The sequence below is a fragment of the Impatiens glandulifera genome, chromosome 4, assembly GCF_907164915.1.
Source record: "Impatiens glandulifera chromosome 4, dImpGla2.1, whole genome shotgun sequence".
Taxonomy (NCBI): Eukaryota; Viridiplantae; Streptophyta; class Magnoliopsida; order Ericales; family Balsaminaceae; genus Impatiens; species Impatiens glandulifera.
The window spans coordinates 12,245,949-12,368,570 of NC_061865.1; the positions used below are offsets into that span (position 1 = coordinate 12,245,949).

At 29.6% G+C, this 122,622-nt stretch overlaps 7 protein-coding genes and 2 non-coding genes across 10 annotated transcripts; 5 read left to right on the forward strand and 4 right to left on the reverse strand.

Annotated features, from left to right (window-relative positions):
• The first annotated feature begins 17,769 nt into the window (after positions 1–17,769).
• On the forward strand, positions 17,770–65,754 carry LOC124934743 (AAA-ATPase At3g50940-like). Its single transcript, XM_047475255.1, has 3 exons — positions 17,770–17,962; positions 64,203–65,236; positions 65,328–65,754. The coding sequence occupies exons 1-3, from the start codon at positions 17,770–17,772 to the stop codon at positions 65,751–65,753; spliced, it is 1,653 nt and encodes a 550-aa protein (XP_047331211.1). The 3' UTR covers position 65,754.
• Positions 65,755–65,971: 217 nt separating this feature from the next.
• LOC124936326 (thioredoxin H-type 2-like) lies at positions 65,972–67,413 on the reverse strand. Its single transcript, XM_047476812.1, has 3 exons — positions 67,302–67,413; positions 66,193–66,315; positions 65,972–66,115 (listed from the first exon to the last, which is right to left on the reverse strand). Exons 1-3 carry the CDS (start codon positions 67,386–67,388, stop codon positions 65,972–65,974), a joined length of 354 nt encoding a protein of 117 aa, XP_047332768.1. The 5' UTR covers positions 67,389–67,413.
• A 7,417-nt stretch (positions 67,414–74,830) lies between these two features.
• LOC124934744 lies at positions 74,831–75,919 on the forward strand. The gene is made up of 2 exons (XM_047475256.1): positions 74,831–75,110; positions 75,279–75,919. The coding sequence occupies exons 1-2, from the start codon at positions 74,831–74,833 to the stop codon at positions 75,917–75,919; spliced, it is 921 nt and encodes a 306-aa protein (XP_047331212.1).
• Positions 75,920–81,867: 5,948 nt separating this feature from the next.
• LOC124934745 (probable methyltransferase PMT27) lies at positions 81,868–87,968 on the forward strand. Its single transcript, XM_047475257.1, has 9 exons — positions 81,868–82,474; positions 83,672–84,294; positions 85,014–85,163; positions 85,265–85,535; positions 85,630–85,740; positions 86,361–86,535; positions 86,625–86,897; positions 86,967–87,161; positions 87,773–87,968. Exons 1-9 carry the CDS (start codon positions 81,868–81,870, stop codon positions 87,966–87,968), a joined length of 2,601 nt encoding a protein of 866 aa, XP_047331213.1.
• A 3,986-nt stretch (positions 87,969–91,954) lies between these two features.
• Positions 91,955–93,336, forward strand: LOC124934437 (probable LRR receptor-like serine/threonine-protein kinase At4g36180). Its single transcript, XM_047474971.1, has one exon. It carries the CDS (start codon positions 92,069–92,071, stop codon positions 93,329–93,331), a length of 1,263 nt encoding a protein of 420 aa, XP_047330927.1. The 5' UTR covers positions 91,955–92,068; the 3' UTR covers positions 93,332–93,336.
• A 3,490-nt stretch (positions 93,337–96,826) lies between these two features.
• On the reverse strand, positions 96,827–103,322 carry LOC124935839 (transmembrane and coiled-coil domain-containing protein 4-like). 2 transcript variants are annotated; one of them, XM_047476272.1, is made up of 13 exons: positions 102,960–103,322; positions 102,319–102,400; positions 101,687–102,178; positions 100,887–101,049; positions 100,608–100,760; positions 100,286–100,383; positions 100,075–100,166; positions 98,568–98,638; positions 98,204–98,339; positions 97,580–97,639; positions 97,432–97,514; positions 97,144–97,349; positions 96,827–97,077 (listed from the first exon to the last, which is right to left on the reverse strand). In XM_047476272.1, the coding sequence occupies exons 1-13, from the start codon at positions 103,175–103,177 to the stop codon at positions 96,940–96,942; spliced, it is 1,992 nt and encodes a 663-aa protein (XP_047332228.1). In that variant the 5' UTR covers positions 103,178–103,322; the 3' UTR covers positions 96,827–96,939. The 2 variants fall into 2 exon arrangements, with proteins under 2 accessions (XP_047332228.1, XP_047332229.1); XM_047476273.1 differs by lacking the exon at positions 96,827–97,077 and having other exon boundaries at positions 97,209–97,349; positions 97,432–97,497.
• Positions 103,323–103,507: 185 nt separating this feature from the next.
• On the reverse strand, positions 103,508–103,580 carry TRNAE-CUC. Its single transcript has one exon. It is a non-coding gene; the product is annotated as a tRNA-Glu (tRNA).
• An 8,169-nt stretch (positions 103,581–111,749) lies between these two features.
• On the reverse strand, positions 111,750–111,822 carry TRNAE-CUC. The gene has a single exon. It is a non-coding gene; the product is annotated as a tRNA-Glu (tRNA).
• A 4,484-nt stretch (positions 111,823–116,306) lies between these two features.
• Positions 116,307–119,544, forward strand: LOC124935739. Its single transcript, XM_047476159.1, has 6 exons — positions 116,307–116,511; positions 116,602–116,685; positions 116,780–116,861; positions 117,145–117,227; positions 118,704–118,815; positions 119,099–119,544. The coding sequence occupies exons 1-6, from the start codon at positions 116,476–116,478 to the stop codon at positions 119,317–119,319; spliced, it is 618 nt and encodes a 205-aa protein (XP_047332115.1). The 5' UTR covers positions 116,307–116,475; the 3' UTR covers positions 119,320–119,544.
• The last annotated feature ends 3,078 nt before the right edge of the window (positions 119,545–122,622 follow it).

Here is a 122,622-nt window from a genome sequence, read left to right on the forward strand (position 1 = left end):
CTTAATAAATTAAAACTTAGCTTTTCTACCAATAGCACATTATTTATGGAAAGTTCACCATGGACAATCTTACCCTTGCCCACGGTTTTACCTTTTGAGTTATCCCCGAATGTGATGAGTGCTCCGGTTTCGTACTTGATGTCGGTCAGTAGCTCCTTGTTTCCGGTCATGTGCCTTGAGCATCCACTGTCCAAGTACCATTCAGAATTCTTCAACCGGTTGCTCCTCCTAACCTGCAGCAAATAATTATTTACAACTTTTTGGTACCCACATTTAGTTGGGTCCATGGTTGATTAGTCCCTTTGGGATCCAGACTTGGATTAGTCGGATCACTTTCCCGGTTACAGTTTTGATAGTGTTTGGCTTAACTTCTTGGCCGTTGCTCAAGAATGCCTTATGTGGTGATGGATTTCTTCGATATCGATTTTTATTATTTTTATTCGGTTTCCGGTTGGCTTTCTTTCTCTCAGGATGAAGCCATTTTTCAGATTCGTTAGGACCTACGTACTTAAGCGTTTCTTCCGGTTTTAGTTCATTTTCTGTTTGTGAACTCTTGACAAATTTTATAAACGGAAGGTTATTTTTCGTTAGTTTCATCCCGTTAGTTTGTTTCGTTTCGTTTTGTTTACTTGGATCATAGCCGATACCATATCTACATTTCGGATGTCGTTTATAATTGCACATTTGTTTTACTGCTTGACGTGATCTCTCCCACGCAGCCGTAACATACATTGCTCGTTCATCAGTTTCTATTTCCGGTTGAACTGTCTTCTCATCATCCGAGAATAATTCATCCGGTTCATGTGTTTTGTTTTCATATGTTTCATCGTTTTCATCATTTATTTGTTCGTTTTTAGTTTCTACAGATGCTGGCATATACGCAGATATATTTCTGAACTCAGCAACCATTTGGTTGAGTGCAGAAACTAGATCTTCCTTAGTAAATTCATCAGAAGAGAAATCAAATACCTCTTCGTCGTTTGCCATGAAGCATGTTATTTTTTCTTCACCTTCTTCATTGTCAGAATATGCCCATTCACTTCCACCGTCTGATGCAATGAGAGCTTTTTGGATCTCCTTTCCTTCACCAGCACGTTGGTCATCATTTCTTCGGTAGTCGTTTCGTTGATTATTGTTGTTTCCCCGATAGTTGTTTCCTTGATAATTGTTTCCCTGATACCGGTTGCCTTGATAATTATTTCCTTGATAATTTCCTTGATAGTTTCCTTCCGGTTTTCTATCATCTCTTCTTGGTTTTCTGCATTCCGACCTGAAATGTCCAAAACCATCACAGTTATAGCATCTTTTGTTTGATTTATCTACATAGTTATAATTAAAGTCATTGTTAGATGGTGGCTGGCTCTTCTTCATGAATTTTCCGAATTTCTGGGCTAGCATCGCCATCACATCGTCGGTTATTTGATCGGTATTTTTGACTGGAGCCAGTGCGGTTGATACTGGAGCCGCCGGTTCCACCGATGTGACTAAAGCTCTTGTTGCGGTTGATGTAGATGTTTCATCTTCGATCCGAGAATTGATCTCGAATTCGTAGGCTTTCAAGTCCTCAAATACATCATGCAACTTCATCTGCCCAAGGGTGCTTGACTCCCTCATCACCATGGTCTTGATGTCCCACGTGCTCGGCAAGGATCTTAGAGCTTTAATGATCACTTCTCGGTTGTCATACTTCTTTCCGAGTGTCTGAAGCTCGCTTACTACGCTGGTGAACCGGTTGCTAAATTCTTTCATATTTTCTCCCGGTTTCATCCTTATGTTCTCATACTTCTGCGTAGCCACCAAGATTTTATTTTCCTTGGTTCTTTCGTTTCCCTCGTGGATCTGGATGATCGTTTCCCAGGCTTCCTTTGCATTTTCGCACTCTGATATTTTGTTCAAAGTGTTGTTGTCTATGGCTTTATAGATGTGCCTCATGCAATGGTTGTCCAGGTTGCTTCTTCTCCGATCTTCACTTGTCCACTGGCTTTCCTCCTTGTTAATCTTGATCGGTCCTTCTTTCAGGACTCGGCTCATCTCATCATCTAGTGTTATCAGATGTAGATACATCTGCTTCTTCCAACTGCTAAATGCTTCGCTGTTTAGCATTGGCGGCTTGTCGCTGTGAGTCATGCTTCCCACCATTTTGGTTACTTGAGTGCTAAGAACCTCGCTCTGATACCACTTGTTAGGATCGGGGACGCCCTTGGAGGACCGGGGGTGTTTTTCCGGTTTTAAGTAAGGGAGGCCGCTTACAACAACACACACAACTTGGTGATAGTCCGGTTAAAGACTAAAACCGTTCTCAGCACTGCACAACCTGTCACAGACTCTTGAACCGGTGTTCAAGGGCGGAAGTGTCTGTTTCAGGTTGAAGCAACGTTTGCGACTTTAGATGATGTTTTAAAAAGGAGGATATATAACGAGAGTGAGTGACCGGTTTTGAAAGTATGATTGGTTTGCGGTTTTATGGAAAGATAGCGGGAAATGAAAGCGAAATGAAAGAACACAAGACACGGAATTTGTTTATGGATGTTCGGAGCAAACCCTCCTACGTCACCCCTTCTTCTCAGGTTATGAGAAGGATCTCCACTAACTCTTTAGAGTTACAATTTACACTTCCGGTCGAGCCCAACTTCGCTACTCGCCGGTTACACCAAACTCACACTTTGATGTAATACAACACAACACAATAATCACACATAAGGATTTCCGGTTTTAGGCAAACCGACTTTAGAATGTAGAGCTTTATCTCTCTAGAATTGAATGATTTATGACTTTCACAATTTCAACTACTCAATTTCTCGTATTCACTGCTGCTCGCTTCCTTGAATGAAGACGTTTGATCTTCCTTTTATAGCTGAAAGTAGCTAACGGCTACTTTCTTCTCTCTCTTGCGGATTGGTTGATCATTAGCACGCCTATCTGCAGGAGGATTTCTTGCACGCTTCAACTTCCTCAACACCTGGCATTCATGCAGGTGACTCTGAGCAGATGATGACGTAACCGGTTTTCAGATTGATACACGTGTTGATCATCCGCTTCCGGTCGTCAGCATCGGATCTCCAAGGCATCATTGCTTTCCTCCCATGCTTCTGATCAGATCCGATCTTCTTTTATCTTTTCGAGACACGTTTCCTCCGTCACGGTACGTCACTCTTGAGATTTGAATCTTCCGACTTTTGATCTGTACTTTCCGGTTTCTGTGTCTTTGTGCATTATGATCCGGTTGAAGTGTATTCTTCTATTCTTTGCTAACCGGTTGCTTGAAAAAGTGAAGCCGGTTCCTGTGATCATTTGTATTGATCACTTGAAGCCGGTTTCTTTGATGTAATAGCAGCTGGTTATTGATGCACGATTTCCGGTTCCGGTTTGTTCAGTACCTGCACATGAAGTTTAATTTCTGTTTAGTTTGTCTGGCCGGTTCCAAAATTAATCTACTTAATTTTTCTATCAAAGAATATAGAGTTGACACACCGAACATCTCTTTACATATAAAGAGTGATTACAAATCCTCAAAGAGATACAACCAAGTATTGTGTATCCACAATTAGTCAAGCCCAAAGTAGGTTAAAAGAAAAAACGTCTTCAATCATTCAATTGGTAGTTTCGTCTCAACTGTAGACACATTATAATCGTAAAAAATGCATTGTAAGACCTAACATTTCTAATGATCCAAAAATAACATACAATAATATTATATTTTTCTTATGTCAAAATGTCATCATTGTCTATAAAAAAAAAATTCAAATACCAATTATTGTAATTCTTTATTTATTTATAGTTACAACATTTTTCACACCCATTACGAAAACGGAAAAGGCAAGTTTTGGATTAAATAGTCGATATATTATATTGAGATGAAGAAAGTGAAAACGACAATTTTAAAAGTCATATTGAATTTAATGATCGTTAATAAATGAAAATCAAATTAATTATTATTGATTATTAGCAATAAAATGTACATATACAAGAGAGTTAATATACACTATAGTAATTCACATAAAGAAAAGAAACAATAACAAAACACCCAATAAAATAACTCCATTCAAAATGCTTGTTGAGAAAGGCATACAAATGTAATCATTTCTTCTTCTTCTCTAACTCATTCCATTCTATCCTCAATCTCAACATCTATTGATGTATTTTCTTTATTCAATGTATCTATTGTATGTCTAATTGGTCTTAACGTCATTACTGTATATGCTTTTATTTATTTTTTTTTATTTTAGTTGATCTTTCTTTTTTTCTATTAACTTTATTTTGAACAATTCAAATACACACAGGACTTTTTATTATATTATTTTCCCCTTCAAACTCTAATACTCATTCATTTGAACTAAGTATATAGATCCACAAATATAAAATAATTTTATATATTATAAAGTTTTATATCTTAATATAAAGTTGTACAAATAATTATCTTTATCGATATATTCATATTAAAAAAGTGGTTTCAACACTATTAGCGTTTATATTTATTTTAAAAAATTTCTACTAACTAAAAAGAATTATAAAATAAAATTATGTGTTGATTGTCCATATTTAATTATTAATTTATATTTCATAACACAAAATTAATGTAAAAATAATATTTTAAATTATTTTATAGAAAAATGTATCTTATCATTTAAAATGATAATAATATTTATATAATAAATATAGTTCAAAATTTTATTTTATTTTTAATCTTATTGTATTATGCATAGGTCAACCCACAAATTAACACAACAACTATATAAGTATAACATTTTAATTAACTAAAATAATTAAATTTTAAAATCAATACAAATTAAGTTTGAAAAACTTTGTTTCATATATATTACGAAACTATTTAATTTAGACAAATTCAAACTAAAACCAGCATTCATGTTTTTATTATAATATCTCCTCACAACAAGTAAAAACAAAATACGAGAAAAAAAGATATTGGCTACTTTGGTACTTCCTAATAACATCATATACTTAGAATAATATCACCAAAAATAAAAAACAAGTTTTACAATTTTGTGTATCGCGTTTCAATGGTTCCTCGCTGTCTCTATCAATGGTTTTCTTCTTTGACTTTGTTGGTTCCTCACCGTCTCTATCAATGGTTTTATTCTTTGACTCTGTTGGTTCCTCGCGGTCTCTATCAATGGTTTTCTTCTTTGACTCTGTTCAAGACTTCTCGATGTAGTAGTTTCAGATTAACCTAATCAAGGGTTCTTTTGCTCTCTACCCAAGTGATCAGCTCTTCCCATCTTGAAGTTCTGTTTCTCAAACCATGGAGGAAAACTTATTTTAGTATATGGTTTTTAAATATTTTATTAAAAATCAAGCAAAAGAAATATAACTCACCCATTCATGTTGTGCTGAAAATGATTGTTGTTTCATGGACGTTTACTGATTTTTAGGTTTTAGTAAGAATAAAATTAAGAATTTACTAATTTATTTGGTAAAATATTATATAATATTGAATAAAATAATATTTGAAATATAAATTTATTTAAATTTATTTAAATTTAAATAATTTAAGTGATTTTTTTTATATTAATTTTTTTATAAATTTATTTTGATAAAATGAAAAATTGATTTATGACAGAAAGAAAAAAAAAATGTATTTATTAAGTGAATTGAGAATTTTATAAGTGAGAATTTTGTCATTTCATATCACTTTTCTTCTCAATATTTTTGACCTCTATATCATTTATCTACATGTAAATAGGTGAGGGACTAATTTAGCCAATTTTTAATATTATATAGTTATATCCGTGTATATGAAAATTTCATAATTCATTGGTTTAAATGGGTTAGTAAATACAAATATATGGAATTGCACAAGACCCAATTTTAAACCCATTTGTAAGGATCCCAACATAAAAAAAAAAAAATAGTATTATTAGTTATTTATTTAATTAATAAATATATATTATAAATAAGTTAATATACTTTTTTTTCTCAATTATATTAATATATTAAGTTAGACATAATTTTATATATTTAATTTATATATATATATATATATTAAGGGAAATAAAAGAAGCTTGAATTTGGAACAGAGAACAATGAAGAGAATGTGATCGGCATAATTTATTGGCTAAAAAATAATCATTTTTTTTTTTTTCCCACACTCTCATATTCTATTTTTGTAAAAAAATTATGATTAGAATCATATTTTTTTACTTTGTGGGCTAAAATTTGTTTTTTTTTTTTTTTTTTTATAGAAAAGTGAAATCAATAATAAATTATAAATTAACATCTATTGTCAATAAATCTTAATAAAAATAATAAGTCATACAAAAGTGATACAATTAAATAAAGGCCCAATTTATATTTAGGCGTGAACTTTAGTCATTTTTAATCGATACGACTTGAATATTGAATTGTGTCATATGAGGCTCGAACTATTAAACTTTTAGCTATTTGAAGCATTTTTAAATAAACAAAACGTGTATTATTTTATTTTAACGTATCATTTTTGTTTTTCTAATAAGTTTTCATATTTTTAAATGAAATAATATTTAAAGACGTTTTAGACATATATTTTAAAATTGAGTATTATTTTCATATTATTTTCGAGATTTATACATTTTAATTTGTTAAAGATGATTTAAGTGACTATAAAAATGTGTAATGTAAGGGAAAATTTAATAAATTTTGAATATAGTAGATTTTTATTTATTTTTCAAATAACTTAATAACTACATAAATTGTGTTATTTATGTTTAAATTGAATATTCTTTTTCGAGATATACATTTTCAAAACTATCGAATATGGTTTGAATGCCTTAAGAAAGGTGTAATGTGTGAAAATATATTGAAAAATAGAAAAAATAAAAAATTGGTATTTTGTTTGTATAAATCTAAATTAGTTAAAAAAAGAAACTAATATGTTAGAGTAAGAATTCATTTGTAAAAAAGTCTTAAATGACTAAAATTATTTTAGTTAGATTCACATATGACAAGATTCAAAGTTCGAGTTCTTATCTGTCATATTCAAAGTTCGAGTTCTATTTGATAAGAACGACCAAAGTTCGAACCTCAAATATCAATTTAACCGTGATTAAATGAAAAATAATTATTAGTATTATGGGTTTTAGAAATCTTAGACTTGAATAATGATAATTTAAATAAGACATCATTAGATTATATGTTGGGAAAAGTTAAAATAAAAAAAAAGTTAATTAAGTGAGTAGTAATTAACTTAGAAATAAATAAAATTAATAGTATTATTAGTTATTTAATTATTTAATAAATATATATTATAAATAAGTTAATATACTTTTTTTTCTCAATTATATTAATATTAATATATTTTTACATATTATGAATTTTTACAGAAGGTAGACATCATATTTAATATATATATATATATATATATATATATATATATATATATATATATATATATATATATATATATATATATATATATATATTATATTTTAAGAGAAATGAAAGAAGCTTGAATATGGAGGTGAGAATGACGGAGAAAATGTGATGTGCACAATTTATTGACAGAAAAATAAAAATATTTCTCTTTCTTTGCTCTCTTGTTACCATTTTTTTTAGTTATGATGTCACACTTCTTCCTTTTTTTTTTTTTTTTTCAATTTCCATTCTCTTATCATTTTCATATTCTAATTTTTTTAAAGAAAATTATGAGTAGAATCATTTTTTTTTTTAACTTTGTGGGCTACAATTTGTTTTTTTAGAGGAGAGTGAAATCAATAATAAATTAATTAACATCTCTTGTCAATAAATCTTAATAAAAATAATAAGGCTTACAAAAGTGATACACTTAATTAATAGGCTCGAATTTTCGTCATTTCTACCCAATAAGACTTTAATATTTAATATTGAATTGTGTAATATGAGACTCGAACTATCAAACTTTTGAGTCATTTGAGGCATTTTCAATTGAACAAAACGTGTGTTATTTTTATTTTAACGTATCAATTTTTTTTTCTAATAATTTTTTATATTCTTAAATGAAATGATATTTAAAGACGTTTTTGACGTATTTTTTATAATTGAATATTATTTTCATATTGTTTTAGAGATTTATACCTTTTAATTTGTTAGAGATGGTTTAAGTGACTATAAAAATATGTAATCTAAAACAAAATTTGAGGATTTAATAGAGATAGTTTTTTTGTATTTGTTTGTTAAAAACTTAATAACGACATAACATGGTGTACTGTGTACAAATTTAGACGTATTTATGTTTAAATTCAGTATTCTTTTTCGAGATATACACTTTCAAAACTATCGAATATGGTTTGAATGCCTTAAGAAATGTATAATGTGTGAAAATATATTGAAAAATAGAAAAAAAATAGAGAATTGCTATTTTATTTGTATAAATGTAAATTAATTAAAAAAAAGAAACCGTTAAGAATTCGTTTGTGAAAAAACCCTAAATGACTAAAATCATTATAGTTGGATTCACATTTGACAAAATTTAAAATTTGAGTCTTATTTAATAAGAACGATCAAAGTTCGGGCCTCAAATATCTATTGAACCCTGATTAAATGAAAAATAATTATTAGTAGTTTGGATTTTAGCGATCTTATACTTGAATAATAATAATTTAAATAAGACATTATTAGATTAGAGATTATATTTGAATATCCTCAAAAAAGACACATATTTTAAGAAAATCTCGATTTGCCCTAGTTTTAAAATTTGGAAATTTAATCTTCTATATCTATTCAAAAATAATAAGTGTATAATAAAAATCTTTTCCAAAGAGGTTGCTGGTTTACAATATCTTTTTGTACCTCTAGTTTTGAACATGATACATTGAAATTTATGATAAAAAAAAAAGCAAATAATCATGGATTTCAAAGAATTTGTCAAACTTTAACAACTCTTTAATTTAAACCAATTTTTTTTTATTATTATACAATGAAATATACACCATCATAAACAACTCTAAGTTAATAGAAGATTTTATGATCTTAGTAATTTATTAATTTATTATTTATTGTAATTAACACCATCATGATAAAACTAATTGTTAAGATTATTACCATTGTATTTATTTATTTTATTAGAGATTCAAATACCTATAGAAAGTATAAATTTATTTACTCTATTTTCTAAATATGCTTTGGTTACATATCTGTATTTTATAATATCAATACAAATTATGTTATTTTTTAAGAGAGTAAATGTCACAGGTTCGATTCTCATTTAAAACGCTTTAAATTGAAGTGAATTTCATTGTTGTGGGGTAATGCTAGCATCCTCCGCTTAAAATAAAAATAAATAAATAAAATACAAAGTGTGTTTTCAATAGATTAATCATGAAAATTAAATAATGAACTCGATTTAAATCAAGTGAAGCATATTGTCAAGAATATTGAACCTAGATAATCAATTGAAAACACATAAACAATCATTCATCACATATATCATTCAAAATACTTATCATGTTCTTATACATCTTCATCATTCAAGTAAGCCCAGAGGCAAACATGAATATCATTCAAAGCATCCAATTCACATTCAACAAATAGAAGCCAAACATTTTTCATGATATCATGTTTAACTATCAACCAAGATATGAAAGCACGCGATCATTCACAATAGTCGAGCATTGGCATCATTCAAAGTGAATTATCAATTCAATTAGTCATTTTCTCAATTTGAATCATCAAGCATTCTTGGATAAAATTCTTTAAAACTAAAATCAATTTAATAATTCTAAAAAGACTATAAATATTAATTCGGAAAGAGAAAGCGTGGTTGAATTGAATATTTACCTCTAGCCATTGTTTCTCTCCTGATTTTCTTCTTTGAACGTCATCTTAAAATAATATGCCCAAAACTTTATAAAAAAATTTATATCTTGTCTTTCTCAACTCTTTATACTGCAAGTTCTTAATAGAATAACTAGACTTATAAACCTCTAAAGATAACATGTTGATATTCGTATCCTTTTTGAAGTCCTGGGTTTGAGTCATCACGCGGTAAGTTTTGTTCGCTTAATTAACACTGGTAATAAAATAACATTTATCGACAGATATTACCGAGGGTTTTATAAAACTCTTCTTATTGATCCCGAGAGGAACAAATCTTTCGTTATTGAAAATAGATTCCGAGAGGGGTCTAAAACTTTCGGTTTTACTAATTAGTACCGAAAGTTCTACAAAGAACTTTCGGTTTTGACATTCCCAAAAATTCAAAAAAATTCTATGTGTTGGGAGTTTGGTTAATTGCGAAAGTTTTTCCAAAAACTTTCGGTTTTACCTTTTCTAAAATGTTTAAATACGAAGGTTTTTCATTAAATCGTCGGATTTGACTCATCCCAAAAAATTGAAAAAATATTCTAAGTTGGAGAATGATTAATTACGAAGGTTATTTAAAGAACTTTCGGTTTTATCTTTTCCTAAAATTGTTAATTGCGAAAGTTTATCCTATAAACCTTCGGTTTTGGCTCATCCAAAAAAAGATAAAAAAAATTAAATCCCGTGATTCTTATTACCGAAGGTTTTTCATTAAACCTTCGGTAAATACCTTTATAAATAGAAACCCTAGCCTTCTCTTTTTCATTCGTCTCTCTCTCCTTTCTCTCTCTCCCGCGCCGCAGCCGCCTCCGACGCTCCTCTTCTTCTTCTCCGTTCCAGGTTAGTTTTTAATTTGTTTTTTGTTTTTAGATTTAGATTTGTTATCATTTAGTTTATATTATTTATATTTATGCTATTTTAGATTATTTGTTTGGTAGTTTGATTTAGATTTGTTATTGTTTAGATTAGATTTAGGTTAGTTTGTTAAATATATATGATTCTGTTAGATTTTGTTAAATGAATGATATATTTTTATTATTGTGTTTGTTTGATATATATATATATATATATATATATATATATATATATATATATGAAATGTATTTAGGATGGGTGAGTCATGGATGAGTATTCGGCGTACACCGGAGAAACTGTCTCGGCATTACCAGAATTTGCTATCACAAACAGAAATTGCGGCACGTGAGGAAGAGGTGAAAAAAATGACGCTGAAAATGGAGGAAATCCGATTGAGGGATGCGGAAAGAGGCCAAATGTTTAATGAAATTAAAGCGGACAGGGCTGAAATGGCGCAAAAATTGGAGAATTTCGAACAGCAAATTGAATTGTTGAGGAGTCGACAGAATCAACCACCCCTCCCCCCCATCTAATAATTTCTAGATTATATCGTTTGATTAATTATGTGTTTTCTTTTCCGTACGAATGATGACATTTTGATGTCTTTTGCTTTCATAATTATGAATTATTATTATTATCTTTGGTTTGGTTTTTAATATGTTGTTTATGAATTCTTTTCCTTTGGTTTGCTTTTCAACTTTTTTTTAAAAAAAACATGGTCAAAACCGAAGGTTTATTTGAAAACCTTTGGTTTTGACATTTGTTTATTAAATCAGAAAAAATTCTAAGTGTTGGGAAGTGTAAAAACCGAAGGTTTTCAAATAAACCTTCGGTTTTGACCTTTGTTCAAAAAATTCATAAAAAATTCTAAGTGTTGGGAAGTGTAAAAACCGAAGGTTTATTTGAAAACCTTCGGTTTTGACCTTTGTTTAAAAAAATCAGAATAAATTCTAAGTTTTGGGAAGTTTAAAAACCGAAGGTTTTCAAATAAACCTTCGATTTTCACCTTTGTTGAAAAAAATCAGAAAAAATTCTAAGTGTTGGGAAGTGTAAAAACCAAAGATTTATTTGATAACCTTCGGTTTTGACCCTTGCTTAAAAAATCGGAAAAAATTCTAAGTGTTGGGATAGTGTCCAAAACCGAAGATTTTCAAATAAACCTTCGGTTTTGACACTTGTTTAAAAAATAAGAAAAAATTCTAAGTGTTGGGAAGTGTAAAAACCGAAGGTTTCCAAATAAACCTTCGGTTTTGACCCTTGTTTAAAAAATTCAGAAAAAATTCTAAGTATTGGGGTAGTGTCAGGACCGAGAGGTTTATTCAAAATTTTCGCAAATACACATCAAAACCGAAAGTTATACCATTAACTTTCGGGTTTACCACTTCATAATTTGTTAAATTATTTGGTTTTTAACCTACTAATCTAGACTCCTAACTAATATAATCAATTGTGTATTGTATTTTAAAAATTAATATTGTGTTTAATGTTAAAATGTTTATGATTGTGTTTGATTATATAGAGAAGTGTATATGAATGTTTATGTTTGATTATCTTATGAATGTGTGTAATGTTTGATCATATAGATTGTGTAATATTTTAAGGATATCAAATGTGTTAAATTAATGTTGTTCAAGGTCATTAGAATGTGATAAACCAATTAATTTAACAATTTGTGAATTGTTAATTCCGAAAATTATATAATTAACTTTCGGAAATAACTATCAAAACCGAAAGTTAATGATATAACTTTCGGTTTTACCCTTCCCATAAAAAACATACTAGTTAAGGTCAGGACCGAGAGTTTTATCTAAAACTTTCGGTTTTGATATCTATTTCTGAAAGTTAATGATATAACTTTCAGAATTACCACTTCTCAATTTTTTAAATTAAAGTGTTTTTTACCTTCCAATATAGACTCCTAACTAATATAATCAAGTGTGGGTTGTATTTTAAAAATTAATATTGTGTTTAATGTTAAAATGTTTATAATTATGTTTGATTATATAGAGAAGTGTATATGAATGTTTATGTTTGATTATCTTATGAATGTGTATAATGTTTGATCATATGGATTGTGCAATATTTTAAGGATATCAAATGTGTTAAATTAATGTGGTTCAAGGTCATTAGGAGGTGAGAAACCAATTAATTTAACAATTTGTGAAGTGATAATTCCGAAAGTTATATAATTAACTTTCAGAAATAACTATCAAAACCGAAAGTTTTATATAAAACCTTTGGAAATGACCTAATAAAATAAAAAATGCACCTCTTCTCTTCTTCTTTCCCGATTTCCTTTCCCTCTTCTCCTCTTCTCTCCGCCGCCTACTCCCCGACGATGAAGACGCCGCCCAACCCGACGACTACGGCCACTGGACGAATCATCCCGTTCCCGTTCGCCTCCTCCGCTCAAAATGAAAGCCGCCGCATCCGCTGAAGAAAGTCGCCGCCTCCGCCTAAAGAAACCCGCCGCCTCCGCCTGAAGAAAGATGCCGCCTATTGAAGACAGAAAAGCGCCCTGCTGCTAGTCGCCGCCGCCGCCGCCGACCTGAAGGTGATTTTTTTAAAAATTTTCAATATTATTGTTAGATTTTTTTGGATTATTGTTAGATTTTTTCAATTAAGTTAGATTATTGTTAGATTATGTATATATTATTGGATTAGATTTTGGAATTGATTTTAGATTTGGTTTTGGATTTGGATTTGGTTTTTGAAATTGGTTGTTGGATTTTGTTTTTGCTTAGATTATGTTGGATTAGTGTTAGATTATGTTTATATTATTGTTAGATTAGTTTAGATTATGTATTGGATTATGTTATTGGATTTGATTTTGGAATTGATTTTGTTTTTGGAATTGTTTATTGAATTTTGTTTTTGGATAGATTATGTTGGATTATTGTTAGATTAGGTTTATATTATTGTTAGATTAGTTTAGATTATGTATTGGATTATGTTATTGATTTTGGTTTTTGGAATTGATTTTGTTTTTGAAATTGGTTTTGGATTTTGTGTTTGGATTAATTATGTTGGATTATTGTTAGATTAGGTTTATATTATTGTTAGATTAGTTTAGATTATGTATTGGATTAATGTTAGTTTAGTTTGATTTTGTTAGATTGATTATATTATTGGATTGATTTGGTTTTTGATTAATACTTTATTGTTTGATTAATAGGGTTTATTATTGTTCGATTTACCTACAGCTGCTCTTCTTCGTCGCTTTTTTTGTGCAAGGTTAGTTATTGTTAGTTTATTATATGGTTACATTAGTTTAATGTTAGATTTATGTTAGATTTTCATGTTAGATTTAAGTTTGATTTTATTTATGTTAGATTATGTTTGATTTATGTTAGATTAGGTTTGAAATGTGTATGAATGAAATAATGTTGAATTAGATTTGGTTTGAATTAGATTTGATTTTAGGTTAGAATTGTTATATGGAATGAATTGTGTATGAATAAAATTATGTTGGATTAGAATTGATTGATTTGAAATGTGTATGAATGAAATAATGTTAGATTATATGTATGTTAGATTTAAGTTTGATTTATGTGGAATTTTGGTTGGATAATGTTAGATTAGGTGGAATTTTGGTTGGATAGGTAGAGATTATGTTAGAATTATGTAATCCTAATTAATTTAGACAAAGTTAAGTAAATAATAATGCGGGTTGTTTTCCATTTTATTAGAAAGATGGAAGTACCCGATAAAAGTTGGATGACCTTACGTTGAGATCATCCATATTACGAGAAAGGTGTTGACAAATTCTTCGAGTTTGCTGTTAGGAGTACATCCCGAAAAACAGTGAAATGCACTTGCGTGAAATGCTTGAACACGCCGTTTATGGAAATAGACGAAGTGAAGACTTACCTCATCAATTATGGAATAAATGTTCATTATGAGTACTGGTATTTTCATGGAGAAAAGAGACGTACTACTCAAGTGGTTAATGATGATGTCGATGAAGATGTCGATGACTTCGATGATGATGATGATGACGATGATCAGTCGGAGGATGCCGTGCCGGAATTCAACGATGCGAGACCGGAGATGAATAATATAGTTAATGAAGAGGTCAATGAAGAACGTTATATGCACAAATTTATAAACGATATGTTTTCCAACGTTAATGATGTCCCAAACAACCATGAACTAGTCGAAGATGCGCATAGATTTTATAAATTGCTTGATGATTGCAAACGGCCATTGTATGAAGATGCTCGAATAACAAAATCATTAGCACTACTGAAACTACTTCACATAAAAAATGTATGTCAATGGACAAATTTTTCTTTCGATATGTTGCTGCGTCTGCTTAAAGACTACATATTACCGATTCACGCTCAATTGCCAAACTCATACTACGAAAGTAAAAAATTCATTACTGATATCGGGCTAAAATATGACAAGATAGGCGCATGTAAGAACAACTGTATGCTATTTTGCAAAGATGACAAAAATGAAGATTTTTGCAGAGTTTGCGGTCTTTCAAGATGGAAAGTCGACCAAACAAGTGGGGCAGTTCGAGAGAAGCAAAATGGGAAATTAATTCCAAAAAAGGTGTTGAGATATTTCCCTTTAATACCAAGACTGCAAAGACTATACATGTCCTCAAAAACGGCTCCAATGATGAGATGACATAAAGAAGGAAGAGTTGATAGTGATACGTTGAGACATCCCGCTGATTCCTTAACTTGGAAAACGTTTGATGAAAATTATAAAGATTTTGCGTCGGAATCTCGAAACGTAAGACTGGGTTTATCAAGCGATGGGTTTCAACCATTTGCAAATAGGAAAAAATCATACAGTGTTTGGCCGGTTATTCTTGTTCATTATAATGTGTCATCCACCACTTGCATGGATTCTAGCAATTTTATTTTATCTATGTTAATTCCGGGTCCAAAGAGTCTGGGAGATGCAATTGACATATTTCTCCAGCCATTGATCGACGAGTTGACTGAACTGTGGCAAACTGGTGTGAAAAGGTTTATGCACACATCTCGCAATACTTTAACATGCAAGCGGCGTTGTTGTGGACCATTAACGACTTTCCCGCCTACGCGAATTTATCAGGCTGGAGTACGAAAGGTAAATTCGCTTGTCCTTGTTGTAACAACGACACTGTATCTCTTCGACTGGTTCATGGTTCCAAACAATGTTACATGGGTCATAGACGCTTCCTTCCACCAAAGCACAAATACATAAGGGATAAAAAGTCGTTTGATGGTCGAACTGATTATAGAGAGCCCCCTAGATTGTTAACGGGGCAAGAAAGTTACGAGCAAGAATGAGACCTAGAAGACATAATTCTTAGTACGGATCTGAGCAAAAAAACCAAGATATATCATGAAACTCGGGGAGACAATTGGAACAAACTTAGAATTTTCTTCCGTTTGCCTTATTGGAAATTACTATTATTGAGACATAATTTGGATGTGATGCATATTGAGAAAAATATTTATGATAGCGTGTTGGGAACAATAATGAATGTGAAAGAGAAGACTAAGGATGGTCCTAAAGCCCATAAAGATTTACAACTCTTAGGCATAAAATCATGGTTACATCCTATAAATGATGAAGGAGTTGTTCATTATCCAGAAGCGCCTTTCACTTTGACATCCGAAAATAAAAAACGTCTTTGTAAATTCTTGAAAGATCTCAAGTTGCCTGATGGTTTTTGCTCAAATATCGGCGATTGTGTAAATTTGGAAGAGAAAAAAATTTCGGGATTAAAGAGTCATGATTGTCACATTTTGTTGGAATATCTTATTCCTTTAGCAACCCATGGATTACTTCCAGATAATGTGTATGATGCGTTAGTAAATTTGTCTCGGTTCTTTCGGTTGTTGTGCTTCAAAGAGTTGATTCAAGAGGACCTCGAACAATTGTACATGGATATTACATTGACACTTTGCAAATTTGAAAAGATTTTTCCGCCGTCAATCTTCGACATCATGATGCATCTCCCGGTTCACTTGTCATTTGAGGCTTTTCTTGGGGGACCTGTTCAGTATCGATGGATGTATCCGTTTGAACATTACATTGGTACAATGAAAAGATATTTGCGGCATAATAACCACCCCGAAGCCTCTATAAGCTAGAGTTATCTTGTAAATGAGAGTATTAGTTTATGTGTCAGGTATATGGAGGAAGAAGAGCAAGAAAATGCACAAGCTGAAATCTCGGGCATTTCAATATTTGCATCGTTGGAAGACCTATCTAACGGAAAAATATACAACTTGGATTATATCGATCGAGTGACATCTCATTCTTACATTTTGAAAAATTGCCCCGAAGCATAACCTTTTTACATGTAAGATTATGTGTTGCTGTTATTAATTAGCATTAAAGAGTATGCTATTTAATATTCGATCTATTTGCAGAGAGTATATGCAGTATTGCAATAACGAGTCCCGTGGAAAAACGTTTGCCGCCTATTTCAAGCATCAAGTGAGTAAATTATAAACCACATATCCTAACTCTTTTTATTCATTTTAACAACTTCATTTCGGGTATATATATAGGTCGCCCAATTAGCAGAATTTAACGACATATTAAGAGACCTCAAGATCTTAGGAGAAGGTCCAAGTATGTACTCGTCTATGTATGTTTGGTGTAAAGTAAACAGATACAAATTCTGTACAGAAAAACACGACGAAGGTTTGACCACTCAAAATAGTGGGGTGGTTGTTGAGGGGTACAACGGGTCTGAAACTAAGTCATACTACGGAGTTTTAACGGATATAATCGAAGTACAATACTTTTCTCACAAACGAGTTGTTTTATTCAAGTGTAAGTGGTTTGATACACACTCGGGGGAACTAGGAGTGAAAGTGGATAAATATGGCTTCGTAAGTATAAATGTAAACCAAATTTTGAAAACCCAAAGTCAAGACCCGTATATATTGGCGAGTCAAGCAAAACAAGTATTTTATGCCCCTGATATGTCAGCCCGACCCGGTTGGAAGATTGTTACAAAAATAAAACTGCGGTTTACAAACATATAGTTCAGATTAATTAATTAGGTAGATTTATGTTTTTTACTTTATATTCGTTCTTATTACTACTTTATTTCAATTATTCCTCATTTATTAATGGTATGCATTAAGAATGTCTAAAGGCAGTAAAGAACCTTGGTGGAGTATGAGGAAAACACCCAGCAAATTAAAGAACTTAAGGCTCCGAGAATCGTCTTCTAGAGACGAACCACCTATTGCTGTGGTACCGATAGCTACTGCTCCCCCAGAAGACGAGGATGTTGAGGCTATTGAGGCCGAAGAGTTTATAGAGAGTACGTTTGCTGATATGGTGGATGACGATGAAGCTGAAGACGAGGGTCTCGATGAGCCTAACGAGGAGGATGACGAGGAGGAGCACGGTTCCACTCCCGACCCATCATCGACAGGTAACTTGTTTATAAATTAGTTATTGTTTGAATTGATTCACATATCTAATTATGAATTTGATAATTTTGAAGAATCTTCTGCCCGCAAGAGATGGGGAAAGAACAAGAATATTGCGCTGTCTAAGAGGGTAGCGGGGACAAGGATTCCTCTTACTTTTATAGAGGTAGATGGGAGGTCAGGCGGTGCTGACGTGGGAAGAACACGGTGGTCTAGACATGTGGGGTCGATTATCCAGGACCCCGCAGCCGTCTCACACTGTCTTCTAAAGTGGAAGGCATTAAGTGCGGACCAATTGGATTCACTTTGACTGCTATCAAGGTAATAATTATTACTTAATTATACATTATTCATTAAATAATTATTTTTTAACATTTGAATGTTTTTTTTTCAGACTCCGTTCGAAGCTACTAATGGTTGTATTGATTCATTTCGAAAGATCGGATTGGGACACGCCAAGAAGATATGGGATAAATGGCGGTCGGATTTGAACAAGACATATATCCGCGTCCACAAAGGAGACGAGGCGACGGTACTGGCTAATCCTCCACCAGACTACGATCGAGATGATTGGGAGTTTGTGTGTCGCAACCATTTCTTCACGGAAAAATTTAAGGTACGGTTTCATAATTCAAAGAAAAGTTGATATTAATTAATCTAACTTCATATTTTATTTCAAATACAGAAAAACAGTTGTACAAATATAATTAACAGGAAGAAGCTAAAATTCCCACATCATATGGGAAGTAGACCGTTTGCACAAATTGAAGAAGAGTTGGTAAGTACATTATTTGTAATAACTTAATCTAAAGATTGTTATTAATTATATAAATCATTTATTTCAACAGGCGATTGAAATGGGACGGGCACCGTCTGTCATTGAAGTATTCAAGAGGACCCGTACCCCAAAACTGACAAAAGAAAACCCAACACCCGTCCCGGACGAACACGTGCAAGAGAAAATTGTAAGTGAATTGAATATGCCTAGTTTTTTATTATAGAAATGATACTTTATTTCAATTTGCAGGTTGAGATAGAGGAGGTTCTTAGTAACGAACCTGGAATATCTGATTTTGAATTGACAGAGAGGGTGTTCGGACAACAAAAACACAGGGGAGTGTTCGGAATGAGATCAGGCGTCCGACCCACACACTTTCGTGAGGATCGTCGAAGTGGAAACAATTCACAACGAAACAATGAGCGATTGTATGAAGAGAATCAAAGATTGGTGCTCAAACTAGAGGAATTGGAGAAAAGGGACGAAGAAAGAATGCGCATAATCAATGAAATGCAAGCGGAAAAAGAAGAAACAAATGCAAGAATGGAGAGAGAGAAGTTAGAAATGAATGCAAAATGTAGAGAATTGAATTGTTTATGAGGCAACAACAGCCACCACCTCCTCCCCCACAAGCTAATTCTAGTACGTTTTGAATGGTTGTTTCGATTGAAAACATGTTTTGATTAGTAGTTGTTTCGATTTGAATTTCTAACAAATTGTTCGGATGATTAGTTTGGTTGTGAATTTTGTAATGATAATGATCATTTAATGTATGTGTCATTTCTTTTATTATTGATATATTGGTTTGGCTGAACAGGTTTTGATTGCGAGCAAAATAATCGGTATATTTTTAAAATTGTACAGGAAAAAACCGAAAGTAATATTTAATCTTTCGGTTTTTCTTCAAATGGAAAAACCGAGAGTTATAAGAAAACTTTCGTTTTTTCCATTTGAAGAAAACCAAGAGTTAATTAGAAAACTTTTGGTTTTTCCCTCAGGAGTATAACCGAAAGTTTTCTAATTAACTTTCGGTTTTTCCATTTGAGGAAAACCGAGAGTTAATTAGAAAACTTTCGGTTTTTCCCTCAAGAGTAAAACCGAAAGTTTTCTAATTAACTTTCGGTTTTACAATTGAAGAAAACCGAGAGTTAATTGATAAACTTTCGGTTTTACTCCTACAGGAAAAACCGAAAGTTTTCTATTTTAACTCTCGGTTTTCCATTTCAAAAAACCCGAGAGTTAATTGGAAAACTTTCGGTTTTTCCCTTAGGAGTAAAACCGAGAGTTATTTGTAAAACTTTCAGTTTTTCTCTCTGTGGAAAAACCGAAAGTTTTTCAATTAACTTTCGATTTTACTCTAGGGTATCTAAACCAGAAACTCTACGATATCTCTCAGTAAACGCCCAATTGTTTTTAACGAAAGAGTCAATACCGAGGGATGGCGAGAGTTACCAAAACTTTCGGTAATGTGTCTATACTGAAAGTTATAGGGTCAAAAACGAGAGTTTTTACTCTCGTTTTTTACCCCTTTTTCACCAGTGTAAATTGTTTAAGTGTATTTACGGGCTACGTGCTTATCTGCGAATATTAGTTATATTCTGAAGTAGATGTGAAATCCAACACCTCTCCCTCATAAGGCCCTACCCTAGTCATTCATTAATGTTTTGTCTATCCACGGATCAATCATGCATTTCAACATACATATGGGTGAATTCTTTTTACACACATGGCTTCCTTTTATACTACGATCAAGAATTATCAACTAAGGAAGATTGAAAAGAATTTGGACAATATTGAGCTAAGACTATCACGAAGTAAAGAGTTTGTCTCACGGATGGGGAGAGGCCGAACTTTGCTACTTCTAACATGACAGACATGCACTGTAACCAATCGCATATATGTATTTATTCTGATATCTACTCTCAGAATGTAAAGGAATACTATCTTGAAAGATAATTGACTACATTCTTTTCTTCTTTCAAGGTCTACCCATATATAGTGTCTATTCACTTCTCCTAAGGCTATGGAGAATGGATTTATTCTATTCATAATATTTGTATTCTCTTTATTTTTTTATGAAATGAATTTTGTACCAAAAATAATAATATAATAATAAATAAATAAATAAATTTTTAAGAACATATATATAAGAAGCTATCTCACTTACCAACCAAGCATTTTAATTTAAAATGCTTAATAATATCATCTACGTAAATTAAATATTTAAATATTAAGAATATTTAATTATTTGATTTAAGTGAACAAATTATTTATTAAAAAAAACTCTCTTTTATAATAATAAAACCTATATAAACAAATATTATAAACCTCTTTAACTTATATTCATTGAAAACATTAATTGTTTGCATATTTTAAAGGAATGAATTGGTTCTATTAATCTATATCTAATAATGCTTCATCTAAAATTTTGGAGATTTATTACATGTTCCATTAGCAATCATTTATTCTCTCTCCTAATATAATAACTATTCTCTTTTAAAATAATTATTATTTCTCTCTCTTAATTAATTTTCTTTTGTTTTTTATTTACTCTCTTCTACAATATAGAATAATAATAATATATTCCTTTCTATATTTTATCTCTCAATATATATATATATATATATATATATATATATATATATATATATATATATATATATAATATTTTCTTTATAAGTATAAATAAATTTTATGTTAATATAAAAATTAATTAATTAGTAATAAATATTAAATATAAAATATAACGAGCATTTAAAAGTGTGAGGTCACGAGATGGAGGTCGGGTGGTGGGTCGTTTGTCGAGTGTGAGGTCGGAATTAGTGGTTGGTATAACGAGCATTTAAAAATATGAGGTCACGAGATGGAGGTCGGGTGGTGGGTGGTTTGTCAAGTGTGAGGTCAGAATTAGTGGTTGGTTTGGCGAGCATTTGAAAGTGTGAGGTCACGAGATGAATGTCGGGTGGTGGGTGGTTAGTCGAGTGTGAGGTCATGAGATGAATGTTGAGTGGTATTTAATGGTTGATTTGACGTTGGATAAAAGTGTGAGGTCATGAGATGGAGGTCGGGTGGTGGGTGGTTTGTCAAGTGTGAGGTCAGAATTAGTGGTTAATTTGGAGAGCATTTAAAAGTGTGAGGTCACAAGATGGAGGTCGAGTGGTGGGTGATTTGTCTAGTGTGAAGTTTGAATTAATGGTTGGTATGACGAGCATTTGAAAGTGAGGTCACGAGATGAATGTCGGTGGTCAGTGGTTGTCTAGGCATTCTATTTACCATATATAAAATAAATTTTATTTATATAGTGATCATATTTTTAAATTAAACTTTATAGTGAAATATGTATATTTTAAAATTATTTATTTATAAAAGTTAATCATTAATTTTTATCTTATATATTTTATATTACTTAATACTCTCACATTAAATAATTAAAATATAAATAATTTATTATGGATTTATATTATTTACTATCAATTATTTTCTACCATATTAACCACATTTATGTAATATATATATATATATATATATATATATATATATATATATATATATTGAAAAGTATTTATTAATTTTTATATTTATTTAGGTTGAATCTATTTAATTAATTTTATCCTAAAACTTAATAGTAATATATATGAAAGATTATAAGAATAAATTTATAAAATTGAATTGAATTCCTAATCAGACAATTTAAATTTGAAGATTATGTCAATCCATCATATCACATTTATTTGGTGTATATCGTAACATTACTTAAATTAATAATAAATATTATATTTTATATATTTATAAAAAGTTATGTAATCCATGTCATAAAAATATCATTATTAAATACTTTCTAAAATTCCGAGATTCAATTTTAGTGTAAATATTGATGCACAAAGAGAACATGGAGAAGAGTGTCATGAAGATCATCTTGTTGATTAATATTATTTTTCTAGGTACTTCTCACACCTTATTTGATATTTATGTTTTACATATTAATACAAGTTAATAAATTTATTTTTTTCAATGTTTATACACTACTCATTTTTATATTTATTTCTAGTTATGATTATCCAATCATATGCATTGGAGGATTTGAAGGATTCTTTGGCTTCTAACAAATGCTCAAGTGACTTGCAGTGTCAAATAAATATTTGTAATTATAAATATGGGATATGTTTATTGGGAAGATGTATTTGTTTCAACAAACAAAATCCTTCAAGATTCCATGATATTGTTAAAGACTCAAAATTCAAGTTAAATTTCAATGTGTAACTTCATTGGTTGTGTTGTGTCTTAATAAAATATTTTATAGCATTTTGAATTTTTTGAAGTTGTATATTTAATTTATATGACATAAATATTTCTATGTGAAATTAAAAAAAGTTGTAATATGTTTAACTTATAAATAAATAACAAATTTAAATAAATTCTTAATTTTTAACTAAATAAAAATTAACTAAAATAATTTTTAAGAGAATAAATGTCACTTGTTTAATTTCAACTTGTCTTAACAAAAATAAAAAAAATAAAACCAATAAAATTAAAATACTAAAACGAAAAAACATTCTTATATTGTTTAAGAAAAAAATATTTATTTATTAAAAATACTTATGTTAATTTTATTGAAAAACATTTACTAAAAAATAAGACTAAAATTCTTATATTCTAATTTTTAAGTTAAAATTAAATATACATAACTAATTTTTTTAAATTAGGAAAAGACACTTTTTATTTTCTGAAGGATGAAAAATTCTTTATTTGTAATTGGTGCAAGTGAAATGAAAACAATTGTTTTGAGATAATAGGTATATTTAATTGAATGTTTTATATTTTTCAATACATTTATTGACAATTATTTTTTCTATATTTATTTTTATTTAAATTGTTCCTTATACATTATTTTTTAAAATTTAAACTATTTTAATAATTAATTTAAAACTATTAATAGTATAATTAAGGATCCAACAATGATATATTTTTCCGATCTGGATACTAATAAACTCATTTTTTTTCAAACAAATTACATTCATTCTCACCCACAATTTATTTTCACTAAAATGATAAGCGTCTATGGTGTAAGTAATGTATAATCGACGATTCAAGCATATTACAGGTTTTATATTACGATATCATATTATATATTTTGTAATCTTTATCGTATTGTTTTTATTTTAACTATATGATTATCAGACATCTTCTTCTCCTTAAATATAAATATTTTTTATTGCTTAGAGATGATTTTGAGAAATACAAACACAATATTTAAATATGAAGGTGACGAATAAGTAACAACCTCACTATCGCCTTAGTCTATAACATTGTTGTCTGCAATAGAACATAGAAAATGTATCTCCATTTGAAAATGAAGTTAAAAAAATCAACTCAAGATAATATGACAACATTGGACGTAACATGACTTAGAAAATAAAAATGGATATATAGTGTTATAACCCACAGGAATCTCGCAGCAGACATTGCGTGTGTGTTAAGGCACGCATGCATGCGGGCCCGAAGTGGCTCGAGGTTCGACAATTTCAACCTTGGTTTGCGTGCTATACATCATTTTAAAATAAAACATTATATTAAAAGATTTTGATAACACTTTACAACTTTTAAATTAATTATGTAAAATTAATTAATTTTGTTCAACTTTTAATAATTTGGAAATTTTTGGTAAATCAAATGACGATTTGATTTTTATGAAATCGGGTTTAAATTAATTAAACATAATTAATTTATGAAAGATTATTTATTTGAAAATAGAGTTGCCAATTTATTTTAAGAAAATCAATAAAAAGTGGTGTACGTATACAAACGTATTTTGCACCAAAGTTTTGTTTGGTTTGAAGTTTGGTGATACTCAAAAAAAGGATTTCACGCTATGTCTTTCGTACTTGTTACAGAATGGTATCTACTTTATAAACTTGCTTTTTAAGCATCGGTTGAATAACGTTTAAGTTTTTATGCGATTATTCTTCCGGTCCTAATCATGCTTCTAAGTTTTAGCATTATTTGAAATATTGAAACAACAATATTAAAATGATGGTACCTATTGCGGATGATCGCTAAGGAAGATTATACCTGAAGAATATCAGTCATTTTATGGGTCTTAGGGTTTAGAAATAAATGTCAAACGAACCTTGATTAAAATATTTGTTTAGGAAACATCCTGGAAATATTTTAAAGTCATTTTCCAATCTATTGGGATTTTTAGAAAATAGTTTGGGGTCCTAAACTTACAAAAATAATTTTGGATTTTGAAAAGTGGAACCAAACAGGCCTTAGGACCGGATTCCTATGGCTTGAGTCCGATTTTATAGGTCAAGTTCTGGAGACCCTTGGTCTGGGCTCGGGAGCTCTCAATTTGAGTACCGAAGTCTCTCGGTCCTAAGTGTTAATGACTCCGTCCTTGCCTATGATTAAACGGTCGAGGTGTATAAACCTCTCGATCCAGGGCTATCTCTAGGATAAGTCTCTCGGTCCTAGGTCTTAGGAGTCTCGGTTCTAGACTTAGATTTCTCGATTGTGAGCCTTGGGAGCCTCAATCCTGGGTTATTCCTCTTAGTCCTATATGTGAATTATTGATCAGATTTCTCGGTCCTAGGTCTTGGTCCTAGATCAAGAACATTGGTCCTAGGTCTCGGTCATAGGTCAGTTTTCTCGGTTCTCGGTCCTCGGTCCAAACTGAGGATCTTCGGTTGGACCTCTCGATCATAGGCTCACATTCCTAGGTCCTTAAGAAAAGAGGATCCATTTTATAAATTCGTTTATAGCTCTGATTCTCTTATCCAAGAGCTTAGGTAGCTTCACAAAACTCCCAAGAACATGTTAATCATCATCTTAAGGTATGAATCGACCTGGATGATGATCAATTTGTTCAAAACAATTTGTGATTAAAATTTGGGTTTTTGACTTTAAAGTTGTTTTAATGTGAAATGAGTTATCAAATAGCTTCCTTATATCACATATACTTGATCGGTACCAAAATAAGAACACTGGATGTTCGTTTTGACCAATTCAAGAACATCAAAATTTCATTTTACTTTGAAAATTTTGATTTTAATCAAACATGATCCAAATAGTTTCCCAACATGTTTACAATCATGTAGGGAACCTTTTTGAGCCGTGATTCAACAGAATTAATCCAAGAAAAACAAACGGGAAATTCGAAAATTCTGAAAATTGAAGCTTTAATGGCGAATTTTGATTTTCTTCAGTTTGAGGGTTGTGTGTTGGTTCCTTGGCTTCAAAATGACTTGAGGGAGCTATTTATAGCCTCCTTAAATCGGTTGGAGAAGCCTAGTGAACTAGATAAGTCAAAATTCATTAATGACATTTTGACTACTCTTGGCTCAAGTGGTCAGAATAGGGATGATTCATCCCTATTTTGTAGGGGAGAATGATCATCATCGTAGGGTGATCATTTTGGGCTTTGAATTAGACAAAATCGTCTATCAATGGATGAGTTTCAAAAAGGGGAAATCAAAACGATTTTTCATGCTTATCTAGACGGCGGTCGTGATGATGAAGAAGAACGGAGCCAAAAACGGCGTCGTTTTAATTATGGGACGCGTTTCGTTAGTGGTCCATCCAAAGTCGTTGGCGTTTGTGCATTTCGTTAGGGTTCCAGCTAACAGGCGTCTACTAATCCGCTGTGGCCCCAGGTGCGTGTTGCTCTGGCTACAACTGGCTACGTAGAGTGTTCTTGGGTGTTGGATGAAAATGCATCCCTAATCCGATGGCCACAAATCATACTGTAGGGAATCCTTCGGATTTCGACTACATTGGATTACTAGTATTTGTATTAATTTAAAACTTTAAGAGTTTATTTGAATTTAATTTTTCTTTCCCCTTTTAGCTTCAATTTTGATCTTTTTAAATACCCAAAATATTAAAATAAAGATGACAAGTATTTTATCAATTTATTTTATTATTTTTTTTTGTATATTTTTAAAATTCAAACAAATAATTATTTTTAGATGAAATAGATTAAAAATTCATCAAAATTATTTATTTTTATCCTTTAATTTTTCAAAAATTATTTTGAGATAATATGAGTACAAAATTTATCTTAAAAAAATTATTTATCATTTTGACATTAAATCTTAATTAATTTGATTAATTAGCACAATAATTAATCATAATTAATTGTTTTAAATAGGTTTTTACCATGGGTTAATTAATTTGATCTTATTTATTTAAAAATAATTTAAAATAATTATTTTAATATTATTCATAAGAGTGTTTTTTTAGTGCTTACAAATGTGTATAAAAGGAATATGAACATATTTTCAACACAATTAACAATTTATAACATTTTAAATGGTTTAGATATTTAGGGTATAAATTGAAACAAAAATTAATTTAAAAGGAGTGATTTCAAAGAAAAATAAATATATAAGAGTCATTTAAAACAAGATAATATAAGGTTATATTTCAAACTTAGTTAAATATATAAACAATATTATAAATATTATTCCATTTACTTTTATATTTTAATAACTCATCAAGTTTTCGTCATATATTAACATTTATTTAATTATTTAATAAAAAATATGTTTTGATTTGAATTTTGAATCGGAATTTTGATGATCATATTTAAAAAAAGAATTACTAAACAATTATTTTGAATTTAAATAGTTACTCGTATATATATTATGGATGGGTCGGTACTGTATATTGTAATTTGTATTCATATTGCATACCGTACCGAATATTTCGTTATAGAAAAAATATAGTGTTATTGTACCATTATTTCGACATAGCAAAATTTTGGTATGATACATGAAACTTACCGATCATAATGAATATTGATAGTATATCACGATTTTGGTACGGTATTGTAACCCTCGGAAATCCCGTAGTGTAGCACGTATGGTGAGCACATGACAATACGGGCTCAAAGTGGCTCGAAGTTTGACGATTTTAACCTTGATTTGTATGCCAGACATCGTTTTAAAAATAAAACATTATTTTAAAAGAATTTGATAATACCTTAAAGTTTTTAAAATCGATTATATGAAAATAATTAATTTTATTCAAATTTTAATAATCTAGGATTTTTGGTAAATTAAATGACGATTTGATTATTTTATAAAATCCGGTTTAAATTAATTAAACATTATTAATTGAATAAAATATTATTTATTTGAAAACATAGTCGCCAATTGATTTTAAGAAAATCAATAAAAATGTTGTACGTGTACAAGCGTATTTTACATTAAAGTTTCGTTTGGTTATACTTGGGAAAGAGCTTTCGTGATATGTCCTTCGTACCTATTAAAGAACAGTCTCTATTTTATAAACTCGACTTTCTTTTAAAATCGGTTGTATAATGTTTGAAATTTTAACGGATTATTCTTCCGGACCTAGTTATGATTCTAGGTTTTAATATAATTTGAAATATTGAAACAACAATATTAAAATGATGGTACATGTTACGGATGATCACTAGAGAGTATTATACCTGAAGAATATTAGTCATTTTTAAGGGTGTTAGGTTTAAAAATAAACGCCAAACGAAACATTGGTTAAGATATTTATTTGGGAAACATCTTGAAAATATTTTAAAGTCATTTTCCGATCTATCAGGATTATTGGAAATGGATTGGGGTTTCAAAATTACAAAAATAATTTTGAATTTTGAAAACTGGAACCAAATAGGCCTTAGGATTGGAGTCCTAATGTTTGGGTCATATTTTGTCGGTCGGGGTCCAGGGTCTCTCGGTCCTAAGGGCGAAGGACTCGATCATCGGCTAGAATATATCAGTCAAGGTGTTTAAACCTCTCGATCTAGGACTAGCTCAGGGCTAAGTCCCTCGGTCCTAGACTTAGGAGCTCTCGGTCCTAAGTCTAGGATTCTCGGTCTTGGACTTGGGAGTCTCAGTTCTGGACTTAAGTTCTCGGTTGTGAACCCTTTGAGTCTCGGTCCCTTGTTGGACCTCTCGGTCTAGGTGAGAATCCTAGGTCGGATCTCTTGAGCCTAGGTCGGATCTCTTGATCCTAGATCTTAATCCTTAATGAAGAACACCGATCCTATGTCTCAGTCCTATTTCAATTTTTTCGGTCATTGATTCTCGGTGAGGACGAGAATCCTCGGTCAGACCTCTCGGTCCTTAGTCCTTGGAGAGTCCGGTCCCAAGAAGTTCAAAACATAGTTTTGAAAATTCATTTATTTAGCTCTAATTCTTTGATATAAGAGCTTGAGTAGCTTCACAAAGCTCCCGAGACACATGTTGATCATCAACTCAATGTATCAGTCGACCTAGATGATGATCAATTTGTTCAAACAGTCTATGATAATAAAAAAAATCGGATTTTTGATTTAAAGGTTATTTTGAGGTATAAGGATCTATACAATAGCTTTCTTATACTATATATAATTTATTGTTACCAAAACAAAATATTGGCTGCTTGTTTAGACCAATTTATGAACATCAAAATTTCATTTTTATTTGTAATTTGATTTTTGAGCAAACATGATTGGGATGAATCAAACATAATCCAAATGGAGTGTCCAACATGTTTACAATCATTTTAAAAGCTTTCTGGGATGTAATTAACATTATTAACTCAAGAACAACAAAATTTTTTTTTATTTGTTTATAGATCAGTCCTCTCATATGTACATCTTTTTACCTAATAGCATTCTCATTGAGTCCATTCCATTTATTTATTTGTTACATTTTAAGATTTAATTTGAAAATAGTCCCAATTTTATTTGTTTTAAAATCTTGATTGATATGACAATGTTTCCAACTTATTTATTTATTTTAATTAATGCAATTAGTCTATATTGAGATTTTTTTTAAAAAAATAGAAGCACAAGTTTACCCTGAAAAGAGTTTAGGATTCAGACGAGTACAATTCAATAAAAGTTGTCGACTAGATAACAGTAGGAAGAATCAAACCACTTAAGGCGGCTAAGCTTACTTTGGCACCAACCATCGCATACCTATTTCATTTAGCTCCGGAACTGAATGAAGTGGAAGCGGAGCGGAGTGGACTGACTGACACACAGAAAATAAATGCGCAGGATGGCTGCAAGCCTATATTGAAAATAAGTTGGTAAAGAATTTATAGAATATAAATTAGGTGCAAAATTGGAGTAGTCGACACTTTCAAATTTTAAATTCCTTGATTAAATAACTATATAAATTTTCTTTTAATATTTTTATAAATTTAGTTTTTCAATATTTATTTATTTGAGTAAAACTCACTCTATATTCCGATCATCTACAAATATATATATATATATATATATATATATATATATATATATATATTATATATATATATATATATTATATAATTTATATATTTATATATTTATATATTTATATATTTATATATTTATATATTCTATATTTATATATTTATATATTTATATATTTATATATTTATATATTTATATATTTATATATTTATATATTTATATATTTATATATTTAATATTTATATATTTATATATTTATATATTATATATTATATATTTATATATTTATATATTTATATATTTATATATTTATATATTTATATATTTATATATTTATATATTTATATATTTATATATTTATATATTTATATATTTATATATTTATATATTTATATATTTATATATTTATATATTTATATATTTATATATTATATACTTTATATATTCTATTATTTATATATTTATCTATTTATATATTTATTATATTTATATATTTATATATTTATATATTATATATATTATATATATGATTGAATATATATATTTTTTATAACAAAATTGATTTCTTATTTCATTTTAAAAGGGGAATTGTTTTTGAGTAATCAACAAAATGACCAAATAAAAATCATATATCCTAACTAATCATAAACCAAAATATAGAGTGAATTCATCTAGAGTTGAGCTTCATGATGCATTTTAACCATGGTCTGTCCCTAGGGTAAGCAAAATAGACAATCGCCCTAGGGACTCGAGGACCCCCTCCCAAAAAAAAATACCTCTAAAGTTAAAAAATCATTAAAATTATTCTAACATACAACTAAATTAAACTATCTATTCTTAATATATGCAAACAATATTAACTTTTTTCAATATAATATAAATATAAAAGTTAAATAAAAATATGAACCATTTTATCCACTTAGACACAAAACTCCTACACTAATTGTAACTTTGTGTTACCTATATTCTTTTATTAAATATTTCCTAATGTAATAATTCGAAATAACTAATTTATTTAAAATCAACTATTTATCTATCTAAATAATAGAGGAGAAGCCAAACTATTTAGATTATTATGAAAATGATGTAAAAATATTTTGATAATGTATAAATTAATAAATGTCACATAATAATATACAATTAAGTTTTAGTAAATAAATATACTTTAAATAATATAACAAAAATAATTAGATTTGTTAATAAAAAAATTCTTAAACTAAAATAATTTAACCATTAAATTACTTACAAGTTGATCAATTTATTGAGAATGCAACGACTATACTTATAAGTAATTAATTATAATTTGAAAAGGTTAATATATATTTACAAAATATTAATCTATGTTTTTATATAATTGTTTTTTCCAGTATCACTTAACTTTATTACTTAATAGCTCATATTTAATATATATATATATATATATATATATTTGTTTTATTTAAATTATTTACTTAATTTCAGAAAATTTAATATGTATATTTTAAAATTATTTATTTAAAAAAAGTTAATCATTAAAATAATATTATACATTTCTTATATTACTTAATACTCTCACATTATTATATATATATATATATATATATATATATATATATATTATATATATTATAAAGTTTTTATTATTTACTATCATTATTTCTACCATATTAACTACATTTAATAATATATATATATATATTTAAAAAGTATTAATTAATTTCTATATTTATTTATTGTGAATCTATTTCAATTTGTCCTAAAACTTAATAATATATATATATATATATATATATATATATATATATATATATATATATATATATATATATATATATATATATATATATATATATATATATAATGAATCAGACAACTTAAATTAAAGAGTTATGCCAATCCATCATATCACATTTATTTGGTTTATATCATTATATACTAATAAAAACTATAAATTATTTTTATTATTACAAGTATAATAAAAATATCATTATTAATTACTTTCTAAAATTTTAAGATTCAATTCTAATATAAATATTGATGCACTGATAGAGCAAAATATTGAACAAATAATTGTATTAGGTAGAATCAAAAGCATAACATGGAGAAGAGTGTCATGAAGATCATCTTGTTGATTAATATGATTTGTCTAGGTAATTTTCTACCTTATTTTTTGATATTTATGTTTTCATTAGTATAAATTAATAATAGTGAATAAATTTATTTTTTAAAATGTTTATTAACTAATAATTTTTGTATTTATTTCTAGTTATGATTACCCAATCATATGCATCGAAAGATTTGAAGGATTATTCAAATTCTAACAAATGTTCAAGTGATTTGCAGTGTCAAATAAATATTTGTGATCGTAAATTTGGGATGTGTATTTTGGGAATATGTATTTGTTTCAGCCAACAAAATCTTTCCAAATTTCAAGATATTGTTAAAGAGTCTAAATTCAACTTAAATACTAATGTTTAATTACAATTGTGTTGTGCTTTAATTAAATATTTTATATCATTTTGAATTTTTGAAGTTGTATATTTATTTATATGACATAAATATTCTGTAAAATTAAAATTAAAATAATATGTTTAATTTATAAATAAATAATAAATTTAAATAAATTGTTAATTTTAATTTTTTTTAAAAAATACTCTATACAAAACTTTACTAAAGTTGCTCAAGTGATTAGAGTGATTTCTAAAATAACAATAGTTACAAATTTGATTCCAACATATAACATCTCACAAAAAAAACAAAAACCCAAATTTTAAAAAATAAAAAAAACAACTCAACCGGACTTAAAATATGTTAGAGAAATAAGAATTTAATTGAAAAAAAAAATAAATCAACAATTTTTAATTTCTAAATAAAAATAAAATAATTTAGAATTATAATTATACATTGATTTTTTGTTTTAAGAAAAAAGATAACATTTTTTTTATTAAAAATTTATTATGTTCAAGTTTAATGAAAATATTTTTTTTTAAAAAAAGACTAAAATTATTATATTCTATTTTTACTTACAAAAATGTTTTATGACAAAAACTTAATATCTATAATTAATGTTTTTAATTAGGAAAAGACACAAATTTTGTTTACTTAAGGAAGCAAATTATTTTTTATTGGGAATTGGTGTAGGTGAAGTGAAAAAAAGTGTTTTTAGGTGAAATGTAGATGTACATCTAATTAAGTTTTAAATATTTTTCTATACATAATTTTATTTAAAATTATTTTTTTACATTTATTTTTATAAAAATTATATCTTTACATTTATTTTTATTTAAAATTATTTTTTAAATTATTTTTAGTTAAAAGAATTAGGTTATTTCAATCCGTACAAAATAAGAACATAATTCTAAATATTAATAATTCTTATTTTTATTATCGAAATTTGAAATCTCTTAACCACGTATTTAAAACTTTTGATTGACTAATTAAGGATTCAACTAGCTTGTGTTTCTCAATTCTAGACTTAGTTTAACTAATAAATTCATTTCGTTCTCGATTCAAATTACATTCATTCTCATTAAGAGAATAACCGTCATTTTGTGTAATTTTTAATTGACCGATTCAAGAATATTACGGATTTTGTATTATAATATCATATTTATTTTTGTAATTATTGTCATTTTATTTTTATTTTAACTATATCACTATCGAATATTTTCCTCTCCTTAAAAATCAAATAAAATATTTTTTAAAAGATGACTTTGATACACACAAACCCACAATATCTAAATATTGAGACGAATAAGTAACACCTAGATCGTTATTACCTTAGTCTACAACATCGTTGTTTGAAAATAGAACATAGCATATCCATATCACAGTATGAGAATGAGGTTTTGGAAATGGTACATAGCATATCCATTGCGGTTTGAGAATGAGGTTGAAAAAGACATCTCAATACGAATATGAAAACATTGACCATAGGAGGACTTTGAAAAAAAAAATATATATCATAGGAGAGATTTGTGCATGTTTTTAACACAATTAACTATTTAGAACATTTTAAATAGTTTAGATATTTAGGGTATAAATTGAAATAAAAATTAATTTATATGGAGCAATTTAAAAATAAATAAATATAAAATGAACAATTTTCAAATAATAACAAATATATAAGGAGCTATTTAAAACAAGATAATGTATAAGAAGATATTTCAAACTTAGTTAAATGTATAAGAACTATATACATATTACTCTATTTATTTTGTCAATAAACTTATCAATTTTTTCATCATAAATTAAAATTTGTTTTAATTATTTAATAAAAAATATGTTTTAATTGTAATTTTGATGATCATATTTAAAAATACTTACTAAATAAATATTTTAAATTTAAATAGTTACTCATATTTATATTATGAGTGTGTATATTTTATATACCATAATTTTGTATCCATACAGTATACCGTATCGAAAGTTTTGTTATAGGAAAAATAATACTGTTATTGTACCATTATTTGTTATGTCAAAATTTCGGTATAATACAAGTAACATACCAATCATACCGAATATTAATAGTATATCGCAATTTCGGCATGAAATCGGTATTATTAGGAATGAGTTGGTACGGTATACCTTTATTTTTATCCATACCTTTTACCTTACCGAAAATTCCGGTATAGAAAAATTCATATATTTACTTTACCTTGACTTCACTATACTTTAATTTCGTTATACCTTATTTGATACTATCAGGATTATAGATTGATACTTAAAAATATATTAACTTAAACAAAAAAATAATAATTTGATATGACTACTATAAAAACTTTACACAAAACTAAAAAATAAAGGTATTTATTATAAAATATTTTTTTATTTTTAAATATAATATCTTTGAAACTAACCAATTTAAAGAATTAAATTTAGTTATAAAAATTGAAATTAACAAAATAAACATAAATATAATCTTCAAGTTAGACTAAAGTGAATGCGAAATAGTATTTTGTATTTGAGATAATTTGGTAACTCATTACGTTCTATTAAGTATATTCTTATAAAACAAATATTTATAGTGAAAAAAAAAATTAGTTTTATATATTGTAAAATAGAATGTATAGAGACGTATATATGTGTTATTTATAAAAAAAGAATATTTTAGTGAAATAAAATTTATTTTATATATGGTAATAAAATGCGATGAGTGATAGAGGAGGGAATTTGGTGAGGGAATGACGTGGCATCACCTTTATTGGTTGGAAAATGTAAAAGTGGGAGGAAAGAGAGAAAAGAGAGAAATTATTTGATTTTTTCAGCGAATAAGATTTTGCCAAGTAATTTCTTCATCAAATTCTCTCACCTAATCATTTCTCATAAAATGCATAGAGATTGCATATATTTAATAATATTACACTATAATTTTTAAAAAATATATTTTATAATTAAATTAATATCAAATACATTTATTTCCTTATAATTATTACATATATGTTTTTTAATTTATAATATTATTTATATATATACCGTTATACCTAAATTTTGAAAATTTTATACATTTATCTTACAAATAATTTCGGTATCGATACCATACCTTACATTTTCGGTATACCAAAAAATTGATATTTTCGATATACATATAATATCGGTAATTTTTCCCCTAAAATTATACCATTCCTACCGAATAATATTAAAATTTAATTATATTTTTATTTGTTAAAAAATTAGTTTTTTATAATTAAATTAACATCACGTTTGTTTGTTTAGAAAATTAAATATATTTATTGAGGTTAAAGAGAAAGAATATATAATCTTTTAATTTGGTTTGAAAATTAAATAAATGGATTAAAATGAGGTTAAAGAGAAAGTTATAATATTATTATTTATTTTTTTGGATATACTCTAAAAATTGATATTTTAGATAATTGCTATGAGATATTTTTATATATTATATGAATTATATTTAATATATCTATTACTCTTTTACCCAAACTCTTATTAATTATTTTTAATATATATTATATTAAAGAGTAATAAATATAATGCATCTTATATATTTAAATATGTTTTAAATATCTCAGTATAATTATTTTGTTTGAAATAGTTATCCTCTTTTTATTTCCCTGTAAAATGTTGACATAACTCCAAGATTGAATCTTCTTTATTATATAGTTGAAATTTTAACATTTTGATAACTAATTTAAAATCATTGATTTCTAAGGTTCCAACTAGATTGTGTCCTCTTAGATTTAAATTAAAGTTTATGGTCACTAATAAACTCATTTTGTTTCAATTAAATTACCTTCATTTTCAATCACAATTCATTCTTACTAAGAGGATAGTCACCATTTTGGTGAAAGTCATGTCTAACTAGTCCATTCAAACATTTTACGGGTTTTGTATTACAGTATCATAGTTATATTTCGTAATCTCAATCATATTATTTTTTATTATAAAACTATTAGATATTTTCGTCTCTTTCAATGTAAATATTTTTGATTTTAGGAGACCAGTACAAACACACAATATGTAAATATTGAGATAATAAATTAGTAACAATCTCATCGTTGCCTTATTGTGTGTAATATCATTATCTGAAAATGGAACATAACAGTTGCGTCGTCATTTAAGAATTAACTTGAAGAAGAAATCTTAAGACGAAGGTGGATGATTTTTCCGAGTAAGACTTAAAAAAATAAAAAAAATTGATATATCACGTATAAGAAGAGTTTGTGCTTATTTTAGACACAAAATAATAGTTTTTATAACATTTTAAATATTTTTAAATATTTAGGGTGTAAATTAAAAAAAAAATATTATGTATACGGAGCAATTTCAACCAAAATTAGGTATAGAGATTTCAAATTTAAATCAATTTATATTTAGTATTATACATATTACACTTATACTAATCTCAATTAACACATAAAAAGTTACTCATATTTGTTTTATGTGTGTTTAATAAATGTAATTAGGAAGATGTATTTTTTTTTAAATTAAATAAGCACGTTAATATTATAATCATTCTAAATAACACGATAATACGTGGTCAATGAAAAAAATTATTGTGATTAGTCACCAACAAATTGTTGAAAGTTTTAAAATAAAAATAAAGAAACCTCGCTAATTTATATATATATATATAGACGAATTTATGTAGGGGCTCGGGTTGGCTGAAGCACACCCTGAAAAAAAATTATATATTTTTTTACGGTTAAAATATGACATTATCCCCTAATTTTAAAAAAAAAATCAATAGAATTCACTATTTATTTATTTAATTATTAAAAAAATTGTAAAACTTACATTTATTACCCCGTTTTATCCAAAAAAAAAATTGTTTTTCTATTTTAGCCTACCCTAATTTTTTTTTAAGCCCGCCCTACCGCCGAATTCTGGGTCCGTCAATATATATATAAGCTAAAATTAATATTATGAATTTTTATAATGATATACATTAAATATTAAAATACTTGAATAATATCACGATTATAAGCTAACATTAGGAAAATGATATGGAAGCTCAAATGATTTTTAGAACAATTTAGTAGATTGTCATAATTGTTAGCCTACTATATTTAAAAAAAAAAAACCTATCAATATATTTTTTAATTATGTCTCTTAAGCACACCAATTTTATAAATTAAAAAGAAAAGACTTGTTATTTAATATATACCAACCAATTTATTTATATAAATTTTTAGTTTACTCCAACTATTTTTATTTATAATAAAATTATAAGATTTCAAATTCACTATGTACAATGTTTATTTTTATTTCTTTCATGCAAAATAAAAATATAATAATAATTATAGAAAGCATTCTTATTTAGTCCATTCTATTTATTTTTTTAGATTTATTAGAAAATATTTAAGATTTAATTATTTTGAAATTCGATTTATTCGAAACCGTTTTCGAATTATTTATTTATTTTAATCTCGTACAATTAGTCTATATAGGATTTTTAGGGATAAATGACAAATTTAGAATTATAGTATAAATATTTTGTCAAATTTAAAACTATCCTAAATTTTTATCATTTAAAGAACTCAAGTTATACTATATTCTTATATTTAAAACTCTATACTAACGGAGTTAAATCAAAGTGAATTAAATCCAAGTTAAAATCCAATATCTAATTTTATTTATTTAATATAATTTAACTACACATACTCAAATAATCATTCTTCTTCCTCCTCGTCATCATGTCCCTTTTGCCGTGTCCTTCTATCTACTCCTCTTCCTTGAACCAATTCCCAAACTAACATGGTTTCTCGTTCATCTTCCCAAACTACTTACTTTGTTCATTTATTCCTAAACTAACGTCTTTACTATTTAAATTCATTTTTTTAAATTTATTATATTTAAACTTATTATTAAATATATATATATATATATATAATATATATATATATATATATATATATATATATATATATATATCAATTATTATTTTATTAAAATATTTAAATTATTATTATAAATTGATTACTTGTATTTTGATATATATATTTAAATTATTATTTTATAAATTTAATTATTTATATTTTAATAAATATTTACTTTTATTATTATTTTATATAATATTTATTTTTATTTTAAAAAGTTTAATCCAATATTATATAAATGAGAATTGTTTAAATATAATGAAAAAACATTATAAAAAAATACGATTGTTCAAAGTATCACCAAATAAAAGTGAAAAATAACGAGATTGAGCATTTGAGAAACAATAATAAAAATATAAGTCAAAAATATTTATAAACGAACAAACTTAATCTAAAATATATTGTTAATCATTTCAGATATGCTAAAAAAAATTATTATTGAACGTTCTTAATAACACATGATTGAGATAAATATGATAATTTTATTCCAATAAAATTTTTAGAAAAAAAGAAAAACAAATGAATTATGAATAGCTAATTAAATACCATAATTTGTTGGAGGTGTGACCAAGAAAGATTATACAAAAAGTAGTCAAAGATGTATTGAATAAAATTGCCAATAATTTAGAAAAGAATGATTGTAATTATTTTTATAAATTATTAAATTATTATATATGGTTATGGTTAAAACATTTTAAATATTAATATTTATCAATTATTTATGAGGATTGTAAAGTGAATATTTATTATATTATATTCTATAAATAATAATTGAAATCTAAATATATATATTAAAATTATAATTATAAAATTTATAAAAATAATATTTTAAAATATATGTCAAAATATAAATATATACATCAAAATATAAATAATCTAATTTATAAAAATAATATTTTAATAAAAATATAATTTAAATATATATATTTAATAATAAGTTTAAATATAATAAAATAAAATAAATAAAATAAAATAAATATACGAAAACTAAGTTTGAATAATAAAAGAGGTTAGTTTGAAAATAAATGAGCAAAAAGGTTAGTTTGGGATGTTGAACTTAAAATAAGGTTAGTTTGAGAATTGGTTCCTCTTCCTTCCTTTACGGCTCACTCCTCTCACGCTTAATATATATCCTCGGGCTGGAGATTCTGTTTCCGCATAAGCCACAACTTCAGAATCACCCTCTCTGCTTTCACCTTCTTTGTTAGAATCCAAAGGCCGTATTGTCGACTGTGATGAAGCTTCAGTCGCCATGACTATTACTCCGAATTTCGTCTTTCTGTCTTTCATGAATCATGATACTCCCTCTAACTTTCAATTGACTTTAAACTAAAAAAATCTCGGTTAACCATGAAGAAAATATATACAAGTGTCATTGACTCAATTAGAAGAACCCTAATAGTCTCTCATTTTCTAACTCTCTCTCTATATACTCATATCTCTTCCCCAACCATGTCTTCTCGGAGGCTGATCTCAACATCACCTCCTGCGATCTTTTATTCTCCATTCACCTTCCAGATCTGTCTTAGTCGAAGCAGACTACTTTCACCGCCTCTAAGCAAGCTTGTTGCACCAACTGGGAAGATCACCGATGACTTCACTAGCGTCGGATTTATCGGAAATGTCTTTCAGGTCATCGTGTTGTCGTAGATGTGAGTTTTAATGAAGGTATTCCTTCTATTTTGACGGAGTTAGACATGCAGAATCACTCGATCCGGTTTGTGTTTGAAGTGGCCCAGCATTTGAGAGAGAATATGGTGAAGACGATTGTTATTGACGGAACCACCGAAGGTTTTGTGCGAGGAAAGAGAGTACTTAATATTGGTTTTCCAATTGTTAAAATTTGTTGATATCTGATCGATCCCAACCAACCTAGCTGGGATTCACCTCGTACCATCGTGCATGCATCGTAATTTAGTGGCAATTTAGCATTTGCTGCTCGAATAATAGCTAACTAAATATATTTTGGGAAGAGGAGATAGTTATATGATTAGTTAATGATATGACAATTTATTTAACAGATTTAATTTGTAATATTAAACACCAGAGAGTTTTAAGTATAACAATATAGTGTAACTTTGAGTTCTTTAAATGATAAATATTTAGGAGAGTTTTAAATTTGACAAAACATTTATACTAGAGTTCTAAATTTGTCATTTATCCCAATTTTTTAAAAATAAATATATTGGTTCGATATTTTTAAATAGGTTAATTGGGTGCAATAATCGATTATCTAAAGTATCAAATTTTAAATTCATTGTTTAAATAATTATATTAAATACTTTTTAATTTTTTTAAAAAAATAATTTTTCAATATATCTGTATTTGAGGTAAACACATTTTATACTCTAATCATTTATATATATATATATATATATATCTATATATATATATATATATATATATATATATATATATATATATATATATAGAGTTATGGAGCCTACACTTATATATGTTGTTAATTAGAGTTTATTGGGTTTATCTTTTTTGGTTTTGGGTTGGGCCTGACCAAGTTATTTAGGTTTATTATCTGAATGTTTACCTATAAATAGGTAATTAGGTAATTATTAAGGGTTTACATTGTGAAGACAGAATTCTAGAGAGATAAAGTGTGAGACAAAAAACTCTGTATTCCTTCTTCTTCTTCATAGTGAAATCTGGTGGTGGCTGAAGTGGATGTAGCTCAATTTGAGTGAACCACTATAAATCTGTGTGTTTTTGTGTTCTTCTTTCTTGTGTTTTTACAGATTGTTTTCAAGCAGGTCGGATTTGGGAGATACAAATCCTAACAACTGGTATCAGAGAAGCTAGGCTAGATCTGAGCATTGGAAACAATGGCAAGTGAGAACAGTATAGGACATGGGATTGGAAGATTTGATGGGACAGATTATGCCTTCTGGAGAATGCAGATGAAGATTGTCTCTATGGAAAGAAGCTTCATGTTCCTTCGAGTGAGAAACCAAGAAGATGGATGAAGCTGAATGGAAACTCCTTGATAGACAGTTTTGGGAGTTGTCCGATAGACGCTAGCCAAGACGGTTGCTCACAATGTAGCAAAGGAGAAGACCACCATGGGTCTGATGAAAGCTCTTTTTGATATGTATGAGAAACCATCTGCTAACAACAAGGTACACTTAATGAAAAGACTCTTTTACTTAAGAATGGTTGATGGTACTTCTGTCACTACTCATTTGAATGAATTCAATACAATTGTGAAATCAATTGCTATCTGTTGAGATTGATTTTGGGGATGAAGTTAGTGCCCTGATTTTGTTAGCATCTCTACCAAATAGTTGGGAACCTATTAGGGCAGCAATTAGTAATTCAGTTGGAAATGTTAAACTGAAATTTGTTGAAGTTAGAGATCGTATTCTTGCTGAAGAGGTTCGTAAAATTGATTCTGGTGAAACATTCAAAGATTCTGCTTTGAATGTGGAAAACAGGGGAAGAGGTATGAGAGAAATTTCAACCGAGGTAAGAGCAGATCTATGTCAAGGAGCAGAGGAGTCAGTCCAAATCTGGGCGACATTTGAGTGCTGGAATTGTGGTAAACAGGGGCATTTAAAGAGGAACGGCAAAGCACCGAAGAAAAATGATGATGATAAAAATGATGCAGCCAACGTTGTTTCAGAATCTGTCACTGATGCGTTACTTCTGTCTGTTGATAGCCCGATAGATTAATGGGTTTTAGACTCAGGAGCGTCTTTCCACACCACTGCTCACAAAGAATTAATGGAGAATTATGTGGCTGGAAACTGTGGGAAAGTATATCTTGCAGATGGGTGAGTCACTGAATATTGTTGGCATGGGGGAAATCAAATTGAAGATGGCAAATGCTTCTGTTTGGAAGATTAATAAGGTGAGACACATTCCAGGTTTATATGCGCAATTTGATCTCTGTTTACACAACTTGATGAAGAAGGTCACAATTTCAGTTGTGGAAATGGTGCATGGAAGGTGACTAAGGAGCAATTTTTGTTGCTCGAGGTCACAAAAACTGGAACGTTATACACGACTTCAACTTGCAGAGAAACAGTTGCTGCTGTAGTTGATGACTCGAAGAACAGTGAATTGTGGAATTGCAGGTTGGGCCATATGAGCGAAAAAGGGATGAAAATTCTTTTGAAGAATGAACATATTCCAGAACTGAAGTCTGTTGAACATCAGTTATGTGAAAATTGCATTCTTGGAAAACAGAAACGGGTAAGTTTCTTAAAGATTGGGAAGGAGCTCAAGAAAGAAAAACTAGAGTTTGGTAGACACTGATGTGTGGGGACCTGCACATGTTTCTTCTATTGGCGGAATCATACTACTATGTGACTTTTTATAGATTGATTCAACAAGAAAAGTATGAGTTTACTTTATGAAGCACAAGTCTGAAGTATTTGTTATTTTCAGAAGTGGAAGGTTTTTGGTTGAAAATGAAACAAATCAGAAAGTTAAGTGCTTGAGATCCGACAATGGAGGTGAATATATCAATTCAGATTTCAAAGAGTATTGGCTGTGAATGGGATCAGTATGGTGAAGATTGTTCCCCGAACGCCCAAGAGAATGGAGTAGCTGAACGAATGAATCGAACATTGAACGAGCGTGCTAGAAGCATGAGATTGCATGCAGGGCTGCCTAAAAACTTCTGGGCAGAAGCTATAAATACTGCTGCCTATTTGATAAACAGGGGACCCTCTGTTCCTCTTGAATTTAGAATTCCTGAAGAAGCCTGGAGCAATAAAAAGGTAAACCTTTCTTATTTGAAAATGTTTGGTTGTTTATCATATGTTCATATTAATGAATGTGATAGGAGCAAGCTTGATCCAAAGTCTAATAAATGTTTTTCATTGGTTATGGTTTATCGAGTTTGGGTTATCGTTTCTGCTCGGAAGATCATTCGTAGCAGAAAATGTTATCTTCAATGAACAGGTTCTCTACAAAGATTGTGTTGGGAAGACATCAGATGGTGATTCCAAGTTTAAGAGACTAGTATAGTCGATTTAAGAGCTTTTTCAGCTGAATATATACCGACTGTCGAAGAAGAACACTGTGTTGTTGAAGATGAAATCGTTGAGAACATGGCTCCAGAGGTAAATCAACAAACATCGGTTATACATTTGAGAAGATCGTCAAGAAATCGAAAAACCAGTTGCGAGGTGGTCTCCAATCTCTAAACTATATTTTGTTGACAGATAGAGGTGAACCTGAATGCTATGAGAAGCATACAATCTGATGAATCGGTTAAGTGGGAGTCTGTGATGAAAGATGAGATGGACTCTTTGATGTTGAATCAACTTGGGAGATCACTGAGCTACCAAAAGAGAAAGAAAGCACTTCACAACAAATGGATCTTCAGATTAAAGAAGAACATGATAAACCATGAGGGTCCAGGCAAGGTTGGTTGTGAAAGGATTTCACAGAAAGAAGGTATTGACTACAATGAATCTTCTCTCCAGTAGTTAAATTGATGACCAATCAGAACTATTTTGAGTCTGGTTGTGAAAGAAGACCTTCATCTTCACAATGGATGTCAAAAACTGCTTTTCTTCATGGTGATTTAGATGAAGAGATTTATATGCGACAACCAGAAGGTTTGAAATCAAAGAAAAGATGAGCTTTGTGTGTAAGCTTCAGAAGAGTCTGTAATGGTTTGAAACAGACTCCAATGCAATGGTATAAGAAGTTCGATAACTTCATGAAAAAGTAACAATTTTTTGAGGTGTGAAGCTGATCATTACTGCTATATCAAGAGGTTTGATAAATCGTACATTATTCTTCTTCTCTACGTTGATGCATGTTGATTGCTGGAGCAAGCTTGTATGAGATTAACAAGCTCAGAAAGAGTTGTCTGAAAAGTTTGCAATGAAGGATTTGGGTGCTGCTAAACAAATCCTTGGGATGAGAATTTTCAGGGATGAAGAATTCTCAAGCTTTCACAAGAAGAAATATGTGAAGAAGGTTCTTAGTAGGTTCAACTTGTATGATGCAAAACCAGTTACTACCCCCTTAGCTAGTCACTTCAGACTATCTAAAGATCAGCCGCCTTCAACAGAGGAGGAGAAAAATTACATGGCCACTGTTCCGTATGCCTCTGCCATTGGTTGTATTATGTATGCGATGGTTTGCACAAGACCAGACAATAGCACATGCAGTGGGAGTTGTTAGCAGATTCATGAGCAACCCGGGTAGACAACATTGGGAAGCATAAAGTGGATACTACGATACTTAAGAGAAAGTACGGTGTCTCGCTTTGTGTTTTCGAAAGTCTAATATGGGGTTAGAAAGGATAGTGGTGATGCTGACAATGGTGGTGATGTTGATAGTAGGAAGAGCACACATGGTACATTTATACTTGGGAGGTACTGCAATCATTGGGTTCAAAATTGCAGAAGATTGTTGCTCTTGTCTAGTTGTGAGTCAGAGTATGTTGCTTGTGACAGAAGCTGCTAAGGAGATGATGTGGTTACAACCTTTTTGCGAGAATTGGGTGCAAGACTACGAGGGAAGTGTGTTGAATGCGACAGTCAGTAGTGTCATTCATTTGGAAAAGAATCCTGTTTATCATGGCAGGACGAACATATACAGGTCGTTATCATTTTATCTGGTCAGCTTTAAAAGATGGAGTAGTAGCTCTTGAGAAGATTCCCGGGAGTGAGAATCCAGCTGATATGTTGACGAAAACTGTGACAAATGATAACTGAAGTTGTGTGCAACTTCAGTTTGGTCCGTCTTCGTTAAGAAACCGAATGGAAAGCCACTACCGATCGAGAGATGATGAAGTTAGTCTCCAAGTGGGAGATTGTTGAGTTATGGAGGCCTACACTTATAATAAACTCTACATTGTTAATTAGAGTTTATTGGGTTTATCTTTTTGGTTTTGGGTTTGGGCCTGACCAAAGTTATATAGGTTTATTACCATGAATGTTTACCATATAAATAGTAATTATTAAGGGTTTTACATTGTAAAGACAGAATTCTAGAGAGATAAAGTGTGGGGCAAAAACTCTGTATTTCTTCTTCTTCTCTCAAGTGAAATCTGGTGGTGGCTGAAGTGGATGTAGCTCAATTTGAGTGAACCACTATAAATCTGTGTGTTCTGGTGTTCTTCTTTCTTGTGTTTTTACGGATTGTTTTCAAGCAGGGTCGGATTTGGGAGATACAAATCATAACCATATATATCATTGAATACATTTTTCTATAACAAAGTTGATTTCTTATTTCATTCAAAAGTGATTGTTTGAGTGATCAACAAAATGATCAAATAAAAATGATAGTAACTAATAATCAAAGCAAAATAACAAGTGAAATACATAATTATAACTATGTCCTAGTAAGGCAAGCTTGGCAAAACTCCTCGTTCCCATCCATCTAAGGACCCCTATAAATGAATTAAAATTAAAATGTATTTTAGTAATGTTATTAAACAGTTAAGTTAAACTATTTAGGTTAATATAATGCAAAATTATTGAAAATAAAAACAATGTTTTTTTTCGTCAACGATCTCAAACTTCGGGTCGGCCATGGTTGTAACATCATGTTACCTTAAAATTCTTGTATTTAAATAACTCATATTTAATAATTGAAAACAACATATTTATTTAAAAATGACTATTCATCTATCTGAATAATATGAAGAAACCAAACTATTTAGATTATTATGAAAATGATGTAAAAACTATTTTGATAATTTATAAATTAATAAATGGCATACATAATATATACAATTAAGTTAAATAAAATTAATAATTTTAAATAATATAACAAAAATAACAAGATAGGTTTGTAATCCCCCATATCTCTATCCCGTCCCATAGCTTAGCACGCGCCGCGGAGGCAACGCTTGACAAAATGGGGGACTATCACGGGGTGGCTCGAGGTTTGATGTTTCAACATTGGTTTGCTTAATATACACTCTTTAAAATGAAACATTTAATTTTTAAAAGATTTTGAAAATACTTAGAGCGGTAAGAAACTAGTTATGTAAAAATAATTAATCTTTTATTCAAAATTTAATAATATGGGGGTTAAATAACAAGTTTAACCATAACCCGGTTTAAACTAATCAAACATAACTAATTTAAAAGATTATTTATTTGAAAATCAGAGTCGCCAAGTGATTTTATGAAAATCAATAAAATGATACGTGTATAAACGTATTTATATCAGTGTTTCTGAAAGGGGTTCGTGATATGTTTATGCTCAAAAAGGGTTTTCACGCTATATCCTTCGCGCCCGCATAAGAATGATTTTTCAAATAAACAAAGTTTGTCTATAATAAATTCATTTATAACATTTATTTCCATTAATTAGTAGTCTAGGGGTCCTAAATAAGGATATGTTTAGATCGTATAAATAATTATACAAAATTATTTAAAAGGGATGTATACCTGTTGCGCTAGTATTAGATTTAACAAAACCTGAAAATATCAGAGGAAAGTGTTGAAATTTAAAAATAAAATTCCAAACGGAGCCTTATCCAAAATATTGACTTAGAAAATATCCCGAAAATATAAAAGATATCATTATTTAACCTCTCGGGATTATTTGAAATGGATTCGGGTTCAAAAATTACAAAATAATTTTGGAATTTGAAAATGGAACCAAACAGGCCTTAGAACCGGAGTCCTAGGGTTTGGGTTCGGTTTGGCCGATCTAGGCTCAATCGGGCTCAATCAATACCGGGTGGTCCGAACCAGGGCTCGGTCAACACCGGGGTGGTCCGGACCAGGGCTCGGTTCATATGAGTCAAGGACCGGAGAGATTGATTTTGGGTTCGGGAGGCTCGATCCTAGACTTGGGAGGCTCGGTCCCAAGTAAAGTCTATCGGTTTAGGTTCTCGATCATAGGGTTAGGTAGTTCTTAGTCTTAGGTCTAGGATTAAGGTTAGTTTTATCAGTCCTAGGTCTAGTAGGCCCAGTCCTATTCATCGGTCCTAGGCTAGAGGTTCTCGGTCCTAATCATTGGTCCTAGGCTAGAGGCTCTCGGTTCTAGACCTCGGTCCTAGGCTAAAGGCTCTCGGTTCTAATCATTGGTCCTAGGCTAGTGGCTCTCGGTCCTAGACCACGGTCCTAGGCTAAAGGCTCTCAGTCCTGGGTTAAAATAAGGCTCGGTCCTAAGTTAGAAAAATTGGTCCTAGGCTAAGGGGAGAACTCGATCCTAAGTTAAAAAACTCGGTCGGGCTCCACGGTCCTAGGTTCGAAAAATCGGTCCTAGGGCTCGGTATTAAATAAAAAAAACACCGATCCTAAGTCAAAAAATCGCTCTTGGGATTCTCGGACCTATTTCAATTTTCTCGGTCAGAGATTTTGACCCTAAGTTCATTTTCTCGGTCGTGAGTGAAGAACAGGACCGAGAATCATCAGTCATAGGCTAAAACCTTATATCGGGTGTTCTTATTTTGGTTAAAAAATTTAGTAGTCCATAAATTTTGATTCAAATCATGGAATCATGATTTGTAAGCTACCGTTAGTTCATATGATCATGAAGAACAAAAGCCCCAACATAAATCACGATTTTAATATCTTTACAAGGATTAATTTCAAAACACCCGTTCTAGGTCAAATTTTGGGGTTTTTCAAATTAGGGTCATTTCAAGGTCTGATTTTTGCTAGAATTAGCATTGAAGTGCATCCTAAGAGTATCTACCAATGACAATGACAGTTGTTGACAGGGAAAGAAAAACACAATGTCATGGATATTCTTATGAATGGAAACCAATGAGGTGTGTTTTTGTAACACCTGCACAATAAATGTGATAAAAAAATAAGAAGAGCAGAAAACCAAGAAGAATAAAAGAAAAAGAAGGAAACAGAGGAGACTAAACTCAAAGATCAAATAGATGTAGAATGAAGTAAGAAGGATTCTGGGAAAAGGAAAGTAGTGAAGGAAAGAAAGTAAAGGGAATCAATGTGAAGAGGAAAATAAAATTTGTTATAATGGGAAGGATCAGGATGGAAATGGAAGATGAATCTCAAGTTGTTGTGTATGAAACTCAAGAGAAAAATACTCAGAATTTCAAAGATGAACAAAAAATTCTAAAGTCGATAAAGAAGATTCCAAAACCAATGTGGAGTCTGAAGCTGAAGCCGAAAATAAGGAAGACAAGAACACATAAGTTCAAGTTGAAGATAATAAAGATAAAAGCCTTGAAATTCTCAAAAATAATTCTTTCTATCAAATCAGAGCGAACTCGTACAAAGAGATAATTCAAAATGAGAAACAATAATACTCATCATCCTCCTTCAATACAACCTCCTTTCATCGCTAGAGGAAGGGGAGAAAGCCTCTCAATGAAAACGAATGGCATGGGAAAATGCTAGGCTATGATAGTTAGGTTTGAATGTAGTTTTTTTTTGTTTGTAATCTCTATTTTTTTAGAATGTATGAATGTTACTAATCAGTTTTTTAGGATCTTTTGATTGTCATCCTTATCATAGCTAGGATTTATCTAGCTTTAATTTCTAACCCTCCCACTTTGGACTTCAATGAAATGGTTTAACCATTTTCCCAAAAAAAAGGTCTGATTTTTGTTCCATTAATTTTGAAATGATAATTATAGTTGAACACAACTAAAACAATAAACATCATTCAAGCATTAAAATAGTTTTGAAGATTGAATCAAAATCCAAAATTTTCAAAAACACAATTTGATCAAAATGACGAAACAATTGTTTGGGATACATCCTAACACGTTAACAAAAATTGTATAGCAACTAATTGGATAAAACAAATTCAGATTAAACAAGAACACTAATTTTTTTAAAACCCAGTTTTAAGCTTAATTTTATTTAAAAACAGTTTGATCAAAGATAATCAAAACGTTGTTACAATTACTTTGAAATCATCCTAACATATATATAGCACTAACTAGATCAAAAAATTTAGACTAAAACCAAGACACACAAATTTTAAAAATCCAGTTTTCAAATTCAAATTTTCAAAAATTCTTGATTTAGGTTGATTTGATCGGATTTTTTTCAACAGAAAGTTCATACATGATATATAGAATTATTCTAAATAGAGAAGTTCCATAATCAAGCTTAAGAACAAATCAAACTTGATCAAACAAAAAATTTGAAAAATTCAAACTTTCAATTATAAATCGAAATACAAAGCTTTTAGATTCATACCAATACTTGGAGAACACTCTTGGGAGGTGTTGGAAGCTATCTAGAAGTCTGAATCGAAACGGGAGTCGTCGGAGAAGGTTTTGACAAAAAAACTAGTTTTGGTCGGATTCTTCAATGCTTGATTCAAGTGTTGTTGATGTGTAATTGTTTGATTATTTGCTTTACAAAGTATAAGGGAGTATTATACTGCTCATAGGTCGGTCGGGAGAGGGATAATTCAATTCCTCGGTGAACTTTTCCCTAAATATATCCTTAGTCATGGCAGCCTTATAGGTTTATGGATAAGGGTGTCTTGCTGGCGGGATGAAGCGAGCAAGTGGACGAAAAAAAACAAGGGATATGATCGTCTGAGGTGGATGTTGGAGATTTTGGAAGAATCGCGCTGGCGATGATCGCGAATCCGGCAAGCGGCCTGCTCCAGCGAAGAAGACGATTGAAACAACATTGTTTTGGCTAACGGTGTTTGCATTCCATCCGCGGTTAGTGGTATTGACTAACGGGGTTAGTCCATCCCGTTAATTTTTCCGATGTAGTAGGGCGCGTGTGGCTTCACTGCATCCGAATGTGTGGGAATGTCTGGACTGTTGGATGAAGCCTAGGCACTCATCTGATGGTCCAAGTTACTAATGTAAAAAATTAAAAATAACTTCCACTACACCAGATTATCAGATTTATTTTTATAAAAAAAGGTTATTTAAAATCGATTTTAATTCTCATTTTTACGTTTTTCTTCGCCAAACATTTCACACAAAATAATTATAAAATCATCATAAAAATTATGATCATATTTTATTTTTTTGGGTATATTTGAAGATTTTGGGTATTTTTTTAATTATTTTAAGTTATAAATTAAACATAATTCATTATTAAATCACAATTAAATAGTTTTAACCTCTTTTTTAGTCTAATTTAGATAAAATAAATACAATATTTTATCATCAAATTATTTTTAGAATTTAGAATAATTTTCCTAATTAGAATTTAATTATTATAATAATTAACCCTTAGATTTTAGTTCATTCTTTGAGTTATTTTGAATATAAAAATTATAATAGTTTTTAAAAATTAGGATAAATCAAATTTCCATTCAATGTTAATATAAAATTCTTAAACTAAAAATATGTAAACATTTTATTACTTAGAAGTTTATCAATATACTATTGAGAATGCACCAACTACACTAAATAATTAATTTAGAAAGGTTAATATATATTTACAAAATATTAATATGTTTTTATATAATTGTTTTTCTAGTATTACTTAACTTTATTACTTAATACCTTTTCCTACATTAAACAAAAATATTTAAATTATGTACATTAAAATAAAAAATACAAATTTTATTCATTTATAGTTTTAAAAAAGTCAATATGTATATTTTAAAATTATTTATTTAAAAAAGATAATCATTAAAAACTTTTATATAAATTTTATATTACTTAACACTCTCACATTAATTAATTAAAATATATATAATTTATTATGAACTTTTTATTATTTACTATCAATTATTTTCTACCATATTAATTCCATCTATAATATAATATATATATATATATATATATAAATAAAAGAGTAATCGGGGAATTTAAGGTAGAGAATAAGAGAAGAAATGACGTGTTATCATTTCATTAGTTGAAAAAAAAATTTTAATTTTTTCGATTAATCTAATTACGGCACATCCTTGATTTCCAAATCTCTTCCCTAATAAATAAATATATATATAAATATATATATATATTATTATGTTTAATCTATTTCAATTTTGTCCTAAAACTTAATAATAATAATAATAATAATAATAATAATAATATATAAAAGATTATAGAAATAAATTTAAAAAATTGAATTGAATTTCTCAACTAAAGTTTAAAGATTGTGTCAATCCATTTATCAATCCATTCTATCACATTTATTTGGTGTATATTATTATATTAAAGATTGTGTCAATCCATCCTATCACATTTATTTGGTGCATATTATTATATTACTTTAATTAGTAATAAATATTATATTTTATTTATTTATAAAAAAGTCATGTAATCCATATAATAAAAATATCATTAATAAATACTTTCTAAAATTTTGAGATTCAATTCTACTATAAATATTGATGCACAAATAAAATAAAATATTGAATATTGGGTAGCATCATAAGCTTAACATGGAGAAGAGTGTTATGAAGATCATCTTGTTGATTAATATTATTTGTCTAGGTACTTCTTATACCTTATTTATTATTTATGTTTTCTATACTACAAGTTAATAGTAGTGAATATATATAAATATATATATATATATATATATATATATTTTATGTTTATACACTAATAATTTTATATTTATTTCTAGTTATGATTGCCCAATCATATGCATCGAAGGATTTGAAGTATTCTTTAACGTCTAACAAATGTTCAAGTGATTTGCAGTGTCAAATAAATATTTGTGATTATAAATTTGGGAAATGTATTTTGGGAGTATGTATATGTTTTAGCAAACAAAATCTTTCCAATTTTCAAGATATTGTTAAAGAGTAGAAATTAAGTTAAATACTAATGTTTAACTTCTTAGGTGGTTGTGTTGTGCCTTAATAAAATATTTTATTTCATCTTGAGTTTTTTGAAGTTATATATTTAATTTATATGACATAAATATTCTATGTTTTTAATTTAAAAAAGAAAAGAAAGTATCATATGTTTAACTTATAAATAATAATGAGTTAAGATAAATTGTTAATTTGTAACTACGATAGAGACCCAAACAAAAACAAAAATTACAATCACACTTAAAATATGTTAGAGAAATAAGAATTTAATTTAACCCAAAACAAATCAACAATAAATTCTTAACCCAAAACAAATCAACAATAAATTCTTAACCCAAAAAAAATCAACACTCATGGTTTGTTATTGTAATAATATGTTTACTATTGTATTTCAATTTTAGACTAATAATAATAATAATAATAAATAATATTCTGAATATGAATAATAATATAATAATAATAATAATAATAATAATAATAATAATAATAAATAACCTCCCATTCTTCTTGTTAATCACTGCAAAGAATTTGATATTATAATTGTGCATTGATTTTTTTCTTTTAAGAAGAAATAATGATAACATGTTTTTATTAAAACATTATAGGTTAATTATAGTAAAAAAAATTACTCAAAAGATCAAAATTCTTTTATTCTATTCTTGTGAAAGAAAATATTTTAAGTTAAAAGAAATGATTTATAACTAATTTTTTAAATTATGTAAAGGAAAATCCTTTATTTTTTGAAGGGATGACAAATTCTTTCCTATCAATAATTCGTGGAGGTAAAGTGAAATTTTTGTTTTGGGATAAAGGTACATGTCTATATTATTAAGTTTTAAATATCTTTCAGTATATGTTTTTGTTTAAAATTATTTTTTCTATATTTATTTTTTGTTTTAAATTATTTTTTATATTTATTTTTGTTTATAATAATTATATTATTTTTTATAATGATTTTAAGTATTCCTCATTTATGTAATTTATATATTTTAATAAATTAAGAATTTATTGTTATATAAAATCCATTGCTTATTACCCGAATTATTGTGTGTCAATTGGACTCCGAAAATAATTAATTTTGAATTTTAAATAAATAATTATAATGAATAAGGTTTGAATAATATAATTCATTATTGATATATTTTACATTTCTTAAATAAATAATACTTTTTAGAGTTGTTATTGCGTCTATAGGACTCCGAAAAAAATTAACTTTGGTAAAATAAGTGAAAATATATTTAATTGGATGAGAATGTAAATAAATTTAGAGAGAATGTGATATTTTGTGAATGTTAATGTAAATATCAGTAGTTTTGAGAAGAAAATTGAAAATATGGATAAAAATATAATGAATTTGTGATGGATAAAAATGTAATGAATTTGTAGTTAATATTTATAGATATATGTTATTATATTATAATTTAATGTAAAGGTGGAGAAAGTAGGTAAAAAATATAAATTTATATTATTATATTATCAAAATTAAATTATTATCATGTATTTTTTATTTAATGTAATAATAATAATTTAATTATAAAATAAATTAAAATTTTAAAATAAATAAATAAAAAGTAATATCGGGGAGAATTATTAGGAGAGTCACATTTATGTTCATATTAGTTATACTTTAATTTATTATGTTCAATTTTAATTATATATATTATATTTATAAAATTTAATAATTTATTAATTGAATTAAAATGTAAATAGATTTAAAGAAAGTTAAAGTAAAGTTGAGTAACTTAGGTAATGTGATTAATTGTATTTATGTTGTTTCATGTGTATACTAGTACTTGTGTCGTGTTTATACTCGTGTTATTTTTATGCCGACTCATGACCGTGTGACGATCGTATAAACTCATAATCGTGTCATCTCGTGCTTGTGACGTGTCCAACCAACAGCTTGAATGAGATAATATTATATCATGTCGTTTAGTACTAATATCGTGTTAGATCATATGAGTTCGTGTGATCCAACCCATTATCCCACTCTAAATTCCAATTATTTAATTATCAAATACTAAATAATCATCGTTCTCATTTAAATTGTGAGTCATTTTCTTGGGTAATGTTTAATTCCTCTTATAATTATATTATATATTAATTTTGTTTACAATTATACTATTCATTTTTTTTATAATTAAATAAGAATAATAAATTTAATTTATTTATTAAAAATTATTTCAATTATGTAAATAATATTGAAAATTATTTAAAATAAATAATTAATAAAATAAATAAATTTTCATAATAATTACAATAATAATATAATTATTTTTATATAATTAATAAAAATAATTAAAATAAAAATTATATTTAAAAATTATTTGAAAAGTTAGATATAAAATATTTGATAAAAATTGTTATTAAAAATTTTATATAATGTTATAACTTATGTTATTAAGTAAAAATTTGTAATTAGTACGAGATTTTATATTTAATTAAATTATTACGGTTAACACTAAAATCTACACTTTAATTTATAATATTAAAATAATTATTTTGAATTATTTTTGAATAAAAAAAATCAAATAATTAATTACATTATCCAAACCTATTTAAAACATTTAATTAAAATTAATTAATACGTTAATTAATCAAAAATTAAAGGTTAAGACCAAATTAAAAATAGAATTATTTGGGATAAATGTTAAGCCCATATTATCTCAAAATAAATTTAAAAAATCAAATAACAAAAATAAATAATTTTGATGAATTGTTATATTTATTTCATCTAAAAAAATTATTTATTTTAATTTTAAAAGTATAAAAAATAAAAATTGGTAAAATATTTACCATATTTATTTTAATATTTTGTGTATTTAAAAATATCAAATTTAAATCTAAAATAGTGAAAAAAAAATCAATTTCAAATAAACTCTTAAATATATATATCAGTAAACGAATGTATAGCCAAAACATATCAAAAATCGGGAAAACAAACTACAACTGAAACTTGGACCATCAGATGAGCGTTGGGAACTCATCCAACAGCCCAAGCGCTTCCGCACAGCCAGTTGTAGTCGGGGAATCGCGCACACGCGAGGTAGCCGCCCACCAAATGGTCGTTAGCTGAAACGCTAACGAATCGCTCAAGCGTTGACAGAACGCCAACGAAACGCGAAAAATAGACGAAACGACGTCATTTTTTGCTCTGGTTGTCTTCTTCATTGCGACGCCGCAAAGATAAGAATGAAGATCCATTAATAGTTTTTTGCTAATTCAAGTCACTAGGAGCTTCAACCGACCTTGGGACAGTATAAGTACCTCCCCTAAGTTCATTGCAAAGATAACCAACCAACACATCTCCCTTAAATTGAAGAAATTCAAAATCCGCCATTATAATTTTAAAGTTTCAGATTTTTTGAAATTTAGAAAGCTTGATCTGTGCATCTAGAAAGCTTCCATAATGATAAAGGAGTGTTCTCCAATCCTTACCGTTCTAATTATTTTTTAATTCATATTTACAGTTTGTATTTGAAATTTTTATATTTCAAATTGCAGTAGCTTGTATGTTTGTTGTTTATGTGATTTGATGATTAAATATTAATCCTATAATCATTTAGAAGCTATATGAATATGATAAAATTGATCAATCAATCTAACAAACAAAAACACGAATTTAAATTTTCAAAACAAAATAGAAAAACGGGTTTGTTGTTCTTGGGTTAATTCAATTGAAACACATCCCAAAACGTTTCCTAACATGATTGTAATAATGTTGGACAACTATTTGGATAATGTTTGATCCATCCTATTCATGTTTGATCAAAATCAAAATTTTCAAATAAAATGAAATTTTGATGTTTTGAATTGGTCAAAACAAACAACAAGTGTTCTTGTTTTGGTATCAATCAAGTATATGTCATAAAGGGAAAATTTTGTAAAGCTTTTTCACTTCAAAACAGCCTTCAAATAAAAATGTCAATTTTTTATCATAAATACTTTTAGACAAATTGATCATCATCCAGGTCGATTGATACATTGAGGTGATGATCTATCTGTTTCTAAGAGCTTTGTAAATCTATTCAAGCTCTTGGATCAAAGAATTAGAGCAAAAAAATAATTTTAAATTGTATTCTTGGACCGAGTCATATAGGACCGAGGACCGAGAATCCTTGGTCCTGACCGAGACCAAGGACCAAGACCAAGAACTGATGTTCTTGAGTTAGAACCGAGCCCTAAGACCGGTGTTCTTGAGCTAGGATTGAGAGATATGACCAAAGATTCTCACCTAAGATCGAGAGGTTTGACCTTGAACCACAACTCCCAAGATCCTGGAAGGAAATCTAAATCTTGGACCGAGACTCCCCAACCCCAGGACCGAACAATCCGAGTTTAGGACTGAGCCTCCTAAACCTTGAGACCGAGAAACCTAGCTACACGCTAGTCCAAGACGATAAGTTTTTACACATAGACTGATAATTTCAGCCTAGGACCGAGAATCCTTGGCACCCTAACTTAGGGACTCCGGTCCTCCAACCGAGTATCCCAAGCCTCGACCGAGAGGTCCCTCTTCTTAGACGGAGCCTCTCCGGTCCCCGACCGACAAAATTGGACCATACCCTTAGAACTTTAGTCCTAAGGCCTGTTTGGTTCCACTTTTAAAAATCCAAAATTATTTTTGTAATTTTGGAACCTCAATCCATTTTCCAAATAATCCAGAGAGATTGGAAAATGATTTTAAAATATTTTCGGAATTTTCTCAAACAAATATTTTGACTAATGCTATGTTTGGTATTTATTTCTAAACTCTAACATACTTAAAAGCATGATTACGATCAGAAGAATAATCGATTAAACCTCAAAACGTTATATAACCGATTTTTAAAAGTCAAGTTTATAAAGTAGAGACCATCTTCAAACGGGTATGAAGGACATAGCGTGAAATCTCTTTCCCAAGTATCACCAAATTTCGAACTAAAACGAAACTCTAATGCAAAATATATTTGTACATGTGCACTTTTTTATTTATTTTTCTAAAATCAATTGGCAACTTTGTTTTCAAACAATAATCGTTTCTTAAACTAATCTTGTTAGATTAATTTAAAACCGGATTTCTTCAAATTATCATTTGATTAAAACAAATCCCCAAATTATTCAAATTTGACCAAAAATTAATCGTTTTTACACTATTATTTTTAAAAGTTGTGAGATAGTATTAAAATATTTTAAAATAATGTCATGATTACCTCTGGCACACAAACCAAAGGATGAATTCATTGAGTCACTCCAGTCCATATTATCACCTATTTAGGTAGGTGCTAAGCTATGGGATTTCCAGGAGTCATAGGCACATCAACTAAAGTTAAATTCGTTGAACCATCGAGCCACTCCCCGTATTGTTACATGTCGTGTCAAAGCAACACATGCTAAGCTAGTACTTAAATATTTTGTATATTTTAAAAATTATATATATATATATAATGTAAAACAATAATATTTTATATTTTTATTTAAATAAAATATATAAAAAAAATAAGAATGAGATATTAATACTAATTTTAATTCAAAAATAATGATAATAACCCTCTAAAAAAATCCAAACACTGTTAATTAGAATTAGATGGGTCTAACCAAACACGATACACGAATACGTCTATCAATATACTTATTCTCATTTCACACATTTATCAATCATATTTATATTCACATTTTCTTAATTGAAGAAAGTGCTCCCTTAATTATTTATTTAATCATACGATCTAAACTATATAATATTCATTATAATCTTATTTAAATTCATTTAAATTTTGACTTTATTTTATAAATAAATTTAATTATTATATATATATATATATAATATATAATATATAAGAAACATAAATATTTTAATTATAGATATTTTTAAAATTTAACCAACATTAAATTCAATTATTATGTTTAAAACTATTATACATATAAAAAAATTAATAAAACCTCTTATTATAAAATAATTAACTAATAGTTAAAGTTTGTACATAATTTAAAAATATCTATATATATATATATAATATGTTAAATGTTATAATTAAAAATATATAAAATGTGATTGTAATAAATTTAAATTTTATGTATAAATTAAACTAAATATAAATATGTATGTAAATTGTAAGAATAAAATAAAATGATAATAAAATATTCAAATTATTATCAACAAATACTAAGATAAGGATGTAATATATTTTAAATTAAAAAAATATATATTAAAATTGAGACAATAGAGTGTGCTAAAATTATTTGTATTTTAATGATAAATATATAATAGAAAAATAAATAGTAATATATATTTATATTTTACCTATTCATTTTAAACACATTTTATATCTCAAATTAAACAAACAAATGAATAAAACATATCTAAATCTCATTCAAAAACACTTTTTATACAAAAACAAACTTAACTAAAAACAACTTCAAAAATTATTTATCTATTTTTCAATAGACTTAGACTCAACTTCAACAACAACAAAAAATTATAAACAACTAACATATATTATAATCTATACAAAAAAAAGTTTAAATAATATAATAAATTAATAATATTTTAGATAAGATAACAAAAATATATTATGATGGTCATCTAAATGAAGTTAATATATACTCTTTAAAAATATTATAATATAATTAAAATATTAGAATTTATGAGAGAGAACAAGAGGTAAGAGTGGTAAAAGAGAATTAATTTTTTTTAATGAGATTTAAAAATAACGTCTTCCCCTCTTTCAAATTATTTTTTTAATAATAAATTTATTGGCTTTTCCTTACCATCACAATTCACAAATTTGTTATAACAATTTTAATGAGTGTGTAATAGTAAATAAATAACCAAACATACTTGAGTATAACACGGTTATATATTAAATTAAATAATCTACCAATATATAAACTAAATAAAAATCTAGAGATAATACGTATTAAACAAAGAGCAGTTAACAACTACTAAACAATAAATAATATTCAAACTAATCCTTACATATTTTGACTAAGTGATTGAAGTCATCACTATTGATATAACAAATTAAAAAAAAAAATTAACTATCTAACAAGATTATAACTAAGCATTAATGAATCATTTGGACATAACTTCTACCCTCCCCTCAAAATGAAAATCTTGTAGTTGTAGTTCGTGTCGAAAATTTAAAAATTGATTTGTTTCAAATGATTTAGTAAAGATATATGCAATCTGCATACTAGATTATACATGTGTTAGTGAAATAAAATCAGACTTGTATGTGTTTCTTACCACGTGACAATCAATATTGATATGTTTTGTTTGTTCATGAAAGACTATTTTTTTTGTAATATGTATAGCCGCCTTGTTGTTACAATAAAGTGTAAATGGCAAATCAACTTTAATGTGAACATCAATAAGCAAATATGTTAGTCCTTCCTTAAGTTCACAAATTGTCGTTGTCAAGCTGCGATATTCAGCTTTGGCTGAAGAATGAAAATAGTTTGTTGTTTCTTTGTTTTCCAAAAAATAAGGGAATTTTCAACAAATATACAATGCCTGTTAATGATTTTCTGGAATCTAAACAGGATCCTTAGTCACTATCTGAATATGCAGATAATTTAAAACTTGTATTTGATGAGTAATATAATCCCAAAGATATTTGTTGAAATATTTGACAACTTGTATGGCAACCTCAAAATATGATTTAAATGGTTTATTAATGAATTGAATTAATTGTTGAACAAAATAAGCAATGTCAGGTCTTGTGAAGTTTAAATATAACAACCGACCAACAAGTATTCTATATTGATTAACATCACATAAATTATCGTGAATATGATCATTAACAAGTTTTACTCCTTTTATCATAGGAGTTGCAGCTGGTTTGGAAGTAATCAAACCTATATCAGAAACAAATTCCATTATGTATTTTCTTTGATTCACATATATACCATCCACATTATGTATTATTTCTAATCCTAAAAAAAACTTAGCAATGCCAAGATCCTTAATACAATATTTAGAATCAACAATGTTTTTAACGTATTCAATATCTTGTAAGAAGTTATCTGCCAATAAAATATCATCAACATATAATAATAAACAAGTGATTTGTTCTCCTATTATTTTAATGAATAGAGAATGATCATTTTGTGATTGTAAAAAACCAATATCTAAAAGACTTTTAGAAATTTCAAAGTGTCATTGTCTTGAAGACTGTTTCATTCCATATAAACTCTTATTGAGTTTACATACTTGGTTTGGATATTTACAATTCAAACCTTCAGGTATAGACATGTACACATCCTCATTAAGACAACCATGCAAAAAAAGCATTATTTACGTCAATATGATGTAAATGCCATTTACTTGCAGCTGTCAAGGTTAATAATAATCTAACAGTTACATTCTTTGCTACTGGAGCAAAACTTTGGTGAAAATATACACCATCAATTTGACTGTATCATTTTTCCATTAAACGTGATTTACATTTATTTATACTACCATCAGAATTAAATTTTGTTTTATAAATCCATCTACAACTTTTTTTACCATTTGGTAGTTGTGTAAAAGTTCATGTGTTGTTTTTTGTTTAAGACATTAGTTCTGAATTCATTGTTTCAACGCAATCTGAATTCATTGCAGCTTGTTTGTATGAAACTGAATTATGTGATTGATCAATGTTTCTTAAAAATTCTGTATAGTTTAAATTATTATATACAGTTGCAAAAGGAAAAGTTGAAGGCATAAAAATATAATTTTTCCTTCTATGAGTTGTTTTTGCATGGTTTGTGAAATCTTTCATCCATGTTGGTGTATGTGAAATTCTAGAACTTCTCCTTAAAATATTTTCAGTGTCATTTTGTTGTGACATAAAAATTTTGAATATGAGATGCAAATTCAGGAAAACATTTTCAGTATAAAGATCATGAAATAGTTGAATAAATCATTTTGTTCAAACTCTTCCACACTTATATCTTATATTTCATCATCAAAGAAAGTTGAAACATCTTTTAATTTTATTTTAGATTAATCTAATGAAACTTCATCTTTCATAAAATGGAAATATTTTCTCATTGTTAAAATAATAGAAAGGATTATATTGTATTGAATTAAATAAATTATGTCTATTATATAGACATTACATTGAACTTATAAGGAAACTAATATAATATAATATACTAATGATATAATATAATATACTAATGATATTATCTTATATTCTAACACTCATTAAATATAACATCTCTAGAAACTGATATATTTTTAGTCTCTAGTTCATACACATTATACCCATTTTGATTCATGGAATATCCTATACAGACACATTTTTTTTTCTATATGTGTAAACTTTGATTTATATGACAATACATTAATTGTATAACATAAACATTTAAATACAATAAGTAAACTATGATAAAAAAAAATTCTTTTATTAATAAATTGGAGTTTTCAAATCAAATTTCTTCATTGGTCTTCGATTAATCGAAAATGTTGTATTGAGTAATGAATGTGCCCAAAATTTTGAAGCCAAGTGAGAATCAATCATGATAGACCTCGCTCTTTGAACAAGATGCATATGTTTTCTTTCTAAAACTCTATTTTGTTATGGAGTGTATGAACATGTTGTTTGATGAATTATACCAAGATATTTAAAAAGATTGAAACACCTATCATTAATAAATTATGTTCCATTATCAGTCGTAATTATTTTTACGTTTGTTTCATATTAATTTTTAAGTATGAAAAATTGTTACAGTTTTTCAAATACATATGTCTTATGAGGAATAAGATAAATCCAAGTACATCGTGAAAAATCATCAATACTGGTAATCATGTAAGAACAGTTTAAAATTGACTCTTCTTATAGGGCCCCTATAAATCAACATGAATCAATTCAAAGATTTTATCAGTCTTAATAACACTATCATTAAGGTAATCTAATTGACTTAGATAATGAGCATGAATAACAATGTTTATTTCTTTCAAATGTATTTAGGTAAATGGATTTAATAACTCGGTCTGAAGGATGACCAAATATTTTATGAATAACTTCATAATCAATTACTGAATTATTAAATGTTTGACTGAAACAAGTACTATCAGATATATTGTCTTTAGAACTAAGAAAAAAATATCATAAAATATCATAAACATTATTTGTAATTGTGTCACTAGAAACGAAATACAGGTTCCTATAATCTTTCCAATCTCAACATTTGATGCAAACTTATGGTCATGTAAGATGCACAATGTTTTTTAGAAAAGACAATTTGTCTTGTTATCATCAATAAGCTTAGTTGTTGATATCACTAAGTATTAACTCAATTGAAATTATAATTGTTCCTACTTCTGAAATTGATTTACATGACCCAGTAGCTAAATACATAAGTAGGAGTCTCTAATTTCCTAATGTCTTTCATTAGATTCTTGCTATTGCATACATAACATGATGCACCTGAGTCTATTAACTATTCGTTTTTATCTTTAACTAAGTTGTTGCTGCTTATATTAAACTCAAAAAAGGTATATGAATGAGATTTAAGTTCAGAACACTTACCTGCTGTTATACCACTTGAGGATGCTTCGGTTGCTCCTTTTCCTTTGACATCTCTCATGTTTTTTAGAAAATCTTTGTACATTATGTATTTTTCAAGAGTTGCATCTCCATACTTATCATACTCTGAAGCATTATTGATTGTACTTGTGCTTCCTCTTTCTTTCTTTTTTTTTTGTTATTTTCCTTAGATTGTTTCCACCAGTCCGGATAACCAACAATCATAAAACAATTTTTTTCAAATGGCCCTTACCTCCGTAATGAAAACACAGAAGATTCTTGGACTTAAACCTGTCCGAATTGCTTCTTCCTTCTCTTGCATACATGGAGTTGTCTTGATTGACATTTCTTAGATAGTTTTCTTTTTCACATTCTGCAATATTGTAAAAGCTCTGTAAACAACAGACCATACCATGGTTCTTGCATTAGTATTTGATCATTCACATATTCATATTGATCATTAAATCCCGTCAGAAATTGCAGTAACTTATAATCTTCGTCATCTTGAATCATTTCAAGTTCCAGAAAACATCCATCGCAATTTATCTTAGTTCCCTTACACCTACATCTTATAAGTGGTTCAATACATTTTCTAATTGGTTTCAAACTAAGCATTTCATCCCACATGAGTCTAACCTTAGAATAGTATTCTTCTATGTCATTTAATCCTTGCTAAAATATGACAATATTCTTTTGGAGATAACACCTTTGGACCGTTGTTTCCTTTGTATCTTGATTTAATTTCCAGTCAGTGGTCGCGACTTGTTTAGTTGATTGAAACCTTCTTTGAAGTCTCACGTCGATCGTATTCATCATCCAGGCACGAACCATAGAGTCGATGATTCCCCACTGCCTTCCATCTTCTAGATCTGTAGGCCCATATATGAATCTGATTATTATCTTAGCTAATAAGGCAAGTTGGACGTTAAGACACCATTCGTAATAGATCTCTCTAGTGAGAACAACAATAGTTAAAGTTGGTCCTGGATGACCTGTTGGATGAATGACCAAAGGATCATTGTTGTATTTCCTCTTTGTTGGATGAGTCAGTTGAGGCTAAGAAGTGTTGATTGCTGGATTAGCATTTTGAGCAGTGTTAGGGTTAGAGTTGCTTGACGCTTCGCCGATATTCACCATCTTGATTTTCATTAGCAATCATAGGAGATCAATTTGACTCTAATACCATGTAGAACTTAACAAAAATTAAGGTCAAGAAATGGTGTTGAAGAGATAATTAGAAATTGTTATGAAAAAAATTAAAGAGAAAGCAATGAACACAAGAATGAGAGAAAAACTCGATAGAAAATTTGTGATATTTTATTACGTATAAATAATATCATAAATCCATTACATGTAAAAAAAAGCTCTCACCTAAACTAAATAAGTCTCTCACAAAATATAGGTACAAATTATACCTTAACTTTAATATTAATATTAATTAATATAATAATGGTTATAACCCCTCTAACTCATGTAACTAATTAGGAATGATTATACCCAATTAAAAAAAAACATTATTTTAACTATCTAATGGTACATAACTTCTACCACTATCATACTTCCATGAAAAAACAGACCCAGTCTAGTCTCGTGTTTAAATAAAAACAACAAGATGAAAAATAAAATAAAAAATGCAATCTCCCATTCTTCTTTCATTATTTCTTTCTATAAATTATGAAACTCTATTGATTGATTCATTCAAATCATATTCGAATCTAGCCATGGGTTCTAATTCCGAATCCAAATTGCCTAGAACCAAAATCATGCTCTCCAAAGTTGCCTCTGCCGCAGCCACGGCAATGCTTATCCGAACAATAGCAAAAGACTTTCTTCCCGACGAATTCATCTACTACATTTCATGCAAGCTACGTAACTTCTTGAATCAATTCTCCTCCCACATAACAATGGTGGTCGAACAATACGATGGTCTTGTAGCCAACGAAATCTACGAGGCAGCCGTCGTTTACCTCGGTTCCAAAGCTTCCTCCGCCAATCGTCGATTCAAGATCAAGAAACCGCATAAGGAGAAGTCTATTTCCTTCGCTGTTGATCGGAATGAACAATTAGATGACGAATTCGAAGGTGTCAAAATCAAATGGGTTTCCGTCTGTAAAGAACGCGACAACAGTGACTTCCCAAACAGTGACTTCCCAAACAGACGGTCTGAGATAAGGTCGTTTGAGATCAATTTCCATAAGAAGGACAAACAGAAGGTTCTTGAATCTTACCTGCCTTATGTTTTGAAACAGGCTCAGATTGCTAAGAACTTGACTAAATCAATCAAGATATTCACCCTCGATCCGTATAAGTTGAGGTATGGAGATATGTCGAATGTGTGGATACCGGTTCATCTTGATCATCCATCGAACTTTGATACATTGGCTATGGATTCGGAGATGAAGAAGATGATCGTGAATGATCTGGATCAGTTCGTCAGCGGGCGAGAGTATTACAAGAAAGTTGGCAAGGCTTGGAAGAGAGGTTATCTTCTTTATGGACCACCTGGAACGGGGAAATCGAGTTTGATTGCTGCAATGGCGAACCATTTGAAATTTGACGTATACGATTTGGAATTGACAGCGTTGGATAACAACACCGATCTTCGGAAGCTGCTATTGTTCACGGCGAACCGTTCGATTTTGGTTGTGGAAGATATTGACTGCACAATTCAGTTCCATGACAGGGCCGGAGAGCAGCCGTCGGATTCACCTCCATCATCCGGAGAGTCAAAGGAAAATGAAAACAAATACAAGGTATGTCAGTTTTAGAGGAGCACTGTCTTTATATCAATGTTTAAATAGATTCTTAAACTTTTACTAATAAATGTTTGTCTTGCTATAATAGGTAACATTGTCCGGTTTCCTCAATTTTGTGGATGGGCTATGGTCGGGTTGTGGTGACGAGCGGATCATAATTTTCACCACGAATCACAAAGAGAAACTCGACCCTGCATTGCTACGCCCTGGTCGTATGGACATGAACATCCACATGTCTTATTGTACTCTGAGCGGGTTCAGATTGCTTGTTCATAACTATCTTGACGTCGATGATCACAACTCATTCGAGGAAATTGAAGAGCTGATCGGATCGGTCGAGGTGACTCCAGCTGAAGTGGCGGAGCAACTGTTGAAGTGTAAGGGAAACAATGTTGATGTAGCGCTTTCTAGTGTCTTATCTTTTCTTAGTGACAAGAAGAAGGAAACTATAATGTCCCAAGAGAAACAATTAGTTGTTGAAGAAAAAAGTGAGGAGAAAGTTCATGATTGCTAGAAACTAGTCACGAGGTTATAAGAACCAAATGTAAAAGGTCGAAAGGAAAACATACAAAATCTGATATTCTAAATACTCCAACTAGGTCGGGGCTCGAGTTATGGGTGACAATTTTTCCTATTTTCATTCTTTCTTAATAATGTTTTTTCTTCTAAGAACAATTGATAAAGAGGACAGTTTATTTGGAAATAAATGGTGACAAAGTAAGCTTGTCTTATCTAGACGACAGCACCATTGACATGCTTGGCAATAGTCTGCTGCAGCTCTTCCTTTTTAGCTCCGACAACCTTATCGACTATCTTTCCCTCCTTGAGGAACATGAACGTAGGCATTGACTCGACAGCCCAATCTTTCGCAACTTGCTGCATTAAAAAAACAAGACAACCATTTTTATTCAGAAACAAATACCCTTAAGAAAGACACAAATTCAGGGACTTACCTCAAGTTCATCAACATCCACCTTAAGGAATGTCACAGTTGGTAGTTTCCTAGCCAATTCCGACAAAAATGGTGAAATGAAACGACATGGTCCACACCATGAAGCCGTGAAATCAATCACAAACTGCCACCAAAAGATCATTAATGTCATGTCATATTATGTATATATGCCAAGTAAACATCATTCTCTAAGAGAATCATCAATGCATATCTTTATGTGAATGATTAAACCTAGTTTAAATGACCATAATCCAACAATTTTAACATTGATATAAGTATTCCCAACATATCTTGACTATTTGAATCACTGAGAAGACAACATGTGATGCACATAGCAGAAATATGAGGCACAATTCAAGAACAGGAACTCAGGACCCTTTTCTGATGCTGATGCAATTGAAAGTATGGAGCTAATTGATCTATCTCTTCATGGAAGGAGGAAATAATTCATAATATCATTAGATGAACCATTTAAAAAAGGATGAAGGTCCTTCAATGGAGCTGATTGAAATGATAAAGTATGGAAGACAAAACCATTTTGCTTTGAAATTATGGACCAAATTGAGCACATGGTGGGAGTCGAATTCTATCCCTAGAACACCTTCCTTCAGCTTATTCAACAAGTGGAAGGCAAATTAACGAAGAAATTGAGTTCATTCATACATTATTACAAGATAGCTCTGCATTTGCATCAAACTCAACTTGTTGATCCATTCAAAACTTCTATTAGATTCGGAATAATCCAATTGACCATAACAGCATTAACAAAACAAAAAAAACAATCTAATGATTCGTCCACATATCATATCTCTCGCTTAGTCTAGGTAAATCTAATGATTCGTTAGCATTAAAGATCTGAGAAATTTGATACTTGACAAAGGTTTAATCCAAAGGTAACGGTATTGACTGGGAGATAATACGTTTCGAAATGAAATTCTTGTCTGAAATTTGAATGAAGACCGATGACGATGCATGAAAGGAAGTATAACAAATTTCGTAAGCAATGAAGATTAGGAACAGATCGGAATGACAGACGGATTAAGGAGAAGCTACTGTAACAAATCATATCAACATTTGTGCAATGAAAAGAGAAGCGGAAACAGAGATTACCAGTTTATTGGAATCATTGCATCTCTGAAGATGCTCGTTCCAGGCGTCCATGTTATGGCAACTGATCACTACTCCTTCATCTCCCATTCTCTCTCTCTTTCTCTCTCGGGCCGAAGAAGAAGAAGAAGAAGATTGCAGATTGTTTACACAAGGAAGGAAAGGAAGCGTTCTTCACTAAGAATTGGCCATAATACACACAAAGACAGAAAAGGGCTTGGGATTGTGATCTAATTACGCATTTACCAGTGCGTAAATAACGTACATTTTCTTTGTGAGATTATGACAACTGTCAAATATACGGCCTGCTAACAGATTCTTTCATTTTTGTAACAAACTTACTATTAAATATTTAAATTAATTAACTCAATTAGAACATATTTTTTTTTCTTTTTTTATTTGTTTTTTATACACGTTTATCTTTTATATATATAATATAAATCACTATTTTTTTTAAGAAAACGAGGATAGTTTTTTTTTTTATTAATAGTCAGCCTATTTTATGATATTTAAAAAAATAATAAATTCAAATATATATATATATATATATATATATATATATATATATATATATATATATATATATATATATATATATATATATATATATATATATATATATATATATATATATATATATATATATATAAGGGATATATTCAGAAAATAGAGATTAAATGGGTTTGAAAACATTTTAGTGTGGCTTGAAAAAACAAAATTAGTTGGACTTAAAATAAAAAATAAATGGAATTATTGATAAAAATTAGTTAATGAACCTGATTTTTTTTTATTTTTTCAAAATTAATAAAAAAAATAGGGAAACATTATATTTATATATATAATTTTTTTGGACTGAAGCCGAATTGATTCCTTTAATGGATACACTGCTTTGTATGATAAAATCTATAGTTTCTGTCTGACTTGTCAAGGATTTTTGTAATTAAATTAAATATATTTTTTTAATCATTTTTTAGATAAATTTTTGAATAATAAATAAGAGAAATAATGTAGAAAGTTAATAAGTATTTCATATTAGTTAAGTACGTTCACCACAATTTAATATATATATTATTTAACTCATTTACAATAAAAATTATTAAATTTAATTTTTTTTTAACTTAATTTTTTCTTCATAACAATAATTTTATTTATTAAAAAAATGTAATCATATTAAATAACTGTACTATAAAGTTATAGTATTACAAAAATAATTTCAATCAATTAAAAAATTTTGATCAATAACTTGACATTAATATCTAAAACCAACAAAATAAAAATAAAATTATTCAATTGATTCATATTTTTTTTAATATTATTTTCTATACTCCTAGTTAAATTAAGTTTTCATTCTATATATATTCACGTAAATGTAATAATAAATATTAAGTTAACGTCTTTTAAGTTTTAAGACTAAATATCATGTTAAAATATTGATAGGGTCTTTTACAATAACATATCAAATTCAAAACAAACTGACCTTTTTATCTCTTATAATTGAAGTGTAATTTTTTTCCTTTTTTTTAGTTGTTAATCGACTTAATCAATACTTAAAAGTATTTGCTCCTATTAGGGTTGCCCATTGACTTACCCCTGGCTAGTTAAAATGGTAAAAATTAGATGATTAATACATACTAACACTTTATAATTTATCGATATTAGTGTTGTTTTAGGTAATCTCTTCCTAAGGATTTGGACTGGGGTGGGAACTTATGTATTTTCTATTTGAATAATGGTAGGTAGGGTAGGGAGACGATGGGGGCAACGACTCCCCCAACGACCTTCACCTCACATACACGTGGAAAAAATAAGTCACGGTTAAAATAAAATAATAATTTATGAGGTAAAAAGTTAGAAAGAAAGTTATAAATATAAAAAGTTAGAGAGAAAATTATGTTTTGGGAGCATTCTATCCCGAACATGATTTTCTCTCTCTAATTTTTTACATAATAATTTTTTTTTTCATCGTAGCTTATTTTTCCAAGTGCCTGTCAGGTGAGGGGTTGTTGTGAAGTCACTATCCTCAGCGTCGCTCTCTCTATCGTTACTTTTTCTATTTACTATTTTCTTATTCAATTCTAACTAGAATAAATTTTTTATACTTCCATATTGAGAGGGAAATTTGATTAAATGGCCCTCATAATAGGCATAATTCCAAAAAAGGCCCACGGTTGATAAATCTTGAAAAAATGGTCTTTTCGCACTGTGAAATGTTGGTCATGCTCCTGATAAAACTTTTACCGCTAATGTGCGAACATTACATATGCGAGAATCGTGTAATGCTCGCACATCATCATGCGAGCATTACACGATTCTCGCATCTGTAATGTTCGCACATCGGCATGCGAGCATTACACGATTCTCGCACATCGTGTAATGCTCGCACATTAGAGTGTATAAATGATGGTCTTTGAGAAAACCCTAATGAAAGCGTCATATCTTCGGAAGGCACTAAATAAGCAGTAAACAAATAGGCGTCGGAGATGAATGTCTGATCCGGCGAACTAATCCTTACAGCATTCTTTTATCAATTTTACCAGATTCGGTCTTCTCTTGTTGCTCTCTCATTCTAATTTTATTTCCATTGTTTTCTCTCTCTAACTTCACTGGAATTGCAACATAAGATTCATCTCCGATCCTCTTGGTTTGTTTCTTTCCTAATCGAATCTATACATTCCTTTCAGATTCTTTGTAATCTACATAAACAAAGGAACAGATTATTAACCTACCTTTAATCTTAACTTTCATTACTATAGTGTCATCCTCTCATCTATTCTTCAATGTTATTTTATATGCTTAGATTTGGAAACATGCATATAGGTCTAGATAGGTGAAGACAAGAAACTAAAATTCTTAAATATATTCATATGATTATTAGCGTGCATAACTTGAGAGAGGATTTCTTGCTTTGTTCGTGTGTTTTTTATTATTAACGAACTAGATGAACTATGGAAAGAAATAAATTGAATGTCTATATAGCTCTTCTGTTTGTGAATCTAATTTTTGAAAGAGTGAATTGTAAAAAGAGTTACATATGACGGGAAATCAATTCTCATCGATGGGAAAAGACGTGTATTGCAGTCTGGATCTATTCATTATCCCAAGAGTACAATTGAAGTGAGTGATTGTTTGTATTTTTGTATGTTTAAGGTAATATATACACCTTAAATTCTTTTTTATTCTTATTGTTTTATGTATGATCTGAGCTTATTCGAAAATGAAAAGAAGGGGGGAATTGATGTGGTTGAGACTTATGTCTTCTGTAATTATCATTAACCAGTTAGAGGACAGGTAAAGAAGTTAGTTTCTTCACTATATGTGAACTAGAACCTGGTAGCTAAGAGAATATTTTATTTAGTTAATTTGGTTTTGTGTAAACAGTAGTATTTCGAAGGCAGGTTTGATCTAGTAAAGTTCGTGAAGACAGTGCAGGATGCCGATTTGTTTGTGTGCATTTGAGGATTGTTTCTTTTGAAACTAATGAAACCACTTGTATAAATAACGCAACAAATTAAACTTAGAATGAGATGAAATACTTCATGGAGAAAATTGTTGAGTTTATGAAGGAGGAGAACCTTTTTGCATCTCAAGGAGCCCCAGTCATTCTTGCACATGTAGATTGGATTGGAGTTTCTTCGATAGTTTTTGTGTGTCAGCATATGGACTTTAATTGATACCATTAATTTGTATCTTTCATTTGCATCTTATGCAATTAACAGGTTGAGAATGAGTATGAACTTGTGGAATGAGCCTATGGAGTTGGAGGAGAGTTATATGTTGAATGGGATACAGAAACTGCTGTTAGTCTTAACACAACTGTACCTTGGGTGATATTGCCCAAAATTAAATAACCCAAAAATCTTTGTAAACCCATTCGATCATGTTTGTTGTCTTATGTATATGTAGAACTTCGGGGCATGGTTTGATATTGTTGGGGCATGTCTTTATTCCGTTAGTGTCGGTTATTCGAAAAATGATAGTAAAGAGGATCGCTCATCTATAGAATGGACCTATCAGGTTCGATAAAATTCCCATTATTGGCCTGTTTTGTTATATGTTGATCATGATATAAAAAATTTAGAAAATAATATGCATTTATTTTGGTTTATCTTTCATTTCCTTAAGGTGAGACTCGAAGGCGAATCAATCGGGCTTGATAAAATAATAAATGTCTCAGACACTACGGTCAACCTTCTCAAATTTTGTAAGTTAGATTAAACTCAATTTGAAACACTATTTAGAGATCGGTTAGAGTTTGCAGCAACGAGCCTATAACAACCCTAATTTTAAACGTATTTGAGTTTAAGAATGCATCAAATAGGTATCATGTCCCTCGATCATGGGTACACAAGGGTTTAAACCTACTGGTTCTTCATGAAGAGCTTGGTGGCAACCCTTCAAAGATCTTCTTTCTGTCACGAGTTAGACATGATACATTAGGCTAGAGGAAGACTCAATTTGAACCTAACATTATGGTTTTGATGGTATGAGCAGGTGTTATTGTATTTTGTATGAAGATAATATATTGGGGCTATCTTTAGCATGTGGAAGGAACTTAGAGGAGAACAATCATGGGAGGAAGTTGAAGAAAGTGTGTGGGGATATTTAAATGAATACAAAGCTCCCAATAATTGATAAATAGTCATTTTCCATTAATTCTTTTCCTTATGTACTATTTTATTTATTTACATTATTAGTCTTCATAAATGTCTCCTTATGATGGACCTTTGGAGTTTGAAGTTTGTTATTCAAATTTTTTCCACCAATATATTGTCATGTAAAACATATTCTCATTCAAGATAATGTTACAAGTTTTGAATCATTTTTTAAATAAATTTAAATCCAACCCTTTAACATAATGACAGGATAATTTATGAAATTTTAAAAAGACATTAATAAAGTCTATAATATTTGTTTGTAATAAAATTTGTTAAAGGGATGTGACAATAACTAATATTATATCCAATCTTAATAAGATTTCACCCATACACACATGGTATGAGTCATTCCTACATTAAGATTCCTTACAATAAAATAATCATATTTTTATGTAAAATGAATAATTGAAGAAGTCATTCTCCACCTTGTTTATGCATAATTCTCCACATTGTTCATGCGTAATTCTTCACATTGTTCATGCATAATTCTCCACCTAGTTCATGCGTAATTCTCCACCTTATTCATGCGTAATTCTCCACCTTGTTCATGCGTAATTCTCTACCTTGTTCATGCGTAATTATCCACCTTGTTCATGTGTAATTCTTCATCTTGTTCATGTATAATTCTTCACATTGTTCATGCATAATTCTCCACCTTGTTCATGCGTAATTCTCTACCTTGTTCATGTATAATTCTCCACCTTGTTCATGTATAATTCTCCACCTTGTTCATGTGTTCATACGTAATTCTCCACCTTGTTCATGTATAATTCTCCACATTGGTCATGCGTAATTCTCTATCATGTTCATGCGTAATTCTCTACCTTGTTCATGCGTAATTCTCCACCTTGTTCATGCGTAATTCTCCAGCGAAAACTTCCTTGTCGTTCTTGAATCCTTATAATAATTGGAAAGACATCTTTAGCTTGTTTTACTTGGACATCTTTAGCGAAAACTTATATGCTTGTGCCATCAGTATTACTTTGGCAATCATCCAAAACCAGATTGTTGGTTGTAGAAGCACAAATACAACACAGTGAATGAGGATTCAGAATAACATAACGAAAGACTTTACCCGAATAGATTAATTTCCTTACTCTTATCCCCAAGATCAACCACGAATTCAGAATCGGGCTTCTTGTTAAATGAAGATGTGATAGAAAATCTGCGACCACTAGATCCATTAAGGTTTAAGCTAGAAAAGATGTTAAATACAGGGGACAAACTTCTTGGTGTTCCAGACAAGTTTCTTAAACCGTCTGATGTGGATTCTTAAGTCATGAAAAATGATTAACTTCAATATCCATTCCACAAAGTTACACTATTTGTGCTATTTTTATGAACATATTGAAACTAAACCAAAAACATCTCAAAAAGTAGTAATCAAATGGATCTATTCAGTTTATATAAAACAAACTACAATTGGAAGTTTAAGTTTGCACTAAGAAAATCTATGAACCTGCAAGCTTATTTCCAAAGTGATCTACTATAATTGTTAACCTTCTACTTGTAAAGTTTACAGCTCAAAAATTGAGAATTTCATACACCATGAAACTTCAAGATTCATCTGAAATGAAACTAAATATACGAAAACTGATTATATGAAAAAATTAACAATAAAAATGCAGTTAATCTCATATGCTCTTACCAATGTTTGGTAGACTTGGTTCAAGATAACATTTACAGTTATACACACTAAGACTCATCATCAATTATCTCAAATATGACCATTAGAAAATAAATCACACAACTCGATAGACTACCAAATAACAGAATGAAGATCGATCATAATTCATGAAAACGAATAGGTCGCGCAATAACTAAAAGAATCATGATACAATACCAGTACTATTGATGGAGTTGGCGACGACCGGAGAATCCTTATCCATCTCTCTCTTGATCTCTCTTTGCAGCTTCTACAGCGAGATATTGTAACAACTTTGTATCTAGGGTTTATAGAGGGAAGAAGAAGAAGACGATGATGCATAACTTTGAATCTATAACGAGGGTAAAAATTAGACTTTATATACTCTGATGTGCAAGCATTACACGATGTACGAGAATCGTGTAATGCTCGTATGACGATGTCCGAACATTACAGATGCGAGAATCGTATAATGCTCGCGTGATGATGTGCAAGCATTACACGATTCTCGCATATGTAATGTTCGCACATCAACGGTAAAAAATTTATCAGGGGCATAGCCGACATTTCACAGGGCGAAAAGACCCTTTTTGCAAGGTTTATCAACCGTGGACCTTTTTTGGAATTAGGTCTATTATGAGGGCCATTTAATCAAATTTCCCCATTGAGAAATACACAAAAAGTAATTTAAAAACATATTTTTTTTAATAATTAATATATATGTACAACATAATTATAGATACAATTATATTGGATAATCCCGTTAAGCCCAATAAATCAGGCCCTAAATAATATCAACCCAAGTATTTTATCTTAGAAATATGCTAAAATATATTTTGGGAATATGCTAAGAACATTCCCTTATTTTATTTTATTAGATTTTATTCCGTTATTTATTTTCTTTTCAATTCAATATTGTAAATATAAAAAAGTTATGCCTAGAACTTAATAAATACAATCAAAAGCTTTTCTCTTTTTACTATAATTTTATTTTCTGCAACAACTAGTGGTATTAGAGTTGTACGATGTTCGATATGTTTCAGCGATGGCAGGAAAATGAAAAAAAGGTGATGAATAGAGACAGGAAGAACGAAGGGGTGATGCAATCCACGCCTCTTATCCATACTAACTACGCGGATTGAGCGATCCTAATAAAAGTGCATCTACAAGCGCAAGGCTTGTGGGATGTTGTTAAAAATGGTCTTAGAGGTCTTCGTGAAGATCGACATGCTATGTCGTTACTTCTCTGGACAGTTTCGCCAGAGTTGATTCAAACTCTTGGAAGCAAAAAGACGGTCAAGGAAGCATGGGACACATTAATAATCATGCGGGCTGAAGTTGAACTTGTCCAAGAATCCAAAGTGCAAACACGATGGACGGAGTTTGAAAACCTCACATTTAAAGACGACAAAGGGGTGGAGGCTTTCAACATTCGACTTGCGGTGATCGTCAACGAGCTCGAGGTGTTGGACGATCCAATGTCCGAGCACAAGGTAGTGCTCAAATTCTTTCGTAATGTGTCGTGTGCATACAATCAGATGGCGATGACGATGGCAATTGAGTCACTCGTCGATCTGAAAACGTTATCCATTGAGGAACTCACATGCCAACTCCTAATCATAGAGGAGTGAGGCAAACTCGATGATGTTAGATCTTCTAGTGAGTGACTTCTACTTACAGAAGAGGAATGGCGGTCTCGGAAACGACAACGTGAGCAACGCAAAGACACATTCAACATCGGTAACAAGAAAGGTGAAAACAGTGAACAAAAAAACGAAAGTTATAAGTACTGTGGCATCCCTGGTCATTGGGCTAATGAGTGTCGTAAGGCGAAGCGAGATTGGGAGCAGCAAGAGCAATCGAATCTTGCAAAAGAAAATTCCAAGGAAGATGAAAGTTTGATGCTACTGATGACACAGATTTGTACCACACCAACAGCCGACAACGACATACAAGAGGTATTTTTAAATGAAGAAAAGGTTGTACCTAGGGATACCACTAACAATGTGTGGTACCTGGACACCGGAGCTAGTAGTCACATAACGGGTGACAAGAAGATGTTCACAATGCTTGACAAAACTGTAAAGGGTAAAGTACGGTTCATCGACAATTATGTGGTAAATATATGCGAAAAGGGCATGGTGATGATTGAATGTGTCATTGGCGACCATCATATTATATTTGATGTGTTCTATATCCCAAGCCTAAATAGTAATCTCCTCTCACTTGGTCAACTTGACGAAAATGGTTGCAAGATCGTCATCGAAAATGGGGTACTTTGCATCTCTGATCACTCATGCAAAATAATCGCTCGGGTTTAGCGAACACGTAATCAACTTTACACGTTTAAACCAGATCTCACAACACTAGTAAGTCTATTGGCTCAAAAAGATGATATTGTGTGGCTGTGACATGCACGTTTCAGTGCTCTTCGAAATCTCGGTATTCCAAAAATCGAGCATGTGGAGAAGTTTTGTGATAGTTGTGCGTTCGGAAAACAACACAGGACTTTGTTTCCACAAACCACTATATATCGAGCACAATACCCGATAGAGTTAGTTCACATCGATCTGTGTGGCCCGATCACACTCGCAACTGGAGGTGGGAAACGGTAATTTTTTGTTGTAGTCGATGACTTTAATCAATATATGTGGTTTGAGATGCTCAAAACGAAAGACAAAGCATTGCGCTACTTCAAGAAGATCAAATCGACTATAGAGGTAGAACGCGAGTGCAAATTGCTCATATTCCGATCCGGATGAGGTGGTGAGTTCAATTATGATGTATTCGTAGAATTTTACGAGGAGAACAACGTTAATCACAACACTACGGCTTCCTACTCACCACAACAAAATGGCGTCGTAGAGAGGCGTAATTAGACAATAGTAAAGATGGGACGTTGTCTTATGAAGTCAATGAAAGTACTAGGTATATTTTAGGGAGAGGCAGTAAAGACGTATATATATCTCTTAAACTGCGCACCGACAATGAGTGTTGAAGGCATGACACCTTACGAGACTTGGAACAAGAGGAAACCTAATGTACACCATTTGAGGACTTTCGACTGCGTAGCACATGTGAAGAATCTTGGTCTAAGCATTCACAAGCTCGTGGATCGCTTGACGTCGGGGTACTAGTGGGCTACTAAGAGGGAGCGAAAGCCTATTGGGTGTATGATCCATCAGGGAAGCGGTTATACGTGACCAGAGACGTTGTTTTTGAGGAACATTGTGTTTGGAATTGAAAGATAGTTAATAGCACGGAGATGGAAACAATACCAGTTATATTCACTTTGGTTTATTCCATAGAGACCAGTGTTTCGTCGCCTGAACCTAGTGCCACAAACGTTTGTGCCTAGTCCAAGGTAAAACTAGTGGGCCACACCGCCAACACATGATGCGCCCGCAACACTAACTTAGAACCTCAACGTTACCGACAAGTTGAAGACATCTACAATCCTACTAATGAAGTCGTTAATGTCGAAGTAAGTGGAATTTGTTTTTTGGCTGCTGAGGAGCCTAAAAGCGTGGACAAGGAACTTGCCAATGTGTCTTGGAAGGATGCGATGGAGGAAGAAATGAAGTCAATTCTTGAGAACAATATGTGGGAGCTTGTGTCACTTCCAATTAGTCATCGAGCCATCGGGCTCAAATGGGTGTTCAAAGTTAAAAAGGACCCCGACAGCAACATTGTGAAGCACAAGCCGAGACTCGGTGGATTTCGAGGAAAAATTTGCTTTAGTAGAAAGAATGGAAACAGTACGTTTGTTACTCGCACTTGTTATACAAAGCAAGTGGAAAGTACATCACATTGACGTGAAGTCAACATTTTTGAATGGTGATCTCATAGAGGAGGTCTATGTAGAACAACCACATGGGTTCATCGATTCGAAGAACGGACGTAAAGTTATTAAGCTACATAAGGCATTATACGGGCTCCGACAAGCACCACGAGCATGGTACTCAAAATTGGACGCCTCCCTTCCTTCACTTAGTTTCACAAGAAACTCGCTCATGCATGTTATCTATAGAAGAGGTGATGCTCAATCTTTTTTGTTGGTGGGTGTCTATGTGGATGACTTGATTATTACAGGAACAAATGTAAAAGACATCATCAAGTTCAAGACATAGATATAGGAAATGTTTAAAATGAGCGACCCCGGTCTTCTAAGTTACTATTTGGGGATCGAAGTACGTCAAAATGACGGTGAAATTACATTGTGTCAAAAGACATATGCTGCGAAGATTTTGGAGAAAGTTGGCATGTGATTGTAACACGTGTCATAGACGAATGGAGCATCGACTCCGTCTCAGCAAAAATAATGGGAGTACGGATGTGGATGCAACAAGGTATTAAAGCGTAATCAAAAGTCTTCGCTACCTAATAAGCACGCGGCCTAATATTTCTCATCTTGTGGGCATATTTAGTCAATACATAGAGGCTCCAAATTCTCAACATTAGGATGAGATCAAGTAGATACTTCGATACGTAAGAGGTACGTTGGGTTATGGGTGTTGTTATAAGACAAGAGAAGGTGAAACTACATTAGTAGGCTATATTGATAGTCATCTCGCTGGCAATATTGACGACGGCAAAAGCATCTCTAGGATAGTTTTCTTTATCAGAAGCAGCATTTTGACTTGGACTTCGCATAAGTAGAAGATTTTTGCTTTATCTTAATGTGAGGTCGAGTACATCGCAGCGGAAATAGTGGCATGTCAAGGTGCTTGGCTTAGTCATCTTATTGGCGAGCTAGTTGGGTGTAAAGAATTGAAATTCCAATTATTGGGTGATAATAAGTAAGTCATTGCTCTTTGCAAGAATCCAGTTCATCGTGAGAGGAGTAAACACATTGACACGAAGTTTCATTACATCTGAGAGTGCATTGAAGCAAGCAAGATGGACATTGATCATGTTGGCGTTGATGGTCAGCTAGTTGATATCCTAACAAAGGCATTAGGAACAAATAAGTTCATCAAGATGCGTTTAAAGCTCGATGTCAAGCAACTTGAAGTTGTATGACGAGATTAATAGGTGATTTGTTGGATAAACTCGTTAAGTCCAATAGATCAGGCCCTAAATAATGTCAACCCAAAATTTTATCTTAGAAAATATGCTAAAGTATATTTTGGGAATATGCTAAGAGCATTCCCTTTTTTATTTTATTTGATTAGATTAAATTTTATTCCGTTATTTATTTTATTTTCAATTCAATATTGCAAAGGTAAATAGGCTATGCCTATAACTTAATAAATATAATCAAATGGTTTTTCTTTTCACTACTTTTCTTTTATGTAACAACAAATTCAACTATATCATGACATAAGAGTAATGATAGAGAGAGCGACACTAAGGGTAGTGACTCCACAATGACCCCCACCTAGCAGCCACGTGGAAAAAACAAGTCACGATGAAAAATAATTTTATGTAAAAAGGAGAAAGAAAATTAGGGAGATAAAGCAATGTTCATGATAGAATGATCCCGAACATGGCCTTGTTCGGGACATGATGCTCTCAAACATGGTAATGTTCGGGACAGAATGGTCCTAAACATTGCCATGTTCGGGACAGAATGGTCCTAAACATTGCTATATTCGGGACAAAATGCTCCCGAACATTCTTTTCTTTTTCAAATTTTTCTCTTTAACTTTTTACATTTATAATTTTCTCTTTCTAACTTTTTACATAATAATTTTTTTTTTCCATCGTGACTTATTTTTTCCACGTGACTGTCAAGTGGGGTTGATGGGGAGTCATTGTCCAGCGCTGATCTCCCAATCATTTTTTATGGCATAAAAGTTAAGAAAAAAAAATTGTATGGCACACTAAGAACTACGGTTCAAATATCCTGCAGTTAATTATAAAAGTATAAATGGAATAATTATGGAAATATATATGTACAAATTTGGAAAAAAAATATGATATGAAAATACCAGAGATTTAACTAGGAATTGAAACTCCTTTTTGTGCAAATGTGATGAGATTTAAGTATTTCATACTCATAATTCTATGATTTTTTTTAATGACAAATTTCTTATTGAATTCAGGATGCATTAATTCACTAATAATCAATGAAATATTTTATAACTTATTGTCTTTTACCTTAATTAAGACATTATTAACTAATTTATTATTTGAAATAAATTATTACTTATAATATATAACAATTGTTTATACCACACATATTTACTCTGTTTATTCTTTTCTTTTCTTTTCTTTTTATTTTATACTTTTTTTTGTTGTGGTTAAACAAATATTTTTCATTTTTAATATATAATAACCTTAATAAAATAAAATAATAGGTTGGATGCATTGCACCTCTAGTCTAAGTTTATTTAAATCCACTCATTAACTATTTACCAAAATAAAATCTCAAAACCAATATATCAAATGTGTACAAATTAATTTTATAAACTATATAAGTAGAGTTATACTCTTACACTTATAAGTTAATAATATTATATTATCTCTTCTAACTTAACGACAAAAAGAGGTGGATATCATATTATCTCTAAGTTATTTCTCACACTCAGACGAAAAATTTCGATCGTCTAGTTAAATTGATTGAGTATATAACCCACATAAATTAGTCGTACTTCAAATTAAAAGCGAACTAGCGTTCTAAAAACATTAATAATATTTTTATTTCTGAACAAAGTGAGGACAATTTAAACAAAGATAGTTGAAGAAATAAACAAATGAATATTATTAACATGTTAATTCATGTCCATAGGGTCATGGTTCAAATCTTCTTCTCGAACTATTAAAAAAAAATATATATACATGTTAAAGTTGATTTATATATAAACTAGAATGCTCTATGTAACCCTGACCAGTTAGTTATAACGTTTGGAGAGATATATCTAATATTTGAAAGTTTTTTCGTGGGCAGTGCAAATTTTCGGTAGGCGATAATTCATCGATCAGCTTCCAAGACGATATATGTTTGAGGTAGTGTCAGAATTCTTGCTTTGTCGTTCTCAACACTCGATTCAGTCACAATATGTAGAAATATTTCGGTCAAAGACATGTTTGATCAACGTTCGAATAGTTTTGCGATTAAAATTAGACAGAGGAGAAGACTTAATGATAGAGATGTAACATTACAGGAATGAATGTTGCTCTTAGTGGGGCTCAATGTGTTAATATATTCTTGTGTGATATCTTACGTTGGTAAAATATGGATTCCTTTAAAATTGGTCATTATTACACATTATTTATGGTGATTGTCCATATAATTTCTTATGGGAGAAAGTTATGGGATTCTAAATTACTTTCAAAAATCTAATTTTTTTTATAGAGTGTAATGTATTAAGGAATCTTTACAAATGATAGATACATATAAAGTAGTGCATTATAGTTAGTCACTGTAGAATGTGTTTTGAAAAGATGGAAATGACGTCACATTACTTGCTTTTGCATTGCAAAAGAGTGACTATGATGTAGAGCCTATTTTGGAACATTATTGATATTGAGTAATGATTCATGAGTCAATCGTTGGTTGTTGGGATGTTAACTGTGAGCTCGGTTAGATAGTGTCGATGAGTTCATATCCCGATTATTTTTTGGTGGACTATTTGGCTCAAAACAACTATAGGATTTTAGTGATCACAGTCGACCGATGCATATACTCCACAACGGTATTAGTATGACGATATAGATATCTCTTTTAGAAAACCAGTAGAAGTGGTCGGTGAACTAATTAATCTTCTTGATAATCTCCGAGTTATAATTAACGCTAAAATTTATTTTATATTTATTTGTTGGTAAATATTTTGACTTATGTTTTCATTGTTGATCTCAAATGATTAATTTCGTTATTTGTCGAATATTTTAGTAACAAGATAAACACGCACGCGTATTTTTATATTATTTGTGTTATTATATTTAAATCACTGTCATTTATATCATATCTAATTTTTTTTATCAAGATATTTTATATTTACATAATTAATTTCTTCTTTATGTTATTTCCATCAATATCAATATCAATATATATGTCTTCAAAATATAAAAGTAAAAAATAAAACTTTGTTAATGTATAAATAATAATTTTAATATAAAAAAAAATGTTAATAGTAGTAAATGAATATTAACCATTCGAATGTAAAGGCTAAACATACGGTAATCAAGTGAAAGAAAGATGGTCAAAAGACTACAACTTCCCCCCTTCCCCTACTCATCTGGCTTCCTAATCTTAAACATTTTTCATCTTCAAATAAAAACATCAAATTCTTCAAAACACACTCAAACCAAACCACACCACACCATGCCACCGGCTAAAACTCGCAGCAGCAAAAGAACTCCTGGAGGAACATCATGTTCATCAACCGGAACAACCGTAGTTTTCATCTCATTATGTGCTCTCGGAGTTTGGATGCTTAGTTCCAATGACTTAATTCCAACACAAACCACCACTACCACCACAAGTTCTCCTATCCTCTCCGAAGATTCCGATGAAACCAAAAAACCCTCTTCTTTTTTCGAAGACAATCCAGGTCATCTCCCTGAAGATGCTGTTAAAACAGGTGATGTTGTTTCTAATCAACAACAACAACTTCCTGATATTGGATTGGATAAATCTATTGAAGATCAAAAGAATGCTCTTGCTGATAATCTTAAGAATTCTGGTAATATGGAGAGTATGCTTGGGAATGTTAAGGAAGTTGAAGGTGATGAAAATGGCGAAACGCAGCAGCAACAATTGGAGAAGACGAATCAAGAGGAGGAAACAACAAGCGTTCAAGATGATGTTGTTGCTAAATCGGATGCTAAAGAAATGAAAGCGGCTAAGGCTAAGGAGAGGAAACAAAAACAAGAACAAGCTATTGAAAAAGAAGAGACTTTTATCAATGACAATCAAGAAATAATAAACGGTAAGTGATCTACCAAAATACCCTTCTACTCAAATAAACTATTAGAAACAAAAAAGACAAATTTGAAACAAAAATACTTTAGAGTTATGTGAACTATGAAACATGTTTTTAGATTTGAAGACATGTTTTTATATTATGGGAGTTAAGCAAATCGATCAAACCATCTTATAGTTCGGTCTAATCCCAAAACTGAGCCGACCAAAATGGTCAAATCAAACCCAATGATTATGTGGCTCGGTTTAGTGACGGTCAAATCGTCAAACCACCTACTACTCAATCCTAGTTAAAATTTAAAATTATACATGATTATGATTTAGTTATAGTTTATCATATAATATGCCATGCTTAATTTTTTTTTTGAATAATTAAGTTTTCAATAATTAAATTATTTGTTTTTCAAAACAAATATAGATAGTTGATATAAGTTTTTTAAAACAAATTTTCATGCATAATTATATTATTTAACATTTTTTTTTTGAAACCGATCTAACCGGCTAAACCTATATAACTAATCGTTTGACCGACTAAACCAAAATTAATAAATTGAAGATTTGAGATTTTTTAAAAACGATTTCAACTATTCTTGTGCATTTTAGTGTAGAAACTGACCACCCAAAATATTTTACTCCCTAGTTGTAATGCATGACTTCATTTTCTAGATGTTATTTTTATAATCTATTTATAGTTTTATTCTATTCAATTTGTGACAATACTTATTTGTATTTGTAGATATAAACATGTCATCTTTACTGGGTCGGATTTTAATTAAAAAATATGTCTTTAACTTATCTTTTGGAAAACAAAACTAGATAAGGCAAGTTTTATTTTTAATAAAGGTCATGCTTTTTTTTTGTTTATTCAGTGAAAGTCACAATGTTATAGGCTCTTAGAATCATTGGTCACCAAATTTACTTAATCATGGTATTTTTGTTGTGAAATTTTAAATAATTTTTAACTTAATTAAATATCATTTCACTCTTAATTCTCTATTTTTTTTTTAAATATATATTTTATCATTATATATTAATATCTTTAAAATATTTTTACTAAAAAAAATAAATCACATTTTCTCAAAATCTCATTAATCAAGATTTATCTCTATCCCTATGAAAGTAATTATGCAATTAAAAACTAGAATAAGTGATAGTTTTTAACTACAATCTTAAATTGTTTGTTTTTTTTTCTCAAAAACCCTAGATCAGACAAGTGCTAAACAACCACAAAAGAAAGACGTAGAAGAAATAATAACTCAGCTAGAAGATGAACAACAACAATCATCATCCCAACCAGAAAAACAAGAGCAAAAGAAACAAACAACCGAAGACGACATCATCGGAACAATAACCTCCGACCAAACAGAACGCGGCGGCAGCGACGACCCACCAATGAACAACAACGACGAGTTACAAACCTCAGAAACAGAATCTACAATCAAAAAAGAAGAAGAAGAAGATAAAGAACCAAAGAAAAAGAGAAATTCAAATAAACAATCCAAATCTCCTTCTTCTTCAATAGATGGTGGATCAAAGAAACAATGGAAAACTCAAACAGAACAATCTGTTACTCAGAAAGTTCGAGAAGAAATAAAGAATATTGAGAAAACAGATGGTTCTATAACTGAGCAATGGAAGCTTTGTAATACAACAGCTAATTCGGATTATATACCTTGTTTGGATAATGAAGCTGCATTGAAAAAATTGCGTAGTAGAGGACATTATGAACATAGGGAAAGACATTGTCCTGAGGAAGGGCCAACATGTTTAGTTCCTCTACCCGAAGGTTATAAGGTACCCGTCACGTGGCCTAAAAGCAGAGACAAGGTAATCTTCTTCATAGTCATATTGGAAATTAAAAAAAAAAACATTAGATTCATGTCAAAACAAAATTGTTACAAAAATTCATTCTTTCTTAGGCCTTGTTAGCTATAGGGTTTTTCAAATAATCTATTAAAAAGTGATGATGGGTGAGTCTTGAAGAGATTAGGGTTTGTGAATATAATGAATGTTGAGTTATTTAGGAATTTTAATAGATTTTTTTATGAAAAAAAATGTTATTTGAGTTTTAATAAGTTGTGAATTATTGTAAAGTTTTTTATATTTAACTTTTATAAAAATAAAGTAAAATTATTTTAATATTATGATTAATTTAATAGTTAAAAAAAATAGTGAGATGTGATTGAAAGGTTTTTAATAAAAATAACTTAAAAAATCAAGTGAATTTGGTGTGCTTGTTACAAGTAATTTATTCTGAAAAAAGAAGTTAGATTCCTTCTTTCTAAATTGAAGTAATCACTTTTAGATGTTATTGAATTATACAGTATTTTATGTAATTTTTTTCTTTAATATTAGAGTAAAATAAGTTATTTTTATGACATTTAGTTATAATAATTTATTTTCTCTTTTTATTTAAAAACATTAGGATTTAAGTTTTAGAGTTTTTACTTTCGAAATAAGACTGATTGTTGGTTACAATTCTACTTTGTACATTTCAAAAAAAACACTTCAATGGTTTGATATTGATATGTTCATGGGTATTTTAGATATGGTACCACAATGTGCCACACACAAAGTTGGCAGAGGTTAAAGGCCATCAAAATTGGGTGAAAGTTTCCGGCGAATATCTCACTTTCCCGGGAGGTGGAACGCAATTCATCCACGGCGCATTACACTATATCGATTTCATTGAAGAGGTAAATTGGTAATATAGTTCTCTTTTTCTTTTCAAAAAATTGTACAAAGTATTTTTTTGTTTTAGTTGTTTTTGAATTGGAATATTTATATACGATGGCAGGCAGTGCCAGAAATATCGTGGGGAAAGCACACTCGAGTCGTACTAGATGTTGGTTGTGGTGTGGCAAGTTTTGGAGGTTTCTTATTCGAAAGAGACGTAGTGGCAATGTCATTTGCGCCAAAAGATGAACACGAGGCTCAGGTTCAATTTGCACTTGAACGAGGAATTCCAGCTATATCAGCTGTGATGGGTACCCTAAGGCTGCCATTTCCTAGTAGGGTATTCGATCTAGTTCATTGTGCGAGATGTCGTGTTCCATGGCATATTGAAGGTTCAAATTTGATATGGTACATTGAAAATTACTTTATTTGTGTGTTTGTTTGTCTATAATAAATCGAGAAATTTCGAAATTCTATTTTTGGAAGGTGGTGCTCTTCTTTTGGAATTGAATCGTGTTTTACGACCTGGAGGTTATTTCGTCTGGTCAGCCACGCCGGTGTATCAAACACTCGAAGAAGATGTTGAAATATGGAGAGGTTAGTTCGAGAAAATGATAAACCTTTTATTAAGTAAAGAAAAATAAACAAAATGTTACATGTGATAAGTTAAAACTATTTCTTATATAAAGAAATCAAAATGAACACTTTTATTCATTTTAATGTAATTTAATGGTTTATTAATATAGTTTTTTTCAAACATTTTCTTTACTTGAAAATATCAGATTTAGACTTAAATGTGAGTTTAAACCAAATATATTTGTTTAAAATGTTTTTCTTTTATTAATATTTAATTTCAATATTAATTTATATAAAATGTTATAAAATATTCCTTCACTATTTATTATTTATTTTTATTTTTATTCTTCAACATCAATAACCATTTAACTATTTAATTAATCTATTATTATTTTAATGAGTTTCACCTAGTTTTAACATTTGTATAGGGCTAATACACAAAACAAAATAGATTTTGATGATCATATACTTTTGAGATCGGACAACTTGTTTAACCTAATTAATAATAACGTCAAAATTTGGTTGACCTAAAATAACATATAATAACATAAGGTTAAATCGAATTGGATTCAGATTAAATTAAACATATTATGGCTAATGTTAAAATTTTGACACAAATAATTTTTTTTTTGATATTTCAGAGATGTCGAAGCTAACTGCAGCAATGTGCTGGAAACTGGTAACAATAAAGAAGGACAAACTGAATTCCGTCGGCGCTGCCGTTTATCACAAACCAACAACAAACGAATGTTACGATCAAAGAAAGGAAAACGAACCTCCCCTTTGTAAAACCGAAGACGACCCTAACGCTGCTTGGTAAGCTTCATAATCTCCATTCATTCATTCAATCATTCCTTTTATAAATTTTCCAATTCAAATCAATCCTAATAAGATCAAAATTTCAGGTACGTCCCCCTTCATTCATGCATGCATAGAATACCTGAAGACGAAGCAGAAAGAGGAAGTCGATGGCCTGAAAGTTGGCCTCGTCGATTACAAACACCTCCATTTTGGCTAATCAAAAACCAAAAAGGAATATATGGTAAAACTGCACCAGAGGATTTTGCTAGAGATAATGAATATTGGAAACAAGTTGTGGGTGAAACTTATTTGAATGGACAAGGAATTAGTTGGGCTAATGTTAGAAATGTTATGGATATGAGAGCTACTTATGGAGGGTATGTATGATAATAATTTCAATTGCTATGTTTTTTGTGTTCTTGGTAATAACTTGATTGTTTGTGTAGATTTGCAGCGGCTTTAAAAGACCTTAAAATTTGGGTAATGAATGTTGTGAACACGGATGCACCGGATACTTTGTCTATAATTTATGAACGAGGTCTTTTTGGGATATACCATGATTGGTGTGAATCTTTTAGTACATACCCGCGATCTTATGATCTTGTTCATGCAGATCGCCTCTTCTCAAGTTTACGTAAAAGGTAACATTTTTTAAATGTATTTTTGGTGTTGATTTAGACTCATAATTAAGTAATAGAGCACAATCATTCATATAATGGATTCTAGTCATCACATTTGAATCATTTAGTAAAAAAAAAGAATTAGGAGCGTAGGATGTACTATATTAATCTCAAAAAAAAAAATATTTATTACATTTTTATGATTCAAATTTTAAAATATGTATAATATTGAATATTTTTTAAAACGAGGTGATGGTTAGAACAAAATATCATCTTTAATATTGGAATTAGATATTTGAAAAAAAAAAAATTAATAAATTTAGAATATTTTTTTTTCAAACCCGAATATGAACTTTTCCAATTAACAAGATTATATATTTAGTTGTACGGTTGTTTTTTTAATTCAATTAAAATTTCACTATAATAGATTATATCATCTCATTCAATAACTAAAATACTATAAACAAAATTATCATTAAAAACTTATAAAACAATATATATTTTGTCTTGAGTTTAATTCTTATACCAAGTGTATTTTTATTTTTTCATATATTAAGTTTAAGCCCCTTAAATTTTGTATAATTTTATCTTCACAACTTCCTAATTTTATTTTGGATCCATCTCTGATACAGGTGCGATCTAACGCCAGTAGTGGTGGAGATTGATCGGATTGTAAGACCGGGAGGAAAGTTAATCGTTCGAGACGATGCATTAAGTTTGAAGGAAGTAGAGAAATTGCTCGATTCTTTGCATTGGAAGGTTAAAACGACACCAGAAGGTGCGCTATATGCACAAAAAACGGCATGGAGACCAGATCCATTGGTGTAATTTTGGGGCCATATTTGTTACATTTGATAAACATTAAGGGTGTTATTGGCATTAGATTACATTTTATGGGGCTTTTTTCCCATTTATTTTTATCACACAAAAATTATATCTAATGTAATTCACATTTGCTTATCTGTAATTCAAATAGGGCCGGTTTTATCTTCTTTTATTTATTTATAGATATAATAAGAGGAAAAAAAACAGGCAGTTTATTGATGTTGGGTAAGATAGGGGAAACTTTGTAAATGAAGGTGAAAGTGGGACCCTTTTTTTAATTAATTTCTTTAAGAACAAGTGTGTCTTGAAGTTGGGTGGCACACTGCACAAAGGTATGGTGCTCAATTATTATTTTTTAGGTTGAATTGGTTGAATAGAGTCTAAATTTAATATTTTAAGAATAATTTTTTTTATTTAATTACAAAAATTATAACTAAATAATGAAATCTAACCAATAAAGATAATACAAGTTGGAATAGAAAAAAAAAATGAGAAAACATAAATAAATAAATCCTTCAAAAGTTGAGGTAAAATATGAGACATTATATTCAATACAAAACATTCAAATTGTGTCTCAAAAATTTGGTGCAATTGGGGATAAAAAAAATTAGAATAGAGTCTAAAATTCTATATAAATGGTTTAATGGAAATTGGGTATAGTTTTTATTTTAATTCTTGAACTAAGACTTTTGTATATTACCATTTTCCATAATAAACTAAGACTTCACTAACAAAAAATAGTTATTATAATATTTTTTATGAAACTATTTGATTATTTTAAACTATGTTAAGAGATAAAACAAACAACACTACCCAAACATTAAACTACTTCCACCTTCACCTACCAAAGAAATAAAAACACTTTTTTTATGTGAATTGGGTTGAAATAATGTGCCACTCAATCTCAACCTAAAAAATCTTGATATATATCATATAGGTTCTTGATCAATTGAAAAAGTTCAATGTTACAAAAAAATTTAAGTACATGTGAGCCAAATAGAGAGTCTTGAGATTAATAAATATCATATGACCAATCCACTTCACTAGTGGTCAGTTATGTAAACAAAAGTTTTTACATGTATGTTTAGTTGGTTTATTTAATTAATTCAACATAATCTTATATCATTTCTCTCTATTATATTTATCATTCAATACATTAATTAAAATATTAAAATATTTTATATTTTTAATTATTATTTTTAATTTTATCACTATATAATAATATCGTTGTCTTTTATAAAAAAGTTCACCGCCTCTTTAAATTATCACAATGATTACTTTTTAAATAACTCATGTTATTTAAAATAACTTCAATTTCGAACCAACCATTTAAATGTGCTCACTTGTAATTTTTAAGTGGATTTAAATGTGCTCACTTGTAATTTTTAAGTGGAAATGATGTTTTAGAGTGAGGTAACTCTAAGGTGATTTTCAAAATAAATACAAAACATATTTAAATAAAGATAAAATTATATTTATAATATTTTAAAATATTGTATTAAATTGAATAATAATAATAAAGGATAATATATTTGTACTATATAATTAAACATCACAACATTATTAGTTCGATCTATATTATAATATATTATTTATTTGTACATATATAATATACTTCACCTAATGTGTTTTAATAAAGTGTGATGATAGTATAAATACATTTATTTTATTTGTATATTATGTATATATAAAAAAATAATATAATACCTCAATAACTAAACTAACTAGCTCAAGTGCAAAATTAATTTATAAGATATCAAAAATTACAGTTTAATTCTCATTTTGAGTGTAATGTTTGATTCTTACATTAAAAACAAAAAATATTTAATGCTTATAACAAAATTAGTAAATTATTATTATTTATACAAATTTATTTTTATTAAATATATAACTTTACCTTGCTGTCTATGCCCGATTCAATTATGATTATTTAAATTATTCATTTCAATAATATCATTTCATTCTTCATATCATTTGTCATCTCATTTAGTTCATTAACCAACATATTAAAATATTTTATATTTTAAATTATTATTTTATATATTAATAATTTTTAAATTTTTTATAAAAAATAAAATATTATTTTCTTAAAATATTCACAATCATTACTTTTTAAATAATTTTTTTTTTTTTAAAACCCATTCATCTGATATTGTTCTTATCCATTATTTTCTTATTATAAGATAAAAGCAATTATGAACCTTTACTACCATTATATTCCAAAGTTGAACAAAATATTTGGTCTTCCATGAAAAATAAGCATAAGTGTTTGTTTTCAAAATCACCCTTTGTTTATTAAAATAATTATTAAATATTTAGTTAAAAAATATTTAAAATTATAATGAAAATAAAAATAAAAAATCTCGTGACTTAAGAGATAGGGATTGAGAAAGTTGAAAAGGACCGAAGATTTGGCTTACATCAGCATCATAATTATTTAGACCAATCTATCCATTTTCTACTTTTTTTACTTGTGATGTCATTAACATCTTTCTATTTTTATTTTTTTATTATTTCATTCACTTTAATGTCTTGTTTGATTCACAAATACCAGCAATATATTTTAAATCAAATATGTGAAAATTGATAACATATATATTTATTCAAATTTAAAATCATTATTCAACCACAATTTCATCTGTAAACTTTTGAATTAATGATCTCACTCAATAATTACATTTTTTCAAAAGAAACAAATATATATTTTAAATAAACTCAGTTAGACTAATATTTTATATTAATTTTTTTAAATAATAATTTTAGGAAATTAATATTACTTCTATCATCGTAATTTTCATTTAACAAAAATGTTCATGGTTAATAATAGATTCTTAGTCATTTAATATTATATTTTATAATAAAACTATAATTAATTATATATATTCTAATGAAAGCTATACTGAATAAAAACCTACTTTACAAAAATTGAACCAAAAATAACATATTAAAATATTTAATTAATTATATTATTTTTTTTTAATTTAATTACAAAACTATTTTATTCTATCATATATTTCAATATACGTACTAGTTAAATAAGAAATACAAATATAATTTTTTCCTCAAATTTCGGGGTGGACTATACTCATAAAATAATTAATGATATTCACTCTATTATACTGAGTTCTTGAGAAAGTTGTTGGAAAAAAATTGATCGGTTATACAATATGCTTAAAATTTTTAATAAATAATTTCGATTATTTATTGATGTACTATTCCACTCTAAAGTAATCGTGAAATATTCCATAATCGTAGAAGTATAATGTTTATAGTTCATATGATTATTATTATAATTAGCATGTATCCTGTGCAAATGTACGAGTAATAATATTAAAAAATCGAGAAAAAAATATTACAGTAAAAATGTTTATGGACGGGTCAACCTACAATCCAACCCAAATATTCATTTACTCTCACATATATCCAAATTAACTACAGTTCTCGACCCGGTAATCTGGACACTTTAAAAATTAAGTATCATTATATATATAGATTAGTTAGTTAAAAAGTTGAACTTATATTGTTAAAATGTTCCACCACGTTCATCAAATTTGGTGTTAAATTTAAAATATAAAGTGTTATTAGCTTAGTTAGTTAAAAGGTTATACTTGTTTTGTTATGTTGCAAGTTCAAAACCTACCAATAACATTTTTAAATTTATTTTTAACCGTTTTAAGTTTATGGGCGGGTCAAACCCACGATCCGATCCAAGTATCCATTTACTCTCACATATATACTTTAAAAATTAAACATCATTATATATCACTATTTACTCTCACATATATACTTTAAAAATTAAGCATCATTATATATAGATATTTTTTAGATTCGTTTTTTTCCGAAAGTTGTTAAGAGTTAATCGTCATTTTCGAGAATCTACACACTCTTTAATTTATTTAGATTTCAAAACCTAGATTTCAAAACCAAACGAGCATTAGGAGGTATCTGACACCACCACCACCATCCGTGAGATCACTCATCAAAAAGACTGTTCATAACAGACATATCTTCTCTCCTTCTTCTTCTTCATCATCTCTCTTTCTCTCTCATTAAACCTCCATTTCTACTCAAATTCAGAGCTTAAATCTATCAATTCCAAACAAATGGGTAATTTCTTTCTTCTACATTCTCTCATTCTCCTATCTTTCACAACCCATTTCTCCCAATCCATCATAACCCACTGGCAAGACATTCAATCATTAAAAGAACTCAAAAACTCAATTCAACCCAACTCTCTCACTCCCGGTTCCTGTCTTTCTTCATGGAATTTCTCATTCGATCCCTGTCAAAATCTCTTCTCCGACAAATTCACCTGCGGTTTCCGTTGCGACATCATCATCTCCGGCGAAACCCGAATCACAGAAATCTCCCTAGACCAAGCAGGTTACTCAGGTTCAATCTCCAATATTTCATGGAACTTTCCATACCTTCAAATTCTAGACCTTTCAAATAATCTCTTCTGGGGACCCATTCCTGATTCCCTATCAAACCTAACCAATCTCAAACGAATCACATTCTCTCATAATTTTCTATCCGGGTCGCCGCCGATCTCACTTGTTACTCTCTATTCTCTTGAAGAACTTTACCTCGATAACAACAATCTCAAGGGAATATTTCCTCAACCAGCTCTCAACGGTCTCATGAATTTAAAAAGGCTCGAAATTCAAGGGAATCAACTCAACGGAAACTTCCCAAATCTGGGTCAACTTTTGAATCTCACATTCATTGATGCAAGTGATAACTCCATCTCCGGCGAAGTTAACCCGGAAAATCTTCCTCTATCGTTGATTGAACTCTCAATGAGAAACAACCATCTCGTCGGAACTATTCCGGCTGTTTTTCCGGTGACTTTACAAGTACTTGATTTAAGTCATAACAATTTATCCGGGTCGGTTCCCTCTACTTTATTCAACCACCCGAATCTCCAACAGGTTACACTTTCATTCAATCAATTGAATTCAATCCAAGACCCGGGTTATTCGGGTCGGGGAAGTGGGTTGATTGCGGTTGATCTGAGTAATAACCGAATCAGAGGATTCTTGCCGGCGTTCATGGGATTAATGCCCAAGCTATCGGCTTTGTCAATGGAGAATAATTTGTTATCGGGTTTGATTCCGACCCAATATGCTTTAAAAGCGGTTTATCCGGGTAATGGGTTGGAACCGTTTGAGAGGTTGTTATTGGGTGGGAATTATTTGTTCGGACCTATTCCGGGTCCTTTGATGAAGGTTAAAGATCCGGGTTCGGTGACGGTTAAGTTGGCCGGAAACTGCTTGTACCGGTGTCCGGTCAATTTGTTTTTTTGTGAAGGAGGGGAACAGAAGTCTTTAATGGAGTGTAAGAGCTTTAATCATGTGATTCCGTGATGAAGATGACGTGTCAATACTGTATTGGCTACTGTGGTGACGTGTCAATGGTAAGTTGGATTCTATGCTGACGTGTCAACTTGATAAAAATGAATTATTTGTATGTAGGTTAGTTAGATATTATATTTTATTGCTTATGAAAAAATGTGTGGTTGGTTTTATTATTATTGGGGAATTAATTTTGTGTTTTTGTTGTAGCCTTGTTTTCTAATATTATTATTATTTGAGAGTGTAAGAAGATATGTTTTTTTAAGCAATTAGTTTTTGTTAGTTGAACTTGCAATAAAGTTTCATTTTGATCTAATTTGGAAATGTGGTTTGGGTTTTTGACCAAAAACAAATAAATAAATAATTTATTTAAAATATATATTTTTTAAAATTTTTATTGGAATATTGAGGTTAAATGAAATAATGTTTTAATATATATTTTAATCATGAATATATTAACCATAAATAATTTTATTTTTTTAAGAACGCTAGGTTTCACTTCTTATTTGGAGTACGATTAATTTTCGCGAGTTAAACATATAGTTCGCAAACACACTTAACAATAACATAAAATTTGTCGTTTGATGAGCTCAATCTCAGGGTCCCATGAAGACCGAGAATATTCAACCTCTGATTGCGGCTAGAAAAATGTAATAAGATTGATTCGTTTAACTCAACTCCTAGAGCTTGTTTGAGAAGTGGTTTTTTAAATTTTGTTTGTGTTTTTTTTCAAAAATACCCTTGTTTGATAAAAAGTATGAAAAAATTTGAATTTTATTTATTTTTGACCAAATTACCTTTTATTTTTCTAGCTTTTTATTTAATAATTAATTTATATTAAAAAAAGTAATGGATAATTTTGATATTTTAAAAGATAAATAGATGGATGATATGATGATTGAGTTTTAGAATAAAAACTGAGTTTTATCCAATAACTCATTAATCAAAGAAATCCAGTGATTCAAAATAATAATTTTTCTCTTAATATACTTAAATAGATTTTTTTTTAACAAAAAAAAACATTTTAAAATTAACCACTCATTTCTAAAAATATTATATTCAACTGCCCTAAAATAAAACTAATAGCTAAGTCATTTTCACAAGTTTAACCAAGAAATTGAAGCTCATAAAATTTGAGAATTTAAAATGAACTTTGATACAAAGTTTTTTTTTATTTTTTTCAATTAGAAAATGGATTGGGTAATTATTGCTATTCATTGGGATTGTGAATTTCTTAATGTTCTTTTACCGGAAATTGTGGAACTTTGTGATGATGTGTAATTGATTTTATGTATGGAATTACTATTCTTAATCAATATTTATGGAAGTTATTGCTTTTCTAGTTATGAAGATAAAAAAAGGAAGTTTCAACTACTTTGAATCATTCATGATGAAGATTTCATGTGATCTTGAGATTGTCAATTTAATAATTTGAAAACTTTAAAAAGTTATATAATTTGTTCAAAAAGTTCAAGCTTAATTATAGTTACAAGGACCACTTAAAAACAGAAGAAAATGGCAGTCAAAACAAAAAGTCTTAAAACCACAAGTTATGGCTTATTTGATATATATATTTTATTTAATCCAAGGTTATTAAATATATATATATATATATATATATATATATATATATATATATATATATATATATATATATATATATATATATATATATATATATATGGTGTTAAATTCAAATTAATAGCCTTTGTTATCAAACAATTCAAAATATAATTCATATATAAGAATGGGAAATTACAGAAATTATTTAACCATCCAAATATAAAATTTCCAGCAAAATCAAACTTTCATCAACAAATCAACCCATCTTATAAATTTATTTCATATTTTAACCTATTTAACACTCAACTCTAAAAGTATTTTAATCTTTTTTTCTCTGATCTTAATAAATTTATTTATACTGATTTAATGTTAATTTAATTATAAAAATTTAATTTTGATAGGTTACTTGTATCCTACAAAGATTTTAGCATACCAAAATAATACGTATGATTTTTTTTATTACGAAACTTTCGATACAAATAAAATATTACGGTATACAGTAATAACCCACCCACCCACCCGTATCGGGAAATTTGATGAAATAACCCTCATAAGAGGGTTATTACCATATATAGCATGCCTTTACTAATTTTTTCATTTTTAACCTTTTGCCAAGGCAAAATGTCACTTTTTCCCTTTATTTAAAAAAAAAAATTGATTTTCTTCCTCTCTCTCTTTTCCATTTCCTTCTCCTTTCCCTTCCTCTCTCTCTTTTTAACTTCCCCTACCCCGACCGATCAAGCTGAAAACGACGACGACGAAAAGCCCCTGAAATATCGACGACGTCCTCTCCCCCGAACCCCGACGAGCCCCCGACGACAAATAAGAGCCTCCGACGAGAATCAGAACTCCAGAACGACGAAGGTGAGTTTATCTTCCATGTTTTCCCGTTTCTATCAAAGTTTTCCCGTTTTAGGTTTAGGGTTTTAGTGTTTATTGGCTGACTGAATCGTTTTGGGTTTAAAATGCATATGTCGAAGGCTGTTGCAGGCTGTCGCAGACGAATCCGCATATATCGCAGACGAATGCGCATCTGTCGCAGGCGAAAGATGCGCATTCGTCTGCGACAGATGCGCTTTCGTCTGCGACAGGATCGGGGGCTCAACCTCGGAGTTCGTTGCTTCGGAGAAAACTCACCCTCAACCTCAACCTTCGTTCGTTCTGCTTTTTTCCGTCGTCGGGAGCCGGATAGTCATCGGGGGAGAGGAGAAGAAGAAGAAGATGATGGTGGCTTCGTTCTGAGTTGCTTCGTTGGTTCTTTCGGCTTCGTCGTCGGGGGAGAGGAGAAGAAGATGATGGTGGCTTTGTTGGTTCCTTCAGCTTCGTCGTCGGGAGAGAGGAAAAGAAGAAGATGGTGGTTTGTTGCTTTGTTTCGGAAATATGAAAAGAGGAGAGAGAGGGAAAAAAGAAAAGGAAAGAAAAAGAAAATGTTATTTTTTAATTGAGGGGCAAAAGAGTATTTTCTCATGGGCAAAAGGTTAAATTTGAAAAAATTATTTGGCCTATGCTAAATTTGGAAATAACCCTCTTATGAGGGTTATTTCGTCAAATTCCCCCGTATCCATATCATTCAGTAAATTGAACTTGAGACATAAGCATATAGAAAAACTTAAACTTGAATTTGTCTATTTTACCATTTGAACTAACTTATAAGACTTCTTCATTAACATTATAACAAACTTATTTACACACAAACCCATATCAGTTATAATTTTCCATTTTTTTTTCTCTATTAAATTGGAGGAACAAACATATTAGTACAGACAGTTGTAGGAGCCAATAGAGGGGTATATTTCCAGAAAGTGTGCCCACTTTCACTCTCATTATTACTCACTATTATATATTATTGCTTCTTTCTTTCTATCTGAACCATTCTTCATTTCTCATTTTTTTTCCTTTCTATTGTATAAATTAAAAAAGAATGGATTAATTGAGCACCCTACATGCTCCTCATATACCTCCAAGGAATTATTATGATTATGGGGTACAAGTGACAATAATACAATGTGAATAAAACAGATTAATTTACTCAACTGTCATTCGAAATCTAGATTAAATTAACCTCCTACCGGTTCAACAGCTTTAACGAGGCTTCCGGTTACTGGGTAACACGAATCCAATTCAAGCCGTTCTATTATCTGTTTCGTAGCCCATAGATAAGAAGAATGACCCTCTACCAGATCTGTTACATTCACCTTCACAATACAAAAACAAAATCATAATTATGTATATGTTTCATTATTAATAATAAACTGACTTACATTTTCAATTCCAGGGACCTCTACAGGTTGAATTCCAGCCAATCCTTGAGTAAGCAAGCTGGCACGAAACGCTATCCCAAGCATCCAATCATCTGTCGAGAAACAATTCACAAATCTCCCAGCCACAACCTGTCTAGCTGATGACCAATTTTCATCTCTAAAAGAAATAGGTGCCCCAAGAAGAACAACTCTTTCAACAAGGTCAGCTGCAAAGATCATCAAATTATTCTCTGGGCAAACAGAAAAAGAACAAAAAAGTGAGGGTCCATAGTTTTCGGTTGTTGTTACCCTCTTGTCCAGATTCAGCCAAGAATTGGAGACATTTGAAGATAACTCGAGCTCCGAGTGAAAAACCTATAAGGGTCACAGGCCTAAAACATTTTATCAGCAGTGGCAGTTAATATGCACAATTACACAAGGAAGAGACCTCATCTACCTATCTCCTTGTAATCCTTTCATCAATACTTCTGCTAGCAGTTTTCCCGCCTTATCAGACCTGCACACAAAAATCTCATTACAGCTACAGTAACGCGAATGTCGCATCTTCTGCAGAAACTATTACAGCAAAATACACACAAGATTTCCAGAAATCAATGGAAACTGGAAACAGAAGAAAGAAAAAACATGAAAAAATATCTGCCTGTAGGTTTTGTTTAAATAATTAGTTAATGAATGAGAGTACTCCTTGATAATCATATCATAAAACAAGGATGACCAAGAAATTGTGCCAATGCAAACTAAGGCAGAAAATTGTTTCAAAAAGATAGGATCTTTATGCTTCCATTTCTTGAACATGAAAAAGTCAAGTGTTCCCATTTGGAAACACTTTCTGGAGTTGGATCAAGGTCTGAATTTGGACGAGAAAACAGCTACAAATAAGTTATGTTCTTAAACATTATCTCATCTTAACCAGCATCCTGATGCGATACTTTGACAAAGAAAATGTTTCCAAGAAACTTTATCAATGTTTTATTGTCCAACCAAGACCCGGCTGATGAATGTGATGCATGATTATTTCAACAGAGTAGATTTCCAACATATATTTCTTTTCATCATAAACCTGTCCAAAGAAATCGTCCATTTGCTGTCGATGAAGTCTGTAGCAGCTAGGAGTGTTGCTGGCCATGCCAATGCTGTCACAAGTGAGCTTAATACTGTCATCATGGCTCCTTGCCTCATCAACCCTAATGCTACATCTGCAGAATATAACAACGAAAAATATTGAATTATCATATCCTTTTGGAAAACATAGAGCTTCTTTGATTTTGGATTTTTGAAAGTAGAGTTTAAATTTGAAAATATTAAATAGAATGTTGCCAGGAAAAATGACATCATCTGGTAAAAGTGATTTTTGAGAGAAGTGGTTCTCTTGAAAAGAGAAATCGAAAACAAGCAACTGAAGATATGAGATCCAGATCATGTACTTGAAGTGAGCCAGTCCTGAATGGCAGTGCTTACAGCAATCAGATTCTCAGACTCCCATTGTAGTGCATACCTAAAAAAAGAAGAATTAAGAGTATATATAAGAAGTATGATCACAACAAATTGTCTTCCTAGGAACATGAACGATGCAAGTTTCAACCGCAGTTAACTTTCACAGCATTGAATAAAGGAAATAAGACAATCTTTTGTCTTTCAGCTTTCCACGCTTGTGCATCATCCCTTCTTTCTTCCTTCCTCTTGGATAGTTGTTTGTGTGTAAGAAGTCAATTCAAGTTACAAGTCTTAATTTGTGACGGTTTTGTATATGCAAGCATGAACTTTTCCATGGAAAAAAAGTAAATACAGTCTTCCTCTTTTTGACTTGCAGAATCTAAAAAGGGTTGTTCCCATGGAATATGTAGTTTTGCATCGACTTTCGTAGTGATTAAAATTTTGAAGAAAACAGAAATTTGAGATCATTACGAAAGTCACAAATTAGTGATCAAATTACTTGCTCATTTTGGAGATCATTACAAATAGAAGGCTTGATCCTTTTGGAGGAAGACATGCAGCTCTTGCTACTACTTACTATTCATGCTTTTTGTTCAAAATAAAACAAATAACATTGACATAAACATAAGCAAAAGAACTCAAGGTACTTCAAAAAGAAGATTAAATTTATCCTTTAATTTTTTCAAATCATCAACTAAAATATCCTTACTTTATTCTTTATAAGATTTTAAATATTAGATCAAACAAGCCCCCAACCTTCACATCAAAAGCAATAATGATAATGCACATAATGACTTTCAGTTTCAACCTATTGTTTTCAATCTGCAAGAATGGAATATTAGCATATCTGCAAACGTTAACTGAATCCATTAAGGGCAGCGACGAATCCAGGAATTAGAGTTGGAATGGATTTGAAAAATAATTGGGGTGGATTTAAGAAAATAAAAGGAAAAATATGAATTAAACGAGTGATTGAAGGTGAGTTTTACCATTTTTTTTTTTTGAAAATTAGAAAAACAAATAGTGAATTACATTGAAAAAAATTAGAAATTATGTGGTAATGTCACATTTATGAAGCCACCTGAGCTCTAACATATATTCGCACTTGATTAAGGGGATGAACCAAAAAACGAATTCAAGAAGAAGGAAATGATGCCAGGAAGTGATTCCTTTTTACACTTTTCTCAAATGAGCACCCCTAACACATGATGTCTTTTATTTCGAATTCATGACTACACATGTCATGATTTGTAGAGTACTTGGTTTACTTTCGAATTATAGTAGATAGAACTTTCGCGTTTGATATGGTACTATTGCCTATTGGAATTTTCTGTTATTTCCAAAAGAAGAATTATGTGGATGGATTTTCATAGAAATCACAGATTATATTTAGAAAAGAAAAATCCATAAAAACACAATAAGAGCTTTCCAACACGAGGTTTGTTCATCAAAAACAAAGCTTTCAACATGAGGTAAGGTGGCAAAAAAACGACACACCTTTCCAGCCTATCATTTTGTCCTTCCCAAGGCTTTACGAAGTCCTCCTCCTTAAAAACAAACCCTGAGATAACAATCTCAACCGCAAGTCTCTGTAAGAGAAGACTCATTAGTGTTGAAATTAAAAAACTGATTCACTCATTTAATGGGAAGCCTTATTAACAAAATACATGCTAAGTTTTTGCTTAAAAATAAGATGCTAAAACTTTACCCCTTGGTTCTCGTTCTCTCCAATGACTTTGAACTCAAATTCATCAACACTTCCAATTCTCCTAGCCATTTTAGTCCCGGTAAGTCCAGCTCCAGCAGCTAGTTTTTGTATGAAAATAATTTAATCATGTCAAAGCAAAAGGAATAGAAACTTGAAAAATGCATGTTCAGCAAAAGTCTTTGCATTGCTTACTTTTACAATAAGTATAACACTACTACTATATGCATTTCCAGCTTGTGTACCATATAAAATTGGAGATAATGATATTCAATCAAAAAAAGGATAAAAAATTTGTAAACTATAAATTTAATTATGTACACACCCCCAAATGATGCCGCCACTGCAACAGAACCAGCAACTGTTCCTGCAGCACTTGCAGCTGCTGCAAACCCACTTGCTCCTACCACGGGAATGATAAATCCCAATGTAGGGGCTAAAGCATTTAAACCAGCAGCAATAGCTGGTGCAGCTAAGCCTTCACAGAACAAAATATCAAAATTGGGTTAGATATTATTAACACTTCATCAGGAACATTTTGATAAATGTTGTCAAATCCTATGATTATTTTTAGTACAAACAGTATATTTACAAATGATCATACCACCAGTAATTGCCAATAAAGTGCCACCAGTTATTGCAGCTGCACCTACTATACCCCCATGCTTCCATTTCTTCCAAGTGTCTTCTGATGATCCCTCTTCATCTTTTCCATTCTCTTCCGATAAAGCCATTGCTGAGAAAGCAATCATTGTCTGGATAGCTTCCTACATGACAAGGAAAAAAAATCTCTTTCGGATACTTGAGGGCTTGTTTGATGTGATTTATAATATCCCATCATCAATCACTAATTACATGAAATCATCAGCTAAAATAACAAAATACCCTTATTTTCTTTTTTAGAACATTCTAAAATATCAAATACTTTGGCTTGTCAATTCACCCAAATGAACCGAACAAAATGAGGAAATCCAAAGAACTATAATTTTTTTCAAATAAACAAGGTTTTTTTAATACAAAATGAGTGTAATTTCTTGCTCATGGAATCTATCATGGTACTCTAATATAAGTCAAGTAACAGTCAAGGAGCTAGCAACTACAGGTACTATTCTCACTTGATTTAAGATTAACATATGCAACATACTCTACTAAATTAAAAAAACAGATACTAATGCATAAAGCTTCTATCTCCATCACACATGGAGATATATTTGGATATGATAGGGGATGTAATCGAAATGTTTTGAGGTCTTTTCATTGAATATCCAGTAAGTGCCGGAAAAACAACCATCGGTTCCTTGCTTTTTGTAGTAAGAGTAAAGCAGTTATCAGGAGCTTCTGGATTTCTAAAATATGGCTAATTATCTAAAACCAATTGCATTAGAACTTGGAAGATTAACAAACCATTGTATTCAGCTTGATCTGGAACCATGATGCTAATAGCCGCAATGCAACTCGATGTCGAGAATCGTAGCCCCTTTCATGCCCTGTACTGTTTTTATCTTCATCTGCTGTAGGGGCAAGACAAGCAGATAGAAGCTCATATAGAACAGTCACTTTCCTTTGGCGACTCGGCTGATTTGCCTCCTGTAGAGATTTTTCATCCCCTTTACTGGATTGACTGCCTGCCTCTTCAGTTCTAACCATCTCACAGTTTGAACTAATATCATTACCTTTCAAAACTCCATGTCCTTCATCAGAGCTACATTCTTGGTTGGTTCTATATTTCTGCTGACAGTCATTTTTATACTCTTGATGTCTCTCCAACTCAGATTGCACATCTCTTGTTTTCTCCATAGTTTCCGACATAGCCTCTAACGCTTTTAATAGTTCAAGTTCCGTGTCTTTCATCTCTTGAGAAGTATCATTACTCTCTTCTGAGAGTATACTCAAGAACTGTTTCACATAAAGAAGATGAACAAATACTTTGAATACTTCATTGTTCAAGAAATGTCATTCATTCACCTAGAGGTTGAAAGTTGAAACTGACTAAAAGCTAAAGAACAAAGCATTGTAAATTGTAATCCAGTTCATACCCCTTCTACATAACGCTTAGCAGGAGATGCTTGTGCTGTTTCCTCAAGTCCTGGCCATGATTTACTCGGAATTTCGAGAATTCTGTTCATAAAACAAATGAAATTAAAAATAATACTAAAGGGATACAATTTTGCAATAGAACTATAATTGAGTGATTCCCATATCCTACATGACTGTAATTACATGCTGCAATAATAAACTGGAATTAAAAAATCAAGTTCAATGATTTTTCTCTTAAATTAATGGGAAATTTGACGAAATGACCCTAAAAAGTCCCTTAAATGTGCCGGTTTGGTTTTAGTTGGGCAGATGACTGCTTCAAAATATTTTAACGAAAGTACCCGTCCCCGTAACGCGAAAATACGAAGAAAAACCCTGTGAAAAGTCCAGAACACGCAAAAATACGAAGAAAAATCCTGTGAAAAGTCCAGAACGATCGTGCCTTGTCTTTCGCGTGACGATCGTGCCCTTTGTGTGACGATTTCACGGGCTTTCCTTTCGCGTGATGCCTTTCGCGTTACACGACGGGATAATTTCATAAAAAAAGTATTGAAACGGTCATTTGATCAATTGTGACCAGCGCATTTCATTCAAATTTCCCAAATTAATAGCTGAATCTTAATTATTAGAAGATAAAGACCTGAAAACAGGACGAAGGAGGCCGAAATTCTCATGGACCCAAAGATCAGAACCGTCAGATAGAGAATCACTAGTTTTGACGGGCTCCTCATCTTCCTCATTAGAGATCATGTCAAGCGGATGAAGAGGATGAGTTTGATGAAGCTGAGCCTGATGCAATGCCAGTCCGAGCAATCCTCCGGCAGCGTACCTCTTCGACGGTGCCAACAAAGTCGTCATCGCCTGCAATTTCTCACGATATGAAACAAATTCAAAGGTTTTGAAACAACTTTAGCATGTTAAATTCATTCAATCGGATGATTATAGATCTTCATCCGCTTCAAGACGTCGTCTTCTTCCTTCGTCCCTTTCTCTCTCTAGATCATAACTGTCATCGGACGTTGCAGAAAAGAAGTAAATGACGAAATTACCCTTCCCGGTAAAGTTGAATGACGACGCGCGCTGTGCGCTTGCTATTTACAAATGTGACAGCTGGCACGAAAAAAAAACAAAAGTTGCCGCTAAAATATATTAGGGTATGTTTGGTTTGAATATATATATAAAAATAAATTCCGTTGCCGGGAATCGAACCCGGGTCTTTCGGGTGAGAGCCGAATATCCTGACCAACTAGACTACAACGGAGATGTTATGAGTTTAAAACATTTGATTATTTGACTGTTTTATTAAATTAACTATAAACATATTCATTATTTGAATTTTGAGCTATGATATATTTTTTGGGTTAAATTATTCTCATTGAAGTTAATAATCAAGATAGTTGTTTTATTATTTAGATGAAAGCATTAAATAGTCAATAATTTATTTAGCTTATTCATATCATAAATATCATAAGCAACTAAACTATTATTATGTGTCCAAAATATTAATTTATTTGTCTACTTTTATTAAGTTACATTTATTTGTCTATTTTTATCAAGTTACATATGTTAATAGGTTTGGTTTGAATTTATATTAGTATAAAAATAATTCATTTCCGGAATCAAACCGAGATCTTTCGGGTGAGAGTTGAATATCCTTACCAAGTAAACTATAACGGAGATGTTATGAGTTTAAAACATTTAATTATTTATATGTTTTACTAAGTTATTTATCAACATGTTCATTATTTGAATTTTGAGCTGATGACAGTTATTTTTTTCTTTTTCAAGTATTATTCTCATTGAAGTAAATAATCTAGATAATTGTTTTATTATTTAGAACAAAGTATTACATAGTCAATAATTTATTTAGATTATTCATATCAAACAATCATTGACTTCAATCACGCTTTCTATCTTGCATATAGCTATTCATCATTTAGCTTATTTATATCATAACCCTATAAATGCGTTATTATGTGTCCAAAATATTAATTTATTTGTCTACTTTTATTAAGTTACATATGTTAATATGTTTATTATTTGAATCTTTTGAATAAATGAGATTGTTTTATTTTATTTTCAAATACTACTCTTACTCTTATTGAAGGGAACCATCAATATCTTAATTCTTAACCAACTAAATTACAGTGTTGATATTTTGTGTCTAAAATATTAATTAAATTTTATTAAATTACGAAAATTAAGTAATAAATTAACAAAAAAAATAAAGAAAAAAAAGATTTGTTTTAAAATATAAATACAGAAATAAAAATGATTTAAAAAAAATCCACTAAAGAAGTTATTAAAGCAAAGGAGACAACCTCATAATTTATACTATTCTATCATGTTAGGAAGAATGAAATTTTATTTAATTGACTTTGATAAAAATATATTTTCAAGCAATGAAGCTTATTGAGGATATAAATAACATTTAAGTCCATAATATATTTTCTATGATAATATTAATGCATAAAAATATATGATATTGGTAAGGTATGGAACATCTTGAAAATATAATTATCTTCTTGAAAGACCAGCTAATCATGTTTATCATTTACTTAAAACACATTGATTTTTATAAACAATAAATTAAACATGCTATATTTTAATCTCTAAAAAAATGTAAAGTATAGAAAGTGATATAAAAAAAAAGAAGAGATAGGGATAGAAAATTAAGTGTTACTATATTACTATATATCTGATTGAGATAGGGATAGAAAATTAAGTGTTACTATATTACTATATATCTGATTGAAAAAAATGAAAAAATATAAAGAGTGAGGAGAGAAGAAAGTAAAAATTTGTTATTTAAAAAAAAAAATAAAAAAAAAATAAAGATGGAAGAAAGAGAAGATAGTAAAAATATGTTATTTTTACATCAAATTAAATTGTGCTCATTCCTTAGTCAAATCATTTTTCATAAAAAAAAAATTATAACACTTATATATATATTAAAATCTGACTCACCTAATTTAGAGAAAACTTTTAAATAATTCATGAAGAGATTTAAAAATAATTTAAGTAATTATTTAAGAAAAATATTTTATTCATTTATCCAAAAATAATTAGAATAAAAACAAAAATAAATTAAATAATTATTTTAAAAAAATATTGTATCTATTTATTCCAAAATAATTAAAATAAAGGTCAAAATAAATTAAATAATTGTTTGAAAAGATGTTGTATTAAATAATATCAAATTAATTAAAATTTAGGACTTAAACAAATTAAATAATTATTTAGAGAAATGTTGTATCGATTTATTAAAAATAATTAAGAATAAAGCCCTAAAATACAAATAAATAAAATAGGTAAAAACAAATTTTATGTCTATAAATTAATTTTGTATATAATAAATAAATAAAAGCAAACAGGGTCAAAACTGTTTGGCCCAAATGAAACAAGGTCTAATATACATTATTGACCAATAAAAGCGTGTTAAGGATGCTAATGCCCAAACTGGTCAAGAGTCTCAAGACATGGAACCTGATGGAACTCCATGACCGCGCCCACACGCGTTGGTGACCCAACTGGTTCCTCGCGGCGCACATATAAGAATAGTCGACTTACTTGAATAATAATGAAGTCCAATTCATCGTTACTCATTCAAAACGAAATGTTGAAGAAGGGAAATGATCACTTCCCCTATAATCGTTTTATGCTCCGAAAGGATATAATTCAGTCGGGCAATTGGTCCGAATTCGAACTGATCTAGGACAACAACCGACCTTTGCCAGCTATAAAAATGATCCCCGACCAAGAATCAATCCTCATATCATCAATCAATCTTCTTCAACATCCGTCACTAAAAAATGCAAGTTTTTTTTTTAAATTTTTAAGAAACCTTGTTCAAAGCTTTTAAGTTTGGTTTTGACTCATCCTAAAGCTTCGATAAAACTCTAGGAGTCCAATTCATTGTAAATTGTCATTCATTTTATAAACATAAATTTTAATTGTTGGGAATCAAACTCAAATCTTTCGGGTGATAGCCAAATATCCTAATCAACTATACTACAACAAAGAAATGCTACGATGTAAAACATTTAATTATTTATCTTCTTTACTAAGTTATCTCTAAACATGATCATTATTTGAAATCTTGAGATAATTATACTATTATTTTTTATGTTAAATTATTATTCTCAATGAATTAGATGAGTAAGATAGTTAAAAAAATTATTAGGTCAGAACTTTAAATAGTCAAATAATTAATATATGTAGTGTTTTTAGTTGAGAGTCAAATAAACGGGAAATTTGACAAAATGACCCTAAAGAATGACATATTTGTATTTGTGGTCATCCGATAATTTTTATTGCTCTGGTGGTCATTTTAATTTTTTTTGAACGAAAATACCATTATCGCGTAACGCGAAAGCCCTTCGCGTTTCGCGAAGGGAATATGGTTTCATATAAATACTCTAATTTTTTTCATTTCGTTATTTTTCTTTCTCTCTCTACTTCGCGTTCTCTCTCTTGCGACGACCACCGGCGACGGCGAAACCTTAAACGAACACATCATACAGATCGGCGACCAAAATTCGTTATAATATTATTTGTTCATCCTGCTAATCGATTTATGTTCTTATTTCGTTCATCTTCAATCCCTAAATCCTAAACCATGAGGTTGTTCTTAATGTTCATTTTGTTGATATTTTGTTCATTTTGTTCATATTGCTAGATCAAATTCATTCTTCATATTGATAATATTGATATTTGCATATTGATGCTCAGGGAAGATTCATGTTCATGATGGAATGTCCCTTCGCGATGGGGCCAGATTTGTTGGTTGATGTTATGAATCGATTGTTCATTTTTCCGATGATGATATTTGTAGATGATGCTTTGAATTGTTTCAGGAAAGATTTGTGTGATCTCACGAAGCGACACAGTGGTCACGCGAAGCGGCATCGCATTACGCGAAGACCCATCGCGTTACGTGAAGTGGCACGGTGGTCACACGAAGCAGAACGGTCGTCACGCGAAGAGGCACGGTAGTCATGCAAATCGGCACGGTCTTCACGCGAAGTCCCATCGCGTTACGCGAAGCGGCACTGTAGTCACGCGAAAGGTCATCCCTTGTAGCGAAGGGCCATCCTTTGAGCGTTTTGTTTTACCTTCTGACTCAGATTGTATTGGAAGTTTTCGTTGTTCAATGTTTTTTGCATCTTTTGATGTTCTAAGATTGCCTAGAAATGCAACTGTTTAAGGTGATTAATAATACACCTATTGTATCTTTTTCACTAGTTTTAGTGGATGATTATTCAATTGTTGGATTATCATTAATTTGGTTCTTTATGACAATTATTTTTTGAGTAATTTATAAGGCCTTGTTGTTTTCAAATAACCTTAATTACTATAAGTTATAGATTCTTAATTCGAAAATTAGTTTATTTAAAATTAATCTCAAATCGATTGAGATTTACACCTATAGACTAAGACGAAAACATAGTAGAGAAAAGATTGATAGATTTGAGGATACAATGTTTGTCCATAATATTCAGCATAATCCTAAACCTATCCAAATTAAAACCTTTAAATACTAAGTAAACCTTAGCAAAAGTCTCAATCATAGTTAGAAACTTAACTGATAAGGCAAGACAGACAAATAGGCCTCAATATGAGCATATAACAGATTCTTTAATCAAAAAAAAAAAAAAAACATTCTTCATTCAGCTGAAAAACAATAGGAATCGAATTTGGTGTTTTACACAAATCTAAGTATAACTCCTCCATAGCACGTACGCCTGCCCTTCGCGTGACGATTGTGCCGCTTCGCGTGACCACCGTGCCGCTTCGCATAACGCGATGGGACTTCGCGTGAAGACCGTGTCGCTTTACGTAACGCGATGATGATTCGTGTGACCACTATGCCGCTTCGCGTAACACGATGGGCTTTCGCGTAACGCGATGCCGCTTCGAGTGACGACCGTGCTGCTTCGCGAGATCACACGAATCTTCCCTGAAACAGAACCGATTCAGAGCATCATCTGCAAATATCATCATCGAAAAAATGAACAACCGATTCATAACATCAACCAACAAATCTTGCCCCATCGCGAAGGAACATTCCATCGTGAACATAAATCTTCCCTAAACATCAATATGCAAATATCAATATTATTAATATGAAGAATGAATTTGATCAACCAATATGAACAAGATGAACATTAAGAACAACATCATTGTTTAGAGATTAGGGTTTGAAGATGAACGAAATAAGAACATGAATCGATTAGTAGGATGATCAATAAAATGAACAAATAATATTATAATGGATTTTGGTCGTCGATCTGTATGATGTGTTCGTTTAGGGTTTCATCGTCGCCGTCGCCAGTGGCCGTCGCGAGAGAGAGAACGCGGAGTAGAAAGAGAAGAGAGAGACAGAAAAATAACGAAATGAAAAAAATAGAGTATTTATATGTAACCCTCTTCTCTTCGCGAAACGCGAAAGGCTTTCGCGTTACGCGATAAGAGTATTTCGTCAAAAAAAATAAAGTGACCACCATAGCAATAAAAATTATCGGGTGACCACATATGCAAATATGTCATTATTTAAGGTCATTTCGTCAAACTTCCCCTAATAAACAATAAACTAGATGTTATATGTCCAAAATATTAATTAATTTATTTGTCTACTTCTGCTTTTACTAATTAAGTTACATGTAAAACATATGTTAACATGTTTATTATTTGAATTTTTTGATTTAATGATATTGTTTTTATTTTATTTTCAAATTCTAATCTTATTGAAATTAATAACAGAGAGCATCGTTGTTGTATATGGAAGTGTTTTAGAGAATTTTGTTGTCGAAAATCAATTTTAATTATTTTATATGAAAGTCAAATATCTTAATAAAATTACACTATTTAAATGATCCTGTTAATGACATTTATTTTATTTTATGTTCAAGTACAATGGAAACTCTTTAAATTAATAATGTCGAGATCGGAAAATTTTATTAATTTATAGATACAACGTATAATTTATATATCCGTATAAAATAATTAATTATAAATATCAAACAAAAAGGCAAATTAGTTTTTGTCTCTTAAAATTACGTTGCAGCGAACATTGGGAGTCCAAATTTAGCACTATTAATGACTTTTGAAGTATAATACAAAATACAACACATGAGTTATTAGAATGCAATAAGAAAAGTTATAATAGATGAACTCCAAACAGACTTGAATTTTAAAAGAAACCACAATTATTGAATCATATTTCAATGGAATGTAATATATATGTTTTTAATTTCTATGAATTATTAATTTATGATTTCTTGAGGCTAAAAATTATAAAGGGATCTCCCGAAAAAATATTATTTTATCATTTTATCGAGTTTTTCATTTTTTTTACATTGGCTTAAGTTGGGACCGAACAAATTTATTATTTTAAAAAATTTATTAATTTATCGAATATTAATTTAAAGAGTTTCTATTCTAGTTGAATAATATTCAATTTAGAGAACTTGTTTTATTTATCTAGAATCAAAAATAAAAATAAGAAATGTTTTAACTAAAATTTAAAGTTTTTTTAAAAGAATAGAATATCTTAATCAACTAAACTAAAATCAACATAATTTTATTTATATTTATGATGTTTAATAATTAAGAAATCATTATAAGTCATTAAAGCAAAGGAGACAATGATTATCTTCTTGAAAGACCAACTAATCATGTTTATCATTCTATTACACGACATTGATTTTTATAAATAAGAAATTAAACATGTTATATTATAGAAAGTAATTTTAAGAAATTCAACCATTATATATACTACAATTTTATGCATCCAATTTATAAAAACTTTTATATGATCCAAGTAGTTAAAATAGTTTTCTATAAACACATTAAGAGATTTAAAAATAATTTAAGTAATTATTTAGGGAATATATCTATTTATTAAAAAAATAGTTAAAATAAAGACCAAAAATAAATTAAATAACTATTTAGGGAAAATATTGTATTTTTTGTCCTAAACTAATTAAAGTAAATACCAAATAAATTAAATAATTATTTAGGAAAGATGTTGTATTACTAATCTCAAACTAATTAAAATTTAGATATTGAATTAAATAATTATTTAGAAAAAATGTTGTATCATTTATCGAAAAATAAAACCCTACAATACACAAAATAAATAAATAAAATAGTCAAAAATAAATGTTATGTTTATTAATTGACTTTTTTATTTTGTAGATAATAAAAAAAATAAACGGACCAAAGTTGTTTGGTCCAAATCAAACAAGACCTAATATGCATGGACCAATCAGAGCGTGTCAAGAACGTTAACGCCCAAACTGGCTCCCAAACTAACTGCCAAGACATGGAACGATGACAGAACTTCATGGACCAGGCCCAACATGCGTCGGTGAACCGACTTCATATTGTTCCTCTCGTTGCACAAATAAGAAAAGTCGTCTTTAATAATGATGAAGTCCAACTTCATCATTACTCAAAGAAGTGAAATGATCACCGTAGTAGTGTGATCATTTCCCTTACATTTATAGCTCGTCCTATTCTTCGAAAGAATATAATTCGGTCGAGCAAGTGACAAGACCATTAATGTTTTTGTCGAATTTGAACCGACCTAAGACATCAACCGATCTTGGCCAATAAAAATGATCACCAACCAAGACGCACGACAAGAACCAAGGCTCATATCATAAATCAATCTTCTTCAACATCCGCCACTACAAACATTGCAAACTTTTTTTTTTGTTTTTAAGAAACCTTGCTCAAAGCTTCTAAATTCGGTTTTGTCTTATCCTAAAGCTTCAATAATACTCTGGGAGTCCAACCTATTCTAAACTGTCATTCATTTTACAAATATTAATTTCCGATGTCGGGAATCAAACTCTGATCTTTCAGGTGAAAGCCGAATATCCTAACCAACTAGACTACAACGGAGAGATGCTTCTAGGACATTAACTGACCTTGGCCAACTATAAAATTGATCCCGACCAAGACGAAGGACAAGAACCAAGCCTCATATCATCAATCAATCTTCTTCAACATACGCCAATAAAAAAATTGGACGCTTCTTTTTTTAATTTTTAAAAAACCTTGTTCAAAGCTTCAATAATACTTTAGGAGTCCAACTCATTGTAAATTGTCATTCATTTTATAGAAATATTTTATGGAATCTAACCCTGGGTCTTTCGGGTGAGAGCCGAATATCCTAACCAACTAAACTACAACAGAGAGATGCTCATATGACATCAACCGACCTTGACCAACTATAAAATTGATCCCGACCAAGACGAAGGACAAGAACCAATCCTCATATCATCAAATTTTTTCAAAATTGGCCAACTATAAAATTGATCCTTATATAAAATGATATTTTCCGACAAGAACCAATCCTCATATCATCAAATTTTTTCAAAATTGGCCAACTATAAAATTGATCCTTATATAAAATGATATTTTCCGTTGCCGGGAATTGAACCCGGGTCTTTCGGGTGAGAGCCGAATATCCTAACCAACTAGACTACAACGGAGAGATATGCTACTAATTTAAAAAGTTATCTATAAACATGTTCATTATTTGAATTCTTGAGATAATGACATTATTATTTTATCTTCTACAGAAGAGAGATACAACAAGTTATCTATACCCCTCTCATATTTCCACCCCGTCTTCGCTCCTCAATTAACTCACAAATTACTTATTTATCCTATCATTTTTATATATTTATCTTTCTTATTTTATTTTATTTACTTATTTTATTTTTTTTAATTATTAAATTTTTTTTATTAAATATAATTAATTAATTAGTTTTTAATATGTTTTTTTAACTTTATTTATTTAATTAAAAATACAAAATATTATTTTTTTTATTATAATTATTTAAAATATATTAAATATTGAAATGTGTACTAATTTAATAAAATATAAATATTTAATATTTTATTATATTAATTATATATATATATTAAAATACTTATAAAAATTAATTTTTTTTATAAATAAAATTATTTAACAAATAAATAAGATAAAGTCTTTAATATATTATATATTAATAATTAGTCAAATTAAATATAATGTTTTACTTAATAATATAAACGATAACATTTGCATAATATTTTTAATAATATTTTTTATTAAAATATTTCATATTTAACTTTTTAAAATATTTATTTTATATAAAATTATTATTTTATTTTAATTAATTTATTATAATTTTATTATTAATATATAATATTTAAAATTAATTATATATCTTTTAGTTTTTTTATCTTTTAAATAGAAAAAATATTAAATATTAAAAATTAATTAATTAATTATATTTCATGATAAAAAAAACTTAATAATTAAATAAAATAAAATAAGTAAAATAAATAAGATGAAAAGTAAATATATATAATTAATAGGGATAAATAAATAATTTTTGAATTAATTAAAGAGTGAGATGGGGGGCGAGAATATGGGAGGGGTGGGAAAAACAATTTGCTATTTATAAACATATTCAATATTTGAATTATTGAAATAATGACATTATTATTTTTATGTTAAAGTATTATTCTCAATAAAGTAGTAAATCAAGATTTTTTTTTTTTTTTATGCCAGAACTTTAAATAGTCAAGATTTAATACATGTAGTCTTTTTAGTTGAGCACAAAATATGTTAACATGTTTATTATTTGAACCTTTTGATTTAATGATGTTGTTTTTATTTTATTTTCAAATACTAATCTTATTGAAATGAATAACGAATATGGAAGTGTTCTAAGGAATTTTGTTATCGAAAATTAATTCTGATTATTTTTTTGAGAGTTAAATATCTTAACCGACTAAATTATATGGGAGATGTTGATGTACTGTGTTTAAAATATTTCTAAATTTTACTAAATTACGAAAAGTAAGTAACAAATCAACATGTTCATTATTTAAATTATTTTGTGACATTTATTTATTTTATTTTGTGTTCAATTACAAGTTATACAATGAAGAGAACTTCTTTTATTTATCTAGAATAAAAAATAAAAAGTGTTTTAACCTAATTTAAAATTGATTCTTTTAAGAGAATGTAATATCTTAGTCAACTAAAAACATAAATTTATGTTTTATTTATATTTATGTTGTTTAATAACTAAGAAATATATTTGTATAAAGTTTTAAAGTATTATTGTAAGACGGACCAGAAAATATAGGTAGGGTGGGCTTAAAATAAAATTAAGTATTTTTTTTTTATTGTTGAATTAGCTTAAAAAAAATGATATTTAAAAATATCATCGCATCATTAGAGGGTTGTAAAATATTGATATTATTATTATTTTTAAAATATTGGTATATGCATGTCTTGTAAGAATATACATGATGTTAATTATTTTTTTAAATTAGTTATTTATTATAAATATTATTTAAACATAAAACAAATAAACACAATTTTAAAAGATAAAAAATTACCTAAAAATTATCATCTAAATAATTATAATCAAATAAACTTTAAAATATATATATATACATATTATTTATATTATTAATAATAATAATGAAAACATATTAGAGTTGTTTTTTTGAAATTTTATCCAAAATTTAATATTTTTCACATTTTACTTTATTTATTTCATCATTTCTTTTACCATAAAATAGTAAGATACTCTTTATTTAATATTTTTTATTTTATCTTTATATTTTATATATTTAAAATGTATAATCTTATTTTTTTTATCTTATGTATTTAAAAGGTAAAATGATTAATAAATTTTTAAAAACTAATTTAAAAGAAAATCAAATCAAATAAATTTTTTATATAAAATTCAATCAAAACAAAAAATCAAACAAACTTACCTTCAAATCTCACATAAATATTAATGGTCTCTCTTAAATTCTATTATATACACATAGGGATGGCAATGGGGCGGTTCGGGGCGGGGAATGCATTTACCATCCCCGCACCATTTTTATTTCGGGGATTTTTTTAATACCATTCCCGCCCCGTTCGGTTTTTTTCGGTTTCGGGGAATCCCCGCGGGGCACCATTAATAAAATATATATTTTTTAAATAATAAAATTATCCAATAAAATTATATAAATGGATTTTTTAATATAATATATATTGTAATATGTTGAAATTTTAAATTATTATAAAGAAGTAAATTTATTATTCTTATAAAATATAGTAAATAAATAAATATATTGATGATTTAACTATATTTATAGTGTTCGGGGCATAATCGTGGGTAAGATCGGGGCGGATCGGGGAAGATCGGGGCGGGGGACACAAATACCATCCCCGCCCCATTCTCGATCGGTTTCGAGGAAAAACCATCCCAAACGGGGCAATTCGGTTCGATTTTCGCGGGGCGGTTTCAAATTGCCATCCTTATATACACATTCAGCTAATTGTCTATTCTTTCTATATTTGATGCTTTATATATATATAAAAAATAAAAATCTTGGGTGGGCTTAAGCCCACCTCAGCCCAAGCGTCCATTCGTCTCTATTTGTAAGTTATTAAAGCAAAGGAGACAATGATTATCTTCTTCAAAGACAAACTAATAATATTTATCATTCTACTTAAACCTACACTGAATTTTATAAATTATAAATTAAACATGTTATATTTAATCTCTAAAAAATATATTCCTTTTTTATAGTTTTTTTTGTAAAACTTATAAACATATATTTTCCAAGTATTAGGTTAATTTGTCAATAAACTTACTATGGATTATGGTTTAAATCCTTATAACGAATTTAAACTATTATTGTTAGTCATATTATTAACTCTTTTTTTTTTTTCAAGATAGTTTTAAATTCAAATTGAAAGTATAGTTTTCAAGAGATAAGAAACATAGAAAGAATAAAATGTGAAGAACTCTAAAGTTATATTTGATTAAGTTTAAAAAATAAAAGAATTAATTGTCCCCGTATATTAAAAACATTTTATTATTATTTAAAAAGTTAGCCTGACATCATGATCTCATTTCAAATTAAGACATTGTAAATGAAATTATCAAAAAAAAACATAACTTAACATATCACAAGTAAAATGATAAACTCGTAACCTTATTACGAAAGAAATCTTCAACATCTATTAAAACTAATGTGGCTTGAAATCATCTTGAAACAATTATCACTTTGAAACAATTATCACGAGCCAAAACTCAACTATCATACCTAAATTCATGTTGAAACATTGACTATTCTTGACTTTAGTGGTTAATTTGAAGTTATATAATATTAATTTTAGAAATTTGATTATAGCATCAAGATGAAGTGTTACTCATTTAAAAATAGTTCATATATACAGGGTATATAGGACTTGGGTGATTAAAGTCAACCTAGAAAAATAAATTACGGTGAAAATATGACATTATCTCTAATTTCTTTAAAAAATTCATTATAATAACCGTTCGTTTATTTAATTATTATAAAAATGGTAAAACTTACATTTATCTACTCATTTTATTCAAAATTTTCTTGTTATTTTCGTTCTCGTCCTAATTTTTTTTTCAAGTCCATCACAATTTTGAATCCTAAATCACTGTATATATAATTATAAATTTTTCTTCACGAGTATGTCGGTTGATGGCGATGTGTCCTATCTGCTTAAGGAAAGTTGTCTAACTGAATGTGTAACGCATCAGCGGAAAGTCAAGTCAGTTCATAGCGGCTCTCAAGGCAGGGAAGTTGAAGCAACTCTGAATTTTGGTAGCAAGCAAGATCCCCTGTACACACCACCCATCACACCCTAGGACCCTATGAAATGATTTCGTCCGAAGCATCAGACCAATGGTCACCCATGACTTTTGTGGTTCATTAAGATATAAAATATCATTTATAAATGAATAATAATTTAATTTGAAAAATAAAAGATGTCACTTTTATCTCATAAACATATAAAATTTGAAACAAATTGAAATATTTTTCACAATAAAAGATTTTGAAAAAAAATAATAATAATGAGAAAAATGACACAAAAAATAAATATATATATATATATATATAAAAATTTGAGAGCGAAGACAAAAAAGAAATTCCGACCAGAAGTTTCCGATTGAACTTTGCACGGCGATCGATCCAGTACGAAGTTGAGCCGGAGAAGATGGAGAATTGAAGAAGATTCAGAAGAAATTGAAAACCCAGAAACAATCTCTTTACCATTTTCATCACCGGCCGATCTCTGACTTCTCCTCTCTAAAATTTCAATGGGTGCATCAGAATCTACGCTCTCAGGCTCTCTGGTAAAATTGCAACATACAGTAATGATCTTTTAGCTACATGATAGAGTAATCGATTCCCAATTTTAACTATGTTTTCTGATTTGCATGAAGAATCCGCCAGACGAAATCACCACAGTTTCTGAACGAATTCAAGGCGTCGATCCCATTCTCGAGAAGCTTAGATCCCTCAAAATTGTAAGATTTCTCCCCACCCACCTAATGAATTTACCTTACATCATTGTTATTCCAGTTTATAATAGCTTATGATATGTTATAATTTCAAATCAAGGCAAAACCTATTCTTGATGTAACACCGACAGAGACGAGCTTGACTGATATTCTAGTGAGGAAACCATCATCAACCACGATGGGTAGGTCTTGTTTTTCGATATTTTTCTAATTGTTTCAGTTTAGACAAAACTGGTGGATCTTTAAACGCCACAACATTCACTTCAACTTAAGGCGTTTTATGTAGAAATCGAACCTCGCGACCTTTAGTCTATTAGGAACAACTCTTGGCACTTGAAAAATAGGATTTCATCATAAGAATATTGTAGTTTGTTCACTGGACATCACATTTAACCAAGTTTTTTTAAAGAAATGAATGCTTGTAAAGCTAAATTAACTATTAGTATGTTGTCAAATTGTTTACAGTAAATCCAAAGGTGATATTGGATCTCTTTTCTATGTACCGTAACTGGCATGAAGAGAAGGCTCAGAAGATCAGCAAGAAACAGGCATGTTTTATATGATATATGCACATACATTAGCTGAATATTCTCATGAAATCTGATATGTGAGAAAACGTTTAGGGCGAAATATATAGAGGGGATGAGAAAACAAAGTTCAATAAATGAGAAGGGGAATTCCCTAAGGCTAGGAGAGAAAGAGAGACATAATATCAATTCATACATACCTATTGCCTCACCTCTTAAGATAATGTTAAATACTATCTAAGATACTGAAAAATAACAAGAAGGATATATTCCATCTAGCAACTTAATATTATATTCTTTGGAGATCATGTTTTGTTTTTTTGCGAAAAGGAAAATCCTTGTATTAATAATGAGATGATTTACAAATTTTATTGAGATGCTGAACATGCTGAACTCCAAAGGTAAAAATATACATCATAAATTTCATCAGTTGGATACAAAAGTATCAAACCAAGCCTAATCAGCTGCATTGCTAACTACATTTGTTGTGGCTAACATCTAATCAAGATCCAATCCCCATTCTTTGCTTTTTTTCATCTCAGCCGTCCACTTGTGTTTCTTCTTGGATCTTGGTTGGCTTAGGGCCAATAGTACCAACTAACATTAAGCAAAGTCCCCTAACAACCCAATTACCTTATTCTTAATCTTAAGATGTATCAAAATCCTACACCATGGATCTCATTGTCATCACAAGGATTCAGATTTTATTGGACACACTAGGACATAGATCATCTTTTAAAAATATGTAGATTCAAAGTTATCAGGCACTTTGTAGTTTACTACTTCATATGAATATTAAGATAGGATTCTCAAAATGTTTGCTTGCATGTGATGCAGATCCTAGAGGAACTTACATACTTTAGAGTGATTCCTTTTTTTGTTTAGTATGGACTGTAATACTTTGCTCCTTTCAGCTTTCTACTCTAATATTTGACACCACTAGAGCTTTTGCATTTCTTTACCAAGCTTTCTTTGCATCATTATTCTCGATGCTCAGTTCAATCTCCATAATAAGCTTCTCGATGATACTAATGAATTCCCCATCATCAGCTACACCAAATCTCAAGACAAGGGTTCTTGCCGAAAATGAGTTTTCCATACCTACACATGCGGCTCTCCCATTCGAGTCGCATGGTATGGTCGTCCTTGGGAGTCTCCTTCTAATAGTTCTCGAATCTTCGCAATGTGACTCTTTCCCCAAACTGGTTTCTTGACGAGTTGTCACCTATAATGCTACTTATTTTTTTAACTTTATAAGTCTCTCATGTACTTTTTCTAGCACAAGGAGCTAATGCAGGGAGATAATCGACTCATTTCGTAATTTTGATCCAAAATAATGTGGTTATGTTAGTCAGATTTATATGTTGTGTTGAATTACTTCTGTTAGATTGGGTCTTGGAAACTTGCTTTGGCACATGGTGGAGTTATTTATTCCCAAATTTGTAAAGAAATCAAATGACACTGTCTTTCAAATCAAAGTTGATTTTTCTTTCACAGGAAGAGATTGAAAACAAGATAGAACTTGTAGATGCTTTGGCTGTCAAACTTCTTCAACGTTTCAATTATTCTGTATCATCAATGAAGACAGCTTCCCATCATCTGTCAGAAGGTGATTTAATCTCTTATCCTGCCTCTGACAGAATAAGCATTGCATTTCATTTTGTCAGTATGGTGTACTTAAATCTTCTACCCCCATTTTCTAAGATTAGTAATACAAGCTGCATATATGTAATTTAGGATAACTACGAGTCTATTTAAAAACCCTTGTTGGAAAATCATGAAGTTAAAATTGAAACCCTCTGTTTTTTCTCTCCAAAATGAGTGAGTGCTGAAATTTCTTGTTTTATTTTGCTGAAACGGTTATTACTATTATGACGCCATTGTCGTTGCAGTTCATGTGCTGAAAATTGAACTTGGGGAACTAAAAGGAAGGTTGACTGAAGTGATCAGCAACTGTGATGCGTTATGTAAGAGGATCGTTTTAGAGGGACCAGAGCCACTCCGATCATCTGTCAAGCCATTTGCAACACCTCATGATGTGAGAAGAACAGCTAGGTCAGACCAGCCCAAACTAACAGATGGAACAGATCCATCCACCCCCAAACCTAACTAACACCGATTTCCTCAGGTTTTTCATTTTTAACTTTTCACCTTTTTCTTTTGTATAAATCTTTTGGACCATAGAAAGTGAACTTCACTTTGGACTAGATGATTTGCTCACTCATTTTAGAAGTATATTATTATAATTACTCTTTATATATTGTGCTGTGCATTTATTGTAAGTATTAACACTGGATCAGAGTTTTTCTTTCATATACAATCTGACAGTTCTTTTTAAGTTTTGTGACAAGAAGGTTATATGTGAAAGATTAAGAATATTTGTCAAGTTATCAGGCTTAATCTAAATAGCCTTGGTTTTAGCTTTTGTTTATAGAGAGGCAAAGGAAGTAGCCCCATTATATTGCCAATCTGATGAAGTTTTCATTTGTAAGTTTAGATATACTAAGTTTTTTAAATGTAAACTTTAATTTAAGATACAATATTTTGCAATATAATAATTAAGAAATTAAAATATTTAAAATTACTTTGTTTGTGATGGAAGGTTTGTCTATATGAAGAAGGAATATGATCTCTAAGGGAATCTTTGATCTAACTAAGAGTGTTTTTGCTTTTATGATCACTTATATGATGTTTTTATTTGTTATTTTTAGATGTGTTTGGTGAATATGAGAGATTGTTGTGTAAATTTCTTTGGAAATTGTTTGAATTCTTATTTAGTAAGTAGGGATAAGGTCAAGCGATTCAAAGAACATGGGTCTTGGTATCCGAGACCTTATTTGTCTTCACAAAGCTCTTCTTTCAAAATGAGTAGTGGAGATGTTGCAAAGACGAAATAGTTTAATCGTTTGCAGTCTGTAGCATTTGGATGGATTGAGATATATTCTATGTGGAAGAGTTTCTGTGCGTCTAAATTTATCGTGTGGAGAATGAATTCTCGATCAGAACCGGTTATGAGATTATATTTGGTGCGGTGTTAGGAGTTTATTTATGATGTTTCTTGAACTTACAGAACAGAAATTGATAGGCAGACCTGATCGAAAACTGCCCGTTGCTACTCATTCCCCATTCAAGGGCATCAGTTCCGTCATATGCTCGTGGTGCATTAGGGTGATACTGATAATCACTCCTTTCAAAATGTTGAGAAAAAGATCGATTCATGATATACTAGATATTTCGATTCTTCGCGACTAGTTCTGCTTGCCATTTACTGAGATGCCTTTCATTGTCAAAAGGGGAAGACCTCTATTCTCGAGCGCGAAAGACATGCCTTTCATTTTCAAAAGGGGAAGGACATGTATTCTTGAGCGCGAACGACCTCTTTCCCTTTCGTACCATGCCTATGAATCCCTTAAAGAGAGAGGGTTTTCAGCCTATATATGATGCTGTTAGAAAAAGTGTTAGTCTGATGATCGATTATAGAGACGGGAGGGCTTATTTGGATGAACATTATTGAGAACTCTTCTCATGCCATCGGTTTGATTTCATCTAGTTTTGAAGATAATCTTGAGTTATTAATGATGAGATTCTTATAGATGTATGGAATTTTTTGTATTATGATTAGTCGATATAGGATGCTCCTTATGGAGAATCTCGTGTATTTACGTATTTGAAGCCTGTTATGGATCATAACCAAAATTCAGTTAATGATGCCCGAGTCCATCAACAACTTCGATGCATCTATACAGATTTTCTCAAATTTCTTGATTTTGAATGTCCTTTGTTATATTTTTTCACTTTATTTATTTTAAAAATTGTATAAACCATTTAAAAACAAATACTCTGTGTTATTATTAATATTTCTTTAAATCTTAATAAGAGGATGTTTAGAAAGATGTCCAAAATACATCCACATACAAAATATAATTTAAAAATGTAATTAATCAAGAATTATAGAAAACATCTCAATGTAAATTGACACTTTTAATATTAATTTCATTAGTTTTTTTATTGTGTAAACAAGTACATTGAAAGAGTAGGATTAATAGAAATTTATTGTCATACTTTTATAATTATTTTGTTAATTGAATAGGTGAAATTTTGATTTTTTTTATGCACAACTCTTACACTTGAATTATTAGTGAGTTAAAATAATTTTGATTATTATTATTATTATTATTAATTTTAATATTCATATATTTAAAAGGTAACAATAAAGTGGTTTCTCCAAAAATAGCATTTATTTATTTTTTGAAATGGGTATGTTTTACTTCCAAGAACGGGTATATCATTGGTGAGTTTATTGAAAGGTATGCATGTGCAAATCATACTTTTTAGGTTCAGGTAGGTCTACTTTTAAATTATAATTTCTTTATTTTAATTTAAATATTAATATTTTTAATTTCTCTAACGACATTATAGATCTTCTTATCTGTTTTACTTTGGTGGATTATATTATATATATAGCAATCTTTGCATGTGACATTATTTTTGTACCTTCAGTTTTTTAATAGTTGTATTGCTTTTAAATTTTGGTTTAAAATTTTCTAATATAGTCAGGTGATTCATAACTTTCTAGTCCTTATTTGATTTAAATGAATCACTTGTATTCACTAGGTCTGTTAAAATTATAATAATTTAATTGAATTCATCATGTTTATTATATATTTTAATAAATTAGTTGAATTTTAATAAATTTTGTTGAACAAATACTTTAAATTAAAATGTATTGAAATGAGAAAATACATAAGTATAATGATATTAATAAAAAAAACATTAGATGAATAATAATATGAATAAGCTTTACAGTTTACAGAGGTTAATATCAATATTTTTCCATTCGATAGTTTTTTTTTTCAATTAAATTAGACGGTGCTTCGTTTTTTTCATCACTTAGATTTGAGTTGATGTTGCATTTTGTTCAGTTCAGCATTCTATTTAGTTGGATCGGTTTTTCTATCTCGAATTTTTAAGTTCAAATAAACAAACATTTGATTGTGATGTTGATCATTTCTCGAGTCTATGTCTGTTCATTGTTAGTAATAAATGATACGAAGTAATCAAATGTAGAGTTATTTTACATTTTTTAATAAAATATTACTGGATTTGTTTTTTCATATAGAGTACCTCCTGATAGGTATTCTTCCATAATTTGTATGAATTTCTCACTATTTCGGCCATATATGTAGATATAGTTCATTTTACTTGGTAGAACATTTTTCGGTGTTGCTTACCAATAAAGGTGTTCATCGATTATGTTTTTAAGTTATTTGAATTACTCGGTTCAGGTTCATTGAATATTTTTTAGCCAATTCAAAATTTTAACCGAATTCAAATAAATTCTAATATAATCAAATCGAGTTCGAGTTTTTAATATATTATATTTTAAAATAAATTCGATTTTCAGTTTAATTATCGA

What these genes read in the sequence shown, in the direction of transcription:
- LOC124934743 (XM_047475255.1), top strand. Translation starts at nt 17,770, where the DNA reads ATGAGGAAAACACCCAGCAAATTAAAGAACTTAAGGCTCCGAGAATCG. An exon ending in CGATGAAGCTGAAGACGAGG is followed by an intron (nt 17,963 to 64,202) that starts GTCTCGATGAGC and finishes ATTCGAATCTAG; the next exon opens with CCATGGGTTCTAATTCCGAA. An exon ending in AAAATGAAAACAAATACAAG is followed by an intron (nt 65,237 to 65,327) that starts GTATGTCAGTTT and finishes TTGCTATAATAG; the next exon opens with GTAACATTGTCCGGTTTCCT.
- LOC124936326 (XM_047476812.1), bottom strand. Translation starts at nt 67,388, where the DNA reads ATGGGAGATGAAGGAGTAGTGATCAGTTGCCATAACATGGACGCCTGG. An exon ending in GCAATGATTCCAATAAACTG is followed by an intron (nt 66,316 to 67,301) that starts GTAATCTCTGTT and finishes TTTTGGTGGCAG; the next exon opens with TTTGTGATTGATTTCACGGC. An exon ending in TGGATGTTGATGAACTTGAG is followed by an intron (nt 66,116 to 66,192) that starts GTAAGTCCCTGA and finishes TTTTTAATGCAG; the next exon opens with CAAGTTGCGAAAGATTGGGC.
- LOC124934744 (XM_047475256.1), top strand. Translation starts at nt 74,831, where the DNA reads ATGTCGTTACTTCTCTGGACAGTTTCGCCAGAGTTGATTCAAACTCTT. An exon ending in GGTAGTGCTCAAATTCTTTC is followed by an intron (nt 75,111 to 75,278) that starts GTAATGTGTCGT and finishes TTCTACTTACAG; the next exon opens with AAGAGGAATGGCGGTCTCGG.
- LOC124934745 (XM_047475257.1), top strand. Translation starts at nt 81,868, where the DNA reads ATGCCACCGGCTAAAACTCGCAGCAGCAAAAGAACTCCTGGAGGAACA. An exon ending in TGTTCCATGGCATATTGAAG is followed by an intron (nt 85,536 to 85,629) that starts GTTCAAATTTGA and finishes TATTTTTGGAAG; the next exon opens with GTGGTGCTCTTCTTTTGGAA. An exon ending in AGATGTTGAAATATGGAGAG is followed by an intron (nt 85,741 to 86,360) that starts GTTAGTTCGAGA and finishes TTGATATTTCAG; the next exon opens with AGATGTCGAAGCTAACTGCA.
- LOC124934437 (XM_047474971.1), top strand. Translation starts at nt 92,069, where the DNA reads ATGGGTAATTTCTTTCTTCTACATTCTCTCATTCTCCTATCTTTCACA.
- LOC124935839 (XM_047476272.1), bottom strand. Translation starts at nt 103,177, where the DNA reads ATGACGACTTTGTTGGCACCGTCGAAGAGGTACGCTGCCGGAGGATTG. An exon ending in TTTATTGGCAATTACTGGTG is followed by an intron (nt 100,761 to 100,886) that starts GTATGATCATTT and finishes TGTTCTGTGAAG; the next exon opens with GCTTAGCTGCACCAGCTATT. An exon ending in AGTGGCGGCATCATTTGGGG is followed by an intron (nt 100,384 to 100,607) that starts GTGTGTACATAA and finishes TACAAAAACTAG; the next exon opens with CTGCTGGAGCTGGACTTACC.
- LOC124935739 (XM_047476159.1), top strand. Translation starts at nt 116,476, where the DNA reads ATGGGTGCATCAGAATCTACGCTCTCAGGCTCTCTG. An exon ending in CTACGCTCTCAGGCTCTCTG is followed by an intron (nt 116,512 to 116,601) that starts GTAAAATTGCAA and finishes ATTTGCATGAAG; the next exon opens with AATCCGCCAGACGAAATCAC. An exon ending in AGAAGATCAGCAAGAAACAG is followed by an intron (nt 117,228 to 118,703) that starts GCATGTTTTATA and finishes TTTCTTTCACAG; the next exon opens with GAAGAGATTGAAAACAAGAT.